Source organism: Hippoglossus stenolepis, chromosome 8, assembly GCF_022539355.2.
Source record: "Hippoglossus stenolepis isolate QCI-W04-F060 chromosome 8, HSTE1.2, whole genome shotgun sequence".
Classification (NCBI taxonomy): domain Eukaryota; kingdom Metazoa; phylum Chordata; class Actinopteri; order Pleuronectiformes; family Pleuronectidae; genus Hippoglossus; species Hippoglossus stenolepis.
The window spans coordinates 6842559-6964454 of NC_061490.1; the positions used below are offsets into that span (position 1 = coordinate 6842559).

At 40.2% G+C, this 121896-nt stretch overlaps 2 protein-coding genes across 2 annotated transcripts; both read left to right on the plus strand.

The window, feature by feature from the left end:
- The first annotated feature begins 11192 nt into the window (after positions 1 to 11192).
- Positions 11193 to 103830, plus strand: LOC118113681 (serine/threonine-protein kinase 36). The gene is given in 15 exon segments (XM_047340831.1): positions 11193 to 11381; positions 98890 to 99020; positions 99115 to 99393; positions 100658 to 100681; positions 100901 to 100944; positions 100976 to 101163; positions 101250 to 101431; positions 101520 to 101625; positions 101772 to 101901; positions 101993 to 102168; positions 102259 to 102350; positions 102462 to 102525; positions 102635 to 102745; positions 103035 to 103089; positions 103193 to 103830. Coding segments are annotated over 15 exon segments (2409 nt in total).
- A 13036-nt stretch (positions 103831 to 116866) lies between these two features.
- Positions 116867 to 121546, plus strand: LOC118113427 (lymphocyte antigen 75-like). The gene is made up of 5 exons (XM_035163125.2): positions 116867 to 116944; positions 117047 to 117421; positions 117534 to 117890; positions 118077 to 118174; positions 119161 to 121546. The coding sequence occupies exons 1-5, from the start codon at positions 116908 to 116910 to the stop codon at positions 119275 to 119277; spliced, it is 984 nt and encodes a 327-aa protein (XP_035019016.1). The 5' UTR covers positions 116867 to 116907; the 3' UTR covers positions 119278 to 121546.
- The last annotated feature ends 350 nt before the right edge of the window (positions 121547 to 121896 follow it).

Genomic DNA, 121896 nt, shown 5'->3' on the forward strand with positions numbered 1-121896 from the left:
ACTCACAACCGCTTACCGATTGGCTCTATTCGGCCACGACATGGCCTTTGCTGATTCGTCAGACTACTATCACATGACCCCTTTCCGGAACCACAAGTGTAAGACACAACATGGATAATCAGTTACAAGCATTGCTGACCTGTTGTCTTTGCCAACAGCTTTGAAGTAAAATTCTGCATTTTACATCGATACAACTATTAAAATGCTTAGGAGATGAGCTATTATTAAAGCAATCTGTGTACACCGGCACACGCATGCCCAGTGTACGTGAGTGGTCATGTTATATGTGTTTTGAAGTGTGTTAGTATGGACCGGGATTGAAACTGATAAGGAGCCACAACGCTCGTGAGGACAGAGATCATTTTAGAAAACAAAAAAAGAAGTATGAATGTAGGCTTAGACGTTTGATGGAATAGTTCAGCCATGAATTGTTTGTCACTGACTGAGGGAGACAGTGGGGTGAAGATGTTATCCACTTCAGATGACCTGTTTTAAATGTGTGGTCGTTTGTGCCGCCGTGATCACTGCTGCCATGTTGGAGTAGAAAGCTGCACCCACCATACTATACACCCAGACTCTTCATGTGTTTTATGTTGCCTGATTATATAAAATGTCCCTCATGTCCCACTGCATTATCCGGGCCCACCTGCAGGATGAGTCAGACAGTTTAGCTGAGATAGGAAAGGACGAATGTAATGGACGTGCTCTTTTACGCCTCTTAGCAGTCACTGTACTTTAGCTCTCTGAACACATCTGTACAAGGCCAGTATTGATTAAACTATTAATCTATAGGTGCAATCATCAGAACCGGGTTGTAAAAAAGATTTTCACATTAAACGTGACATTGATTTTAATTAATTTGTCCATGAATGAATATTGCAGGAATAACAGCTGAATACAATAGAGTAACATACAATATACGTGAGTGGACTGTGCAGCCTCGTGCAGCGGCCCTGCTGGTGAGCAGAAGGAAACGTGCTGTAGTCTCAGCTCAGCAAGCAAGGACATTCATTAATACTGACTGCTAAGGTAGCTCCTTTCACACCAGATAGTCATATCAAAGAACATTTACAGAATGCCAGACACACAGTGTGCTTTGAAACAAAACACCATCAAATGACAGCAGAGTCCTGCAACAAGATTTATGGATATCATCAATTCAAGTGGTTGGAGAGAAAACAATTTTTGAGGCTGAAATTTAAGACCACGAAATGATGATTACGCTACAAAGGTTTTAGCTCATATTTCAGTTTGGATTAGTTTAAGATGGAGTAAACAGACTCCTACTGTACTGAACATTCTACTGTACTAGTATAAGCTTGGTTCTTGTATCACCTTCATAGAGACATTTAAGGGCAATTCCACAACTTTGTCAAGTCGACTTCAGCTGCAGCTCACTTGATCCGTATCTCTGGCATTTAAACCACTACAGCCTGAAGCAGGATGTGGTGTTGGCTCTAGAGTTAACTAACCTAGAGGCATACGTGACTTGTTGGAATGTTCAACTCTTAACAGATTTTAAAAACGTTGGAGACTTTATGACAGAGTTCACAGATTTTTAATATTATGATCATCAGAACGTACACACTAGGTCATTTGGCTCTAACATAAACACTTCCAATCACAGTGGCAATTGCAGAGATCTCACAGAAACTTGCGTGAGATTGCTGCACTTGCCTGTGTTCTGCTTTGCAGCGAAAAAACTAAAAGAGGAAAAAAATTGGATGAAGTCATGCTTGAGAAGGTGGAATGAACTTTTGCAGGGCGAGCTGGAGGTGAGGTGGAAATGTATCGTTTTTTCAGTCGCAGCTACACAAGTACGCAGCATCCGCTTGGTGACGCTTCCCGGTCAGCTCACTGTCATCGGCAATTATCCCCCTCGCAGCCGTAAATATCAAACGTGTTTAATAGATACAATTAGAGAACGGGGAGTCCTTGACACAATCTTCAGCATTAAGATTATGTTGTAAAACCCTCACACTTCAGGACTATTTGGACAGATAATCGGCTCTGTCTGGCCTCTAATCAGGAACGGCCCCATGACAGTCAAAGAGGTGAATCGGATCTAAAATCGCGCAGATTATCCTTCAGTGTGCACCAGCCCTTACATCAGCCGCTGCTCCTTCTATCTTAATTTCTTCTTTCTTTTTCTCCACAGCCACGCCACTGTTCCGATGGGGAATTGATCACCTGCTGTGTCCAAAGTTGAATGAGGTTGGTTGCATCACCTGTCCTGCACAGAGGGTAGAAGTAAAGACAGATGGGTAGAAACAGCTCCTATTCAACAACGTTCACAAATAAATAATAAATGGCCATTATTGTTTATGGAGGGTGGCATGGTGGTGCAGAGGTTAAAACTGTCAGTGTCGTGGGTTTTCTCCAGGTACACCGGCTTCCTCCCACAGTCCAAAACCATGCAGATTGAGGTTAGGTTAACTGTGGACTCTGTGTGACACAGTGTGAATATTTGTCTCTGTATCTTTCTGTATGTGATTGGCGTTTTGATGTCAGCCATGAAAGGAGAAGCATATTACTGGGAAACTACAGAGACTCCTGCTTGTTTCAACAAAAGAAAACAACTGCTTAAAATGAGCAGAACTCCAGACCCTAACTGTCATGAGACTAGAGACTGCCTTGCTGTGCCTAAATGCTGAAATGGTTAAATAATGCAATAGCCTGCGTACAGCACAAGCGTTCCCTTTTAATCGTGGCCTAATGCAGCAAATGCATGCAGAGTTCATCTCATTATTTATTTCACCACACTTTTAGCAGGCCTGACGCATCTCGGCCGCTCTGGTCCGGAATCTGTTTATATTGTGCACCAGAGTTAATGTGAGGCTTTATTAAAAACACAGTCGCCCAGGAGAGTTGCCATGTCCGTGGATACTGTATTTCATAATAATAAAGCAGGAGGATAAAGTCTCTTTAATATTAAAGCTGAGTCACTCTACTGCTTCGTGTTCCCTCCGCAGCGGCCAAAGGTTAATGAGAACTGCTTCCCCCTCAGCCCTACACATTTTCCTATGGATGTTACTCTGTGGTCACATTATTGTGTTATTGTGCTGCTCAAGATGCGCGACAGGGTTAAGCAGCAGCGTGTCTCTGCACTGCACGTGTAATAACGTCCAACTTTCTGTGCTGTGCAGTTGTCTTTGTCCTCTGAGGTTATGTCGGTGGCACTCCTGTTTTTTCAGTCTCTTTCCTGTGCACCGAAGAATTCATTCTCCAACAGCAGACCAACCGGTGACTGTGTGTTTACTTAGAGAAGGAAAAGTAATAATATTTTATTTTAAAAATAAGGCGGTTGTTGGTTTAATCATGACTTTATTAGACCAGAGAGCAGATGAAAACATGCATTTACCAAAGGGAAAGTGTCTCTAGAATTTAACACATAGAAACTGCATGACAGTGTAAAAGAGTGGGTATTCCTAAAGTTTATTTCACATTTGTGTGTTATGTTCCCATACATAATTTAGTCTCTCCAATAAATAAGTGGTAGCCCATGAAAAATGGGTTCCTGACTGTAAATCTAACCTGAAGTAAATCTAAGCAGATTGTATTAACTTCACAGAGAAAAACACATTATGAGCCCCCCCATTAACAATAATTATAATAATAATAATTGAGCTTATTGCAGGTAGTGTTTTAAACAGTGGGACATTACAGAAAATAGTCATGGCCCTGTAGCAGGACAAAGCCAAAGGAGTCAGAGGTCAGAGTGATGCACAGTCAAGAGGTGAATCGCATCTAAAATCCTCCAGATTATCCTTCAGTGAGCAGCAGCCCTTACATCAGCTGCTGCTCCTTCTATTTTAGTTAATTTTTTTTTTCTCCACAGCCATGCCAGTGTTCCGATGGGGAATTGATCACCGGGTCCTTTGTCCAAAGTCGAGTGAGGTTGCATCACCTGTCCTGCACAGAGGGTAGAAGTAAAAATCAGATGGGTGGAAACAGCTCCTATTCAACAACGTTCACCAATAAATAATAAATGGCCGTTATAGTTTATGGAAGGGGAGACATAACTCTCCTCACATGGATATCATTATCTCTGATGTCCATGTTGATTAAACCTCTGCAAATATCTTTAGGTATCGGAGAAAAAAGACACTTAAGACAATCAATAAATCTTTATTCTACTTCAGTATCAATTGAATGCATCGACAGCTTCCTGCATGTTCATACTGCAAACAGGATCTAATAGTAGCAGCGTACTTGAAATTATGTCCATTTGGCCAAATGTGCACAAATACAGGGTAAGACAGATGTCTCAAAATCGGTTTGTTATTGACAATGATGAGGTTCTCTGTCCTGTAAAAATCCATCACATATATCGACTGTGCATAGTACAAACCGGATGGTAAATTGCAAATAATTCACTGGTGTGCTAATGACCATGGGTTCAATCGAAAGGAAATGGCTCATATAAATCCTGGACTTTAAAAGGAGAGGACATACCATTCATTCACGATAACGGGGAAATTAAAAAGCTTAAAAAACCTGAGTGGGGAAAAAACTTTCTTCTAATCTTTTTAAGACGATGTTTTGTTTGAGACTTTTTCAGACATCTACTTGCACACAATTATTTTTTAGAAGACATTAGAAATAAAACTGTCTTTGATGACCAAATACTGAGAAATTACTAAAATGATTCAATAAAGAAAAAAGAAAAAAAAGAAAACGTATAGAGAAAGGGAAAAATATATATTTTTTCAATATCAAAAGAGGACTAGCTGACTGTGTGTAAAATGCAGTGGAAATGTGTGAACTCTCATAGGTGGTGGGAGTTGTGCTTATTTATTATTTTACTACACCAAAACACTCTTTTAATGCAGGAATAGTTCATATTTGAGACACTTTCAGGAAGATAATCCCTGGCATATATTTTTGGGATTGTCCAGAGATAACGCCTGTTCTGGACAGTGTCAACAGTGACCTGCCTTTGCATATTTCCACTTTGTTTTCTGATTAACATCTGGTTGCTTCCTGAACACCCCACAATACAGAGTGGAGCCTATGGTCAAGGCGGAGAGAGAAAGTAATCCCCTCCATAACATGAATATGCTCATCACCTATGTAAAGCCCTCACATGCAGATCCTTTGAAGGAGTTAAATGAATGACAAAAAAAGGTTTCCTTTCCAATCTCACTTTAACATATTGCCTCTGTGTCAACACTTTGCCTCACAAAATGTACGAAGTGGACAGCAGAAGAAATTGCACCGCTTATGTCCTGATGTATATCTTGTAATATAAGTTGCAGTCCAAAAAATAAAGAATTTAATAAAATATATAGTATATAGAGCGACAAAGTCAATATTTGGAGGTTGGAGTTGATGTTGTTTCTTTTGTCCATGACTTTTCACAACCCTGACAGTGTGTTTATTATTCTAACCATGGTGATGAAGGAGCTGTAACCTTAAGGAAGTACTTAGTTTTACCCAAACATCTTTTCTTTACCAAAACCAAATCATTTTGTGCGTATAATTAACCAGACTATCACAACTACCTTAACCGTGCACTTATTATTATGGCGGCGTGCTCCTATGGACCTTATTATTGTTATGATGATGAAGATTTGCCTGCCGCTGGTGTGGTCCACTGGGTCGTATCTGAAAGTAGCTGCAGCCAGTGGTTTAATCACTGTGTCATTGCCTGGGATCAACAAACCCTCCGCAGACACGTTCTGGGAATTTAGAGCTGGGAGGCAGTTTAAAGTAAAACACATTTCATCTTCCTTCTTTTGATAAAATCACTGCTCTACAGCATTTTAAATCCCCCCCCACTCCTTGTTGTATGCTTTTATTTGCACCAATTTGGGAGTCCTCTGGCAAAACCTCCCAGTGAATTAAGTATCAGTCAATGAATTAACGAATGAATGCATTAAAAACAGCAAATTATCGGTTAAATGAACGTAGCAGCATTCCCACGGGCAACCGAGCGCCACGCAGACTGATTTCATTGCCTTGACTTTGAAATATTGTGGTCATTTTATCATTAGGCTGAAGTGAAGCACTCACATCAATAATGAGAAGAGTTACACTGTAGCCATGGGTGCATCCAAGTGCCCCAGCATTAGCTCAGTCTATTGGCTGAAGGAGATCCTGTTAGTGGGGTCTGTGTACATATACAACACTGCAGTCCTCTAGTGGATCTGAATTCACTTGTATTGATTCAACATGAGGTGTGTATGTCATAAAACACATGGAAGACTTTGTCTAAATTGAAAACACATAATAATTACCTGACTAATACAGTGTGAACTTTGAAAGCCTAACGGAGGAGCTGATGAGAGTGGACCAGCCTTCAATGCACCTATGTATGAAATGTGAGGTTATACAATGAAATGAATTATGAATTATGTATCTATAATACAGTGTTATTAAAGATACATAGAAAATAAAACAATGAAGACAAACTTTTTTTTCTGAGCTTATAATATAGGCTACAGGACAAAATAGTGTATATTATATCTTTCCATTTTATTGAGACTTAGTCCATATTTTCTGGGACATGCCAATACTCACATTTATATGGTGATGTCCCAATGACGATGATTGTTTCAGGCTTCACAGACATAAGATTAGGTGAGGGACACCTAACTTTTTAAGTCGCTATTTGGTCAGCACAGGATACTCATTAGTGTCAGCTTCAATAAAAAAAAAATATATTTTTCATGTGAGTGTGTGCAGCAGGTGGAAGTGTGCTGGTGTGTTCCTTGGCCTCCTGTGCTGAGGTTACCTGTGAGTCTCAGGTTGGATTTGAACCAGAGAAGCGTGACGGTGGTCCAGAGGGACTGGCCTGAAAGATTAATGACACTTCACTAACAGACAGAGTGGGTTGAACTAACTCCTGGAGCTGTGTTTGTGTCTGCACATGCACACACACACACACGCACACACACACACACACACAAACACAAATGGTGGTGTGTGTTTGGGTCCTGACCTCCACTGTGTGAATGGGGGTACTGCTCTTTTTTAAACTGTCTCACATTATTCTGTATTGTCTGTTGCAACAGAGCCTGTTGAACTGTCACCTGACCTGTGTTGAAAAACAATAAGTGTTTCTAAATACAGTTCTACATTAACGAATCATGAGCCTTCAAAAATCCGGTTTGAGTTGATATAAAACTTCAGAACAGTTAGAGACCAACATAACAATAAACATTCAAATACAGTTTTTTCCACTTGGGCATCAGTAGAAACAAATTTTAAACAATATTGATAAATCAATACCATTTACATGAATATTGGCTGACTTGTTGGTTAATGATTGACTGTTTACACATCTCGCACTTACAGAGCAACATTGTCTGACCACTCCTGAAATCACTATAAGTCCAATATTCACTTTATTTTAGCTCTGTTTTTGTCTCCACCAGCTCCAAAAGAGATCATGTGGTTCTTTAGCTGTTCAATGCACCGGCTTATCTCTGACTCCTGAGGTCATAAACAACAAACTGAGAGCGGTGAGAGTGAACCAGAACAGTTAAGTTGAGGTCAGACAATAAAACAATGAGGTGAAATTCGCTATGAAGCTGTGTAAAACTAAAAGGAGTTGCAGATCGGGTTCATCATTATGAAAGACGACCTTCACATAGTCACTTATTTAAATGTTAACAAAGTGCTTTGCCAATAATTGTATCTACTCGAACTAACTATCAAACCAGAGGTGTCACAAGAGGAATAGACTAATGAACTACTATTCTAAATAATAATGAAATGAATTATAAACAAACAGAAAGTACCAGTTGCTAAAGCAGTCACTTATCGCAGAAAATCTAATTCATTCTGTGTGGACTTTAAAAACTAAAATATACAGTGTTTAATAATGAGAGTTTTTCCAGTTCTGTAATCTGCATTGCATCCCACATAATCTTCCCTCCCTTATTACATAACTGCAACAACATGGCTCTGCACACAAGCATCCCATAATGAACACCTGCATGTTTTATTCATTGGGTGGTGCATTGATGAAGAGTTTAATGTGATAACATCTAACCGCACATTATGTGCCCAAGTACCGATATAATGACTTGCTTTGTTTTGTTCCCTCTCTTGCACAGGGATCTGTGATCACCAGAAATTACACAATAAAATTACCAACACAGCATATTCTATACAAAATACAAAAACAGCACAATGATGTGTTACTTTGTTTTATCCGCTCACAGCAAACATTTCAGTAGATAAATGTATTTAACACTCATTTCACTTGTATTAAGCCTCGCGCGACCCAGATTCACCTTTGCCTTGTCTCTCCCTCTCTGTGTGTGTGCCTGTGTGTGTGTGCGCCTGTGTGTGTACCTGTATCAGATGTGAACTGTGAGTGTTTGATAATTGAATTTGTCTGCACACAGTTAAGGACAGAGTAATTAAACAGAGGTATGGGCTGGCTGAACAGGAAGCAGTACACAGTTCCATCGATGGTCAAAGCTTTATTAACTATCACTGTGGAAGCAGTACAGTACTGCGGATGGCACTAAAACCAATGGCTTAAATGATGTTTATCTTATATTATCCTAGCCACACAGCACTGCCATGTATTAAAATGACATATTTCTTTTAAAAATATCTAGAGGTGAATGTAATGCATGTTCAGGATAATGTGCAGTAAGACAAGGCCTCCATGTGGTGCCAAAATGTCCTCATGTTCTTTATAGCCATGATATGAATCATCCAAAGAGTTAACTGATACCTTGAAAGAAATCTATACGGGTCCAACCCTTGCATGTAAGTACAGTCTCCTCACCACATTTTTTTTATGTCTCCCCATATAAGATGACAAGGCCATTAGTTTTCCCATCATGCAGTGTGGTGTGGGGTGGCATATGTCAGCAGCAGCAGAGACAGCCAACGAAACACCTGTCACAGGAAGGGATGGCCTTCACCAAAGTGTCCACAATTAATTTAAGCCAATAGAAAGTGCTGATTCTTGTCAGTGCCATCTGGACTGTGTCCCCTGGTACCTGCACAGCATTAGAAGATTACTAAAGGTGGGGAGGGGAATGGGTCAAAAAAGGAGGATAAAAAGGTACAGCGACGAAGGAGGATCAGTAAATGAAATAGTAAAGATAGAAAGTTATTTAGCGGCTTAACCAATGTAAATATTTTAGAGGTTCTTTTACATTTACATTTAGTAGTAGTATAACATACTGCTGACCAACCACCGGTAAATGGTTTTTATTTATATATTCGGGGTTCAGCATCTTGCCCAAGGACACGTCGGCATGCAGATGGGGAAGACTGGGGATCAAACTGCTGTCCTACTGGTTGGATGACGAACACTCTACCACTCAGCCACAGCCGCCCGGTGAAAGATAGATATTCATTTATTGAATTTACAAACAGGGCCACAGCAAAGTTTTTACCAATACCGAAGTCTTGGGTCCAAATCCCCCCAGAGAAGTCCCACTACTCCAAGGGTTTTAAATTAACCACCCCAAAACGTGTTAATCAGTTTGATTCGCCTTTATGATCATCTATACAATTATTTCTAGTTTATGTCAACAATAAAATTGTGTCCTGATGTCATGTCAGTGTAACAACTATGAATCTGAGTCTTAGAACTTCGCAAAGAACCACACAGAGGGTAGAGTGAAGTACGAATCAGGAAGGTCATGTAGACGAGATCAGTCCATAGGCAAACAGTTGCAGGCAGGGTGCAGACAAAAATCCATAAACGGCAGAGCAGAGTTGAAGGCCACGAGGACAAACACAAAGGAAAGGCTGCAATGCATACACAAGAAAATACAAATAGGAGTCTGCAAAGACAAGGGGCACAATATATGAACATGATGGAGTGGTGGGAGCAGCAGGGGAAGGTTAATAGGTGGGACCAGGTGAGGCTAAAGAGTTGGGAAACACACTAGGGCAAGAAACTGGAATGACAGAGAGTATACAAAGTAGAAGAGAAAGTCAAATCATAGAGGAAACTCACATAAACCTGGCAGTACCCCTACCCCCCCAACACACATCTCCAACAACAGGCTCTTGACTGTGAAGGCGGGGTCGCCATCAATGATCCAAGGGGTGGAGGAGATCTGGAGGAGCAACCAAATGACTTGAACTTGGTATATTGTGGGACTTAATCTTAGGGAGTCCTAACCAAAATGTGACACAGTTAATATCTTTGTACATGGGGGAATGTACACAGACGGATCTAACGATGAAGGTCTTGAATGAAGAATCAATCATCGTGCACGGCAGTTTTCTGGAAAAGAAGGCACATCAATGCACCTCTTTTAGCCAGGGGAGGGATGCTAAATCAAATGTATTACCTTCATATGGCGACATTAAATTCACGTTCAAAGTCAGTATCTCCCAGGAATCCATGGGGCAGCTTGGTGTTGGAACCAGGCAGGTTTACGGTCTCTGGTAGATCAAGAGTGTTCTTCAGAGGTTTTTATCCAAAATGACTCCTAGCGGACATCCCTGGCCTGGCTCCAGGCCTCACTGAGCCAAGATGTGGGACACCAGATCGTATGACCTGCAGGTCGACCTCTTCCCAATCCCTTTCCTGTAAAACCTCCATTTCGGACAGGAAACAAAAAAACAAGAGTTGTTGTTCATTCAAACAAACTGCTTTTAACCTGACAAAACAGATTTATTCCTGGCACTGCAGATTTTTCCAGGGGAACTGGCCAAAGGGGGTCAGCAGGCAACTCTTTAGTTCCTCTGCCTCCATCTGGACAAAAGCCACAAAACCAACATTCCACTCTGAACTGAAAACCAGCTCATTTTACTGAATGTCTGAAACAAAGAGAGAATAAGGTTCAAACTGTCTGTGATTTGTTAATTATTGTTTTCTAATTGATTTCAGGTAATTTGATCAAATTGCTGCACCATTAAGATTTAAAAAATCCAAAGTCTGAGATATCCATGTAACATATCTACTCATTTTCCATTTATCCACACTGCAGCTAGTAAAGTTATGTTATATTTTTATTTAATTCTTTTGCAGTTTTACTTCACGTTTGTCTCTTATTTCACACTCAGTTAAACTAGCACATTGGGGGCATGGAGGTGGCTCAGAGAGAACCTCCACCTGTACCAGGGGAGTGATCATCGAGCTGAGGGCTGTTAGCTGGTTACTCCTCAGATTCAAAAGGCAGCAGCAGAGCTGCCACGGAGAGACGCATGGGAGGAACTGGTGAGACACGAAGAAAGAAAGAGACTGAGCTGCTACAGGGGGGATGCATGAGAAGAAACACGAGGAGAGAGAGAGAGAGTACATGGCCATGTACCAGGAGCAGGCAGCACAGAGCAGACGGCAGCTGGAGGATCTCCTGGCCCGGTCGGGGCCCGCTCCTGTTCCTGCCTTCTGCACAGCGCTGAAGCCGGTGGCGGGCGGAGCTCCAGTTCTGGGTATGTCGGCTGTGATGGTGAGCCTATAAGTCAAGCTATCATTCATCCCAACATCTATCACACTCAACAATAAGGAAACATGTTGATCTGGTCAGGTATCTCAATAACCTTTGCACTTTGTTTGGCACATTTTAAGCTCTGGCCGGATGGAGAGTTGATTGTCACAGCTGAGTTTGGTTGACCAATCAACTCTCCCTGGATTAATAGGCAGCAGCAGAGCTGCCACAGGGAGAGACACATGGGAGAGACACATGGAGACAGACAAGAGACACTGAAAGAGACACGAGAAGAGAAACTGCTGGCAAATCTAAGTTTGAGTTTCATTTATGTTTGCTCATGTGTTGGAGAAACTAAAGAGTTAAAAAGCAAATGGTTTGTCTCTGGCTGTTGTGAGGAGACCCTGGTGGCAACGTCCTTTGCCACACATGTTTTCTCTTCGGAATCTCACCACTCAAGTTTATATATAGAATTATTACGATTATACTTATATAAGTAACTTTTTTTTATTTTTCTTTAAGCTGAATCAACGGACAGCTGATCAGAACAATACTGCATCAAATTGTCTTTGTTTATCTTTGTAAATAACCTCATCACCACGGAAATGTTTCCGAGAGTTTTTACAACAAAGTCAAGTATGGAACGTAATCAGCTGAGACCCCTGGCAGAACTGCTGATCGACGCTCGTCTCGAGGAGAACCCACCTGGTTCTAATGTGAGGCTACAAGCCACCGAGCCACGGTCTGAGTTCCAGCCAAGAAGGTCCACAGCCCAGCGGCACCTATTCAACATCATTCCATTCTGCTATTAGTTGATGTCGTTACCAGAATTACAATCTCTCAATTTATCTTCATAGATCAATTAACTCACTTATAGATTTGATGCAGTTAACGTGACCTCTGTTGAACATATCGTCACTCCTAGTTTGTAGCTAGCAGTAAACGTACTTACGTATGGGTTCTTTCACATTAAATAAATGGCTTGATCCGATCAGGTCATCAAAATCAATGTCTAGCATTGCCATGGTTTCACAAGGACGGTCGAAGAGACTGACAGACAGAGTTTAGTGCCTTAATATCTTAAATTTGTATGCAACTTGCTATTTTATCTTTGTCACAGTAAGTTGTAACTATGTTTTCTTATGTTTGTGGCTTTCTGTTGGCTTAATATGCCGGTGCAGTGCAATGTTGTAATTATACTGAGGGTGGCATGCTTACCCTGGAAATGTCTGACTTCTGCTGTCATGACTTGTTAATTAACACTGTGGATGAGACAATTAAATCAATACGTGAGTGGCAGAAACAATTTTATTCCATGGCTGAATATCACGAGGGACAGAAAAAAGCTGTGGGATCTCCTGCTTAATTGTGCAGACATAATTAACTTTTTGTCTCTTTTTTTTCCCTTGTTCCCCCAATTACTCAGTTAATGATGGAAGAACAGCTAAAAACATGCTGGTGGTGGAAAAAGAAGTTCAAGATACATGGGATATGCTTGGGCACAAACTTGGCTGTACACAAAATATGTTTACAGATTGAAATCTAGCATAGAAACAAAACCTCATGAAGCTGTAGGAGAGAATCAGCAGTACAGATACAGGTTATATCTGTGTCCAAATCTCCAGAGAGTCATTGACTGTTAAGGATTTTACACAAAACATTATAAGAGGATGAGGACTTCATGTGTATCCGTCCGATTCCTTTTAAACTTTGGGCATGATGTGTTACAAGGGCTGTATGCCCCACGCACTTCTCTCTACTCATGTAACCTTTCACGTAGCGGAGACATTAATATCTTTTTTTTTTCTTTCCAGACCAAATGTGCACAGAATTGTTCAACGGTACAAATACTTCCAGTCTCGACTGCATTCATCTGTACATTTTAAAAGATTCTCTGCATTTCTCTCAAAACCGAATACTGCTGTTGCACGAATCAACCAGTCCTCATTTTTTTCTGCAGTTTGTTTTTCCAGTTATTTTCAATTAAATCACACTGTGTTCATCAGAAAGTGGTGTTTGCTCAATTATCACAGAGATGGATCTCTTGATATTCTCAGAATAAGTTGAGGTGCTTTGCACTTTTATGACATCAAATTCTTTACAGGGTTTTACCCGCTCATGTTGAACAGTTTATGAATCCTGAAGCTTCGTGTGGGTATTTTTATGGCATGTAAAAAAAAAAAAAGATGATCGTCTCATCAAATGTTGATGTTGCTTCATGGAGCCACGAGCATATTATTTGTAACAAAATAAAGTCGCCCTGTCTGTGGAAGTGGATGCCGTCTATGTACTGACAAAATTGTGCTCTGCTTTTCCGCCACAAATCAGCAAAGAGAAGAAGCTAATTATAAACCCTCTAAGATATGTGTTTGGATCAGAGTGGACTAACATGTGCTTGTCAGTGGCAATGTTCCCAGTAAACCCAGCCAAATTAATTTCCCAACACTTCTTCACTGCAAATGATAAAGCAGATGAAGAGGTAGAATTTTTGAGATAAGTATTTTGGACTCTTGTAAATGGCGGCTGCAGCTGCTCCCATCCCGCTCGCTGCTCTTTGTGGGAGCTTGAAGCCTCAGGCGCTCTGTGGGCACATATCAATTGCATTAAATCAAGACATTGTTCCTGAACGCTGCTAATGCTGAGCCAAACAAACAGTTCTCCGAGTAGTTTGAGGGCACTGACTTCTTTTTTTTTTTTTTGTTGTTTGTTGTGTTATTTTTTTCCCGTTATTTTTCTGTACTTTCCTCATCTTCAGCCTCCACCACGCTGATTACAGCCTCCTGTAGACTCACAGAAGAGCCTGGTGTGTTTGATTGAATTTAGAGAGCAATTTGTTCAGCAAGGAGAGACACAGTATAATCCAGTCCCTACAGACCGCCTAAGTAACTGTTTGTTTTCTATTAATTAGCATGTGTTTGTGAGTTGCGTGTGTGCGTGTGCGTGTGTGTGTGTGTGTGTGTGTTGATGTTTATGAATGCACATACATTTGTCTGTGTTGATATTCTAATCCACTCTTCACCGCCTCGCATCCCAGCCAATCAGGTGAGATGATTTCCTGCTTTAATTTGGAACTTTCAAAGAAGTCACCAGATGTCTGAGTGTGCTCCGTCGCAGATGGGCTGGCTGCCCCCACTTCATTGATGCCCTTGAGGCACATCACCAACGTATACGAGGGATGTATTTTAAACAGAAGCATCCACGCTGTACTCCTGCATTGAAAGTGAGCATCTATCTTGATCATTTAAAAACATTTGACGGTTGGATAAAGCTGGCGGATGTTAAGGGAGCAACTAGTTAAACCTTTTTTACAGCATTGACCCACATTGGGACTGACATGTGCAACAGCTGCTCTGCATGTCTTTGACCCTTTTTTATCAAAAGTCAGCTGCAACAGAGCTCTATGACTTTTTTACCCAGCAACACGCTGCGTTGTATCTGTGCAGCAGACAGACAGGTGGTGCAGCTGCACAGGGGTCGGTGGTCTCGCCCTTTATTATTCTAAAACTATATGATGTGACCTTTGACTGTGAATTGTGACAAGTTCAAGCAGATGTCCTTAATTTTTTTTCCTATAGTGTTTATTTTGATTTTTAAAAGTTTACTGTGGCAGCCCTACAGTTAAAGTCACATTAGCTTTTTCCACAAAATGATGTTTTATCAGAATCAGAATTGGGTTTTATTGTCAAGCAGGTTTACACATACAAGGAATATGCTGTGGTATATTAAAAATATAAAAACATTAATAAGAGAACCTGCTGGTTTTCAGTTTCCTTTATTTTATTTCCATGTATCAACTGGTGAATATGAATTAGCTTCAGCTTTTTTACATTATATGCACAGTAAGTAGCTTAAGAGTGTATAACAGAGACCCTTTTATGGACTTCTCATTTTATAACAAGTCAACTGGAGATGGAGCTTTTAACTAAGTCACACGCAAGGTTAATTAAATTGCTAGCTCCTTATAAGTGATAGATTTCATGCCATTCTGTAAAACTACACACGTGACACTACTTTGACCTCTTTTGGGATCTTTCTGGGAACAATTACAAAAGGATTCTGATTATCATTGTGAATTGCATAAGTGCTATGGACGAATGGAAAGATCCACAGCTACTTGAGCAGTAACGCGTGGAGACAGGGCTTAATGAAGCATCATATGGCCACTAATTGCAAAATGTTGAATTTACATACAACATGGTCTGGGTTGCACAAATTTCCTGAACACATTCGTACTCTCCCCTGAGCTAAACCCTTTTTGATTCTAAAAACTCCTGGCCTGCTCATACTGCAGTCTAAAGGAAAGCTTTCTGTTTTGGTCCCACTTCTGCAGCTGTAAGAAGGTGAAACACTAAGGAATCTTTAAGTCCATTCCAGAACTTCAAGTGGGTTTTAACCAGCGTCTCCTGATGCCTGAAATTGGTGTTCTGTGAGACACGCTGGGAAATTGTGACTCAGATTCCTGACACGAGAAAAACATGACTCACTTGTGATCTTCCTTCACAGAAGGTGCAGCTAAAACGTTGCTGATAATGTGCTGACTGTGGTCTTAACTAACAGCACAGAGCTGTACCTGTTAGTGCCCTCACTGTCACACTCAAGCTTATGTAACAATGACAGCATGAGGCCAAAGTTCCTATAGGCATCAGCACTGACTTATTTATTCTGTCATAATTACAGTGTTTGGCAGAACAATACAGCAGAGGTCGAAAGTGCAAGAGACGACAGTCAAGAAAACACCATTTGAGCTTCATAGGGACTTGAATAAACTTATTTTCTATACTTTATGTGCTAATGTAACACATTGGATAACTCCACGGTGACTCTTCTCTGTCCTTCTCTCTTAGACGATTGGACAATATTTGTGCCCATTGACACACACAACACATCTATTAAAAGAAATATGGTTTTGATCAGTCAATGTAATGTAAATCGCTGGTAAATTATAATTCTACTAGTGTCATTCATTTTCTCAACTATTATTATTACTATATCACTTAACTTTTGAGTATTTTTATACCCGTATTTCTTAAAAAAACGTTTTTTGTAATTGCCTTCTTACAAAGATCCATGCTAAAATATTTCAGTTTAGTCAAAATGATGTTCTATTCATTCAATTTTGTTTTCGTCATCACTATGACACCAGACAATAAGATGCAAGTCAATAGACTATTATATTGTATATATTTGTTGGGTATCCATACATATGACTTGAAATGAATGCTAAAGCTAACTGCTTGTTAACATGTTAGCTTGTCGCTATGGGCAAGAAAGTGCATCCTTTCTTCTGGTAAGTTGAGGAATAAACCGAGGCTAAGGATGACCATGAAGGACGGGCAAGATCAAGCTAATAAAACTGGTTTTATTAAACCAATAATAATAAAACATATGCTGGATCTTCATGTGAAGAACCTTTTCCAGCATACCAATTACTGTTGCTAACCAGCAATTTGCAAAGTAAGGCCGTTTCCACAGTAAAAAAAAAAGAATTGTCCTATACGAGTACCTATTTCATTACAGGGGAGTTAACAACCTATAACAGCCAGGAGGTGGAGCTCAGGAGGATTTTAGTCAACGTTGTGCTGGAACATGCGTTGAAATCATCACCCTGTCTTGAAGAGCTGAAAAATAATCTTTATTACACACATTTTAACTCACTTGGCAATTGGATCTTATTCCATGCAAATAAGACCAGACCAAATATCAGCAGAAGTATTAGCAGTGCTGCATTTTAGCATGAAGTCACTTGCAGCTGTGGGACAAGAATCTGTATCATCTTTCAGATCCTGTCATTGGCTCACATCACTTTATGTCATCTTCTTTGACTGTATTTCCAACAAGGTGGTTTCATCTTTACTGTGGCAGGTTTTGTAGAAGGTGACCTTTTGCCACCACACCCCCCCACCCCCATACCCGCACCAATCCCCACCCTGCCAATGCTGTTTTACTTCTCAAACACCTGCCAACACTCACAGATGAACAAGAAAAAACCTCGGCTACAACCTCCACACCTCTGTCAACACACGTCTCCTTGCCTGATATACAGCCCAGCGCACATGCACACGCACACCTGTGAAGTAAGTGTTTATACTGGCGTTTGAGCACGTGCATGTTTGTGTGTTTGAGAATGACAGCTCCATTTGGTTGCATATTACGAACGTATTACTCACCGTACAGACAGATGGCCACTTGGGGAAGAAGGGCTGTATTAAAGGAGAGTATAAGATGCGGAATGAGGTTCCCTATTGTCAGTAATTAAACCGGGAAGGGGTTGGGTCACTCAGCCCCATCACACTCTCTCATGATTCAAAATATAATTATGGGATGATCAGATTTGGCTTGATATAACCTTGCATACACTTAAAATCCTCATTTGAAGCCGTACTCGGAGAGGATGGCATTTCCTTCTGCTCAAATATAAAGCATGGCTGTTAATATGACATACAGTATTTGTGGGGGCTATGCAGCACAAAGCCCGACAGTAATTACAGCTATAGATAAGCCTAAATCACACATGTCTATGAGGTATTAGTCATGTCAGTGCACGCTGTCTTTCTCAGACCCTTTGTCTTAGCAAGTGACACAGACCTAGCAGCCCTAAATGTTTAATTCATACACAAATACAAATAATAATAATAATAATTCTCTTTCAAATAATTATCTTTCAGGTTCAGGATTTACTTGCGTTTTAAATAAACTATATTCTATTTACATACATGGACAAATGGACACATCCCAACAAATACATAAACAACAGGAATAACGCAACAACAATCATCACCAATCTTAAATAATAATAGATGGTAAACACATCCTAGTCTTAACAACAATGCATTACAGTATATGAACTTACAATCCCTTGGGAGTGAGTCTCTTTTTTGTCTTCTGTCCAGTGTTCCTTGTCTTTTCAGATTTTTCACTTAGTTTAGTGACTTGATGCAAAACTCGTCCTTCCTATTTTTGTGACAATTGTGCACTCTGTTGTCTATTTAAATTTGAGACACAGTTTTTCTACTAAGACTAAAAAAGCATTCTTGTTTAAATCAATACTTTGACTCTGTGACCTAATTCAATGATTGTAGTGACATAAACCAACTTTGGCTTAAAAATGACACTGCAATGAGAGCTGACCTGATGTTGTATTATTACAGTGAGGCTCTGCCTGGACTAGAAAAAGCCAGTGGTGATGGGAAGCAAGTGTGGCATGAAATGTAAAGGACAACACAAATGTTTGGGGAGGCTGGACTTGTCTAGGTATGTAGGTTATTCTAACTTCAACTGTACTTTTTCTGATTTAGACAACTTTCTGTCAGCCTGGAGTAAGCCTCAGAAATGACTTAACCCTTGTATGGTTTATCAAATGGTTCCTGGTGTCGGTGAATAATATCGAGTTCAGTACAACCCAGCTCTCGTAGCTGTGTTTTTGACTCATACTTTACAATATACCGGGTGAGGTCAGTTTTCTATTCAGCAGTAAAATAGCAGCTCAAGGTGAGTGTGTTCTTGATTTGCTGCGTAAGAGGTATAATTAGGTATCCCACATGCTGCTTAACAGCACACCTCAGCCTCATGAAGCTGAAGAATTGCTATCAGAATACCAATCGCCATCTGCATTAATACCTGCCACCTGTTTTCAGAGGACTATAATAGTCAGCAGCAAATTTTCAAAATTGCCCCTGTCTCTTGTTAATAGTTTCGAACCACACCACACAGATGGATTCCGATCGACGGACGCACATGCCCTTTGTATGATAGATCTAAAACCTGTCTTAGATAATATCTCAGTCTAAGTGAAAGTAATAAAAAAAAATGAAGACACAATGAGAAAGGGAGAGAGACCAAAATAGGAACACAAACATGAGGGACAGTGGTGCAAGTGATGCATCCAAGTGGCATTAGATCGTATTAAATTCATTTTCGTTTGACCACACATTGTGTCTTAGTGTCCTGAGGCTTTGAGAGTACCAATTTTGCATATCATTTCAATACCTATGAGCCAGGACCAGGGCTAGACCCCCCTACGTACTGCAAACAGGCCGCTCATTACAGCTCTCTACATTACAGGGCACAACCTCTGGCATACTGTCACAGCAATCTGCCCGGCACCGCCGTAAATCAACTCTAACTATGCCCCCATTATCAGCTCATGTCTATGAGAACAGACAAGGCTTGGACTTCAAAGACTATGGTATAAATGTATATCGGATTAATTGGAGATAGGAGTCCAGATGAAGTGGGTGGGGGGTTGACTCAGATGCTGTTGCTCTCAGCTCAGAGATAATTCACTTAATACGCGTCGTTCTTCCTTATTTCCTTCAGCTCCCTCGCCCTCGTCAGCTTGGCCTAGTTTGACTGCGGCAGCAACATTGTTAACCTCTCCGTCCCTGTCCATTCCTTCCACTGTGTTGAACCTTGGGGTTAGAGAAATAGGTCAAGCAGTTCAGTGGAGTCTGTGTCAAATTGAAGTGAAATATGAGGCTGAAATATCACAGGGCTGAGTGTAATTACTCCTGCCCCTTCAAAGAGGTATTTATGGTGGAGCCCTGTTTACAGAGAGAACTGTTTTTTATACTATTGTGCATTTGCCAAGGCATGACTATATTTTCTTTTACTCATTGCTTTTATTGCTTCAGGCAAGTCGAACTTTCTTGATTTCTTTCTTGAGTTAAAAATGTAACCTCTCGGTGATTGGTTAATGACATGTCGTCTGTTATCTCTATGGTTCAGTCACATCAAAACGAGGCTAAACCAGAAAATATATCCTCAAATTAGCTGTATGCTACTAACAATAAACGTCCTCATCTAGGGCCGCAACCCATCCAGTCAGTGCCGACCTGCCTCATTGGTCATCACAGTGCTGCATCACTGGGCCGCAGCCAAGCAGGTGTCAAGCTGGCCTATGGGGGGCTCCATTCACGGTCTAACAGAGCTGATCCATCTGCTGCAAATTGACAAGCCGTGAGTGTTGTTTTTGGGTCCCCATATAAATCCCCATTAGACTCAGATGCTACCTGTCCTGCTCTGTTATTGACTCTTTATTGGGCGCTGGCTCCAAAACAATATCAATCTAATTTGGGGTTATGAGGACTAATATCAGCTGCAAGTACCTAAATGTAAATTTAGTGCCATCTGCATCCAGGAGGCGCTGCTTTCTAAAACAGATTGCTCCCCTGTGTCAATGGTAGTTAGAGATGTTTTTTTTGCTGTTGTGCAGCAAGCTGCCAAAACTGAATCAGTTTCAGCCACCATCCATCCCCTTATTACACTCATTACAATTAGTGGTACCTACTTTATAGCTAAAGTCCTGAATTACCTCAAACTGATAGACAATTACAGAGCTATAAAAAATTAGGGCCCATTAGATTCTCATTTCAACTAACGTGTCATTTTTAAGGTTGGTAAAAGTTGAGTTTTACAGTGCCCTTTCTAATGTGGAGTGTCGTACTATACTGTAAAAAAGCGATCTTATTTTGATTTAGTATATCAGTTCTACTTCCTGTACACTCTTATGTACCAGCTTCAACTAAAAACAGGATTCATCCAATCTTCTTATATGATGTAGCCCTTGGTTTTTTCAGTGTGGTGGAGGGGTTTGTTCACCCCACTGAACCTGCGAGTTGTGTTGTCAGGGGTAGTGGCCCCTGGTAGGGTCAAGGCAGATTGGTCCCACAACACCCCAGCTGGGCCCCACTGGGTTGGAATTTTGTTGTTTGAATATATAGTGGTACATAAATGTGCTTGGAATCAGAACACTTCAATGATCTTTTATCAAATGTGTGGTTGTATTACAGATCTGTTGATGTATGACTTGGACACTTGAAAAGAGGGTTCAGAACTTTCAACTGATCACCACCTGGAGGTCAATGCCAGACAAACCTGGCAAATACAAATTTTACCACAAAAGGCAAGACGGTTCTAATTTACACGATTGATAGAACTTAATTAAGAAAAGTGGAGGAAATCATTGTCAAGTCATTGTGGGTAAGCTCTTTAGTCGGTAAAATTACACATTCAAGGGTCAGTTGAGCATGCAAGCTTGATTTTAAATTCACTACATTACACCATGTAGTAAGTCAAACGTCTGACCTCTCCAACACATCTCTCTCACTAAAAACCTGGTTTGAGGGGGAGTAGGAAGAGAAGAGAAGGTGGTTGTGTAGACTAAACAACTCCCACCCAGTACATTTGAGGTGACGCAACGTAACACAAAGTGACGTAAAGCTGTAATACTGTGTTTGAAATGTACAGCCCCTTTGGTGCTGAGTTTAAGCAGCTTTCTGTGAAAGGTCTGTCTCAAATACTTTAAACACACTCATCACCACCTCACCTGAAAGTGTTGGTATTCTACACAGGGAGGTATTTGCTAGAATCCTCACTATTATAAAGCTCCAGCAAAAACAAAAAAACACCCACATGTCCTGTAGTGGAAGGGTCTGATAATCCTTCAATTCCAGAGCAATAAAGTGTCCAATTGGTGGATCCTTCTCAGGCCAACTATTTTATGTTTTAGATTTTAAAAAAGTACAATGGCTATGTTCCTAACAGATCTTGACAGGAAGCTAAGGCTCTGCACAGTTTACTATTGCACAAGGTGCCTTGGTTCTGCCATTTGCACCACTTTTGTAACCATTATTCCAAAAGATAAGTAATTCTCAGTAGCGAAAGAGAAAGCAGTGAAGGGAACCATTCAAAATACACCATTGAATGCAGATAATGTGTCATGTATCTCAACCAGGTGGCGACTTTTTATTTCAAACATTCTTAAAGAATTGGGATCAATATCTGGTTTTAACATTGGATCCCTTTTCACCTCTTTTACCAAGTCCCTTCTTCCACCTTTGCTCAATTTGTGACCAGCTCTAAGAAGAGTCCTGAATGTTCCAAACTTCATCACTGAAGAATTAAGGAGGCCATTTTGTTCCTAGGAACCTTCAATGCTGCCACTCTCCATGTTCTCCAGCTTCCTCCCTACGGTCCAAAGGTGTGCAGTTCAGGTTAATTGGTGAATCTAATTTGCATATAGGTGTAACTCCTTGAATGAATGGTGGTTTGTCTTAATTGCATATTCACAAGATGGCAATTTAAATACTGCAAACATTTTTGGTAACTAATGCTGCAAAATAATGTAGAGCACTTCTGACACACACAAGTTTCTTCGTCAAGTGCTGCACTTAGTGGTGGGCTAAACCTAAACAGTATTGAATCATGGTAGAAACTTCAAGCAGCAGCAGTTCTTCCAAATTATATTACCATTCCTAGCAATTTGACTTACTTTGAGATACTTAAATGCCTTCACTTGTGGCAGAGTATCCATCCCAACATAAAAAGAGCAATCCACCATTTTCTGGCAGAGAACCATGGCCTCATATTTAAAGGTGCTGACCCTCATCCCAGCGGCTTCACCTTAAGATCCAAATCATCCCTGTGCACATTGAAGGTCATAGTCCGATGCAGTCAACAGAACAAAACATCTGCAAATAGAGAGGAAATTCTTAGGCCACCAAACTGGACTCATTCCTTGCTCCGGCTGCACATTGAAATCCTGTCCATGAAAATCTAAAACAGGACTGGTGACAAGGCCAATGTCCACTGGGAGTGTGTATGACTTACTGCAGAGAATAGAGAAAAGACTCTTACTCTGATACAAGGACAGGATGGCTTGTTACAGCAGCTCAATAGCCTTGTGCTCCACAAGTAGTGCCTCACAAGACCTCCTGAGGGACCACAACTCTTATGTAGACTGGACAAGTCTCAATACCCCTGGCAACCCTGCAATGTTAAATAGAGTAAGTGTTTATTGAGTGTTCATTTTTAGGCTAACCAGAAAGCCAGTATTTTACCAGGGCAGCCAGGAACATGCTAGCAATAGCCAGCCAAAACTTTACAATGCTTGCAAGCTAAGATTTGACTATCGTTGGAGGTTGTGACACAGCTCTAATGACAGAATTGCACTCTGTTTCTTCATTTCCTCGAGCCAGAACTGTTGAGTTGGTTTGCAAATGGACCAACACGACATTTAGCAAGCTCACAAAGTACACAAAATAGAGTGTATTCAAAGGTCTCTGAATACTGCCATGTATGTGACATTGACTTTGCCTATATGAGGAGATGGCCACGGTTTGCTTACATCAGTTTTTTCTTGTGAACAGCTTCCTTCATGGAAACAAAGAGTAATTTGTGCTACTGAAACAATTTGAATTTGTAGATGTTTTTGAATTTGTGCTGGCATCTCAGGGACCCTGTAGATGCAATAATTCGGTCAGGTAAATAACATGGATGGAGGAGTCACCATATTTATTTTGTACATTCTTGGTATTAGTAACGTTCAGTCCCCTCTCGTAGTTTATAGGGTTGTACAACGATCAGATCATTCCAAATCAACATCAATACGACTCTTAGACCCAATTCTAGAATAAGTATCCGTGCTATATGTTGACCCCCTAAAGTTAACAGTGTATTATTGCTCCCAAGTGGCTCAGGAACAGTGAGGTCAGGTGACTATAGGCTGTAAAAGGACAAACTGACTGATTGTAGAGCCTGTAATTAACCACCAGACAACGACAGCCTTTATCGCCAACATACACACCTCTGTGAAGAGGATCCTTATTGAGACTGCGTCTGCATCGTACCGCATCAACTATCATTAACCACACACATTAATAATTTAGCCTGAAATCAGTACTATCAGTTTAACCTGGTATGAGTGTTTTGATTGTAGTTTGCTTAATGACACTGTATTAATCTCTGTTGCTTTATCGAGCCATGAGAGAAACTTTCCAGGATATGAGCATTTTAATTGGTTGTAAGTGTATCTTTGATAGTAGCTGATACAAACCATCTAAACACTTGCGTGAGATCACGTCTATCAAAATGCATTTAAGTCAGTGGTTGTAAAACATGCTAATGCCCAAGAACAGAAAGGAACTGTGTCTGTTGTATTCTCTCTCTAGCTCCCGCTTTGTATGTGTGTTATCTCTCATACTATACACACACAACATGTCTGATGACTCTGTCAATAAAATCTGATTGCACACTTTATGGTTGTGTAAATCCCTGAGAGATGCATGCGTTTGCATATAAAGTCTGCATTTCCTTCAAATGTGTTTTTGTTGTGGGCATATGGATATCCTATGCTACAGATGTGGCCTCATTGGTCTGATCAATACACCATCTAGCTCTGTGATAGATAGGGCTCCGAGCACAGTCATTAGTCATCACAGCTCAGCCATGAACAAGTGATGGTGTTAAAATTAGAAACATTTACATGAGATGATTGACAATGTCACTGTTCATGTTTTGTCTGTGCTGCATATCCATGCAAATTACCATTCTCTGATAGAAGACTCAATCCATTAAAACCGTTGAAACTGCACAGCGGCTCATTATTGTGCTGCCGATAGAGACTGCAGTTAGTTCTATTGAGCATTCACGAGTCCATTTTCCCCCCCACAGCTCCTAATACGAGAACTGTTGTCTTAAAGTGACCTCAAGGTCCTCTCTATAAATGCATGTACATCTGAGTGGAAGTATTGATTGGGTTCCTAGTGTGGCATAACATTGTAATGACGTTGCATCAAGCATGTCCAGAATGACAGAGTGGTGGCATTGTGGCAGCCTCATCAACCGGAACAAAAGTCAGGCCAACAGAAAATCCATACGCGGATCTTACTCTGAACAATAATTCGACATCGCATATGTGCATTGATTCGTCATTACTGATCAATATCTTTTGATGCAGCGTTAGGTTTTCTTGTCCCTCTCAGCTGTTTTCCGTTGTTTTCAGCCTGGCTGGCTGTGGCACTGCCTGAGGCCAGAGAAGACAGCCCTCCGCCCAGTGGAAGTGAAGCAGCTGTTGAAGGTGATTCAAGCCAGCTCCATGTTGTTAAATGTAGATATAATCTGACTGTGTGGGTCCAATAGGTCAAAAGCTAGTCTTTATTTCTGCCTTATTGATTGCGACATCTGATAAAGCGCAGTGGTTTTTCTAACACTTAGAACACTCATGCATTTAATTCAGAGCTAAAAAACAGATCATTTGCTGTGAACCTGAAGGGTGAGAAGATTACAGTAATCAAATCCTGATTGGTGGAGGCAACGCTGCAGATGTAGGTTGTTCTGAATGCACATCAGCTTACAGTTAAACTCTGAAACCTTAATCATGCTGTTTTGGTTGTTGCAATTTCGTTATTACATACACAGCTGGAGAAATCGCCCAGAAAACTGACAACACCTTAACATCCACTTACCTTGCAAAACGCTTCTATGTTGACCGACAGAAATCTGATCAATGAACTAACAGAATACAAACTGATTCATCATTGTATGCAGTAGAGATTTCTGTTACACTGCTCAACACGTCAGAATGTTTAGAAATCTACAAATTACACCACATGTGCAATTTTAGACTTCAAAAGCTTTATTTAGATCTTTGCTAAAACTAAGACAAAATGGAGAATGGACAACTCATTGAACTGATCACAGAGATTAAGCCGCTGAATTCATTAAGTAGCTCTTGTAAATGAGGCAGAACTGACTGGAGGAATTTCTTAGCAACCAGGACAGATTTTTTTGTTTCTGTTTGTATTGATCAGTTCGCTAGTGCAATGATTTTATTGATGACACAACAGTCAGCTAAAGCGACACCTGTCACTATGCATTTGAACCTTTGGGTGCGCGTTAGCATCACTATGTCTGCTGGCATCGCTACTTCCGGTTGTGGTATTTAAGGCTTAAAACACGGTGTAAATGACCTCGTTTTGAGTCGAATTTGAATGTCGGGGCTTGCGGACACTTGGATGACACCACACGAGCAGTATGGTCGCCTGTTATATTTTTTCTGTTGTTTTATAATGTCTGAAGAAGGGGTCACCTTGGCTGCAACAAAGTTTACCCCTGAGACTCCTAAAGTGTCAAACACTTCACCCACCCCTCCATTGGCAGAGTGGTGAGTAGATAATGAGTGAATTTTTTTTTTTTGTCGGTGAACTATCCCTTTAAGAAAGCAGCATGTTGATCATGTCATGGCATCTGTGGGTGACGATTTGGAGTAAGTTAGCATAGAAACTGCAATAGATATTCACTAAAAGGTTTTGGTGAAGCTGCTAAGCCTTCACACAAACAGCTTCACCAGAGCTGACTTGCAACTTCTCAATAATGTCACTAAACATCTACATTGTTGGGGCAACACAGAGAGCTCATGGAGAGAGATTCAACAGTTGCTGTTCAGTTTTGCTTGCTTTTGTTTTCTCCCAGAAATCTGTAGTGCCAGTAAAGATTATTCAGTTCCCTGTGCTGTTGGGAACCAAACACATAACAAACCCTCTGCTTGGCACAATCACCGCTCTATATAAACACACGGGCCGCACGGCGAAGGCCTTCTTTTTAGCTCTGAGGCAAAACAATCCTCTAGGTTGTCACTCTGTATCACAGACTGAATAAAACTGTGAACACTGTAAATGGAATTTGAAACTGTCTGATCTTGTTGCATTTCCGTGGTGTCATCAACATGTGGAATGAAATGAAATGAAAACTAATGCTTTGGTAGCGTGATCGTCATCAAATTTGTAATCAAGCCTTCCTTAGTTAAATTAAGGTTAGATGAAGGAAATATAAAAGTTAGTTAGTCCAACAACATGATTTCACAGCTGACATAAGAAATATTTTCCAACATTATGGCAATTTTATTTTCGGTTTGTGTCTCATTTATTCAGATTTTACATTAAAGTTATACTTATTATATACACCCAGCATGGCCTTAAACTGTGACATAGCATTACAGGTTGTGGTTTAAGTTTTGACCTTCATTAAATCTTTGGGATTTTTTTTTTCTGAAACTCTCGATACATAGCTTGTTGCCAGGAGCTGAAAGGTACAAATTCTTATTTCCCTCCCACCCATTTTCAATCTGGAACCACCACCTGTTTCAATTAATGCCTTCTGATCTCTTCCTCTTGTGGAAAACATATTTGTCTTGTTTTTTCCAAGTACAATCCATCTTTTTTTTTGCAATTTACACCTCAAAATGTGAAGTTCCCTCATATTTCAGCCGGTATTTTCCGTCTCTTCCAGAAGACAGACGAAACCAGTGAAACACTGAACAATGAAATCTTTCCGTTTGCCTCTCACTCACATGGCCATCTCCTTCTCGCTCGTCCGTAATTCATTAAACCTCACGAAGCTCTTTGGCACTATTTTCTGGATTATGAGTAATACTCAGCAGATTGAATTCACTGGCAAACTTTCTGTCGCTGTGGGTGTCTAGTTTCACATCTGTCACCAATAGCACCTTCCTCCTTCATCCACTATGGCATTAATATTTACAATTACTTACACACACTCATGTGTCTGTATTTATAGAAAATGCAACAGAAAAAATACTCACAACATTGATGTAAGATAGATTTGTAGTATTGATTACTGCTTTATGACGGACTGCAAATCATTCTCTATGTCCTCTGTGGGTCAGTTTAGACACTCGTGTCTGGTGGATGGCTCTAGATATTACAATCCCCTCTGAGACTCAGGCACTATTGCTGAACATGTCTTGTCAGTCAGAGCTGTAGCTAATTCAAAATGCAAGCTGAATACATCCAAAGGTCACCTGCATGGTGTCACCCCTAATATTTCGGAATCAGAATCAGAATTCTTTTTATTGCCAAGTATATTTACACATACAGGAAATTGCCTTGGTGTGGTTGGTGCATTTGGACATAAAAACAACAATCGGACATAAAACAACAGTATATACAGAAAGAACAATAAGTTATGTTATGGGCACGTGCGGTGCTAAGGTGCAGTGATTGGTTCCGGGATAGTGCCAATAATATATAAGTTATAGATTATGTGCGGGGGCGGGGGGCAGAGTCAGTGTGATGCAGGGGGCTTGTTTGTGAGCCCCACTGCCATGGGGAAAAAACTGTTCAGGTGGCGCAAGGTTTTGGTCTTGATGGCCCGGAACCTTTTTCCGGATGGGAGTCTCATCTCATTTAGATTCTACTCACCTTAAACACAGTTAAGGTTGATAATTGGATGAATTCAAATGCATCTTAGGAGTCCTACAGTTTCATGTACACCAACATGTATCTGTAGATATTACACAACAAAAGCTATCCCACATACTGTGACTCAATTAGGAGAGTTTCATGTTCATCAATACCATCTAAAAGACCTGCACATTGTCTTGTTTAACTATAGTATCCCCTCCAATGAAGGACTCAATGAGCAGATTAACTTTAATAAATATATATATATATAGCAACACTATAGAAGAGTCTGTTCAACACACAAATATCCACATTTTGTCAGATGTTTTGACTAAATATACAAACTGTACTAATGTTTCAGATACTGAAAAAAGGGCAAATTAATGGGACTTCCATTCAGAAACCTGGACATCCAAAACCCTGTGCGTAAGGTATATGTCACTGGGCCATGCATCAGGCAAAACAAAATCTAAATACTTCAAATTTTCTTATTCATCCATTTATTAGGTATGTCCTGGTTAATGCCATCAGCAACTGGATCCAAATGAAGTCCCTGATTCAAAATGATCAAGTTTGTAATCTTATTGATGGGATGAAGTTTACCTCGGGGAAAGAGACTCCTGAAATTGACATGAAATGATCAGCTAGAGCGAAGACGTCTCACTCTGTTGATGAACTTATTAAGACTGCAAAAAACACTGGCAGTTGTACAGCGGTGTTACAGACTTCTCATAGACTTCTTCTCTTATCTCATGGACAATCTTCGGGTTAAGCACAGACGTACGTGATTCATGCTCCTGCCCCCAGGCGGCAGTGCTCTGCAGATGTGACTCATCCATTACAGCTGTGTCCATCACCACAAGCAACACTGGAATGAAAGAAGGATTCATTTTTAAGGTCAGTTTATGAATCTTTTTGGCCTTTACACCTTTCACTTTGCTTTAAATTGCAGCAACACTCACGTGTATTAGGATGCCGGTACACTGTTCAATATTTGTAGACATGTTATAAATTGATGGCTTGAGTAGCGAGATTATAGATTTTCATGTTTTCGCCTTAACTAAAAGTGTAAATGTTGGCTAATGTTTTGAGGTGCTGAGCAGAAGGAGATAGGATCTTCTGTTGTGGGACTGAAAATAGTATGTGACAGGCTCAGGATAAAGAGCGAGGCAGCAGTGGAGGAGGGAATTGTGTGAAGACAGATGAGGATGGAGCAGGTGGAGTGGGGGTGTGTGGAGATGAGGGTTTGGGCGGTGTGTGGGGGGGGTGGAGATGAGGTGGCGACACCATTTATGACACACACCATTAAGCTGCCAATGAGGCAGCAGATCTCAGGCTTTTGGGATTCTCTCCCCAGACTCATCTCTTCTTGTTTCACACACCCTCTCTCTTTTCACGGCGGTCTGTTTCTCTGGTTTTCCCTCACAGTGCTCCCATCGGAGCAGGTTTTCAGCGTGTGCTAGCTGGCAACACATTCCTCTGTTGTGGGCTAATGAATCGAACACAAGAATTCACAGTGCTGGGGTTTCATGATATCAGCTGAGAGCTCATGATAAAAACATGTTGCTCTGATACAGACTTTTAAATGTTTTCACTTTTTGTGTTGAGATGATCTTTGTGCATTTCTGTGTATGATACCACACCGAGTCTCAAACTGTGATCTCACTGATGGGTTTGAGATGAAGTGCAGTACCAAAATAATAGTGTGGTGTAATATATCAGTGATTGCTTGAACTTGCTGAGGAGGCCAAGAATGCTCATAGCTGCAATCTGAGCATCTCCCTATCTCTGGATAATGAGATGAGTAGATGCAGGAAGCAGTAATTGAAAACATTTTGTTTTGATAATGAGGTAATTGACCCATTGTAACAAGAAAACCTCTTTGTTATCCCAGGATACTTTGATAATTAACTTGTGATCGCGAGACAATAGGGTTATTGCCTACCACATTAACATATATTAATTACTGCAAAACTTCGCACAAAGCGTTGGATTGGAAAGCGATGTCATTTCGGTCAATAATGTTTCGATATCAAAGCATGGTTAATTTGAAGATGAAAGCTTTGACATTCTTAATTCCTTATCACCGATTGGTCAAAAGTTGCGAATGAGGATTGCTAATCAATGACAAATTTTTCCCATCAGTGATCATGTTGTCTCAATTTAGGGGCTACATGCTCAGAAGGATGAGGTCTACGTGGCCCACAACGACCGCTCTCTGCATGTGGTGCGCAGAAGGCTGAATCAAAATTAGACGGTCTGGTCTACGGCGGCTTTCCGTGATCACCAGCGTGTCCCACCCTTATATCTGTTGTTTAGAAACAGAGGTTAAGTTGGACTCCACAAGAAAGTTTGAATGCCCCTAATGTTAAAAAAGCTTTGGACGTGTTGTTGCTTGCAGTGACCATCACCTCTTTGTGCTTCAGTGACAAACTGTTTTTCAATGAATCCTGGGATAGGTTGGGCCGGCAAAGATCCACCTGTTGGAGCCTTTGTTTCATAGGGACAGAAGGACCCATTTGTCGGGCCCTTATGAGGCCTCGAAATGTGTCTGCTTTGTCAGGCCGCTGTGAAGCAATTGGTCTCCACATAAAGGCTGCAGCCCCTGAATTGATACACAGCTATTGTAAACAAACTTAAAAGGTTTATTCACTGTACGGCAGCCATTGTAAACACCCACGGTTGTGGTTGTGTTAGCGCATTGGCAATCAGGTAAGCACAAACAGTTTATACCTCTCACTCTGCTTTAATTTCTGCTGTATTTTGTTATTTCATCGCCAGCCACAGCTGGATCTATGCTAATCTAAGCTTGTTGTTTGTCAATGTGTGCTCAAACATAAACAAGAAGGTTATAGTGGCAATGCTCTGTAGGTATGCTAATGTTGCACTGTTAAACTAACACAGTTCAGCCATAGTGTTGGAATAACTGACCAATTAGGGAAGGACCAAGTTCAGACTACATGGTTTGCTGTTGTGTAATCAGTCTTGAAGTTGTTCGTTCACCATATGACTGACTGACAACATGGGGTCACACACTCAATGATCTTCCACCAGGTGAAAAAACCCAGACTAGTGTGTCTGGTCTCCAAACTGCGTTCGATCAGAAAAACACTGCATGAGACCGGACGTGTGTCCTGAATACACATGATATCTTTTTGAGATAATGAACCCTTTTAGAGAGATACACATTTCATATGTCAGGATCTTCGACTCACACAAAGGGATTCAAAACTCTACACCCCAGCCATTGTTTACATTATCATCAAAAATACAAAAAGGAGATCAGATTTGTTGTGTAAAAAGTTTGAACTTTACTCTTCATTACTTCCATCAGGCCAATGTGTGATTTCTTTAATGCCACAATCCAGACAAAAACTAATTCCCCAGGTTTCATCTCCAGTGTCATCTGTGGTGTCACATTTGGCATTTAAATTATGCCCTTTAAATATTCTGTAGTTCTTTCATCAGCGCAAAATTTCAAAGTTGAAACAGTGAGAAACATCTCACTAACAAATCATTTAAATGCTGCTATGTGATGTATCACCTGCAGTATCACAGTTGACAGACAGATAACAGACATACTGAGCATTTATTTTGATGAAACCCTCACATCCACCAGATAGACAGGGAGGTGGTCAGCAAGAGGATACACAATTTAGGAAAAAAGTATGATGACAGGAATTAATGTGTTTTATGAATTATTCAATTTGAAGTTGTACTGGGGTCAAATCTGAAAAAAACTGCTATATTTAGCAGTTCAGTACAAAGTGTGCTGTACCTGCATGGCTTCGGATTAAATGAATAGTTTGAAATTTTGAAACACGTGTTTTTTTCCCAAGAGTTAAATGAGAAAAAATGGGGTGGCAGTGCGACAATCTGTTTACAACATTTGATCAGTTGCCCATATAAATATCCAAAACGACAGTAATGCAGATGTTTGCAAAACTGTGTTTTCCCTCATCTTTTAGCGTCTCGTCTATACACAAACAATATTATAAATCACTAAAATTAAGATTTTTACAAACGCCTTCCAAAGTGCAGATTTTCAAAAACTGTATCTGCATGTACATGTAAAACAGAGCGTTAGGGAAGCAATGAGGGTACAGCTGTTGCCTTGTATACATCAGATGTGTGACGAAACAGATTTCAATTTGTTGTGTGGCACTGCTGGCGCAGCAGCAGTAAACTTTTTATAGGCTCAGTGTAGGGGAAGAGCTCGGTGTGTGGCTGGCCTATCAAGGTATGATGTGGACACAGCTATCCAATGAGGATCATCATTCATCACGAGTACGGATATGGACTCTTTTTACTCGGATGGTACTTGTGCTCCGAAAAAGTACATAATCCATACCGGATACTCGTTTCATCCGAGCTCAACCCTACTCACAACAACTGTCTTCTGTCCTGGCATGCTTTTTTGAGCCTTTAGAATAGTGTAGACTAGGTCCATCTGTCTGTATGGTGGAAAGTACTGTGGGTTAATCAGATGCTGTCTGCTGCTGAAAACAATGCTTATTGGTGTAGTCTTGCTCAAAACTGGAACGTTTGCTTAAAAAAAGATACTGCAAAACTTTAATAGGAAGCACTGATACAGGTGCAAATTTTCTGTGGTTATACATCTTACTGTAGATTTGAGCCAGTGTTTATATTAAATATTGATTAAAGCAGCATTTAGTACAGAACAAGAGCCAGGAGGTAATTTGTCTCTATCAGCACAAAGACTGGAAACAGGAGGAAGCAGCTTTGTTCATCAAAGTGAAAAGAAAATACACACTGACTTCTCCAGTGTATCTCGTTTGTTCAATCTATACACAAATGGAAATACGCATGATGTATCTATTTCTTGGTTTGCAACAGTTGACTAGGTATGGAGGCATGTAAGGTTTTTTCAGTTTTATTACGTCGGAAGTGGAGGTCACCATTGACTTTAATTGTATCGGGATCTGCTTCAACAAAGTTTACCCCTGAGACTCCAGAAGTGTTTTGTGGACTCAAACACTTCACCCTCCCCTCCATCGGCATAGTGGTGAGTAGATAATGAGTGAATTAAAAATTTTCAGTGAACTATCCCTGTTAACTAAGCTTAACACCTATTGGTACTATAGCTTCATAATTTTTCTATTAAATTGTCAGGAGTGTGGAGGCTTTTCCATCTGTAATATACTGTATATAAGCATTTTTCACAGGAAAGTGTTTTGATAAAATACATGATGCTGTAGTCCACCGCCTATTCTTATCGCCATTGGTCTCTTTTGATGGGAGTTATTTTAAGCCCCCTGTTACACCACACAGCAACGTTCTGCGTTTCCTCAGCATTTGAACCTGGTTCATGCAAACACACTTTGACCCCAACATTATGTTTTTCAAATGCAAATTAATCTGGGAGTAAACTCTGATAAGTCACCTTGCTGTTTACATCTGTGTTTCTTAACTCCAAAGGCTGACTGATGCGCTCTCTCCTCCCTGAGGCGGCGCAGTAGTTCATCTGCAGAAGTCACTAAACATCAGCAGAATTGGTAAAGACTGTTGCTGCTGCAGGACACGACATTGCAGAGAACTAAGGAGTCAGTGTTGTGGACATTATGGACAAACAATCCCTATGACTATATATACTGTATATGCCACTGAATAGCAATTGGTGCATTCACTGCAGTGTATGAAAATACATAGAAAGAACTGAGGAGATGTTCACTGACCACTGAATGATGCACCATGCATTTAAGGCAAGGTGGACTAGAGGGGGACTCCACACCGAGACATCACTCTTTAAAAACAGCCACAGGAAGGAGTAATGTTGAGGGCGCTGCAGCATCTCCCACTGACAGGTGGGTGAGGTACTGTATATAGTGTACAGTTTTTCCTATCTTCTCACAACCTACCGCTCTCAGCTCCTGTCACCTGCGATATCTTTTAATTTTCCAGATGGTTTCACATAATATTTTTACAGTGTCCTTGATTGGCTTTGTCAGAGGCTTTGGACCAGATTCAGACAGGCTCTACAATCTTCAGTCAAAAAGTTGAAATGCAGTTTTTAACCAACAGCACAGTAAGTCCTGTTATATCATGAGTGACGACTGTGCCGTCAGTGTATTTTCCTTGATGACTAAAGTACAGTTCTCACCCTGATTCCATACTGACATATTGTTTTGTTGACAGAATCCCATATGCTGCTGTCACCATGGGGGGGCAAGATAATTGTAAGGGCAATACTTCCAACTGCACTTTGGTTCTACTGGCTCCTTTTACAAATGCATTTCATGAATAATTTGTATTACCTCTATTATTGATGCATGGAAGCCACATTAGAAATACAGAAAACATTGCATAATGATCTTAACAAAAAAAACAGATGTAGTCTCACATCTCAACTATAAATGCTGGAATCTCTATTGTTCTGTCTGTTCTTAAATGTGTCCAACAACCGCCCATCCAATCAACTTTAAACTTTGCATGTGTGTAGTAGATTTAAAGTAGACCTTTGTACCATTCCTTTAACAACCGTTTATTAGCGATTTATGGTATAAACCTGTTAATACAATCTGCATATTATTAATTGCTGATGTAAAAATATTCAACCGGGTTGAAGCAATGAGCAATGATGACACACAGAAGTCACATGACTTAAAGGTTAAGAAAAATGGTGACATTAGGTTAATGTTGCTTGTATATTTCAGAAAGCCATCGACTTGGTTGTATTGGCCTCCAGACTGCTCATGTGGTATCATCCAAGTGTCCGTAAGCCCCGACATTCTAATTTGACTCGAAACGGCATCATTTACTCAATGTTTTTAGCCTAAATGTCCACTGTTATTATTCTAGCCCTGTGCTTGTGCGGTGTGGAAGTGAATGGTGCTCAGGGTCCTGAAACTACATTTTTCCTTCCTCGAATACACTTAATAGGAGCTTAATCTAAATACCAGAACATAAACTACCCTGTTTCTTCACTTCCACTTATCTTCACCATCAACCAGTCAAGCATAATATACTGTACATTCCTTAGTAAGCCTTTCTGAAGTTAGTTTTCTCCCCACCTCTCTTTTGTCCCCATTTCCCATCTTTGCTCTTTGTTGAGATCGTCAATCTGCGAGTGTAACATCCACAATGAATTTTGCTGTAAAAAAAAAAAGCCTCTTTTTGGTGAGAGCAGTCAAAGATATACTTCTGCTGGGCCATTGTATTATTATATGTATATGTGCAAAAGATATGTGAGCAATTCATTGACTTGTTTTTACCGTGGCAAACTTCATCACTATGTCTCCTTCCTCGTCATTGAATGACATCATTGTTGCTTCTCTCTCTCATTCCAGACCAACCTCTCTGTTAATCAAGCCTCCCTGCCTCTTGAACTCTGTCATCCTCGCACCACTGACAATCTGTCACCATGCTCTGTGCTCGCTGCCCCCTCCTTAATTCATGTGTGATACATCACTTCCAATGGCTTGTTTAAAATTGTAGGGCTGTCTTCCGCCTGACGTTACCCAACCCAGCTTTACCATCAAGTCACACAAATGTCCGTGTTTGCACTCGAAACACAATGCTTGTTTTCTTGACCGAGCATGGACACACAGAATTATATCAGATGGGACATGTTTTGTTTTTTTGTGCCCATATTCTTGTTTGTGTGGCATACTGATGTGGTTGTAAGAGCGGAAGACATTTCTTTCTTCCTGTCATTTTCTGCTCCTTCATTTCTTTCTTCCTGTCATTTTCTGCTCCTTCATTTCTTTCCACAGCCGCTCATTTAATGCTCCCAAATCTGCAAAGAATTGTGTTTTGTGGGTAAAACCTTTTGTTGAAAGACACAGTGGCAGTGGATACAGGGGACATCTCTGCCATATCCTCACACACTGTCAAAAATGTAACTAAGCATGACCTCTATTTACCTCTGGTCTATAAATGTGACCTATCTCTGCTGTTGGGGCCATTACTATTCTCATTTACATAGAAAAGCAAGAATGATACTGCTTTTAATTTGAGGTTAAAACCGGCCCAAGGACAATTTATGCCAAGGAGTCCTGAGGATGTCTTTAGTCTGCTGGTTTTAGACTTTGTTCCATATTAGTATTCATATCCTCAAAGGACCATTTCCATCAAGTTAAAACACCTTAATGCAAAACTCTTTATTAAAATATTGGGCTTATTTTTGTAGTTATTGAATTTACCAATTTAACTGCTGAGAGATGAATAAGAAGATGGCGACATTGTTACAAAAACAGTTAGATGATGAGACAGGTTTTGAACAAACGTCTGGTATAAGCAAACAGCAAAATTATTATCCAGGCAGTTGACAGTTGAAATACACAACGTTCCCACAGGTTTACCTCCAAATAAAGTGACTTAGATTATCTTATCACAATCCTCTTTCATCATTGTTTGTCTCCCTGTGAACTTGACCGTGATCTTCCCGCATGTGAATAAAGTTATCAAGACTGATAGAAATGTTGGACCAAAAGAAATAAAAGAGTAGTCCAGGAGTACTCACTGACCCTGGCTCCCTTCCGTGGTGGCAGGTTGGCCCGTACTTTGGAAGGTGCAGAGGATAGGGAGGTGAAAACACCACCTGTAATAGTGGTCAGATTTGCTGTAACCACCGGAGACAGACATGAGCGCATGTGTGAACTTTTCCAACTACAGAGAGAGATATATATATATATATATATATATATATATATGTGTGGTTTTTATATTATAGCCACATGCTTTCATGCTTCCTCTGGCTCCAGCCTCAGCACACATTTAACAGTCCTCGCCCCACCAATGATAAAACTGTGAGAAAAGCAAAATCATCAGTAAGCTGCTCTTTTCCTCGAAACACATTTGTATGAGAGAGACAATGAGCATTATCTTAATGGAGCCATCTCATGGAGATTTAACAGTTGTTATCAGTATGAATTATTCACAGTTATTCACTGTTATTCACAGTACGGTATTCAGACCCCGGCGTGTCAGAGGCTGTCGAAGATAATGAAGAGCGAAAGGTGAATATGCAGCATAATGCAGAAAAGATACAATGCAATACATCACTTCCTTGATGAGATTTTGGCTCGGCTTGTTTGGCAATGCAAAGTGTTTTTATTGACTCATCAAAGACGTATCCCAGGCTCTGTGAGAAAGCTATTAGGCTGGTCAACAATGGCAGCCTGTACTGAAAGCTGAGGGCTGAATAAGAATGAGAGCGAGGCTGTATGAATGCCAGCTGAACGTCTGAGTCGCAGCAACCTCATTCACAGTGTGAACCCCTGAACGGCCCACTCCTGCCAGTATTCAATACTTGTGTGAAGCAACGTGTGCTAGCGCCTCACAGCCACCAGCCCTTCAGCCCCGAAGGCACGGACCCAGTTCCAACAGAGATGATGACTTTGGCCCTCTCGAGCAAACACACACGAACAGAATGGAAAGTCAAAGCACCCCACTAACCTAAGTGAAGAGCTATGGAGAGGCTGAGGTTGATGAACAGAAAGAAAACGGGGAAATGAGCACAATGAGAAAAGCATCAGACCCTGTGTGCCGTATAATAAGTATAATAATGCAATTTCTTGACTACATGGTGATGTCATTCAGTCCATATGATATTGAATGTTTAGTTAATCTAAATAAGCTTCAAATCATATCTGAAATCGTAATTAGTTGCAAGATTTTATGCATTACTATACTATATGACATAACTTTAGGACTTTCATCGTGATGTCATGATAATGATCGTTGAACTCGTAGTTCCGACAAAGCAACGGTGACCACACAGAGACTGACCGTGGAACACAAACTATATTTATTAACTAATAGCACAGATTTACATATTTTATTTTTGTGTATAGTTTTCAGTAGTGTATGGAAGGTGTGTGGATGTGTGTAACCTAAAATAATAACTTTATTTGTATAGTACTTATCTAAACAAGGTTACAAAGTCCTTCAAAAAAAGAATTCATGGCACAAAGAACTATAATAAAAGGTGTTCAGTTCAGTTAACTTTTAAGAGCCAAATCATAACATAATACTGTGGAAAATGTGCTTTCTCCCCCTTCTTCACTAGGCCCTGTCTCCCTATATTAAAACATTTTGTCATTTGATTATTATTTGGATTATCAATTAGATTATGTAGATAATCTGGTTTTGAGTTGTGTTTTGTATTATTTTACAGCAAGTACAGTATGTGTTGACAGTTTATTCTGTTATGTCTGTGATGTTGCTCTGTTTGTTGTTTTTCCAGATATGTGCATGGGGTCAGATCAGCAGGTCGATCAGGGAGAGTGAGAGCAGGTATATAGGATCAGGTCTCTGAGACAGGAGGGGCTGGGCAGACTCAAGGTGACAGACAATGGGTGCAGTGTGCTGCATTAGATCACATGTTAGTCAACCTATTGCATTTATCTGCTGCATTTGTGCAGATAGATTGCACAGGTGGTAGGTTCCAAGCAGGTGAGGCTATAAAGCAAAATGCCAAACAGTAGTGAGGGGGGGAGTTGGCAGCTTGTGGTGAGGCTGCAGAGTTTTCTAGTTTTGTGCTTTTTCGTTCTCTAGTATGATTTCGTTTTTTTTGCATTTCACAGGGATATTTTTGTCTTTCTGTTCTAGTACCTTTTGCTACTCTTGCTTCTTCAGTATTGCTCTTTTTTCAAGTTTTCAGTGCCAGATAGCCCCCTCCACCCCTATCTGGGGGTTACGGCGCTACAAATACATTCAAGACCTTAAAATGTATAGAGAAACCCAACAGTTTCCGGGAACAAAGACAAAGACGAAGCAACCAAAACACAATCAAACCAAACCCCTGTTAGCTGGAATGAGAGCGAGACAGAACTTTGAGCTCTCTTAGAGGCCGTCAGGAAGAGCAACAGGGATGTTGGGCGTCTGGTGTGGTTCATCATTTGGTCCCACCTCTGATTGCCTCCTGAACAGGAACAAACACAGGTCAATCTCACATGCCACAGGGTCACATAATAAATTATTTTTTAGAACTTAGCTTAAAGTTGGGTCCACTGTCCCATATAATGCAGAGGTAGGTCTTTCTTTCTTTTTTTACTATGCATAACATAATCTTTTGAATTTCCTGATCAATAAAAGCTTTGATTGTCTATCATTTGCAAAGATCTCTTGTTAAATGTATTTGTCGGGCCATTGTTGTTCCATTGTTGATCTTGACCTTTTGACCGAGCTCCAAAAGTCAATCGTCCTCATCTGGAGATACCCTCCCCAGTAATAATCCTACATTTGGAATTAGAAACATCCCCAAATTTAGCCCAGCGCTAATCAAACCCTTTTTGATTATCCCCATGAACACAGGAATACAAGGTTTTACCAGGAGGTAAGAAGGATTTGCACAAAAATTGTCAAAATGTAAAACTCTGCAATGAATAAAATGAATATTAGTCCACAGTGTGGGCCCAGCTGTTACGAACACTGGAATGTGACACAGAGTTAGAGGTGGAAGGTTTTGAAGGGTTTATTAACAATATGCTACTGAATACGGATGGAGGGACCTGGAGCAGACTGGGTGAGGCGATAAAGTGAAGTAGATGGCGGAGAGTCGTGGCGTGGGCAGGTGGAAGAGCGGTGGAGTGAGCAGATTGGATCAGCAGGAGGGCAACAGTCCAGAGGCATGAGGAAGAAACAGTGATAAGTCAAGGAGCAAAAAAAAGCACAAGGAATGATTAAAAACCAGTAAGAATGAAATCACAAGGAGCCGATACAGCCAAGGTTTTACACTGGAGTTAATGAGTAATGGAAGGTAGGTGTGCAGACTGGAGGTGGAGCGACGAGCCAATGACCAACAGGTGAGTGAGAGTGCAGCTGCAAGGGAGAGACCACACACACAAACACAGAGGGTGCATTCGCAAAGACCAAATAATCTCCTTTCCTGACCACTATTGATGTAAAGGAGAGGCTGTTAGGAGTTAGGAACCACGGTGCAGAGACAATCCCACTCAATCAATAACATTTTATTTGTATAGCCCATATTTAAAATCACAACTGGTCTCATAGGGCTTAACAAGATGCAACATCCTCTGTTCTTAACCCTCAACAAGAGTGAGGAAAAACTACTGAAAAAAAATGTGAGGTGTCCTCTCCCAGGACGGACAGAAGTGCAATAGATGCTGCGTGTAACTGAACGCATCAACACAATTACAATGTTAACAACATTGTACATACATAAGAAAATGTCTGATAGAGATGAAGGGAGCAGCAATGACCAATGAATTGAGGAGATATTGTCAGTAACAGTAGAATACATGTGTCGTAGGTGTGTTGTATATTAAGCAGTCTTGTTGTAATCATAGTCTACAATGAGATACCATCAAGATCTGTGATCCACCACCACCACTATCAGGATCCACCATTGTAATCCATGATCCGCCATCACGGTCTCTGGTTCTCGATCCACCATCCCACTCTATGGTCCATGATAACAATCTGCAGCCACTATCCTGGATGTGCAAACGATAAAGCACGAGGTGTTTGTCGTAGCTTCGTCTGTAAAAAGTTGAAACTCTTTAAATAAGTGAAAGGCAACATAGACTCTCATGAAGTGTGTGGGGAGGAACGCTTTGCTGTGAGCATTAAACACAGGTTAGCTCAGTGATTGAGTCAGTGCTGTTGAAGGACACATAGAAGTCGGGGTCCAGGTTGCCCACTGCATTTCACCTCCCACTTGCTTTCCTGATGGGACTTAAGAAGTCATTTCAGTGTGCAATTCATGTTTGATGACTTTATTGATTTTCCTTTCTCCTGTCCTCTCTGCCTCTCTTTCCATCCCTCACTTTTCATCTCTCTCTCCTCCTTTTCTCCTCTCCAGTGTGCCATTCCCTATAAGTGCACCTAGAGTTGCACACCCCCTTACTTTCTGCCATTCCTCCAACCCTTCCCCTCTCCTCGTTGCTACTGGCTACCGTTTTTCAACGCTGCAAATGAAATTGTCGAGAATTGGAGACCTTCTCTTTTCATTACTATTTATCAAAGCACTCATTGTGTAAAATGTGCTGCTTGTATTTGACCATGCAGCCAAAAATGGACCTCCACAATCTAAAGGGCAAGATCACAATGTACCAATGTACCTCTGCTTATTAGATCACTTGATTTTCTCTTCTATGTGCGGCGATGTTTTTCTTTATTCTGAGAGGTTTGTGGTATATAACATTATATGACTCACTACTAAGTCAAGGTAAAAAAGGGACACTCATAAACTACCTCATCTAGTCAACTTAGCGTGTGTGTGTGTGTGTGTTAGAGAGCGATCATGTGGATTCAAATTATTTAATTGACAAAAGCTTTTTATGAAGCCTTGATTCATTTTGTTACCTTGTGTGTAATAAAGGATACAAAGGAAAGTGTCTTGTTTGTGGAAAATCGAATATGAGCCATTCATGAATCAATGACACATGAGTAATACTTTCATAACTGTATAAGTCAGAGTATAAATCTGTCTATAACAGCAGTAAAAATACATATGTAATGATTCCATATTTTGCAACATAATAATAGATGAAAGTTTGTCCCTCCAGTATCACACACTCACATCACACTCTGTAGAGTAATTTAACAGGCAGCCAAATCCTTAGTAAACAACCCATGGCCATTAAAATGTTGTGGTTTATTGTTAGAAAGGATGAAACTAGACAGAGAAGATAGAAATCAAATCCCAAACCCTTCCTTACTTCTCCAGTTTTCACATTTTACACAATGTGGAGCCATCATATAAAAAATGCATGGAAACAGTCTTTTTAGAGGCACAGAATTAAAGTTTCTCTAATGGAGAAGAAGCTGGGCTCAGCTCCTGATGTTTAACAGTCCAGCCAATGTCCTTGGTAACAAAGTGTTACCACAGAGCAGCAAAGTAAAAAAATAAATCAATTACCGGGGATGTTAGACAGAAGGAACATGAATTAAAACTCAATAAAAAAAGTAAAATCTCAAATAATATCAGGATAGGCTCTCTGATAAAACTGTCTGAAGAAGGGATTTAAAAGATACACTGACTGTGAAATGGACGGTGATGTTCTCGGGAAGATGATTCCAGAGCCTTGAGGCTCCTGACTGTCCACCTCAGGTTTTATTCCCCTCTCAGATGTAAGACCTCTGTCTAAGGATTTCAAACTGTGGACTGACCAGCCTATGGTGCTCAACTATCATATATGTAACTGGAAGAAAGGCCACAAAGATAAAATATTTTAAAACAAGTTCTACAACACATGTGGTGTGGCCAAAAAATGGGGTGGAGGGATGTGGTTATTCTCTTGGTTGTAGAAGTATTGCGGCCTGGCCAATAATAATACAAAAAAAATACAAAAAATAAATAAATATATATATATATATATATATTAAAGTTTTAAACCAGTGACATAAAGTTATAATCTGTCTGCACTATGTTCGTGTAATAAACCTTTGCCTTTGTACATGTAGCATTTGTGGTTGCAGAGCAGTTGCACTGAAAACAACTGCTGCTGCTTACCCAACTAGTGGTTGGTGGGCCCTCCTGTAACAGTTGGTATCTAATCTATGGAGACAGCCGTCGTGTCTCTGATGTCCTAGGAATTTAGCTTCAAACATAGCACTTCACCCGCATGAAGGTTCATAAATGTGAATAAGAGATGGTGTGCTAAGGTTTGTACTTGATAAGTTTGAATTCTAATTTGACTTTGTAATAGTGAGATCACAAAGTTGTGGGTAGGATTAGAGTGGGTGATTCCATGGTTATTATATAGCATACAGTGAAGTCACAATGCTGGCTATATACATACTCAGGAGAAAAAGTGAACATAGCCTTTCTGATAACCTTTATAATGTGAAACACTGTACTAACATGAATAACTATAAGTGATAGGCAGACATGTGTTATGATAAACAGGCTCCTGTGGGAGACTGTGTACTCTGCCCCCTGGTGTATTAAGCCACATTCTCTGAATGTAATTGGAGCGTGATACTGTAGTTGAAATATTCTTCAAACAAATCATCTATTTGGATAGAGGACACTGAAAGCTCTGCGTGCCAAAGGTGTGAGTCTTGTTTTGAGAGGGACAGAAAAAAATCCCCAGCGCTGATGACGGTGAATGTGTTTTAGTGTGAGTCATACCACCCACCTCGAGTTGGAGATGAAGAGACAAAGGAGCAGAGGAGTGCCCTGACCCTGGAAAGCCATCAAAACACTGAAACACACTGAGCTCACTTGGTCTGAATTGAAGTTGAGGACACTTTGAACTGCAGCCAGAGGCAACTGATACCCACTGGGCTGATGGACAAAATTTCATTTTTCGGGGGACAGAGTGTCAGTAAGTAGGTGTGAATAGCAGCTAAATTGTACAAAGAGCACACGTATGATGCTGCAAAAATGAAGAAAGCTGTGCTTGAGAACCAACAGTTCAAATTGCGTGGTGTATATCAGAAAGAAAGAAGACACCGGGCTGCACTGGTTTCATCACATTTTGACACGGCTGGGAACTGAGGGTGTTTGGCTAATGGTTTGTTTCAGGGTAAGTTGTAGGTCTAGAGCATAGACTGTATATAAAGATGGACGACATGACATCTTCCCAAACAAGCACGGCAGAGCGAGGGTGGGCTATAGCCATGTCACAAATCAATGCAGCCCCACTCAAGCCCCTTTTAGTAGGTTATATTTTATTTAATAATAAATATATAAATAATAAAGACTACTTAAAGTTATTATTTTATGATTATACCAAATGACGTGTGTTTAATGCCCTTCTAATGCACTGTTAAAAGCGTGCACGCACAGTTGTGGCTGCACATTGGATATTCTTGATTCAATTTCTGCTTTTGTGATAGCCTTTTTTCCCTTAATCATTTTTGCAATTGCAATTGTTTGTAATGTGAATTGTGACTGCATCGGTGCTGTCAAGTGCTGAAAGGTCTTTTTGTCATTTCCTTATTGTCACTAATAGTTTGTTGAATATTCTTTGGCCAAATTTAATTGAAAACTATCTATATAGAATGTCCTGTGAGCCATTTGTGATTTTATAGTAAAAAAAAGAACTTCCTTTTAAAGTAACTCTGAAAATGATTATTTTCTTATGCCCTGCATATAGCTACCCCATAGCACAGGTAGAGAAAAAACCCTGGCACCAGCAATGTTCCCAAATGTTAATCCAAGTCATCAGGATTTCCCCCTGGTGGCTGGCTACAGACCAGGTCATATATCCTGCCTCCTCCATGTAAACAGATCGGACATGGACGAATTTAAAAAGTCACACTGAAATAACATTTTTCTGTCATTTTAGGTAGTTCTTACAACACTGATGTTTGTTTAAGTGTGTGGTAAGTTTGGTTTTGATTTGTTATTTGATGCTATAGAAACAAGGAAAAATGTGATAGCTGACAGTTGAGACTAACTTGAGATTGGTCGAGCGGGTGTATCAACTGGTACCTGCGGACCCACAAATCGGGCTGAGCGGAAACACTTAAAAATATCCTGTAGTGGGTGATGCAACAATATTTTCAAATTTTGAGGTGTGTGCGTGTTTACGAGAATAGAGAAGAATATCTTTTAAGATTCCCACTGTGTTTGTGATGTAACCCAATTTCAAATCTGGCTTGGGTTTTGAAAACCCCTGTAGTGTGAGCCCAGCTATGTACTTTATTATCTTCTCTGGTGGTCTTTCTTAAAGTTCGGTTAGACCAGCATTTTAAGCCAAAAAATGTCAGCATGTTCAACACACTCCAATGGAATGGCTGAAACTTGTGGGTTACTTGCAGTAAATGTTTGCATCGAGTGAACTTTGAGTGATATTTGACCAAGAGCAAGTCATCTTGATTGCCTTGACCTTTGAGAATGAGAAACCCAACATGGTGGAAGCCATCGTTCCTCATTAGCTGTGTTCTACCAGTGTTATTTTTAACTGAAACTCATGGTTGCTGTGTGTTCTCAATTGACAAGGTGGGTGGTGATAGTGAGTCACTCCTTAGTTTGCAAGCCACCAAGAAACATACGACGACAAAAGTTAATGTGACAACAATGAGCGTATCAGAGTGGAATGGAAAATACAGCACCAACCATAGAGTTGGGTCACCAATACTAAGAAATAAGTAAGAGAAAAGGAGTCACGAATAAATGGTTGTTTTCAGGCCAAAACAATCCTGTTAATTCTAATCCAACTAGTTTGGCTCTTTGAATGGAGGCTGATGTCTCATTTGTTAATCCTGGAGTAAATTATCTTGCATAATCATCCACTCATATTTTGAAATCAATGCAAAATTCCCAATGGTGGGACTGATAAAGGATTATCTTTTTTATCTTGAATAATTAACGGGAATCATCGGACTATGATCATTACTATAAAATATTATAGTAAGTAGTATTAGTAATTAGGGCTCTATAATATGTCATAATAATGATCATGTGATGGCAATTTAATGACATAGGTGCGTTGCAAACCTTCCCAACATGCACTGGAGCAATACATTCATTGGCACAAGTCTCATTATGTGCGTATCGAAGCAATATTACTAACATCATAGTCTAAATTGTGCTCCAAAGTGTTTGCACCATTTCCACCTTCATCGCTGTTAAACATGATAAATTAATATTATTCGACTGTGTGTGTAATGTTGGTCCATGATTGGTGAGGTCCTCCCCAATGGAAATTCAAAAGACCTCTGTGATTATCACAAGCCTGCCGTTCAAATAAAATGTTACTAGTGCCAAACAGACTTTTTTTCTCCATTTTCGCTGCCTTGATGTATATTTTAACAGCCGCAGCAGCCAGAAAAAAATGTCTTTCCCATAATGTAGCAGTTAGAGGTATTATTATAATATGACTTACCATAAGGGCCTATATTCTTAAACTTACTATGAAAAGGCATTTTAGACATTCTCTTGTAAGACATTTGGAAAATATTTACATATTCAGAGAGGACAGTACATTGTAGGGATGCCATTATTATTATGATTGTTGTTATTATCCATTTTAATCTTATGCAAACAACATCTTCAGTTGTAAGGAAGTCCACAGTTTTGGCAAAGATGCGAAAAATGACTGAAACGCACCCTTCCGGGCAGGTCGGCAACACCGTCATCTGATGCCAGTCACAGTCCGTGGAAGTCCCACTGCTTGATTGGACTTCTGTCTGTGTTGTTTGAATAAAACTTAACACTGCGAAACATCATCCCTCATTTTGTCTCTATTTGGGAAACGTATGCAAGAAACTGCTCAATGATTGTCATCTTCATTGAGCAGGAGAAAGAGTAAAGTCTGTGCTGGGAACAAAAATAAAAAATGATGGATTACAACATTGATGCTTTTGGTTTTCTTTCCGCACAAACTGGCAGAGGGTATTATTGTACAGTCTCTTATGTTATCTTGTTATAAAGCAGTGAAAGCCTGTAATGGTCTCATCAGTTATTCCATCAGTATATTCGTCCTGCAATGAATTCCAGGTTAATTTGAATCATAAAACAGTTTTTCCTGTGTGTTTTGAAAGATCAGATCTACTGTAGCAAAACGTAGCCGTCACCTGCCTCGGCGGGAGCGTAAAGGTTTAACTTTTAGCGTCGCTCCTCACTCATCCTGTTTTCTCTCTTCCTCTGTGTTCTTTGAGAAATGTTCTTTTTTCATCCTCAGCTTATAGAAACAAACAAGCTGTCGAGGGTTGAATCTTCAGCTCTAATACGTGTGATCAAAGCAGTGTGTGCTTCAGGGAGCTGGGATCTGCCAGTCGGAGCTTTAGGCAGACCGACAGGTATGTCACGCACACAGACAGTGAGCAGTGTCATGAAGGAGAGCAGGGAACAGATTACACTGACATGTGACACACTCAGAAGTAGGCTACACTTAATATACTTTTCACTTCTACATCCAGTGGGTTATAGCTAAATAAATATACTCTTTACACAGTACTGTGTGTCGTTTATGTCACACTGAACAAATAGGAATATTTGGCCATTATTGCCACTGTCATAACATTTTAATATTTTTTCTGTTACATTATCTGCAATTAGTGCCACTGTCGTATTACAAAAACAAAAGAGATGGAGACAGAAAGGCAACATAAAATCGAATACACACATAGACATTTGCAATGAAACACATTATAATGGACACAAATGTCATTTCATTTGGGTTTTACAACATACTTTTTGGCAATGTCAATCGGTGGTTGGTAGACAGAAATAGGATTTCCATGAAATTTGCATGTTTTGAATGTTGGTTGTCCGCATAAATTGAAAAACAATCCCATTATATACTTATGCTGCTGCACCACTAGCTTGCCAATGTTTTCACATCTTTTGTGAAATATATTAACATCTAGGTGATGGGTAATTATGTTCCTATTCCCTTACGTGATCTCTCCTCTAGTGCCGTCGGCAAACATTTTTTGCTTGTTGAAATATCTCCATGAGAACTTGACAGAATTACATGAAATTCTGTATAGCCATATCAATGGATGGGGCGGCATGGTCGACCAGTGGATAACCCTTTTGCCCTCCAGCAAGAAGGTTCTCCAGCTTCCTTTCATTGATTTGGGTTAACTTGAGACATTTGACCGAAGGTGGGAATGTGAGTGTGGATGGTTGTTTGTCTTTGCATGTTGGCCCTGCGATACACTGGTGACCTGTTCAGCATTTACCCAATGTCTGCAGGGATTGTCTCCAGCCCCCCCCCGACGACACTTCAAAGGATAAGCCTTGTATAAAATGGATGGATGAATGGATAATTGTCAATTTCTATCAAATGAATAACAGACAATTAGGGTCCCGGAAGAAGAATTTAGGATTATCTCACATCCTCGAGTGTCATCACTTAAATTTGTCCAATACCTGAAAATGTAATGCCATTTTAGTCTGCCTCAATTGTGCTAACTGCTAATTAGTGATGAGCTAAGATGCTAACAAGCTTAACTAAAATGCTGAACAAATGTTCATTATATGCCTGCTTAGCCTTAGCATGTTAGCATTGTCATCATGAGCATGTTATGATGCATTTGGTACAAAGTCCTGCCGTCTATAACCTGACTGAGCTGCTAGCATGATGGCAGACTCAAAGTCTTTTTTCTTTAAATAGCGCGAGCGCCACAACTCAAATTATATTACTTGTACAGAAAGTGCAGTGACAGATATGTCAAGGTTACAGAATATAATACATAGCGTTGGACAGATCTTTTAATTTAATTTAATATATTGTAATGTTTAATTTGTATTTTTACATTTGACATTAATGTTCACACAATTAACCTGCGTTTATCTTATAAGATGACCCAGGATGGTGAGAGCCAGTCTTGTTTTTTTCACAGTGTGTAAACTGACAAAATACAATTATTTTAATCAGCTGAGCGACAGAGGTGACCACCTCATGCTTTATTGCAATATTATTAGATTTGGATTCAGTTCTCTTTGACTGGCTTTTACATTTGTCTGTTTTATTTACATATATCATTTTAACATCACTCAGATGAGACAGAAAATAACAGTCTCTCTGTAATGTTCTGCTGTGAACGTAAGTCACAGCCAAACTGCAGCACATGTCAAATTTATCCCGCTTCAACATACACTCACCGAGCTCTTTCTTAGAAACACCATACCGATAATGGGTAGCACCTCCCTTTGCACGGATCCTACAAGATGTTTTAGCATCCCTTTGAGATTCGGCTCCATGTTGACGTGACTGCATCACATTATTTCTGCAGATCAGTCAGCTGCACATTCATGCTGCCGTTCTGCCAGATCACAAAGATTCTACTGGATTCACATCTGGTGACTGGGAAGGTCAATGAAGTTCATGTTGATGAAACCAGTTTGCGATTTTTACTTTCTGACATGGAGTATTATTCCCCTTTAGAAGATGGTAAACTGTGGCAATAAAGGAATGAACATGGTCATCAACTATAGTCACATAAAGTGCCATTTAAATCATGATTGATTGGTGATGAGGGGCCAAAAATGTGTCAAGGAAATATTCCCCAAACCATCACACCACCAGCAGCCTGGACTGTTGACCCAAAGCAGGTTGGGTTCAGGGATTCATGCTGTTGACTCCAGATTGTGACTCCACCATCTGCAGCCTCAGCAGAAACCCACATTCATCAGACCCGGTTATGTTGTCCAGTGTTCAACTGTCCAGTGTTGGTGAGTCTGTGTCACTGCAGCATCACGTTTCTGTTCCTGACTGACAGGAGTGAAACCTGATGTTCTCTATTGTTCTACAACCATCCACTTCAAGGTTGGATGTGTTGTTCATGCTGAGAGTCTTATCAGCTAACCACAATTGTAGAGTGGGTATCCGTGGTTAAACAAAATGACAAGAATAATATTAATTAAAAATAAAAAAAATTCAATTATAAAAACGGACCTTACCTTATTTTATCCCAAGATTATTCATAGTTTGGGTTGTTGGCCTTGGAAACTGCTGATTTACGAGAAAGAAGTGAATTTAGGTCCCCTCTCTAGTCCCATCACTTAGCCTTCCATGGCAATTTGAACTTCATCTATCGAGGACGACCGTGTGATGTGACTGGAAGAAAGAGAAACCTAGTTAGTTAACCTTGAATCTTGTCAAACCATATATCTGCTGCAATATTGATCCATAATGTACACTAGTATGATTCAGCACTAGAATATTGTTTCACAGTTCATTCCATGCTGGGCTGCTCAGGTGGTCTGGTCGTTTGAAGTGCCGACTATGAACCACAGCTTCCCAATCCCAGTCTGGAATACAAGTCAGTTTAAACAGTGGTGGTCATGTGATTACAACAAACACAATGTCTCTGTGGAGGTTTCCGATCAGAGGACTCAGCCCTGTGTGAGGCGTGTGCAGGATGAGCTCAGTGAGTCCTCTCTCTGCAGTAGCACTTCACTGACTACTGGTGGCAGTCATGTGCTTCTGGAGCTTCATAGGGAGGCTGTCATATGGATATACAGCAACGACACAGCCCAACATCCTCCTGCAGCTCCACACACATGCAGAACCCCCCCCCTCACACACACACACATACTCCTACACACACGTATATGCATACATACACATGCATTTACAATTACGCACACTAACGTGCACTCTCGTGCAGATCATCACACTGTGCGGTTGTACACCACGCTCTATGTTTCTTTTTAACCCAATCCCCGGTCTTTTCCAAAGCCCCGGCCTCTCCAGCTGGCTGTATCCAAGCAGCCGTGACACTGCAGAGATTTAGGGGATTGTGGGCAAAGAGATGGACACAAGGCTCATTGAACGAGGAAGATTGGTTCCAATTGGGAGGAGGTGGTCCGAGGTATCCCTGCAAACACTCGGAGGGACTGTTTACCCGAAGAATCCCCAGGCCATGATAAAGCAGCGACTAACAATGTGCTTTTATATCCACTCTACTCCTACAGAGAGAGGATACGTTTATGTGTTGCACACACAACCACAGAAACTGTAATATCAATACGCAGGTTAATGAACGTGTGAAGAGCAGAGGAAGGTTTTTATCGCCACAAAAAAAAGAGTCAACCACCTTTTAGCTTAAGATAAATCCTATCTGGATGCGAAATAGTTCTCAGTTTCATTGAAAACACACACCAAAAAAACACCAAACACCATTATACGGCAGCATTTGCTTAGTTATGTTTAGGTAACAGGTAGACTAGCATAAATGTAAATTATATTAAATTAAATTAGTTCAGTCAGACAACTCACGTTCAAACGTTTATTGCAACAGTAGAACAGGTCAGTGTTTGGCGTCTAGGCTCCGACTTAATCACTCCCCCATATGATTACATAGATATGATGGGAGTGATGAGCAAAAACTTGTAACCCCCCCGTCAGAGCCTAGAGGTGGATGCTGGGGTGGTGGAGGGGCTGAAGCAACTGGCAGCAGTACTGACGCAGCAGCGGGGCAAGCAAATGGAGGGATGGGAAATTTTCTCTGCTTAAATAGACGGCCTAATAAGGTGGGTGTGTATTATAGATGATTGTGGAGAGTGACGTATGTCATGTGATGTATGTCACATGATTGGAGCAGCGCAGCTCGAGTTGGCTGCCTGAACTAGCTCGCATGCGTCGCTCCATTAGTCGGTGATGGACATGATGAAATGTATTAACATATTAATCAGTATCGTACATAAAGGGGAATCCCACTGTGTTCAGTTTTGATTTGTTAAAATACATTTGCACTAATGATTAGACATGTTTTGTGCTCCTGCTGCAGAAAGTACTGAGTGCTAAATAAGCCTAGTCGAAGAATGAGTCGTATTTATATAAATAAATGTATTTTCAGTGTTTCACCATTAGACCTTTAGATGTAATCCACGCAATGTTAAAAACATCTGTTTATGACTGAATCACATATGTTGACCGCTGATATACTCTACTGAAAAATATTGAGTTATTGTTGTCCTTCCTTCCTTTATCGTGGACCCAAAGACACAGATATCCACAGTACTATGAAACTGAAGGGCCCTTTAGCAGTTTAAATCTTTAAACCCAGTGAAGCTTTTGTGCTCATTGATTTGTGTTATCTTGAACAATGTGGGCCCCTAATGTATAAGCAGAAATACATGATTTGAATTAGGGATCGGATCAAGAGACACTGTGTCATCTCTATTTTGTCCAGAGAAAAAAGTTCCCTTTTTTTACCAATAAAAAACAGAACTTAAAATAGAAAAAAGAAAAATATTGAATTGTTAGTATGCACACAAACCTTTGGGGTCATTTTACATCAATTTCTATATAATTCACATACTCATAATTCACGGAAGCAGAAATCAATGTAGTTTGTAACTACTGACATCATTTTTTAAAGTAACAATTGGGTTGTGAATTTACTATCTAATAATACTATCTAATCTAATACTAATTCAATATCTGTAATTTTACAGAGTTCTGAATAAAAGTAATATTATTTCAAAATTTCTTTTACATCAAACAATGGACCTATTTTGTATTCATCTTTTATCTCTAAGATGAAGAGACTGAGTGAAAAAGACAGAGAGCAGGTGATGAGAGAGGAAGAGCAGATAGGACAGGATACTGTTTGAGACACGTGAAACATTTCCAGACTGTGCTGAGGATCATTCATTTCAACATCTCACCCGTATCTGTGTTTCTTCTTGACATCTTCAAAGTTATTGTTAAATAGTTTTCATCTTCTGAATGTCTTTAAATACACAAATGCAGATCAGAAAAAAACCCCCCCTGCTAACTCAGGTCGAGGACTGAGGTGTTTCTAAAATCCTGAAGCTGTTAAGAGCTGTCATGTGGTGCTTAATGTGGTTTAAGGTAAACGTACCGCAAATCACACTCTGGTTGAATAGGACTGTTAGTTTGAGATCCCTGGCTACGTGAGGTAGAGTTGCTAAGTGGAAGGAGTTATTTATGGCAACCAGGGTAATTCACGTTCTTTCTCCATATGCACAATGCTGGTGACAGATCGAGCTCGTCAAGACCTGGATAGACCTCTCCCAGTTGAATCGTCAATACGAAAGATGAGCAACTGTGTTAGAAAATATCCAGTTCTCTATCGAAGGTCCACACTCGCCTGAGGCAGATGAAATCACTGGCACAATCAATTCTGGGGGTGTCGTGTTGGTGTTATTGACAAAAGTCAGTGAGACGTGTAAAAGCTGAAGGACTCGGCTGGATTGCAGCCACTGTCCATGTATCATGTACACTGGTGTTAAAATCACAGGATTTAGTCTTATTTATCTCCTCGGTGAGATCTTTCAGTGGCTCATTTCACACTGTGACCGAGTGACATGGCAAGAATATTCCTAACTGATCACATGTGTGTAACGTTTAAAGTGAGACATTTTGTTAATTGGTGTGTGTGTGCTTGCAATTGGCTGCACTTTTTGACATGTTACACGAAGACACACTACATTGATCACATATATTTACTTGTCAAAGACAGTACCAGTACTCACAACAAACTTGTTCTTTTCACATTTTGTAGTATGATAGTGATGACAGGTAATGAGGAGGATGTGTCAGCACCTTGTCCCCATTGACTACCAGGGAGCACCAGCATAGGAAGAGCTAGCCTTCACATGGAATCAGATTGTGTAGTTGCTTTTCATCAAGTTCACAATAAGTCTAATAAACTACAGTTTAGTGTGATGAATGGATATATTCAGTGTTGGTTCTGATCTTTTCAGTTAACTTGATCACACTAAGAAAACTCAGCCCAATAGTCCCCTGAAATGATATCAAGCGGCACCAAAGTGCACATTTATCAGTCCCATAAATATCCCTTAAAAACCTGCAATGTTAAAGAAAGTCATGACAAATTCCCTGAACTGCCCCCTGACCCACACCCCATCCTTCCACCAAATTCCCTGGTCATCCGTCCAGTACTTATTACATAATCTTGCTAACAAACAAAAACATGACCTGCTTTGCGGACGTACAGACAGAATTTCATCAATCATATATTTCACATTTTTGTTGCTTGCTCCCCTCCGCCTGTGCGGCTGTGTAAAAAGTGTGTTACTCACTGTTTGCATTCTAATGTGACCCAAATGCAGCACCTGTAATTTCATGGTGCCCATGTTCATTTCATGTGTTGAAGGATGTCAGCATGCGGTTGAATTAGGTGGTGCTGCCACAGGGCTTGTGACAGTGTATGCATTCATCGTCAAACCGCAGAAGCTGCATGTGCACCACCCTTCAAACAAACTGCTTACCTTTGAACAAACAGGCCCCCACCTGCACCCCCAACCCTGGCCTTAAATCCCATTACGTTTCAGGAAGGACAGGGGAGGAGGACATTTAATATAGGAGGATTTTAAGGTTAGGAGCAGCTGTGTGCCTCCCTCTTCATGGAGACTCGGAGACAGAGAGGGAGAGAGACAGACAACACAGGGACATGGTGGGGGAGGAAGGCGAGAAGGTTACGGCAGATGATTAGCATATTGCTACAGGGACTAAGTTGCTCGTTCTCACCCTGTGTTCTGGTTTCACTTTACAAAGAGCCTGTGTGCTTTGTTATTCATACATTGGGTTCAGGGAAACACACTCGTTATGAAGATTTAAAAATAACTACTTGCAGTGACATTGTATGGTTATGGAAATGAGCTCCGGGTTATCATCTGTATGAGAAGGGCTTCTAAAAAACACCAGCAGGCCAGGACCCACAGTTGAAAACAGTTAAACAAACTCGGCTCCAATACAGCGTTTTACTGATGCAAATCAATATTACATTTCTTGCCACCTCTTTATTGCCGTATAAATTAAACCTAATGTGGTTTAGAGCACCGCACTATGAATTAACAGAGTATTTACATAAACACAGGACCGGCAGAGTTGTAAAATAGTTTATCGAAGCAAACATGTTTATGAACACAATTTGTACTGCAGTATACAAAGTGGAGGCCTCAGGGGAATGAGGCATTTTCAGATCTTTTGCCAGAACAACTGGTGGACTTAGGTCAACATTTAAATTGCATAATGTTTTTTAGTTTGACAACAACTCTAGATGAAACCTTTGGGGATTGAAGAAAATTAACCATGAATGTGTCTTTAACAGTAACTCAACAGTTGTTTCATTAAAAGGGACGACGAAGAAATCACGACTCAAACAAAGTCATTAGAATACATCTTCTGGGAATCACCAACATTCATGCAAAGCATCAATGAGGTATTTTACAGGATAAGTTCAATCTTGGTCCTTCTGGTGGTGCCAGTCAGTTAATTAGTTAGTTAGTTAGTTTGGATTTATAGTAAAGCAACCATGCATATGTAATTATATATTCAATAGTTAACGTCACAGGATCATTACAGCCACTAGGAGTCATTTTCTGGAGACTATGACAAACCATGGTATGGTTATTAATATTTCTCAGTCTAAATCACACTGCCATTGACATTGACCCATACTTCCAGCGTATTTGGCCAGTATATGAAATCTACTGACACATTCTGTGAACGTTTTACTACATAAATTATGGATGTAGCAAATTCGCATGGGATTAACAAAGCAAACAATAACTTAAGAATGCCTCTGCCGTTATTAAAACTCACAGAGGAGCAGCAGTTAATATTAGTCTTGAGTGGGAAAGGATATATTCTCCAAAGACAGAATAATGGCGAGCGGCTTCCTATCTCTAGTATCTGTATTCATGGCCCTCGGGGAAACTTTGTCTACGTCTCCTCTCTTGATAAAAGGCAGAACAATTCAGAGCAGAGTACTGTTTTTTATCATGTTAGTGATAGAAAACACAGAGCAATGACAGACTGAAGCCGGAGAAAAAACCTCCATGCTTCCGACACAGCAAGAAGTCACTCATTTTCGTTGAGTAATAGAGCGATCGAGCTGATTTAATTTCAGCAAAAGCAGATCACATTTGGGCGAGGAAATGAATATTCCCTGTTGCCTGGTGCTCTCGCATATTCTTCTCCTTGCCTCGTACAGCGTGCCCCGCTGAGACAGGGCCTTTGGAAAAACATTGTTCCTGAACGAGCCACTGGAGAACATTCCCCCAGCTAATACCAGCGCTGATCTATCACGTTTTTGTCCACACATGACCAACTGCATTTGTCAATATGTGCAGTGAAAGCAGTTTTGTAGAATGACATTTTGATAGACTGATGTTATTTGCTAGCCGGGTTTCACTCATCATTTTTCTTTTATCAGCATTGATTTCCTTCCTGGCTGAGTCCCTCAGCTCCTGCGGGGGTCAAAGGTCAAAGAGGAATACACTCTTTCTTATCAGTCCGAATAATGCCGTTGTACGCAGATGATATAAAGGACAACTATTAGGGTGCAAATGAAAAGGGTAATGAAAGTAAAGCAGGTTTAACTGGCTTCAGTCATGAGAGTGGAAATGGAGGATTCTGCTTTTTCCCATGTGAATTCCACATTTCTATCATCACACGTACTGTGAAAGGTTGTTGCTCTCACTTCTGAGGCTGATTTCACTGATGCTGTTATAGAAATACCTACATGAGATCCACATATCCCCATAGAAACCTGAACAACATGCGATATATAAAAGTCTGAGCTCCCCCCCCCAAAAAAAAAAATATATATATATCTCTCTATATATATATATATAGAGAGAGAGATAAATATATATGGTTTCTGAGTAAATAGAACTAATGACACACTGCAGATTGCTTGCCCCTACCACCACCCCACCACTCCTCTGGCTGTCATGGTCCTCCCTGGGATTGGCAGTTTAATTAACTTCATATCTCTGTGTGCTGCAGGAGCAGCTACTTCTCTCCGCACAAGAGGATGTATGTGTGGGTGTTGTGAGCGTCACGTCTGTTACATGAAGACTTCCTGGGCCTGTGTAGATTTAATGTGGCCTTATAGAGTTGGTTTAAGATGGAGAAGATCGGGAGCTGTAAACACGGATTGGTCACAAACCTCAATGCTGAGCATTCATGCCCAAGCAGGTGTGGTTTGCAGACGATTGTGAAGGAGTGCGGTATTAAAATGAACAATGAATCATGTGGGATATTTCAAATTTATGTTAAAGTTGTTTTTTCTTTAGTTAGGTTGGACTTGAAATATGAAAATGTATGGTAAGCAAAATGATGTATTTCTGGAGATCAATACCCAGGTTACATGGAAGACCTTGGTGTTTGGTGCCCGTGTTAACAGGTTAGAGAATCCTCACTGTCGGGTCGCTGCTGCAGAGCATCTTTAGAGTTCCAGTGTTTCAGAGCAAGAATAGACATGGAAAAGATCGAGTGTCACGTTGACATCATAAGATAACATAAAAGTGACAACTTTCAAGGGCAGCATGGTGTTGCAGTGGTTAGCACAGGTTGCCGGTTTGAAGGCTGCTGATGGGGTCATTCTGCATGGAGTTACATGTTCTCCCTGTGTCTCCGTGGGTTTTCCCCGGGTACTCCTCCCACAGTCCAAAGACTTGCAGATTGCGGTTGAGGTTAATTGGCCGTATAGGTGTGAATTTGAACTTGAATGGTTTGTTTGTCTCTGTATTGTGTCCCGGCGATGCACTGGCGACCCTGCCGCTCGCCCAATGAAAGGGGGATATTTATGATGGATGGATGGATGACACCTTTCAGTATACTTTCAATGTGTAGGGTGAAGAGCAGTAGTTGTGCTCACTTTCTCTGATTGCTTTTTAGTTCAAACTCTACACTCAGACTGCTCATCAAAAACAGATAATTAGCATGATTGACAGCCATTATCAACACACAACGCAGGCTGTGTGTCCTGGTGTGTGACTCATACTGAGGTTTAAAAGTCAGGTTATCTCAATCTCTGTTGCTTTAATTTGACATTTTTGAAAACGTGTCTCATAACATTGTAGATGTGAAACACACTCGTCCCTTAATATTCAACAGATGGATAGAAAGGCAACTGCAGCTGAATCCTGATGTTGCTTTGTGTCTCCTATAAAGCTTTTACCATAATAACTTGATGAGATCAGATGGTGTGCTTTCAGTACGTGGTTTAAAGTTTGTTCTGACATTTTAGCCATCAGACAGAATGAAATTCAATAGGAAGATGTAATTCTTCCCAGATGATAAAACTTCATCTTTTGACACTTTATATTATTTTTTTCCTTGCACCACCTTCTGGTAATGTTTCTTCAACTTTGTATAAAAACGACTTAATAATCATAACAATTAAAGTGATGAAGAAATGTAAAGGTTTAAGTGTTGTTTAACCAAACAGACAGCAGCTCCCCTATTTACTGATATGTATTTGCAGGCCAGTCTTGCCGGTTCCAATGGGGACAATGTTAAATCACCATCCAGCAGCCATTGCAGAATTTATGTAATTTTACTGTCACCACAATTAAGCCTTTCCAATGGAAAAGAAAAATGTATCTCTGGTCGACATTGTTGAAATATAGCTATCATATACCTCGGTTTGATTTCTGTGTTTTGATTGATTTTAACGTGTCAGTGAAAATTGGAACTGAACAACTATTCAATTAGTTATTTAATGGTCATTTTTAACACATTTTCCTCACAATGTGTAAAGTATTTCACTTTATTTCTGTACATTTTAAATCTAAAATATATATACCTTTTTTTGGAAATTGAATTCATAAGAAAATGTATATACTTTTTTTATGAATAGCATTTTTCAGAATAGAGAGATCAGAACTGACCTGTGAAAATATTTATTCAACATTCAGAGGCATTCCTCTATTTTAGCAGGTACATTTTTTCTGGGCAGCAAGACTGAAGGGAGGGAGAGAGAGAGACAGAGTGTGTGTGTGTGTTTGTGTGTGCGCATGTGAGAGAGAGAGGGAAGGCAGAGGCACAAAGAAAAATCTCCGTAATTAAACTACACTGGCTCTTAATTAAATATTGTGTGGTTTAATTAGGGAAAATTATCACTGAAGCTAAATCCATCTTTACAGATGTTCCATCAGAGGCTTTATGGAGGGTGGGTGGTGGTGGGAGGGTGTAGGGGGTTGCAGTGGAGGAGGGGCCGGGCTAAAAAGCCAGCCATCCATTGCTCAAATGTAATTTCCCCCCATTGTCCAGCATAGCCATTTTCATTAAGTTGAATTGAAAATATGAGGCAATTAGACGACACGTTTTTTCTTCAGCTGACCGTCTGACAGGAGAGGTGAGAGACTGAAGAGGAGATGGAAGCTAGGAGGGAGTGAGGGATGGACACGGACAAGTTGAGCTCACCACTATCGCATATAGCAACTGGAAAAGGACCTTAGGTCAATAATACCTGTAAGTCAATCTGTTGGTTTGACATCCAGAGTAAAATGTGAAATATACACTTAAGATGAGCCAGATGTCTCTGGAACTTGCTGAGGACATAGGTTAAGATTTGAGGGGCCCTCACAGACAGACAAAATGTTTGTGCGGAAGAGAAAGCCTCTCTATAGCCCCTTCTCCTAATCACTATGACCAGCTAACATCTGGCTTTTGTCTTCAAGGGGATGGATATAATCTGGATTCTCTCCCGGGTCAAATGCCTCTGCAGTAGACACAGGTTTTAATCGGCTCCGGCTCGAACCGGCAGTCGTGGAAACAAGACACCCGGGTAGATGCATTCATTTGGCAAGACAGTATGGTGAGAGACATTGAACATGATGCACCAGGGAAAGCAAACAGAAAGGCAAGGTTTTAATGTGTTTACAATACCTGCAATTACCTGCTAGTTTGGTGTAGAAGAGGTATATTTTAGACACACTCAGGTCAACTTTGCAGTACTTTTTTCATAGTTAATTGATAATTGAAATTCAGTCAATAATAATGAGAAATAAGTTCAGACGGAACTTAAAGATTGCAATGTGTATTTTATAGAATTGTCCACTATCAATGATGATAGTTCTCAATATTAATTACTACCATTTTATAAATAGTTTTTTCTACGATATATATTTACATTGTAGCTACAGGACACAACATTTATGTTGAAGGCTTGTTGCTTTTGTGCACAGTTACAGAACACCCCTGCAACCCTCAAAGGATGTGTTACAGTTAATGGATAGACTGAGGGAAAAATACATTGTATACTGTGTATACAATCTGTACAGGAATAACGTACGTCTTTTTGAATGAAAGATAAACAATGAAAAAGCTTTTACGATTACTGTCGTATAATCATTTGACGTATTCTTATTGTAGAACTACTCTTGCCATGGTAAAGTCGAGGTAAGATTGGTCTGTGTTGGCCGAGGAACCAACCTTATACAACGGACCTCTGTAACACATAATTCTACATAATGTCTCTTCAGGCATTTCCTGTTGTTTCTACACAGTGAACTCTCGAATAAAAGCATAAAATGTCCAACATTAACACAAACAGAAGGATATTCAAGGTGCAGATGCTGAAATGTTCCAATCCTGTGAGTGAATGGGATAAAATTGCTGGTAGCTGCATCAACCTATAGTGATTTTGTGTTTAGGAAAACATAGAAAACCACTGGTGTTGTTGTTTTGACACCAGTCATATGCTGCTGGTGCAGGTTGCCCTTTACTTTTTAGCTTGCTACAGAAATGTTACTTTAATTCATGTTAGGCCCTGAATACTAACTATGGATATAATACATACAGAATTGTAGAATGGGTTAAAAAATATGGACATCCAGATGTGGAGCACAGATTTTAAAAGGATGTGACACGAGGACCACAACCCCAAACCTTTGGCGTCTATTCCAGTGTCCGCACAACATGTCAAATGCATTTCTACAGTTTCTTCACCGCATGCTGGGTGTGAAATACGAGGGATCACGGGGGTCACAGACTCCTTGATTGACACATGAGACCCCCTGAAAGCCTCAACAGCAAGATTCTGGTGGGGCTCTGGAAATAATATTAAAACAAATATTTGACACTGATAACTGTCATCATAATGTCTTTTAAAAGCGCACTTTGTCCAGTTTTAGGTAGGCAAAGTTTCTGCTATCTTTATTTTGCAGCAGAGGTTTGTTGCTGCTTCAGGATTGGGGCAGACACACATTAAAGGTCCAGTATCTAAAATACCCTGCAGCATGTCCTTCCTCCTCACTCCCCCACTGACCTGCCCTAACTTTACACTTTAACAATAAACACAAACACCAACACTAACCAGAAGTTATTAAGACCTGAACAGTACTTAAGTTTACTTTGGGTTTGATTTGCTCAAGAGTTTATGAGTCACATATTTAAACATATTTAAACACGTATTTAAACACATAGAAAAAGTCCAACATTTTGCAGTGAAACTGCTACACAACACGAGACATGACGGGCACAGATAGGACATCAGGGTTCAAGTGACCGGAACCATCTGGATTCTGGATCCAACATCATCGATTAATAACTAAATACAGTGCTAAATTACCTACTTTCACATTTGTCATGGTATAACACGATAAATTTATTTATATTTATGTAATACAACACAAAATAGATCATTTGTGAATACGTTAAAAAAAATTCTAAACAGATGCGATTTTTAAGACTGTCGCATAGCGGCTTGCTACGAACAAAGGACAAACAGTGAAACAGTTTGAACATTCCCATCCCATAGAAATGAGAACAACAACTGAAGCTAAGCACAGCCGGCCTGGATCATGAGACTGTCACATTAAAGAGCCATTGTTACTAAAAATCCGGTGCCGGGGGACCAGCAAACATGGAGAGGTCCTGGAGAATTGGCCAAGCATCACCATCACAAGGGCATCACTGGGGATGGGTAAGACTGGGAATAGGGATGATGACAACAGAAACCGAAGAAATCTGTGCAGTCTCAAAGACTGAGACTGGGCGGGTTCATCTTCAGAACCCAACATCAGAGCTACAAGAATGGTTTGATAAGATGTGTCTTAAAATGGCGTCAAGCCGACCACAATTCGGCGACTTGAGTGCCTCCATCAATCTGACTGACATCTGCCTGACAATTATCAGATGCAAGCTGAGACATACCAAGACTTGCAGCTGTAATTGCACGGTCAAGTATAACAGGGTGAATATTTACAACAGATGTCCTTCTCATTGTTTGTCCTAATTTCACCTCGTACATGATGTTGTTGATCAAGGAAAATTTATTAAGTCATTAATAGTTAGTACATGGGTCGTGAATAGGCACTGTAGATGTAATGGTCAGTTTGTGTGAAGAGCGACTGAGAAGAGCACACACACACACACACACACACACACACACACACACACACACACACACACACACACACACACACACACACACACACACACACACACACACACACACACACACACACACACACACACACACACACACACACAACCCTGCAGAGAGTAGAGAAGTTCTTCCTACCATTATGACCCAACGCAGTGTTTTAACTTTGTTGTTGCTGAAGAAGCGACACCCTGTTTATCCAGGAACATAAATATGAGTTCAGCAGGTTTTTATAAACATCAGTTCTAAGTGTGAGGGATTAGAAAAGAGGGGAGGAACAGAGTCACTTGTTAACCAGCGGGGGCCACCCAGTTACTGTAAAAGCTATGTAAAATCAGAGTCTCTCACCACACAAGCCTAAGTGCATTCATGTGGAGATTGTCACAATATATTCATCACTATTGATTATATTATTTTGTTCATTTATTTATTTAATGTGGGGGGGTGTTCAGATTATGATCAGGGAGGTGTACTTCAGAGTAACATTGGAGCACTAGGTAGGGGGGGGGGCCCGATTGCCACTGGGTATTTAAAACACTGACCACATGTTAATATTCAGGTCAAAACGTACATTGTAGCACCACATCCTCCACTACAATATATGTAGTTAACCAGCATTCACTTACTGTTTTGTAAAACAATGACTTGACAAGATGAGATAAAGACAAATATTGCCTCAAAATTGATCCTAAACTCATTGATATTGCGAGAGCACATAAGGAAATACGATCCCAGGAGACCCAGGATCAATAGTGCTGGAGCTCCTCCAATTCAAGGACAGATAGGGACATCTTTTATCAATAAAGACCTCTGATACTGTCAGATGGAAAAGAAAGGATCTGTGACCCCGTAGAGTTGAACATCTAGAACAAAACTGATAATTGCACTCTGTGTATTTTGGACTTCTTTCAGGTTCCTGGGCTTGAATGTGTGAGTTTTGCTGTGTCCCAATTTGGTCACTTATGCCACGCCCCCATAGCAAAATTGTTTTGGTCCAGATTTGGCCTACACCCCACGTCTGGCCTACATGGCGAGTGGAATGACGGCCGCTCTGCCTCTGTTTGCCAGATCTATGCCACAAGTAAGCCATAGCAATTTAGCATGTCAACCAAAGGTGGCCCAAATTTGTTTTGGGATATTTGGGCCATATTTGCTATTGTACAAGTGGGCCACTTTAGGCTCACATCCACTTTGTCCAGGCCACAAGAATGCCAGAAGTGCCTCATCATTGCAGGAGATGGCCCACATCTGAATGCTATCTGGGACACAATGTGTGCAGCTGGCAGGACATGGTCTCCCGCTCCTTCTCCCCCTGCACAGCTGAATCAACCTGTCTCAGTATATACGCATCTTCTTGAACACCATTGCATTACATTACATTTCATTTAGCTGACGCTTTTATCCAAAGTGACTTACAATAAGTGCATTCAACCATGAGGGTACAAACCCAGAACAACAAGAATCAAGTAAGAATAATTTGCTTCAAGAAAGCCATATAGTATAGTATATATATATACATATATATATATATATATATATATGTATATATTTTTTTTTTTACACTGCAAGAGCATCGTCTTGCTTTGTGTTACTCATGCTTTGGCCAAACCCTGCCTCATTTGATACCTTTATTTGTTAATTTGTGTTAATATTCACTACATCTGTGTGGCGCCTTTGAGTCCTGAATTTAAACCATAACAGGGCACATTTGAAGTTGGTTGTTCGCCCACTTCACCATATGCTCTGCACCTTATGCATCCATTTTTAATTTGTGTAGTTGGTCAATTTAGACATTGAACATTTTTTTAATTAATGGATTCTCCCAACATGAATAAAAATACTGGTGAGTCTGAGCCTTGTGAGACATATTAACCTTTACCTCTAAGACATGTGTCACCTGTTGGGTTGAAATAGAAATCCTGTGACAGCTGTTACAGATGTTATCATGGCAACAGATACTGTGGTGGGAAGAAATGTGAAGTATGAAGTAATCAAGGGGACTGTCCATGAAAGGAATGATGTGTATTACCTGTAATAATAGTTCAGTGCAGAATGTTAAGTTAAAGGAAAAGTTTGTGTAATGAAGCCTTCAGAAATAATGAGTTGCTGAGTGTGATAACTAATGTGAGGAGTATGTCTTTGAGGGGGAGATGTAATAATTGGAATTTCCTACAGCAATTGTACATTAAAGGCACCGGCACACATGTGGTGATGTTTGTCACGACAATATATAGTGCAGCGAAAGACAGGAGGCAGTAGGGGCTTATTTCTGGCTATTACCTAATTTATGTGTTTTTTAAAAAAACTGATATGGCAACATTTGAATGACAACAAACTAAAAAAAAACTAATAATAATATTACAGTCATACTGCTGGGTTCTGTGGGCTCAGAGTCTTGTGCAAATGGTTTAACCTAAATGCTGCAAGCTGCTGGTACCAGTGATTTAACAAGTCATGATGTAGTAATAGTCGCCAATTTGTGTGTTTCTCTGAGGGAAGTCTGTCTCTTCTATACTTACATAACAGTTCACTTAACCCACGCACTAACAACAAAGCCGGACAAAGAGCTTAGTGCATCCTGCAATTCGTCACGGTCTGCAAAGCATAAGTTAACTTTTGCTTTGAATCAACTGAACTAATTATCAAAGTTTAACCGAGTGTATTTGGAAACTTATTATACTGTCGCTGTTACCGCACACACACACACACACACATTATACAAGTAGATGCTTCACTTGAAATTTAAATAATTTTTAAAACTTATATAAAAGTGCCTTCCTGCGCTTATTTCATCCAATCGATTTTCCACATATTTTTAGTTCAGCTTTCAAATCTGCCCAGTTGTAATTTATTTCAGAGTCCACCTTTGCCCTTGTGTTCTCTCAAAACAGTCTGTTCATTTCTCTCAGCAGTCACGAAAAGACATGAAACCTCCTCTGGTGTGTCCAAACACAATCAGTTTTACAATACAGTGTTAATTCAGGGCCCTGATGTTTTTCTTTTGATTAAAATATGTAGTTTAAGTCATGATTTGGTTCATTTGTATGTTTTTCTTTCAAAGTATTAACTAGTTTGTGGTGGTTGATGAAAGATTGAGTACATTTCATCATAGTTAGATTTTATTTTTTTAAATGTTTGCCTCATTTGGTTTTAAGAAATTGTTTATTGTATCATTGTATGTATCATTTTAATGTCCCCTGACTGAATCAACACTGTCTTAAAACAAAACAAACACAATGATCACCACACGTCCAGACAACCGAAGGGAACAAATTCTGAATCTACCACCAGTAGAGTTTTTACAGGTCTGTGGGCACGAGACTGTAAACCAACTATAGTGACTCTTGACCGCGACTCGCAGTTGGTAAATACACATATATGAAGGAGAAAGCAATTATTTCTAATGATTTCATCTCTTATCATTCTCTATTTGTATCCACTGGGGAAAACGTATCCTGTTCACTCCAAACATGTGCAACAGAAGGTCACACACAGGGTGACTCACTTCCATAAATTATAAATCACCCCAGCATTACATAGCACAGTTAATAGGCTACAGTAGAAGTTTGCTCTTCCTCTACCATCTCATATATAAATATCTTCTTTCCCCATTTTCAATTAATATAAAGTATAAAAATGTGATTCCCCCCAGAGGTGAGACCTTGAGTAGTGCATGTAATCCCCGGCTGTTTATGGCCGTGCTCCTATTAAAACAGCTAAAGTGCAATGCTGTAGAATATTCTAGGGAAATAGAAGAATGCAAAAAGTGAACTGTAGGACAGTCACTCAAACGGAAAGAGATGTGAATTAAGACTTTCCAAAAGTAATTACAAAGTAAGTATTAACATTATAGATAGGTGATTTGGGCTTATTCAAGAAAATGAAACAAAAACATACAGTACATATGGTCAGCATATAAACGGTAAATTACTTTTTTTGATTGTCCTAGACAAATCCCAGAGTGAATAATGTCCTTTCTATGCTTCCTAAATTCTGATACCGTTCTGCTTAAGACGCTAATTTAAATTCTGATTGGGGGAAAGTTTGCTGCCTGTCCTGCACCAGATGAGCAGAGTGAAGCAAATTGCAGTGGATTCAATCCATCTATTTTTATAAGCTGCAAATGGATGCAAACAAGATAATTATGGTCCACAAATCAAGTCTCTTTAAAATGCTGCAAAACCTCGGAGCAGCCTGATGAAGTCGTTAATGCAGACACACCTGAATCAGTGTGTTGGTTCCTTGGAAATGTAGGTATGTGTATTCTCTTTCCTCCATCCCTTCATGTACCCTGCCTGGCATGCTGCTGCAGCAGTACTGATCTTTTGAACAATGTTGTCTAAACAATGCGCTATTCATCGTCATGAAAGCCTTATCCTCACTGCGGCGCATCTGAAATCCCAATAGGTTACCTCTGAAAAGCTGACCCACCATGGATTTTTCTCAGTCCCCTGTTTGTTACTTAAAAGCAGCCTTTTTTTTACACCTCACCATCAAAGGTGAATGAGATGGGAGAGGACAAAAATTTAAGCCAGCACAGCCGAACTGTCTCACCTACATCTATGGGTCAGACCTTGTAAAGTTGCCGATTCGTTGTCCTGATGACCGACAGGACCTGCCTGAGCTTGTTGGACTCTGTCCTCAAAGCAACAGATGAGAACCAACGGCAGTGTGTCTGCATGAAGACAGAGCAGTTAATCACAACTTCTACACATGAAGCTTTAATCAGTAATTTCTGTAATTGCTTTTAATGACATCTTTGTCTGAATTTAAATAGACTATTTAGTATTAAGACAATACACGTCACCAAATAATAAGCTGCAGTTATCCTCACAGTTAAATGTGCATCCATCAAAAGGAACTGCCCGGGTTGGGGGTTGCCACTGTGGATCACCATATGGATACTTGATTTGGCATAAACAGGGGCAGACCTACAGGGGGGCGTGGGGTGGCAGCTACCCCCACTGAAAAATACCTTTTGGACAATCTAATTCAAAAACACATAAGTGAGAAGTTTTGGCTTGTTAGAAATTTACAGAAACAAAACTTGGATATCTGAGAGGAAGTGGATGAGCAAAGAGAAAATGGTCCCCACAGTCTCATGAATTCTACCCCTCTGCAAACAGTGTCAATTCTACGGGAGTCAACAACGGACAGTTTCTCAGGGTTTCTGTTCAGCCCCTCCTGCTCCCAGCTCCACAACGACTATGAATGTATGTGCTACAAATTTTAGTTTGACCAGTACCAGTACAAAGGGTGGTGTCAATTCAGACAAGCTGCTATCCTACTACACCATATCAACACAATGGAGTATTTTTATGATCTGAATGGAAATAAAGCAGAACTGGTATGAAGCTGCAGTGGAAGGAAGACTCTTTCTAGAGAAGTTAGGTCCATTATAATGAGGTTTGTTCTGGTCAACCTGCACAACACACAGCCAAAGTATGTATGTTGTTGTTTTTTGTACACAGATTAATAGATATAATTGAAGTCATATCTACTCTATTAACATTGTTGAATTCCACAGTGCTGATGCCATTTGTGTGGACGAGCGAAGGATCTGAACCAAGATAAAGTTTTATCAGATTATTTTTGATGTCATTATCAAAACAGTGAGTGAAGCTCTGTGCTTGATTAAAAAACAGCCGATACAACAGACACATTAAGTTGCTTGTGATAAGTAAAATTGTTCAAAACCCCCCAATAAGGATACTATTTGGAAGCCATTGGTTTTAAGAAAATGTTACGATATGTTATTATTATTAAGTTATCTTTTCTTTAACTAAAGCTAATATATGTTGTTTACAATGAGACTCCCACTGTTCACTTTCTACAGGCGTTTATAGAGTTTGGAAATATTCAACACATCCAAGAGGAGAAAAGCCACAGAAGGGTCAATGCATTATTTTTAATGTATCCCAATATCTAACTTGAAAACCTTTTTAATATGTTTGTGGCAATTTTTACCATCAGTGTGCCTTTGTTGTGCTGCTGTGGGAGTCGTGTAAGTTCTTAATGCAAGGATTTAACCTTTATAAAAAGGTAGCCATGTCCAATGTTGAATATAACCTAACCTTTAAGAGTCGTTTCACCATCGGCTTTCTTCCCTTGCAAGTTTCTTCTATACTCACTGTGACATTTTCAAAAAAGTAACAACAGTGATAATATGCTCTCATATCTATTCCAAACTTGCACCTCCTACTCAACACATTTCTCATTTTAGTTCAGTGGCTTCAGTTCCAAAGTCAACAGTTCTTTCAATATATTCCATTAAAATGAGTTGTGATTGCCAGCGGGGAAATGTCCCTGTCCCTGGGAGTTGCTTACTGCATCCACATCTCATTATTTCTCCAGACGTTTTTTTTTACATAAGATATACATGCCTGATAAGAGTTATAATGTGTTATAGGATGATATTTTTTATTAGAAATGTAATTGGTGTGTACAGGCAATGGCAGGTTTCTTTGACCAGGGTTTACATTGGGTAAAAGGTTCAAACTGGATCTGCTGGAGTTCCGAGCTGGATTCCAGGCAGAGCATGGAGCAAGGCAGGGTTCTGTTTGATGGTTCATTGGAGTGCAGGTCGGGTACCTGGTTTAGCAGGTGAGGAATTCAAACAAGCAAACCAAGACCTGGCTAGATATGGACAGAGGCAGGAAAATGAGCTGCAGGTACACAAGGATTACAATGAGACAACCACTGACTGGCACGGCGTCCAGTTAGTTTTGGGGTAGCGTTACCACACTGAATGTCTGAATGATTTGATGGAGACAGGAGAGAGGGACCCAGATGGAACAGAATTTCTGTTCCAAGTTTTGGAATAAAGTAAACCCACCTGAAAGCTGTTGGGTCAATTCTATTTATACCTGGGAAATGTGTATTTATTACATATTGTGTTATTGCTAACCGGTTTTTTTTCAAGTCACAGTAAGACTTTGCTTCCATTGCACCAGGGAGGATTTCATACAATTATTATAGCGGCCTCACTAGATGCTCATAACCCAGCAATACTGTAAACTAAACCCATGAACCAATAACGAGCCATGCAGATCTGCTGCCACTTTATTGCTTTGTAAGATAGTAAAATGAGAACTTTATAACCTTATACAATTTTATTTTTAAGAGAACTTTAGAATGACATGTAATTCTTTATACACATTCAACTGCCTCCATTAAACATGGAAGCAGGCAAGACATTTAGTTCCAAAGACACTAATGAACATTAATCTTTTAGCACTGCTTGCACACCACGGCTATTCGTTCATTTTATTCATTTGTTGGTTTGTGTTTTTTGTAACAGGAAAGAGAACTGCAATACTGCTTCATCTCATCATCCACTCTGTCACTATTTCCCAAATTAAGTCTTGTCCAAAAGTAACACAAATGTTAATAATATGATGCTATTACTAATATCACTGTAGATTATAATGTACAGTATTTATGTATTCATGAACAGTTTTCAAACCAGTAAACGGAAGCTCAAAGTATCCTTTGATTTGACTAGTGCTTCTCAGAAAAAACTAGGACTGATGGACATCTCTTCATTGCTTCATTTGCCAGAGCCTGAACACTCTTTATCATAAAGTATGTTGTGCCAACTCTTTGTCAGTGGAAGTCTGTGTTTCTGTACTTCATTACTTTCTGTCAAATGACTTAAAGTGCCACTCTTATCCACCTATCTGGGAAGGCTCCTTTTTTTTCTTCATTTATGTATATTTCTTTGCTCCCATTGGCTTCTTTATCAGCAAATGATTATCAGACTGACTCATCTAAAATGAATTTTAAGAATGAGTGGCACATTCAAGAGTTGTAATGGGATTTCCACTGTGAGACACTCTGCAATCTTAAATATGGGTGAATTAATTAAACTAACTGCATTCATGTACATAAAAGAATTCAAATCTTCCCAATGTCATAAGGGGCAGTGCAAAATATAGTCACATTGCATGAGCAGAAATATAATGAGCACATTGTTGTAGAGGCTGCATCACTGAGCACCAAGTCTGTGTCCTTATCACAGTGCTGACTCATCGTCATAGGGCGTTTTTTAAACAAACATCTTAAAATATGTTAAATTATGTTGTATCACCTGGGACTGCAGATGGAAATTAGTCAAAGAGACTAACTCTGGTACATTTATTATGAACCATTGTGCTCATAATAATTAACCTACACTGTTCCTTTTAAATAAATCAAAGCTAAAAAAAAAGTTAGATAAAAAACATACTTCTGTGAGCCCGCTACAAAGTTGTGGAGAGTCAGTTAGACTGTAGAGTGTGATATTGTGGTGTATCAAAGCGTATCAGTGCTCCTATTAGACCTGGTGGTCAAAATACTATCAAATACGATTTGTAGCAGTTTTTTCACAACAGGAATTGATTCTGCTAATTTAATTGAGCTCAAGGTCTTGTTCTACCACTAAGTATAGGTCCCTGCCTCATGTAGTCCTTGTTTACTTGCAGATCATTGGCTTATGAACCTAAATGATGGAACTTATGATGGAACTAGCACCATGCTACTCTGGCTACTCTGATGAATTGACTGACTAATGCAAGTACAGGATCTGGTAGTGCCTGTTGAAAAGTGAAGTAACACAAGCTGTCTTTGGCTTGTTGAAGACGAAGTACTCCTCCCAAAGGCACAACCTAACATGGTGAATGGGTTTGTGTGTCTCTGTGATCCTGGGAGCTGTGTTGTTGGGGGCATTAGCCTCTGGTAGGGTCTTCCGAAACAAAGTGGGCCCAGGAGAGAAACCAGACTAAGAGTGATTCACAACAACAGGATTAAGGGCACTCTTGGAGACTGTCTCACCTCGCCTGTATTGGGGATACAGGGGCACCCTCTCGGAGCCAGACCTGGGAGGGAAGCTTGCCCAAATGGGGCTAGCAACAGGTCCTTGGTCAATGGCACCTAGTCAGGCACAGTCGGAAAAATGATATTGAGCCATCATCATGTGGGCCCACCATCTGCTGGAAAGGATATTGGGTAAAAGTGTGCTCATCAAATGCTTTATGAATAATCCTTTGGGGACCATAAATATTAATAATAAATTTGAATTGTTATTCTTGCTTGTAGTTGCTAAGACATCTTCTCAGGATAAACTTTGGATAAGCTGACAGATCATCCAACAGGCCCTGCAGTGTTTGACACAGATATTGTTAATGTACTTATGTTTACTTATCTTGCCAGCGCTGTTGTATCAGTGTGTTTTGAAAACTCATATTCTGCAGCATCTAACTTTGAAGTCAAGAACAGTTCAACTGTGAAGCCATGACAAATCTGTGAAATTAAATGAATGCCTGGTTTTCTTTTGTCGGGAGAAATGACGCTGCGTGCAGCAACATTTCTCAAAGCCACTGAGGAGGAATAAGTGCTGTATGGAGCCTGATTACAGCCTGCCATGCTTAAACAGGAGGTGAAATGTTTTCCAAATTGCTCTTCATTGCTGTTTTTTGGCAGTTCATTTGGCTTCATCTGACTCTCCTTGACTCATGCAGATGTTCCTCGCAATATTTTAATTTGTGGTAATGAGTCAGGAAGAGGGACTGTGCTTGGTAAAGTGACTGCTGGAAACCTCAATATTATTGAATCCTTTGTTCAAGCCTTCATGTGGAGAAAAGGCGAGAGAAGAGAAGACATGAGAATAGGGATCCCTCACATATAATCTTATGATCACATTTAAAGATTAGTTTTTTAAGAATTATTGTAATCACAAGAAAATAAACCGTGTAATATTATAGTGTTTTAATGCTGTTTTAACAGGTGCACCAGCTGTTGAGTTCAAGCATGATTCTCAAGCATCGCTGTTTGCTGGCGTCATTACCTCTTTGAAAAAACAAGTTTGTCACTGAAGCGCAATGAATCCTGGGATAAGTCATAGCAGCATGACGAGGCGGCCCCATTTCAATCGGTCTTCAAATGTAGACTCCTCAGGATGCAGCCCCTGAATTGAGACAAAGCTGGCATGTTAGTGGTCGATGAACATAAAAATAAAACCACCAATGTATATGAAGCTAATGCATATAGATTTACTCTTGTTAATTATTCTGCTCAAAAAATATTTAGATTAAAGTTGTGTGAACAGTATTGATCTAGATTCAGAAACTTAATTTAATACATATGATTGTTCCTTTAGCTAATACCTAAGTGAACTGTCCAATGAGGCTGAGCATTGCAAAGCTGAAAAACTCTGCAAGCTGCAGTAATGTGATGCTGTATCACCAGCTTGTAATAACAGACATCACTTGTGCTTTCAAGGTTTTTCTGTCAGTCCTTCAAATCTCTACTGTAACATTATGAGTTTTTATTACCCTCACTGACTTGCATAAAAAAAAAAGAAAAGTGAACCTTATGGCCAATGCCATGCATATTTTGTTTAGTTCACATGAATCCAGACACCTTAAAGTTTAATTGGGAATTTTATGTCACTTGCAGGTGACAGGAGACTTATTATTCTTCTTCCAACACCTGTCGTCCACCAAGGTCACCCTCAATAAGGCCCTGCACACAGGATAAGAGGGCTACCTGATTTGCATGCATAATATGACATTTCTATGTTAAATGCCTTGTCAAAGAGGAACACTTTCTTCAGAAGACAAAAAATGCCTTCAGCGTCAATGACACAGTAATGTTGCATATATGCTGTAAGCTTTTCCACAGGGTGGCACCTCCTGGTTTGTTTTTATGTCAGCACGAGCAGCGACAGCCTTTTCCATGGCAGTAAGGGATGGCTAGAAGCTGGCATCTGAATATTAATAAAGCACTAAACTTTGAACAATATACTTGAAATATTAAAAGACCGCTGTTCCAAATATTAAAATGAAAGCACTGTTTGCTCCAGGCAGTATATGGGCAACACAGTCTGGTCACTGTGGTGGAGGAGTGCAGGGAATGAAATGCCATTTTAGCCCATTGAACGTGACACTTTTTCTTCCATCTACCTCCCCGCACTTCTCAGAGAGGAAGTCAGAGGCCTGACCTTTTCTAGTTTCCTTGAGGCTTTGCTGGAGCAAAATGCCCTTCGATATTTTGCTGCGTATCTGAGCTAATTGAATCTAAAAGATTGCGTGCGAACCCAGGGCTGTGGTAATGAGAGCAGAGCTGCCTGAACACAAAAGGTCTGTAAATTGATAGAAAAGGTGGGCGATCCCTCTGACAATATGCCTCAGACAGAGCCTCCAAAGGGCAATCTCCCACTCTGCCTGATCCTCAGCGGAGCCAAAAGGGCACAGAGGGACGAGTGTTGAGTTACAGCCTCTAACCTGCCAATCCACCCGTCTACTTCATGAGTCTGACGTCATTTTGATCATTCCTAGCTCGCTCACTCACTCACTGGAGTCAGGACACTAACCCTGGCACATGCGTGCTTATAATCAAGTTCACACTTTACAAGTTAAAACAATGGTTTAAAAAAAAATTGGGGTTGCTAGACTCATTCCCCCGGCAAAAGGGATGAAAAATGAACCTACTTTCATTTGGCTTTTCACCTGTATTGTTTTAGAGACAGTGAAGGGAGACAGGGAACGTAAGTGACAGTGTGAGCAAATGCAATAAATGGATTGACCTGCTGGGACTGGAGCAGGAGACCTGCTGCTCAGGGCATGTGTGTCTTCACCAATCGGGTTGCAGTGCCCTCCTTTTTCCTTGCAGCTAACGTTACTGAAATTTGACATCCAGGTAAACTGTGTGGCAAAAGCATTTGTCCATCGGTCTTTCACGTTACTGTATGTCAAAGAATATTTTATATATATTTTCTTATTTTTCATCATGGGTCAACAATAATTTTGTCCATTTTTTTTGCTGCTGAGACAATGAATGGGCAATCTGCAAACCACCGGGCACACACACACACACACACACTCACTATATCAGTAATACTCACTTTTAGAGAGTAGAATTTCATGTTGCATATTGTTATTTGCAGAAAACTGTCATTATAAATGCATTAAACACTCACAGATAAATACTGATGTTCTTCACACAAAAAACGCACACACACAGGGAGGGGTGGAGAGAGTACATGGAGGCTTAATTATACCAGACTGCAGCAGGCAGGTAGTCCATTCATATTTTAACAGTAATAACAGTCGCAATTACTGCAACTCTCTCTCTCTCTCTCTCTCTCTCTCTCTCTCTCTCTCTCTCTCTCTCTCTCTCTCAACCTGTAAAACTGACAGCACCACTGATACTTTCCCTACGTTAATAAACTTTGGTTTGACACTGACACCACATTCAGTTTGAAACACAAACTACAACCACTTTCCACAAACTGTTTTAGTGGCAGAGAGGACAAGGTTATGATACAGTATGGAGGAACATCTGTCCCCGTAGTGTAGTAGATGAGTCATGAACTGACTTTGGAGAAGCACAACACACTCTTGAATAGAGGCATAAAACTCCCATTAAAAGCTGAATGCACTAACATACAATAAGGCCTGAAATCATTGAGCTCCATCCACACCCCCAAACTCCTTCGCCGTCAGCAGAGCTCTGAATGCTGAACCTTTGGCCTTTATTGCACACGGATAGAAAAGAAAAAACTCTAGATCTGGATAATGCATTGGACAGGATCTTTTCATTTTCGTTGAGTTTGGCAGCAGTTATATCAGTCACCTGTTGTAAAACCTCGGTCCAGACAGCATGTGCATTAGTTTGGGAAGTAGTGAAAAAAAGACACACATGTAGTGAGTTCAGGACACACACCAAGAAAACACCACAACACTTCAGCTCTCTTTGGATTGTTTTTAATGATATAACATGAAACAAGGACTGCAACAATACCAAGTCACTCAATATATAGGCGCTTAAAGTTGGTTTGAATATGAAACCCCACACCATTACATTCAGCTGTTTGCAGGATGTAAAGTGATGAGGTGGAGCGCTGGTCTGTGCTGGTTAGCCTTTAGCCTAGCGCGTAGCTCGGCTCGCTCCCCCCACTTCTGTTTCCTCTCCCTACACGTAAACATAGGCTTTTCCAGTCTGACTGCCATCAAATGTTACTCTGACCTCTTGGGTAATCCTTCCTTGTGATAGACATTGAGAATAGTTTATAGAAAAAGACAATTTTCTCCCAGATTGTCTCATTTGCTGTTTGTAGGGGCTTTGAACTTTGATGTCAACATTTTTGACAGGCAGCCTGGAATGGCAGGAAAGTTCTGGCTCTGAAAACAATCTGGTAGAGATTTGACCCGCGGTTTGTGTGGTTAGTGTCAATTAGGTGAACAATTTGCAAGATATGAGTTCTACACCCACATAGCAAAATTATTTTGGCCCTGATTTGGCCAACTTCCCTCATCCCACATTCGGCCCACATGCCACATGGAATGCTGGCACATGGACGGTCTGCTCCTGTCTGCCTTATCTGGGCCACAAGTAAGCCATAGCAATACCGCATATTAAGCAAAGGTGTCAAAGGTGGCCCAAAGTTGTTTTGTGCAATTTTGGGCCATATTCACCATTTACCCCTTTAGGTTCACATCCAGATTTCACTTTGTTGTGAGCACCACATGTTTGCCAAAAGTGACCCACATTTGTTTTGGGAAATTTGGGCCATATTTACTATTTTACAACTTTAGGTTCACATGCATTTTTTCCAGGCCACAAGTGTTGCATCATTGCCTGAAGTGGCCCAACTCTGTGTGTCATCTAGGAAAGACAGACAGACAGACATGTGTGGAATTAGTAGGTAGATAAATCCTAATCTAGTTGTAATATATACAGCTGATACATTTTGTTTGCTACAAACTGCTACAAATTGCAGCTACTTCACCAAATTGGTTTTCATACCACAATAGGATAAATGGAAGCTAATAGTTGCCAGGTAAAAGGGCTAAAAAAAGCAAAGCCATTATAAAGATCTTTTAATCGTCCGCCCTCTGAGTTCATACCTGCAGCTGGCTCAAACAAGGGGAGCACTTCCTCACCTCACCCACCCACATGCAGCCATACACTCAGGGACAATAAAAGCAAACTGCCGCGGCCCTGCTGCTGTGTGGACCAGCCCAGAGAAAGACATTTCAGAGCAGCTCAGTGCTTGTAACCTGCAGCTATGTGAGCAGGCAGCAGTGATTAAAATGACATCAGCACCATGGAAACTGTGCATCGTGCCATTCCCTCAAGGAAAATCACAGGCCTGTTTCCAGCTTTATTTCACTCCAGATAATTCAGGGAGAATTTTAGTGCCACAATTAAGAGCTGAAATGTGTCCTGCCGAGGAGCAAAGGAGAGCTTTTATAGAAAAATTACGACAAAACAGAAGAAAGGGGACCACAGGTGGAGCTTCTGGGCAGCATTTTCTGTTGCAGTCATTGCAATCAGCTCCGACCATCACCGACTGACCGGAAAATTGAACCTAACGAACCATTCAGAGTTAGGTCTGTAACATAGAAGCTCATAGCTGGGTGTAATGTTTGAAATGTGTACGGATCTATTGGAATTAATATTTGCCTAATTTTAGCATTTAGATTGTGTTGAAATTAGCTATTAGCTAAATCTGGTAGAATACATCTTTGTCTTTGTATAAGATAAATGTTCTTTTTCTATACATTGCGATTTATTACTACAAACAAGTAAATTGAATGATGTAGAATATTTTGGTCAAAGCATAAACCTCCAATTTACTGCTTCCTGTAAACGTCTGTAATAGTCTGTAAACCTGCGACTATTGTTGGGGAGATTTTGGCTGAAGGGATTTTCTCCCATTGCTTCCACTATTTAGACTCGCTATACCAGCTTATTGGATTACATTTTATTATTTTATCATTATTTTGCTGTGACATGAAGCTTTTATTCTGCTTAAAAGCTGTATTGTCTGAAGCAGGTTGTTGTGTTATTTTGACTCCAGAGCTGCAGAATCTTTCTGCTTAACTAACATGTAGACATGTCAGACATGTAGCCAAAAACACGGTACAATTTAATTTCTTTAACAGGAGGAAAACAATACATTACTGCTTCAACTAAATGTTACATCTTTGAATGTGACTCTCACCAAATAAAACCCACTGGTTTTAATGCTGTGGCTGTGGTGTAGTATAAAAGTGTGAAACATTATCACTGGGAGCAGTTACACAGTGTTTTGATCATATAGAGACTTTACAGGCCTAGGAGGAGCCACAGTGTCAGCCTCACTGCACTTTACTAGTGGACGTTCTACTGAAGCAGTCACACTGGGTAGGTAACATGTAAATCTTTTAAAGATTTATAGTGAACTGAGTAATGGAGCTTCAGAGATGTGACCCAAATCACATTATATTACTATTGTATGTAATGCATCTCTTAATAATATAAAGAACAGTGATGCCGCAGTAATTTAAGAAGACAGTTCAATATGCCGCAAACTCAAATTAAGCACAGTAATAAACTGGTGTTGAATCTGTTGTGTAGCTGTATGCCTTTTATTGTAGATGACTGAAAGATGAGCTGTATGCATGGATGAATCTGTGGTTGGCTACACCACTGCATCGGTCCCTCCACCTCCATTGTGACAGATGGTGTATGAATCTGATGTTTTCTACACATCTACTGTCTTTGTATACTTTAGTTGAACATTTTGTATTTAGTCGAGCATCAGTTTACCAATAGTTGCTCACATCAACGACAAAATATTCGTGTCTGTAAACGCTCTCACTAAAAATTAAATCAACATTTCAATATTACATGAAATCACAAAATGCAACAGTTATCGAAAAAGAAAGGCATTCAATTCCATTAAGTCTTGCTTCTGACGGAAAATGTGATTGTGATCAGACTGAGCACAAAACTAATTTCACATTAAATGTGCAAATGTGTGTCTGTGAGCATATTTCTGCAGCATTTTGCAATGGAAATGATCTTAGAACTCGATGGGAAATTCAGTTTTTATTGTTGTTTTTATTCCTATTTTCAGTGTAAAGCTTATCAGAATTTAAACAGTCGCATCTCAGGACCCGTTTATACCTGGCATTACCATGGGTCTTGGATGATCTGATCACAGGTGGATGGCTCCACATGTGATGGGATGTTAATGGCAGGTATGAGCAACGCGTTTGTGACCCACACAGAATAAAGCCGGGGGGGGGTGTTGTTGTCCGCACCAGCGTTGGCTCCAATGGCACCAATGCTGATGAACCAACAGCTGCGGATCCAGTGACACTTGAACCTTGGTACTGCATGTGGCTTGAGTGAAGGGCTCACGAATAAAGAGGCGAGGTGAGGGTGGGGCTCACAAACCTAAAGGATAAACCCAGAGTGACAAACAGCAACAAACACAATGTCATCCAGAAGATGTAATTGATCCACACTTTTGAGAGGAAGCTCCATCAGCAGACAGGTGGTGATGCTTTTGAATAAACATATCTTTACTTAGGAATCGACATCATGCGGAATGGCCCTTTTATACACGTATAGTGCTGGGTTCTGAGCTTTGATTACAGGTGTGTGACACCTCTCAATGTCTTCCCCTCTCCTGTTTCTTTGGACAAATCCAACCTGAACGCTCCAGTCTTGACAGAGCAGGAAGTGGTTTGGATTCAGCTCAGTTATGTCACTGAACCATTCAAATCGTCCCTGCTGACCTGTCATCGTATTTCCCATCCCTGTCACTTCTATTCAGACTGTTAGAAAGCATCTTGTCCCTGCTGTCAGCTACACCTTACTGTGATTTCTAAAAGCTCTGCTTAGCATTGTGACTGTTACTTTATGTTTAATGTTTGGAGCCAAGCAATGAGGAACTGTCCTCAGGGGAAATTATAGTCTTAGATATTGATACAGTGCAAGTCATTGATCTCTGCGTCGGTGTGCGGTCGTGGCTGTGACTTTATCTCTCCTCTGAGGCCCGCAGTGATGCACCGACACAGACTGACCAGGAGGCAGAAAGACTCATTACTTCACTTTACAGCTCGTCACAACACTAACTGCCCCAGGGATCATCCCTGACATGGTTGTACAAAGAGGGGAGCATGTAAGTAGTTTCATAAAAACAAGATTATACCTGTCAGATTTAGTTTTGGGTGACAGTTCAAAGTTTATAGCAGAAACAGACATTACATTCACGGTTTGGCACCTTATCACACGGCAATTACAGACGATTTCAAAAGTGACATTGCCCAGGAAAGAAAGAGTGTTAGTTGTGATACTGGCTGGATAGCTTTATGATCTCGCTGTGCCTGTGTGAAAAGCGGAGTGATTATTCTGGAGGAGAGAAGCATGAAAGTCAGTGAAATACCAATCTGAAGGTCACAACCTTTTGCTGATCTGAGCAGATGGACTGGTTTATGATGTGAACCTTTCAAATGGAGGGTCGATGAGGCTGAGTGATGCCGCGCCGCAGGTCCAGACGGGGGCAATTCAAAGACGGGAAATGTTCCTCATATGAAAACAACTGAGCAACAAATGAGTCTCATTATCCCATGATACAGCTGAACCTATTAGGAGACCAGTTGACCGATGCTGCCAAGTCAGACTGCAGTGAAACCTTTCAAACACGCACTTTTGTTTCAAATAGCAGAACAAGTTTCGTGAGGTTTAAATATCTGCGACTGAGTTGTTTAACTTCTCGTGCTGCTCCGGTGAAGCTTCACATATGGTACAGTGTCTTCACAATGAAGATAAGATCATTAGTCACATAATGGGGACATTTGCTGTGTTACAACAGCATAAGGGACAGTAAAAACAAGAAACAATTAAAAAAAGGAAAAATGCAATATAAGGAAATATTAATATTGTAATAATACACACAATATGAACAGGATTCATATGAATTAAATAGGACTACACATGGGAAGGTATTGAGATTGCACAGACAAAACTATTCAAATTTCACTCACGATGGAAGGACAAAATTAAATTGGAACCAAATTATTAAAACAAGGTGTATAGAAAATCTTGAGCAGGAGTTTAGTACGTATATGTATAGGATTAAATTGATGGAAGCAATATGTAATGAAGATTACCCAGGTAATCCTCCTAATAAATCCAGAAATCTCTCTCTGTCTGTTCATCCTTAGATTTTCTCCACAGCTGCTCGACCAATAGACTTCAAACCGGGGGGGTATTACTGAGGAGCCAGTGTCGTAGTGAGGTGGTTTGAATGAGTGTTTGTCCGGACTCGTGAGATAAACTGGACAAACCCAGGAGCACAGATAAGGATTACTGGATCATGGGACTGAAAATTTGAGTATATGGAAATTTGTTTTTGTTTAGTTTTTTGGTATAAATATACAACAATTAGAAAATTTAATCTGAAAAGTTCCTAATAGTGAAGCTGTCCAAATTTATTCCTATGTAACAATTTAAAAGAAATCAATAGTGGGGTGGCATAAGGGCGCAGCGTGGCTCAGTAAGTGGCTGTGTAGGCATCACAGCGTCCCTATCTGGTTCAGTCCCCTGCTCCTCCAAAGAGAGTTGAAGTGTCCTCATCTGCTCCTGATGCTGCGTCATCATGTGTGTATGAATGTGTGCGTTAACGGCTGAATGAGACCTACATTAAGTGGTCGATAGACTATTAAAGTGCTCTATAAATGCAGGCCATTTACAATTTACCATCTATTCTGTTCTATTCATGAATAGATTTAGAGTGTCTAGTGGTGCGCTGCCTGTTATATTTATTACACTGCAGTTTTTTTCTACTGGCATCCTTATTTGTTTATTCGATCATCCTGGGGAGGGGATTATCAACTGTGATGGCTACTGTGCAGCTCTGCAGAGACTCAGTCAGTCAGAAACAAGATGAAAAACATATTACTCAGTTTGACTGACATTATGCACATTTTATGGTGAAATTGGCTATATGCCTGTCATTGGAAGTAAAATAAATAAATGGATCAGTCTCCAAAAACAACAGATTAAATTGTGTTGGAAAGAATTTTCAAAAATGAAAAACATATACATGTACGTATTCATTTAAGTAAATAGGTATTGGTTGATTTAGGTGTATAGCCTAGTTATAAATTTAACTGATACGAAGAGCTATTGTTATTCTCACTTAATATACTGGTTATCTTCTAATGAAAGTATTTGATCACTTACAGCTCTGATTGTAAAGTGCAATCAAAGCTGAATGCATTAAATCATCATAAAACGCGTGAGCATTTGTCTGATCCAAAGCATCCAAACATGATCTATAGGTGTCATGTCTCAAATTACCACCAATAAAAAGCCCTCTGTTCCTTGAGTGTATATAACTGTCTACCAATATCATTATGAATCATTTAGTCTTCAATAAACCATCAATCGTTAAGGCCTCAGTTATTACTGGAGCATTATACTAAAGTTGTCAATTTTACTTTTTGTACTTGGATCTGACTTCCAATTTGAAAATTGATAAAAAACACTGTAACCACAGTAAAAATGCCTCCTAGACGCTCTTAGACAGCACCTTTGTTTGACCCACTACATGTTATGTTGCTCTACAATGTGGTGTACAGGAGTTCGGGCTACATGTGCTGCTTGCAGTAAATTCGATACCTATAACAAGTCTCATTTGTACATTTTTTCTTTTAAGTGACAGCGCTAAATAAACATATTATAGATATTCCTAAAAGTCGGATTTTCAGATCAAATCAGCAGCTTCTTAAATGTGAGGATTTTCTGCAGGAAGGAAAATAATATTTCTTTGGATGAATCCTGTAGTGTGGCAACCAGGCTGAATAAGCTTCCTTTTCTTCTTTTTTCCACCTCACTGTTTAGAGTCGCTCGTAAAGTCGATTCAAGGTTGCAGTAAATAGTGGTGATGTGTTGTGTTGCATTACAGTAAACAGGCCAACAAACTGAAGCCAACAAAATCTCTGAGCTACCCTTCTCCACTGATGGAGTCAACCCAGTGGATCTCATTTCAGCCCGTACCATTACATGCTGTCACAGCTTTGATAAAACTTTTAATTGCATTCCCCCGAGCTTTTCTCTGATGCCTGAGACAAATTGACTTTGGGCTAAAAGTCAGATGGTATCAGAGATTTTTACTGCAGTCTCCAGCAAATAATCCTTTGTAAATTTGATCTGCGCCCCACAAATAGCAAGTGGCACACACAGATGAGCAGATCCAGTGCGCCTGCAGCTCTTTATTTATACCTATTTATGTGGTAGAGAGAGGACTCCGGGCACTGCAGCTGAAAAACAGGCACTGCGTTCAGTGAAAAGCTGCAGATAACTGAAATGCAAGCACATGGAGAAATGCATGTGCCGAGCTGAAAGCGCATGCATGGCAAACAGAGCAGTGGTGCACTACAAGTTTCAAGGGCAGCATTGCAAGTGATAAACCTGCACAGATGTGTGTAATTTGAGAAGTCAACTGGTCATAAATGAACACGAGCTTAACATGTTTCATTTGTTTGAGCAGTTGGACTGCACAGGTTTCACATTACGATGTATGGTTGTACACAAAGAAAGTGAGAGCACTGTAATTTCTTTATCAGTTTTAAGCACCAGAAGTGGGGAGATGTGTGAAATAGCAGCCTGAACAACACTATCAGTAACTTCTCTGTCAGTGCTTTTAGATTAAAACACTGTAAAAACTAATATCTACTATTTCATCATAAAACATGTAACAATTTGTAATTGTTGACATTGAATAATCTTTTTCAACTTCTTGTCACTTCTTTTTTTGCAGGAAGATCCTGCTTTCGTTATCTCACCTTATAGCAACTACAATATTTAACACTCATCTTATTATTAAAGCTGCAGGCAGTAATGATCAGGCCCCCACACCCCACACGTTTCAGTATAAAACATGTTATTCCCTGTGTCCACTAGGTGGTGCTTTAATTACGACTGAATATTGTTACTTCTTAAGGCGAGGACTCTTATCAAACAGTTGAAGGCTGTGGCAGATCTTCCCCTGTCATCAAAATTACAGGCTCAATCCAAACACATCACATTTGAGGCAACGCCACAGCCACTGACGTAAAACTAGTGTTTTAATAAGTCATCATCACAGAGGTCTCTTGAGTGGACACACCCTATTGAAGTTTTAATTCTGTAGGAGGAGTTTGTTCAAGTCAAATGTCTTTAAATTCCCAAAAGTGACCACAAAATTCAAAATGGTATTTCAGTTTGATGCAATTCACACAATTGATGCAATGCAATAATAAACTGTGTAAATATCTTCCGACTACACGTTGGTTAAGAAGATGATGGCCAATAACCATTGTCAACTGACTATGTTGATATTTATAAAAAAAAAAGGAAAAAAAAGAAGTTTAGTTGCACTTATACATGGCATTACATGTAGCACTTGTAGTTTGGCTTTTTTGAAGAATAATTGTCCTTACATGATTCTTGCTGTTTTGCACCCAATGGTTAAAAGCACTTATGGGAAGTAGCTTTGGATAAAAGCATCAGCTAAATGATATGTAATGTAATTTCCTGCATTTCAATAGGTCCTTCGCACTTGTTGCTTTACTTATACAGTAACTTTTAAATCAAAAATAAAAAGTGTTTTACATGACAAAATCAACGTTAAATTTATTCAGCTTTTAATTGTCATAATCTTCTTTTAAACTACAGAGAATAAAAAAAAAAGATTCTAATACAAAATGATGAAAAATAATAAGATGAAAATTCAGACAAAAACGAAATTGAGATTTGAAAACCAAATTGCCCTTGATTTGACTAAGGCCCCAGATCAAGTTTGTAGGTTTTATTTCAACATCAATTTGATTTAACCACAGGAGAAAAAACATTTTCTTTGATGCTGGATCAGGAGTTGACTTTGTGTTAGCTGACAATGTGAAGGAGTGGGCAGTGATTACCTGTAAGGATTTAGCCTAATCTACACACACAATAAACATTTTATACCACTTTAATATTCCACATCCTTGTTGTAGAGTCTTGTTGCCAAAACCAAAGTCTGTCCACTGCAGGTAGTTTCACCTCCTGTAATATGAACCTGTCCATTAGGGCAGCAGATTTATCAGACCAACTGACATCAGACCGTTTGCAATTTCGTTTTGATTCTAAATTTAGATTTTTCTAGATCATTAAGTGCCACACAGCTGCTGAATTGAGAAAATGAAATGAAACTCAAGATATTATTGGGCTGATGTTGTCAGTAGACTTCCAGATTGTGTATCATGACAGGTTTGTGGGTGTGAAAGACACTTTTCTCTTTTCAGCGGGAACAGGATTTAATTGCAGGAGCATGATTAATCTTGCAGTAGTGACGGCTCACCACCTTGCCACCGTGAAATTCAGATTTAAGTATCACATCCTCGGGGACCTCTGGATTAAAACTAGGGTGGCATTAGCAAGTCTTCCACACCTGACCACATAACAATAAACACCTAGGGGATACATTACAAAAACACATCACATGTTTTTTTCCCTTCGCATTGGACTAATTATCTCTTCTGAGCATAAAAATATCTGAAATTTCCTATTCACAATCTACAATCCCAAAGAAAACTCGAGAAGTATTGGTTTGAATGGAAGAGCAGGATGTAGAATTATATTTAAGCAATTAAAGTCAATGGCTCACATAATGCCTGGAAACGTCCTCCTACCATCCAGTTAAACACAGAGAAATGTTCTCATTTACAAGTGTCTGAGAAGCTGTTGTGACAGTTAATGTCAAATTGTCCTCTCAAATTACCACGCAGCATCTAAAAAGCTGTTCAATTAATCAGTGAGCTGACTGACTGTCATTGAACTGCCGCCTACAAACAGAAAGTCTGCTGCAGTTTTAAGATCCACACTGTATAACTGAATGTACAATCTTTACAGCAGAAAACAGGTGAAACATCACTCAGCCATCTGTAAAGATTGTTTTTTTTACAGTATACTTTATACTTTAATCATGCTTGAATCTTGATATTAATACAATTCCTAACATAATACTGCAAATCAGGCAGTTTGCACAAACATGAGATGAGCAAGCTGTAGCATTGGTTGCCAGTTAAAGGATTGGTTGTGAAGCAAAGTGGTGTAAATCTGGGCCGTTAAAAAATATATATATATATATTTCATTTGCTGAGCATGTTTTTAAACACACGGGGAGCTGACCTCTGGATTTAAACCATCTGTGAGCAGCAAACACAAACACGAAAATTAAAAAAGAAATCTCCCTCTGAGGGCTGAACCATCCACTGGATATTCACTAGATCAGTGACCAGTCATCAACTGGTAGCCCACAGGACATATTCAACCTGTCAAAGCTTCCGATCGCAAGAAGGCTTGACGCTCTCTTTTTTCCCCCAAGGAGAACATGTCTAAGTTGGAAAATATAAGGTTGCATAAATAACGCAATTAATACTTATAAAATGATTCATGATGGAATGAAAATTGTAATAAATTGACACATGGAGACATTTATTCGAGTTAATCTGAAACACCTTATTTTCTATGATCTCCTTAAAGTGTGAACTACTGATATGAGATGAAGGAAAGTTCATGAACATTGTTGTTACAGAGTGTCACTTTTTCTCTGACAAGAAGTGACAATGTTGTACAGCGAGCGTGTAAGCTGACAGCAGCCAAAGTTAATTTGTCATGGTTGATGTGACGACGCACTGCCACAAAAATGTTTGTTAAATGAATCTGCGGCGTTCAGAAACAGATATAAATGAGAATATTTGCTGCTTTAATGTTTTTACTCTTAATCGATAATACTTAATTGCATTGGAGGTAAGAGAACCTGCAAATCTTTCCAACTCCAGTATCTGAACTCAGTCAAATACTGCTGAGATCAGAACATATTTCACATTTATACTGAGTTTATACTGCGCGACATTCTGCTGTAGAGTATAAATGGAATGAACCTCTATAATAAAGTGGTTCTTGGTTGTTAATACCCTCAAATGTCTGCTCAGCATGTTTAGACACCGAGGGCGTCACTGGTCCAGCAGCTTGTGTAAACAGGTCAGAAGAGCTCAGCCAGTGGTCACTGTGAAATCATGTTATGTTTTATTAAAAGTCATTTGCATTTGTTTTAGTGAATACATTTTTCAGTTCATACACAAATATTTCTAGTCATAAATATGAGTAAAACGCTCTTAGTGGTGATTCCTGCTCTTCTTTCACAGACTTTCAATGAATTCAGAAAATGTTAGCAGGTAAATTATGAGTTCTGGTATTTAGGAGAGCTAGCACTGTTTTTCCTAGTGTTTCCCATACATTGATTTATTTGACTGCACTGACCCGCACAAGAGGGTTTTCCTTTTTTCTTTTGTAGTTCAACTGAGAACAATCATATTTCGCCGTAGATTGGGCCAAAGGTTACGGCCCTGAGTTGGTGCAAAGAGCAGAGGTGTCAGCAGAATAGAAAGTTGCACGGTTGAGGGAAAGCTGACAAAAAGAATATATTTTTAGAAAAGAATGATCCATTTAATATCCCCATTCGTATATGATTCAATTCCATTAACTTCTAAAGTCGCCAGCTGAGTGAGAAATAGTAAGGCAAAGGATAACAATTATGAAACTGAGAAGTTTAAATTTCCACGGTTTTAGTTTAAACAGGGAAGGCATTAATTGAAATAATTACATTTTCCTCCTCATTTTTCAAGCCAGTGCAGCAGTATGACAGAAACGGTGAGGATACCCAATGTTCTACAGTATATATTATTATCCATATTATATTTGAAAGTGCGCAGCTGTGTTCAACATTCAAAGGTCAATCGCCTCACTTCACTAGTTTCCTGTGTTATATTTAAGTCAACATGGACGTATTAAGATCGCATCACATTGAATACATACAGAGAAAGTCATGGCGAGTGCAACATGTGACTCCCGACTCGAAAGAACAACGATATTGCAGACAAAACTGCCCACCTTTCTAGTAGGACGTCCGTAACGGACTTGAACGCAGCCTGCCTTTTGGCCTGAGCTGTACTCGGATCAGGGTCGACTCCCCGGTTCATCATCCTTCGTTGTCCGGCTCATCTTAATACCAGCTCCTGGTCATGGTATTAATGATAACGCAGGACAAAAAGCCCTGTCATCATATTGCAGGAGGCTGCAGGTCAGAGAGTGCTCTGTCCGGCTGGGGTGGAGATGAGAAGGTGTCCAGCTGCAAACTTCTCTCAGTAGCTAGGATATAAAGCTGGTGGTGTCTTTACCGTTTTCTCATCCTTCCCATATATGTATTATCTATAATCTTGGTCCTCCAGTTTTGATGCTGCAAGATTTTAATCGTACAACAAGATGATCAACGTTTCTGCTGATGTTGAGTGGCTGTGGAAAGTTAAATATTTTTGATGTAGTGTTTCTACTCAGGAGCGGAGGGGTTTAATATAAGTGAATGAGTTTGGCTTCATCCTCCTTAAGATGAACTCTTTGGTCAGCTCTGACATTAGCAGGGTCATGTAGAGGTTTACAGGGATGGTGATTTCAGGAGACTTGTGGAAACAACTTAGTCATGAGCTCACTTCTAACCCTTAAATTTGCTATGAACTGGTGTATTCAAGCTTTATTGACTATATGGGCTTCTTCGCTCGAAATCATTTGTGCAAGAAGAACCTTGCGCTTTTCTTTTCCTCTGTGGCAGCGAGAACTGTGTCTTCATTGGGGACATGCATTGTGATCCTGATGGTATTTATTTTTCATTTCCTTTGATTTATAAGTTTATCATAAGTAAGTAAAAAGACTTAATTTTTTAACAACTTTAGTGATCAGAGGCCATTTTGTGTCCAGGTCTCAGCACAGATGACAAACCCTTTTTTCCCCAAATTTCAATCAATCAAGCATCTACATTCAAAAAGGGATGTGATCAGGTCATTGTTGGTGCATTTCTATTCTAAGTGGAATTCGATTGTGACTTTGACCAACAAAGAGTCAGTGGTCCACTATTACAATGTTATTTTTAAGGATGCAGTGCCAGGATTGCAACCTTAGCAGGATAGCAGCTTTCATGCATGCACTGAACTCCGGATAATCTCATGAAATTATCCAGACAGGCTGTATGTGAGAACCTAATGTCGGAGACAGTTGTGGCGGACATCCTCCATCGGTTCTTCTGCCAGCCCCCCCAGTAAAAACCTCAGATAATGTCAGAGTCATTCCATGTAAGAATACAGCAGTAGATTATCTGGAGGATTCACCAAGAGCAGATGGGCAAAACTGTACTGAAGTCTCCTGCTGCGTTCTTCATATATTAAAGGCAAACTCCAAACAAAGTCTGGACCCCATTGTGCAGTAATTATCTGCAACTCAAGCAAACTGCTTAATATACACATACATAGGTCAGTGCACAATGTCTGTTACACACACAGATGATTTGCTCTTGAGCGAAGCAACAATATTTCCTCTGCAGAGAAGCACTCTGTCTGGGAATGGGAGATAGAACTACAACTGGTTATGTTAATGGTATGCTCAAAACACACCTATGAATAATTAAGAGTTCAACCCTTCTGAACCAGGTGTCTGATGCAGTGACCCCATTTTTTGGCTGCTAAACTGGCAAAGGTGCAATTGGGCACGTGCTAAAAGCAGCTAAATGTGCCACGTGCTTTAGACCACAAGCTCAGATTGTTGCAGCCTGGCGGAGTGGCGCCTTTTAATTTTGCAGCTACTTGCAATTCCAGTTGAAGGTGATTTTTGTGGAAGAGACTTGAGCGATATGCAAACTGACAGGCTGAGGTTTTTAGACTTTTAAAGATGCAACAAACGGCCACACGTGTGTGATTCATTGTCGTTGCTCTCCCAAGTAGAGATGCTTCGCTTTGTACTCCACATACTGTCGATGTATTATTCAGCACTTCATGGCGAGTGGTTGCTCTCTGAATGGCACTGGGAGGTCAATGGCTCATGGAGCACCATTAGCATCTCAACCCAGTGCTGACTGTGTGTGCATATGTCTGACAGAGAGAGAGAGAGAGAGAGAGAAATGTAAACATGTTCCAGCTTTCCTCTGGGAGGCTTATTCCATTTCTTCAATTCCACCTGTATCTACAGTGGGACTTACTGAAGGACCACTCTATTTCCCATATGTGAAAACAAATACACAAGGTGAAATCAACATTCTCTGGGGCACACAAACAAAACCAAGGCTCTCAAACCACAACATCAGCCCCTAGAGTCTGCACGGTTCACTGCATCAGTGTTGGACAAAACTGACAACAAAACGACAATATTAGCTTTACATGTATACATCTTTAATTTTTGTGGAGAATGGATATGGTCACCATATTCTGTAGCAAACTGCCAGTGATAGAATTAGATATATTGTGTAGAATGTTAAAATCTTAGATCAAAGGGTGGTACTAAAAAAAGGTCATGGTAAATTAAAAATACAAAGGATTTGAATGTGCTCACTATATCTCACGGTGATTGCTTTTGATATTAATTTCCTACAGTGCTTTATCTCATTGGAACCCAAAAACTATTTGAAATTGGAGAATTGTTATGTAACAAAGTTAGCCAGCTGAGATTCTGCACTGAGGCTTTCTGGATTTATTATTTTGGTTCCACTTGAAGCAATTTGGGCAATTCTGAATTTTGAAATACATATTTTATTTCTGGCACTGGACAGAATTGCTAGGATATGTAGCTCAAACAGTGTCAGAAACACGGTCAGCGACTGACACGTCCACGTTTTACGTTGTGAGCTCAGAGTGAAGGATTGAAGCCCTTAATCTTGATGAATTAAAAACACTTGCTGATTAGTCTCCATTGACTTGCATTAATGTATTTCTTCTGGTCCAAGGAAACAGACTCTGCAAATGATTGTCATAGAATCTGCCAAAATAATCTCCACTCCTCCAGAGTAATGATGAAGAATAGTTTACCATACACTTGTGATAGACTGCAATATCCACGACAGGTTAGTCTGGCATTAAAGGTTACAATAAGCCTTCTGAAGACAATGATTTAACAATCACTTGTATAGACTTCAGTGAACTCTACCACACACTTTCAACGAGAGTTTTATAAATGAATAGGAGTCATCCAGTTTGAAAGCTGGCCCTGAGGTATGGGTAGATAATAGGTATCAAAGGAATCGTTTGTTAGACTAATCCCAACATTTGACCCAGCATGACATTGAAGAAGAGTTACAAAGTGACGGGTGGAAAAGGGATTTGTTTCCCAATAGCCCCAATGGGAGTTGTGTCTGGTCGAGCCAAAATTAATACCCAATAATTTTTTGTGACAAAGATAGCAAGACATTTTCTTCTCCTTGAATTAATCCAATTTATGCCATTTGGTCATTATGAAGCCACAGTCAAGATAATTAATGGGAAACACTGGACCTGAATCAATGACAATAAAATAAAATGTATTTTTTGTTCCTTATTGTTATTATCAAATGCTGCTTTAGCCTTCAAGCAACGTATGCCATCACAACTAATGCTCAATCTTTAAAAAAACAACCCATGAAAGCAACACAGCGTAGTTTTTATCTTAAAATATCAGCTTCAAGATGATTTTGATGGTACACAAACTTATAACAGGGAAAAAGGCATGTCTGTTATTGCAACAGTGCCCCCTGTAGGCTTGGAACAGCACTGTTTTAGTCTGGGGTCACGTGTTGGAACATTAAGACCTGCTTTAAGGTATGCATCACACACCAACAACCAAAGCCCGGTATAGCAGCTAGCTATAAGAGACAACTATAGCGTGCCATTCTCAGTGTGGACATCATGACATAGCCACCGAAGAAACCCAAGAGGATCTTGTTGAAGGAAAAAAGAAAGTGACCGAGTAAGAAACTGAGCAAGAGTGAATATACAAGCTTATCTTACTCGTTGTTGAGAGCTAAATGGGCCAAAGGATGCAGGACAGATGCTGACCTATGTCTTGTAATGTTCTGTTTGCTTGACATACAACATGTGCCAAAGCCAAACATTGTATTTTATTACACACATACTACACATTCAACCACGTTGCAACCAAACAGTGAATGGTGCATGAGGTACCTCAGCTAAAACATTGTCGTTCTTATCTCATTCTATTTATTACGTTAGTTTCATTTCCAATATCACAACAAATAAAAATGAGCCCCGTCATTTTTGTGTAGAATCTCTACCTGGTCAGTCGATATGGTTCTTTGGCTTCTGAGGTTGCTGGTTTCTTTGCTGTGAGCTGGTCAACAATGTGTGGCACTGTGTCTCAGTGGCTTCAGTGGATATACATTGATTTACATACATTTAGAGACTTATGTTTACCTTAATCATAACGACTACTTCCTTTACACTAACCTCAACACATTACTTCACCTTAAAATTGTATGATTTAAATTATGGAAGAGAATCATGGGACTGTGTTTCAGATCTGTCCCCACAACATGAGTAATGGCTAGACCACACAGACAGACACACACACACACACACACACACACACACACACACACACACACCGTGGGGAACTGAAAGATTATCTCCTCTACCAACCACCCACATCAGTACTGACCTCTACAGAGTCCCTGAGGGACTTGTCATTGATCTTCCAACACACACACAATGGGTTTGATTGCAGGTTAGGGGAGGGGACTCAAAATCAATACACTACAGTTATCTGCAGCACACTGATACCAGAGCTAACCGCGTGTTGGGAATCACCAATGTTTGGTCTAATTGTTTCAAGAAAGTTGCTGCAAAATTAAGTCTGACCTGCTTTTCCTCCAATAATCTATTCAAATTACTGTAGTCTGGAACATCTATAAAGGGCGCTTTGCACTACACTTCACATTTACCCATTCACACACACACACTCATACAGCCTTTCTTTATGCAGAGGCCACAGACATGACAGACATCTAATCTCAAATGTCAGACTTCCTATTTGTTTGATTACCAGAATGTCTAACATCCCTGACTGTTGTGTCATGGAGCCAATTAAGTTTTCTTTTCTCTCACTGTTTTTCTTACATATGCACAGTTGTTAACAGTGATGGAGAAAGAAGTAAGAGGTGGTATTACCCCTACTTCTTGCTCACAATATGACCACTTCCATACGAAGGCAAACCAGCACAGGCACAGTTGCCCGCACGATTAACTCGTTAGCCTGTGCAGCACCCGATGTCCACTGCTTCAGCCCGGCTTGTACAGGAAGAGGGGGTTTGACCCAAACACTGACCTCTCAATAGTACAGACACAAAACTACAGACATTTAACTTTTAACAAACATTAGGGACTACAGTACCTGTTCTGAACCTGCCTGTTTGAAATGGTCCCTTGGTCTGTGGTGTTGCTTGAGAAAAGCACTGAAATGATTGACAGACTGTAACAACAGTTTGAACTGTTTTCTTGCCATGCAGGACCATTAAAGAAACAGAAAATATGAAATGCTCCAATGACAATGTTAGGTGATGTGTGGTATAATGGTGCATTACCATAACAGCATGAGTGTGGCAATATAAATGGGGCCTATAGGGAATCATTTAAAAGATCAGTTATTAACAGAAGCATGTTTGCATGGTAAAATGATTTAGCAGAAGTCCTGGTGCTTCTTGACAAAGCGCTTCGCTGCTTTAACTTCAAGTGCTTGTGCAGAGCAGTTGTTCAGCTGTGATAAGAAATTCCTAAAGTGCAGAGCTGACAGAGCAACACATTAGTGGGCACTTTAAATGATGGAGGGTGATTTTTAAATTTTTTTAGCTGGACCCATGGATGTAGCGTTCTGGACTGGGCACAGATATTTTTGAGTCCTATGATGTCGTGAACATGGCATTGTTGTGATTTAACACGTGATTTAGCATCAACGAGTCCCAGCCATCGCTGCTCCAGAGTTCTGCTTCCATGTTTATTTCAAATGTATTAATGTTGAATGTGTTGCGTATCCAAATGGCACAAAATGTGCCACTGCCCTTCTTTGGGCCCCCCCCCCCAAAAAAAACACTGGCAAGTTTGAAGTGCATGAAATGAACAGGTCTTGAAATAGGCAAAGTAAACACAGATTCCTTGTATTAGAGTAAGACATATGCCTGGTTAAAAATAATAAATACACATCTGAAATACCAATGTGAGCATGTAGCTAGTGATGCAGTAAAGTCTCCATCCTAAATTAATCATCAGCAAGTAAACAGCTACTGCCTACATTCATAATACAGATACAAATACAAAGAGCTATTCATTAACATCACGTGACTGTGGCTAGCACTCACACACACAAACACACACACACACAGTTTGCCTTTAGTGTCTCCATTAAGACTAATGACGGTCCGGGCTGTGATCATTTGTAACTTCTACAGCCGGTTGCCTGCAATTAAAAATTATGGCATGCTGCAGGAGTTAATAGACATTAAATATCTAATGTGTGTGACTTTAATGTATTATGGCTCAGTTTAGGCCATATTACTCAGTAAGACCTCTGTGTTCTCAGAATCTATTACCTGTCGTATTTCTTATTGCGGGTAACTACAAGCAATTAATAAAGATGGCATGTCTGATGGTGATTAATTCATATCAATGATGGGAATTATATTTTGTGGGGGGGAAACAATCTATCAGAAGTCCCTGAGACACTTCGACTCATAAGGGAACATGAGAGGAGAGGAGAACACAAGAAAAAGAGCAAACTAACATTTCCATTTTCTTCCGTTTTCCAAAATAAACAATTCTTTCCATGACTTTGAATTTATCACAGTTGAGCCTCAGCACAAGTAAATGGCAGTCTAATATTAGGCTGTCTTAGCCAGAAGAAACAAATATTAGGTTGTCCATCCAAAACAACGATGCAAACCTTTCAGCTGCAAGGTTTGCATCAATGTTTTTCAAATGGCAAAGACACAACTGAACCCAAACCCAAACAGCACAGAAGGTATATTGCATGATACAGCATATATCAGACAGAAATTGCACATATGCCGTATCGATGGTGCATTACTTACTGCCATTGTTGCTTCAATACTATGATTTCGAAAGTTTAATTTTAATCAGAAGTTTATACCACTTTCAACAGAATCTTCACACATACAACAGACAATAGCATGGCCACAACTGTCAATAACAGAAACATGAACTTCTCACACCAACCTTGTCATTTTCTTGTTTAGCCTGTTGACTGTCTACCAATCTTTCCCTTTAACTTGTGAGGCTAAGCTCTCTGGTTAGTGGTGGTTATTTTTATTAACTTCCTTTTTGTTCCTCTTTGTGTTTTATGTTCATTCACTTTTGCCACCAATTTCTTTGGAGGTAGGTCTTTGCTTTCATGAACTGTCTCAGCCAGCACACCCACTAAATTGTCTTATCTGGCCATTTTAGAAAAGATAGAATTTAGCAGCCAAAATAAAAGGAATAGTAGATTTTTTACAATGTTGTTATTGTTGGGAATATTAACTTTGTTCTTCATTGGAAAAAATGCAATTTTTTGCATTTAATTGTTGCAGAGTGTGAAAGTCAAATAATAGTTTCTAGATTTTGTTGTGCAGCTTTACAAAACAGACTCCAAGATTTACTGTACAATTCCTTATGCATCAGATGTATGATTAATGACTCTGTACTAAAGGATTCAGCTGGCTCAGGGGTTCTCTCCCACTATGTTGTGATGTGTCAGGACAAAAAGACTGGACTTGGATTTATTGATCCTTACTGAAGGGTTTTCAATGTAGGCACAAAACTCTGTCTGCCACCGGGTGTGTGTTCTAAATAATACCCATTATTAAATCAGAAATACACAAGACATATAAACCCATATCCTAATAAGTGAATAACATTAGATGTGCAACTTGAAGGCTAAACCATTTCCATTTAGCTTATGTATTGTATTCCTGAGCTGAACACCAAATTCAGATATTCCTGAGGTGTGATGCACCGGCATCTCCCCCTGAATTGAAACGGCTGAGACTATTTTCCACAACCATAAATTTGTTGTGAGGCTATTTGCCGCTCTGACCAGAAACCAAACGGCTGGGGTGTACATTTAAAGACAATAAAAGACCTCTTGGAGGACGCTGAAGATAAGACTGACTGCTAATGGCCTGAATGGCCTTGAGATATATGCAGGCCCCTGTAGCAGCAGGGAGGCTGCTGCCTTGTTATGGTCTAAAACTTTCTGTGGAGCTACATATAGAATATCATCAAGATACGATTAAAGGGAAAGGAACTGATCACTGCTCCACTGGCAGAACCAAGAGGGGAACTGACTTAGTTTACATGAGCACATAACAGCCAGTTCAGACCTCACATTAACACCTGTCTCGGATAATCTGATCACATGTGGACATTTTGGAGACATAGGAAATTAGTCTTCAGATCTCACCTCCCAAATGACAAATGATGTTTTATAGCCAGTCTCCTATGTCAGACAGGTCTGTTGTCAATGTGTCAGTATGTTTGAGAGAGAGAGAGGGCAGGGCAGGAGGTGCTGAGTGAATCAATTCACTATGTACAGCTCTATTATATAATAAATAAATCAGTATATAGAAGACAAATGCTTCATTATGAAACTGTAGCGAGTCAGAGGACGTCAGCTGAGTTGGTGGTCCTTCAATGTGGCCCAGGATGAATTTGTGTCCACACAACATTTAGAATGAGGCCACATATGTCCCACCTCCTAATGTGGTCTCGGTGATTGTATCCTCAATGGGTCTTGGGTGTGTTCACACCTGTACTTAGGTGTCCATCTATGATCAGATCACTAGAGATTGATGTTAGCTCCAGGTGTGAAAAGCACCAACTGCTCATTCGCGGATTCTCCCCTGGACATTGTGATATTGCCTCTTCCACATTGTCTCTCTCCTCTTCTCCAAACAAAGAAACTCTCTTCAAAAGACACATCTCTGCTCCTAAAATGCTGCTATTGCTGACTTTAGGTATGAATTGGGACAGCATTTGACATCACACGAGTCTTGATGGTGAGCAGGGTTGTAGTGTCACTTATCTGTCTTTGTTTCTCACTTTTACAAAAACAGGAAATTTCCTCCCTCTGCTGTTGGATCTTATTTTCAAAAAAAATTGTTTCAAAATCACATTAGCATGTATTAAAAAGTAAAATATTCATTCTCTCCCTAGTTCTAACCCCTTCTAAAGTGACCCTGTCACGTTTTGCACTTTATGTCTCAGGTAAAATTTCAGAAAAAAGTAAGTACTATTTTTGTGACTCAGACTCAATCTCTGTCATTTACAAAATGACTCAGATACATAATTAAATTCTTTGTATAAAGCCCCTTAAGTAGCAATTATAACTTCTCTTCTTGGTTTAGTTCATTATTTTCTTCCTGGCTGATCCTTTCGAGGTCCATCAGACTGGATGGGAAGTCTCTGTGATCAGGTCTCCCCCCAGATGTTCTATGGGGATTGAGGGATGGTATTTCCCTACCCAGGTGTTGAGCAGTGCTTTGTGTTTGCCAGCCAGTGTTAAGAATTCTGTCCAGATGGTTTAATTTTTGTCTCATCAGACCCGAGAGAGTTTTTCCTAACGGCCTCGGAGTCAAATGCCGTTTGAGAAACGACATATGGCAGCTTGCCGGGAGTTTGCCAAACCTTACAGCTGTGGTTGATGCTGAGATGGATGTTCTCCCATCTCTGCAGAGGATTGCTGAAGCTCTATTAAAAGTGACTGTTGTGTTCTTGGTCACCTCCATGAACAAAGGCTTTCTTTCCCAGTTACTCATTTTGGTTGGACGGACAACTCTGCAAAGAGTCCTGATGGTTTCAAACTACTTCACAGATACTGAGGCAGCTCCTGGACAAAATGAAAGCTTGAAAAAAAATGTTTTATAACATGTGCCCTTTATCTCAGTTGTCTGCAGAGAATTCCTTGGAGTCAATAGATTGGTTTAAGCCCTGGCATACACTGTGAACTGTGGAACCTTGTATACTCATGTACAGGGGTGCACAACAGGGTAGGCATAGCAGGCATTGTATATGTCCACAGCAACAACAATTTATCCATTTGTATGCACAGTATGTACTTTGTTTATAATTTTGATAATAAAAGAATTGTGTGAAGATTGGGATGATGGTATCATGTGTTTCATTGGAGTGGCAGGGGGAATCGGTTTTGTTCAGTCAAGGGCCCCCAGCCCCCTTTTCCCTGGGGCCACTAAATCCACTTGAAATGCTCTCGCTGGACTCCTAGTGTAGACACATCAAGGATAATTAAAGCAAACAGTCCACGGCAAAGAGTCTGATCCTTAAGTCAATGAGAGATTTTATGTTTTATTTGATATGTAATTTATTGAGATATGAATAAGTAAAAAATTTACTTTTGGTTTTCTGAGCAATTATAGAGATGAAAAAATAAAACCTTTCCTGCATTGACCCTATCAAAAACTTTCAATACACACAAAATGTATTCTTAAATATTGCTTGTACACAATGAATCAATGGACAGTTTTTAAGAAGACTCGACTCCTGCTCTTGGACCCATTGTGCTTTTCTAAACATGATGAAAAACGAAAGCTTTACTGTATGGGAGCACTCATGTTCATGGGTTTGAGACCTCAGCCTGAGAAAACCACTGATCACTGGAAATAGCCAGGGGTCGTTTGGATCTCATTATAAAGAAACAAGAGTCATCTTCACTCAGCCAGCACGGAAGCCCACTGAATCATATCATTTCTGTGATTTCTAATCAGCATTATTACTATGAAAGCTTTTCTGGCACAGATTATTCTCCAAGGCTGAACCCTCCTTTAAACCCTCCAGTGAAGACATACATCAGTATTGGCGGCAAAATGCTCCATGTTGGAGCCGTGGACAGGTAATTAGTGGCTTTGCCTCTTTTTGTAACACAGGCCACTTGGAAGCGGAGCATTCGGCCTCTGTATAAGTAATGACCAAAAAGCGAGTTTGTATGAATTGTAATTAATCTTTGATGGAATCAATTGCAAACCATTTATGAAGGTTAAAAAAACCCATGGACTGATGTTTATGAGTGGGACATTTGGTGCAGATCCCAATAAAAATGTGCATCTATTGAGTTTAAATGTGGTTTCATCAGGGGCCTGTTGGGGAGGTATTTGCTCTACTGAGAGACATTCTAGTTTGGGCCTACATCCGTCCCTACATGCTTACGAGAAGTGTAAATTAACCTTTTGGATGGAAAAAGAAAATGATAGCATGCTGATTCAAAACAATAGTTTTATTGTCTGCTCAACATTGATGTATAATGGTTATTTTGTGAGTAGATGTCAGTGCAGTGGAGCTGGAGACTCAAACAGGATGATAGCAGCAAGTTAGACAATTATACTAATTATTATATTAATGAATGTTTCATCTAGTTTTCAGGTTGTTTTGAACAAAGCGTATTTTATTGACTGAACGAAGTCAGCCGCATGCTTTGTTTTCAGTTGCCAGGGAAGCAGCAGCGGTTGCTAGGGCTAGTGACCCTTGCTTTGGGGCTGTCCACAGGAAAGCCAGCCTCCGAATTTAGTTTTTCGTTGTAAATAAATATGTAAAAAAATAAAATAAAATAAAAAAGCGATTGAAGTCTCTATGCATACAAAGTTTGACTATATACCTGCGTTTAGTCAAACTCTGAAGAGTGTTTTATTTTTATTTTTTTAAATTGTGGCAGCGGCAGCTCGTAGAGGCACTTCCGGTCGCAACAAAAACTGCCACTGATTTGTAAAGGCAGCTGCCGCAATTTGAGGCAGCTGTCAGTTGCCACAGCAGATCCCGTCCTAAGAGAAACATTTGGGCCAAATGCAACTTATGATAGTAAATAAAATAAAATATACAATTGTAAACTCAAATTTTGTGAGTCTCTCTTTGCCGTCTTGTAACACAAAAACACTGAATACATTTATTCAGCCTAGAGAGAATAAATATAAATTGAGAGTGTGAGTTACTTTACTACAAACTTTGTCCCTTTGTAGTACTTCCATCTTCTTTGGTACAGTTGTAGCCAATAAATTCCTACATGAGCAGTGGCATCTCTGTGCATTTCTGTGCATCATTGCCATCATGGGGATATTCACCGTCTTATGTAGAATTTAAGGTGTCAGTCACACTGTAGCTCATGTTTCAACAGTAGCTGATACTGGGAATACAGTCTTTCGATTCTTATCTATCCATAGACACCAAGATCATATCATTCTTTTTTAATCTTATGTAAAGTGTCTGAGCATTGTTAAAAGCGCTATACAAATAAAATTAGTAGTAGCATTATTATTTTTTGTTAATATTATTATTATTACTAGACTTAACATAGTTTCCACATTAACCTTTTGTTCCCCCTTCCTTCCTTCTCAGGTGCGTGAGATCGCCTGCCAGCTGGTCTCAGCTCTGTATTATTTACACTCCCATCGCATTCTTCATCGTGACATGAAACCACAAAACATACTCTTGGGGAAAGGTGGGGTGGTGAAACTGTGTGACTTTGGGTAGGGATAGTACATTTATTATTTTTTGAGGCAAAGGTAGCTGTATTAACTCTTTCCACACAGGATAACAATATGTGTTGCAATCTTCCTGTAGGTTTGCCAGGTTCATGAGCACCTCCACCTTGGTGCTGACTTCTATCAAAGGAACGCCGCTGTACATGTCTCCTGAGCTGGTGGATGAGAAGCCATATGACCACACGTCTGACCTCTGGTCTTTAGGCTGCATCCTCTATGAGCTCCACACAGGCACACCACCGTTCTACAGCAACTCCCTCTTCCACCTGGTGCAACTTATCGTGAGAGATCAAGTAAAATGGCCAGACACGATGAGCGAGCCCTGCACAGTAGGGTAACGCTACATTTTAACAATGTTGTACCATGTGTGGATTAAATCCAACAGCTTCACTGTACGAGAATGTGATTTCCAAAAGAGCAAGCTGATTTAAAGGGGACATAGCATGCCCATTTTACCACAAGTTGATATGGTTCCTTGGGGTCTTAATGAAATGTCTGTAACATACTTTGGTCAAAATACCATAAAGATCATATAAAACAGCACCCTTTTTACCCTGTATAAAACAGCCCTCCACCGAGTGACCTGTTTTGACTGCCTGTTCCTTTAAATGCTAATGAGCCAGCTCCCCCCCCCTCTCCCCATGATTTTAAACGATATAAATTACATATTTTATATGATATAAATTATCAAATATGCATCCCATACTTTGTATTCCCTGTTGTCCTGGAGTTTTAATTTTCCCAATCACATAATTAAATGTCCCCTCTGCCCCTCCACTACAAGCACACAAGCAGACAGACAGAGAGAGAAAGAGAGGTGGGGGGCTATGAAGACCATCATTTACCCCCAACCCGACGACATTCAACGGGTACAACAACAAGCGGAGAAAGCAGAATCGCGGGCTGACCTTATATATACAGTCTATGGGGCTGACCAGCGGAGAAATGCTCGTCCTGTGTGAACAGCCAGGCGGCTGCGTGCTGGAGAACGGCGCTGCGCTGCCTCGCAGCGGCACTTCCGCCCGTGTACCCCGGCGGAACTACTGTAACCCGGCGTAACTACTGTAACCCGGCGGAACTACTGTAACCCGGCGTAACTACTGTAACCCGGCATACAGTAGAGCTGAACACTGCGGAAGTCTTCCACACAGCTGGCAGTGTGGAAGACAGCAGGAAGGCAGCGCAGCGCCTGCAGCGCAGCCGCCTGGCTGTTCACACGGACGAGATTTTCTCCGCGCTGGTCAGCCCCATAGACTGTATATATAAGGTCAGCCCGCGATTCTGCTTTCTCCGCTTGTTGTTGTACCCGTGAATGTCGGGTTCGGGTGCAGTAGCGTGAACACTGCGAAGTCTTCCACACTGCTGTGCGCTGTGTGGGCTGACACAAATTCCAGCTCACGCACGGGAGAGCAAGCGGTCGCTCCCGAGCAGCTGCTGCAGCCTCCCAGTCCCAACGATCCAGACAAATGCCACATGTGAGTGAATCGCGGCTGACCAGCGGAGAAATGCTCGTCCCGTGTGAACAGCCCGGCTGCGTGCTTGGGAACGGCGCTGCGCTGCCTCCGGTGTAAACACGAAGTAACGAGTGTGGGGACGGTGGGGGACGGTGGGGGTGGGCCAAGACCATGTAGGAGACTTCCAGTCTTGTTACGACACAATACCCAGGAAGCGCAATCGAGTCGCCAAGCATGACGTTTCTGACTTAGAGGAACTATAACAAAACGCGCAAGTGTTTTTCCCAGAGTTTTTGGGTTGGTAGACATGCCAGATACCCACATTAACCTGTAGAAGCACTAACAAAGTGGAATTTGCATGCTATGTCCCCTTTAAGATTTTAAGAGATTGTGAAATAAAAAATTTCCAAGAATGCATCATTCTAATCTACCTTTTTCAGCTAATTCTGATGTCTGTTTTATCCCCATTTTGATGTGTTGGTAAAGTGTTGGCAGAAACAAATCTTTTCAGCCCTCTGACCGTCCCACCCAGCCCTGACATGATGGCGCTTAAACTTCAGCAAGCGGCAGCGAAGACTGTACCGACTTCTGGACGTAATGGATTACTGCGAAATGACTGGGAGCAGAGGGACAACAGTGGCCGAGAGAAACCAGTAGATTGTGCTAAAGCTGAAGTGAGAAGGCAGTTCATTTTCCTTCATTGAATTAGTCCCATTGAAATCCATGGAGGAGCTATAAACTGTTCTGTGTACATTACTAGGTTAAAAAGCATGGACTGGGAAATAAAAGGGTCGACTCTGCAAAAGCAACAAAGCTCCGCAGAGCCACGCCCCACCCCAGTGATGATTCTGTAACCTCAGGTGATTCTGTCAGAGCTAAATCCGAAACTGCCAATCAAGTCCTCAACCCAAAGACTCAAGCCTGCGTGAGGTCAAAACCCAGGTATTTATGGAAGTTAGAAATAAAGATACAATATATAACCAGAGCAGGCTTAAGTGTGTGTTCACCGTTATGGGTATTTCCTCTGCAGGGGTCAGATCAGCATCGACTACGAAAAGGAATTTCTGTCTGTGAAGGTCGGCCCACGACTGCTGAGTAGACGCAATGACAACAAACAGACCAGTCATAACCCGCAGGTCAGTGTTGGTGTTTTTTTTCCTGGTGATATAAAGACATTTCGTATTTAGTGTCTTGTTCCATTATATATGTATATATTCTCTTGCACTAGCAAATGTCCCCTTGTAACAAATAAAGTGTTTGCTGTCTTGTCTCGCCCTTTCAGAATGTTGACAGTGTGGAGTACTGGGAAAAACTGGCCCAAGAGTCAGATCAGAGCAAACAGCAGGGAGAGCAGTTTAAATACAATACCATTATACCTCAACTTAAAGCCAAGATTCAGTTTTTTTTTTCTGGTAATTAGGTAAAATTTTCAACTGTGCATAAATCAACACTTCCTCAGGGAGGATTTTAAATGTAATCTCTTCTTTATTATTGTTTGGTTAGTTAACAGGTGGGCTGTTGAAGAAGCATGGCAGATTCACCAACCGCTGAAGGTCTTACGCAACCTGCTACAGACCCCTGACCTTAAGAAGTCCAACTACATTGGCCAGGAACTGGGACTACCCCATGTCCTCTTGGACGTTGTCCACGTTACTGTAGAAAACTCAGACTACGTCCCGGTTAGATATATATCACTTACTCATTAATGCATGGTCAGGTATCAGTCAACAATATTCCTGACCTTTCTGGTATGTGTCTTTCCTGCTCAGCGACCGTGGAGTGTGTCAGCACTTGGAGAAACTATTGCAGTCGTCATGATCTACTGGAATAAACATCCCGACTGGATAGAAGAAGATCACAGGTTTGTTTTGGTCTTCACTGAAGCTATTTCTGTTCATGTGTTGAATACTGTTTGTATCATACATCACAGTCCCTCATCTAATGCAGCTCATCAACTGTTCTCTTACTCTAGACTGGAAGAGTTCACCAAGCCCTTTCTCGCAGTTCTTAGTCAACCAGACTTCTTTCCTTAGTCAGTAAGTACCCACTCAAGTTAGTCCAAAGCAGCTGTCAACCATGTTCACATATCATTTACTATGACTCTCGCCAGTTGTCTGATAAACTGTAACCGTTTCTCTTTTTTAGCCTTTGGCTGCGTCTGTTTTGTGTCTGTTTACACAACATAACGTCGATGTCAAAGCTGATGTGAACAGTCTAACCTCCCTACTGCAAAACCTGCTTTTGGACTCATATGAGGTCAGTGTTGGGATGTAGCAAAGTACATTTACATTACTTCAGTACATTTTACATGTGTCTGTACTTGGGTAGATTTGATTTCAGGGACTATTTTAATCCACCACATATATCAGCAAACATCTGTACTCTACTGCATTTTCACAATATGATGTGTTACATGTTCATATTGTTTTATATACTTTTAAGAGTAATAAATAGCAAGAGGGGATTTGTTGCACTGATCCAGTCAAAGCAGACAATTAGACCCCGCCTCCAGCAGCAGCATCACTGGTGAAGAAGAAACCCCTGAAACGGCACTTCACTAGCAAAGACAACAGCAGTCACAGACTTCTGTTCGGCAAATGGTAAATATATTCTTCATATGAGGTCCAACCAATTAGAACAACAGACTGTACATTAAGATGGTTACATACGTGATACATTTTTGTTGTTTTCTCTTTCCCTCAGGGCTGTTTTCCTTTCTGTCCACTGCTTTCTTCCTCTTCACTGAGGATCCACACTCGTGCATCCCTCTGTTTTCTGAGAGTGGATCGAAATGCGTATACACTCTTGGTCGGCTGCTGGGCACTGACTGGTAAATTAGTTAGTCTACTGTTTCATGTAAATGTTCGAGCTGCACAGCCACTGTGCTGTGCAGTAGCCACTGTCGGCTGTTTGATGTGACAACTTGTCAGGGTGTTTATTTTTTTTTCATGCTTTGGCAGGTTATTCAAACTCTTCCTCCTCTGCTGTTGGAGCTGCCTCTCTCCCTGCTGAGCCGTTTGCTCCTGTGTGACCCCGAACGCTCCGTCCCCCGCCTCAGAAAAGCTGCCTGTGGTCTGTTCTCACCACCCAGGGACCAACAGCTGACTGCCTCCAAACACCAAACTCTGCTAACCAGAACTGCCAGCTCTCTGCTCTTTGACTTGTTGCAGCAGGATGAGCTGTGGGACTCTGCAGTGGAGCTCTTAACTCTATTGTCCCAAGTAGCCCGTTGTTCCGCTCGGCCTGCCAGCCTTCAGCTTCACCTGGACGCCTCGGTGCTGCACCAGGCGCTGGCTCACCCTCATGACGGCGTCAGGGCCACCACCTGTCGCCACCTGTAGGGTCCACAGTCCAAGCAGGAGGAGGAGGAGGGACAACACAACAAGGGTTAGTTAAATCAGTACCCAAACGCTCACAGCCAACAGCCGGGGGAAGCAGGGACAACACAAGGGTTAAGGCTTGAAGAACTTCTCAGGACTGGTAGTACAGTGTGGTCTGATTGCAATCAATTTAATGTAATTTCTTAAAAGTGACCCACATAGAGGAATCTAAATTCGTGATGACTGTAACATGCTTTTTTGTTTGGTAAACTTATCGATTTCTCTGCAGCCATCGTGTCTCGAATGAACACGCAGCTGATGGCTGAGTTATTATGATTGTAGAGCTGAGCAGTATTGTTCATTTATTTTTAATGAGTTTTTCAATTATGCAAACAATAATACCCATTAGAAGTTATTTAAGAGAACCGGCTGTGGAGCGGGCCTGCGCTGTACAACTTCAGCCCTCAGCTGCAACACCCACTCTTGGGCTGCACTGTCAGACAAGGAGTCTTAACTCAAAGAAAAGAAAGGGTTCATGTGTGGATAAAGCAAAGATCTGCTATTAGCATAACATTTTCTTTGTTGTTATTAAAAGAAAAAAAATTCAATTTTTTTTTGCAGGAATGCAACCAAAGCAAAGCTGTGGGTTTGTGGATGTGTATGTGTGCTTGTGTCACTTGATTCCTGACAGGCACATTAATCACTGACTGTGGGCAGACACAGATCAATGTGGAAAGGTTTGCGTCCAGCGCCTGCTGGGAACATTCCTCAGTCAGAGTGTTGGAGTGACAGGCTGTGAATCAGGGTTTGTTTGTCAGATCAGTGGCAGCTTTAGCGGCTGTTGACGGCGGCTCATGTCATAAACATGTGAAAGCTGGGGGGGGTTGACTTTTAATGTTGCTGCTGCAATGGCGGCTGCAGCGATGGTACCCAGGCTGGTAAGTTCAACTGCACATCAATGATATTCTTTACACTGCTCTGTGGGCTAAGATGATTAATATAAATACACACACATCCAGCTGAATGTTGCAGCCTTTCAACTACACAGGTGAGGAAAGAAATAGCAATGAGAGGCATCGAAGGGGCAATGTGATTTATACCATATGATGACAAATGATTGGCTAATCTAAATAAACTGTAGATTGTGTCTCTAATCTTGATGGGTGCAAATGTTAATGCATTATTTTACAATATGACCTTAATTGTCTGTACAATTATAAATTATTTTTTTCAATCTATATAAGCCTAAGGTTGTGTCTATAGTGCTAAAAGATGGTGCGATGGCTGGCAAAAAAGATCTTTGAACCACGAAGTCTTAATAGTCACTTCTTCATTTAATAAATTACATGATGGGGACTTTTTTTTTTTACTGCTGCAAGCTGTAGATTGTCTCTATTATTCGTTGTGATATCTTAGAAAATGTGTTTTTGTTGACCTTTGAACTTTGATAAATCCACTCGAAAATCATCTGGAGGTAATATTCCCACCAAGTTGGGTGAGAATATGTCGCTGCATTGTTAAGTTATTGTGTTCACACACACACACACACACAGGTGAAATACAAATATCAAGAGAATTTCATGATATTTCATATAAAACAGGGACTGCGCTGGATACATGATGATCATCTTTTTTGGACCCTGCATTTCAGTGATTTGGTTGAAGTTTGTCATGGTGTGGTGAGAAGGTTGACCCAAATGCAAGAGTGAGGCAGATCCCAGCAGAAAAATAAAAAAATTATTGAAAAAATAAAAACAAAATGAGGGGCAGACACTGCACAAACAGACAAACATGTGAAAATCAAACAGTTCAGGGAAAACCAAAGCAGGATCAGGCAGAGACAATGATGCCGCTGACGACTTGTCAACAACTGAACTGAGGAGTTGACTTAAATACAAACTTAACCAACAACAAACAGATGACACAGGACAAGCAGGTCAAACACATAGAGGGGGGAAAACAATCAAAACTGGAGGGAGACACACAAAGGCAGGAAGTAAAGTGAACTGAGACACATGAGGAAGAACAGAACTGCAAAATAAAAAAAACCAATGAGTTCTATTGAACATGATTAACACAGTATCAAAATTCACAAAAATATGAAAAACAACACGCTACAGTTAACATGTTAAATATTTCATATAAGGCCGCTGCTGTCATACAGTAAACATGTATTTGTGTTGAATTTCTTTAAAAAAAAAGCTGCAGTCTTAAAATAGACTTAAGATTTGATCCACAACCTGGTTAACTGATCTGTATTTTTTATCCACCATGTCTGATAACCAAAACAAAAAGTCATGTAAATTAGATAAACTATATCGTCTATTAAAACACAGTATAGCTGATCACAGAGAGGGGAAAAGCTGAGGGTTAACAGCTGGGTACCACCACAGCAAAGCATCTTGGGAATGACATTTAGAGCCACAATTAAATCACGATGCTATTTCTTCCTCGTTCAGCAGTCTGACAACAGACAGAAATGCAAATGAGAACAACTATATTGTGAATTCTCTTCAGACATGCTCTTGATGACCAGAGAAGCCACGAGGCATGGAGGGATTAAAAGGCTGATGCTTGTTAGAGAACTTTCAGCCAGGAAGTCTTTATGCAAATGAATGACACAGAGGACTGAGTTTGTGCGCACCACATAAAGGTGCGTCGAAACAGAAATTAAATGGTATCTCTCCACACTGCGCTGCATTTTGATTCAAGTTCAACATTCTGCCAATGTGTGATTGAAATGAAACACACTGATGGTATAGTTTCAAATGTTAAAATGTGTTATTTTTAATAACGCATGTCATGATTCTGCCGTCGTTGCTCTGAACGTTTTATGTATGAAAAACTATTTTGGTTCTGTTTCATGGACTCTTTGCTTTATTGAATTTTACCTGGGTTTCCTTGTGTTTAGGTTAGTTTTCAGTTGTTTACGCTGAATTCTCCGCTTCCTGTTTTATTTTGAAATTGTGCTCCTTGTGTGTCTGCAGGATAACTTCCTGTCCTTGTCCTGTTTCCCGCCCTTGTGATAGTCTGCACCTGTTCCTCATGTGTTTCACCTGTGTTCAATCATCCTGCCTCCCTGTGTATATAAGTCTCTGTGCTTCCCTTTGTCTGTTTGTTGTCTTTCACTGTCATGTTTCCTGTGTCATCTTGTTCCCAGTATTTCTATATTTTTTCAGTCTTATTTTGTTTCTTTTAACCTATAGTTTGTGGACCGTGCTTGCTTTTGCATCCTGTTCTTGTTTGAGTGTTATTTTTGCCTTATTAAAAGGACACCTTCTGTTATTTTACTGGCTCCTGTGTTTGGGTCCTGCTTTCCCCAATTCCTTACAATGCTGGCAGGAGGGCCCGAGAACTTAGCTCCTCCAGACTATTCAAAAACTGATATAATGCTAATGTCAACTGATGATTATGTCCAGTCATTGTCATCTGTTAAATATATAAACTGGTGAAAATCAGGAGTGATGGCTGAAGTCTCTCTAAACACTGTCCGTGATGCCAACAGCTTTTTAAGACGGATGAATATTTAACCTTTGAAACATGTAGGAATAATCCTTCACTCCTTTACCCCCAATACTAAAACAGACTGACAATAAAAACTATACATACACTAATACACTTAATCTCTGTTTTAATCCTCTACTGCATGTTTAAAAAATATACCAAAAAAAGTCTTTCTCCAGTAATCTGTAAAATATCTCCTCGGTTTAAATGTGTTAATTCACTTTCAATTTGTATGAAGTGATTACTCTGTCAACATTTGATACTGATGATGAATGATTTTCACCGGAATCAGGCTGTAATTCTGAGATGCCGGATAAAGTCCATCTGGGTGGAAGTTTTCATTGTGAGAGGTTTTTATTTTTAGCTGTAGCGTGGGGTATTTTGGTGCTGGGTGTCTTCTCTGCCTGGGAGGTTCGCACTGATGAGCCATTTAGTAGAACAATGGGATACTTTCTCTCAGTTTGATGGGTCGGACACAAACGGGTCACTTACACTCCCGTCACTCATTTAAATGTCAATTACGCCAATTTGACAGCATAGCTGCTGTCACTTACTGCTGCTCTAATCACATACATGAAGTAATTCTGCTGCATGTGTTCACAACGCTCACACATGACTCGGATGGAGACACACACACAACCTGTGAAACCAAGCATTAGGCATGTGGAGGGTGAACATACAGGGCTTTGTCAGAGTCCACAGCTCACTCTGCAGGATTGGCAGATGGAGAAGGTGGCAACAAAAAGGTTTCTTTGCATAAATTAAGGAGCAGAGTCACTCGGGCTGCTCATAGGCATTTGTTTCTTCAAATGTAGATAATGAATCTAATCACTGGTTGGCACTTTGCTGTGTACAGCACATGCACTTTAGTCAATCCTTTGATACATTTCATTTTGCCCGGATTACATTTCCCATTAACGTAGTGAGGATATGTTAATATTTTTTTTTGTATGTGGCAAGTTGCAAGTATTAACATATCAGAAAGATGTTCAGAGACAACGATGCATTTGCTTTCTACCAAAATATCTTGCAGAACAATATTTATTTTTATTAGGACAGCATAGCTCTTATAAATCATACTTTGATATTACATTATGTGAGGAATGCTTGAATGTGGAGCTAATGTACTATATGGTGGTTCATCTATGACTATAAATCATATTTAATGAGCTGATCATATATTTTTATGTGTAAATTCTTCCTCTGGAATAAGAGCCTTGGTTTTGGAAGTGGCACTTGTGGATAGCAAGATGCATTTGTAATTGTCCGTATTCTCAGATCGTGTTATATATTTTACAATCTTGATTTATTGACATATTGAGAATTCACATTTCTCACCAGTTCTCTTTATGCAGACAAACACTTAATATGTCCACAGTTTTAACAAACTGCTCATTTAAAAAAATTCTGGTTAAATTATGTACTTACACAAAAAACATGGCAGGATATTTATATTAGGTATAAGTGTATTTTGTACATGTTGATCAGTTAGAGTTGGATGATGAAACGGACACCTACAGGAAATATAAGTGGCATACCATAAGGCATGATGAAACAATGATGTGAGCTTCTTTGTAGTCAGTGTATCTCTAAATTGTATTCAATGTATGTGTTTTTTATTTGCACACTGAGTCTAAATACATAGATAAATAATAATAAAATGGGCCTAGTAAAAAGGAAAATTATCCAACCATTATCCAAAGGCTAGACAATTGAGACCTACTTAGCAGAAGGAAAAACAAAAGCACAAAAAACCAAGCCAGTTCTATGGTCTTTCAAAACTTATCTGACAGCTCAGCACTGAATAAAGTCTTAAACCAAGAAGCTGAGAGGACAACTAAACTGTATTGGGGGATTACTCTGGGTTTTGCTGAAAGTGGAGCTCTAGTGCTATCACTCAGTGGTCCATATGGTCACAGTTAAAGCAAACACTGTATCCACACTAACACAGCATTTCACTATTCTCAAAAACCTATAGGTTTTCCTCCAACCTTTCCAGATTGGATTAATTAGAACAAAACAACAAGTGCTGTTTTTGTTATGCTGTAGTAATGTTGATTTAGTTAAATTAACTGATTTACAGGAACATTTATTTCAGTTCATTGTGGAAGTTAAGATTTGATTCCTTTTTATTCTGTTGTGTGTCTGGCAGTAACAGTTTAGTCTGCACACACATCCTGGACATATACTTGCCTCTGTACCTAGCCCAGGTTGTGTTTGATGGGCTACATATATGGTATGTGAGTCTTGTGTTTTTAATCTCTGTTGAAACACTGCAATGTCCCTCCCGGGATAAATAAAGTATCCCCCCATCCTTCCAACGCTATCAAATGTGCTCCCTGTACATTTTCTCTGCCCCCAAATGTGGTTTCCTGATGGTAGCAGGTCATGGTCAAGCATTTACAACATGCCGTCTCAGCAGCATGACTTTTGTTATGGCACACTGTTCATTTTAGACCACTAGGTAAACAGCTGACAACATTAATGTTGGTGATGCAACAATAGCAACACATATAGATAACACCTAATGCGCTACCATACATAAGACCAGAGCAAACAGGTCACCTATACGTGGGCTCTTTGGAGGATATAAGTGACATTTTTTACAGAAAACTTGTCAATTAAAAGCTGAGACTTGCAATTAAATGACTAAAAGCCAATTCTGTAATTTTGAATGCAAACTGCAATTTGATGGATAGTGTGAGTGTGGTATTTTATTGGAAATTGTTCTAAAAGCCATATGCTACATGCACTGACTTGTTCCTTGGTGGTAGCGTTCCTGCAAACCTTTTAAACCCTGTTTTTAGGACATCCTCTAATCTAAAGCACAGACGGGATAAAAAAACAACCTCCTCAGCAAAGAGGACATCATAATATACCAGGTCTCTACCTGATGAAGAATTTCTTTCAATGTTTTCCTTTTTTTCATGCAACACCATTTTGAACAGTCCGATTTCTTGAGCATAGATCGGCTGGATGTTAAGGATGAAATCGATGTTCACATAATACTGGAAATGTGCAATCCTTTTTTGCCGACAAAACACAGACCATCGCTCTCTCAGGCTCTGACACTTTGCACATTTGCAGGTTGGGAGACCCGTTGGGACTGGCTAGTGCAAATATGTGGCTTGCTGGTAAATTGTACAGTATTGGTGGTTCGGTTGTAAGCTAAGTAGTTCACCAACCATCCCTGAGAGCAGTCACCACCTCAGCCCTCTTTTTTGCTGTGTCAATTTGTGGAGGGCTTTGCAAGAGGGGGGAAGGTTCAGGAACTTTTCTGCAACTTTATTTTATTTCTTGACTGTAAAAGTCATCTGAAACCTTTTTTATAAGAAAATACAAGTTGTCTGACTTCGATGCATCTCTTTACCTCTTATAGCCCAGATGTGTCGTGAAATTTATAGGCGATGCTAATCGGTTACAGCATATGGAGGTCGCACAGAGCCTACCCATGCTGCCTCCAATAAACAAATATAAACCTTTTTTTGTAAAGGGCAAAGAAACAGATATAATGAATAAAAAGGTTCTTGCTGACGTTATCTGGTTTTCCCTGAGTTCTCAATGTTCACTTTTACCAGAGACCCTTCACATCACCAACACTTGTGGAGATATCAGTTTAATGAGTTTAACTATGAATGTTGTTCTATACATCCAAGATTCAGATGCTGCATTGTTGTAATAAAGGTAGATCATACAGGACTGTTTCCTCTCTGTCTTTATAGCAGCTCAACCTGGGGCTAATCTCTCTGCCTCTCTTCATCCCTCCACAACAAATATTTTTTGATTTCTCATTATTTTCTTTGTTTGAATCTAGATGATAGTCGAGGACCGTCACCAAGATCTACACACACAGACATTGCTATTTTCAGCTGCATCTTATTGATTCTGTTTGTTTAACATGCATGTGAGTCCTGCACATGATTACGCCTGGGGAGAAATGCACACAGATATATGGGGAGAAACAGAGCGAGAGACTATAGTACATATGTCCATTCATTTACAATCAGACGTGTAGCACAGAAGAAACACGCTGAGCCTTTATTTATGTCTAATTGGTGATATAGGCGTCTCCTGCAGATTAGATTTACAGTAATTAGCCTTCGCATGTGGAGTGAACGCAGCCAGCGTCTCCAAATTGCATTATTAAGCCTCCCTCATATCAACACTGGTAAACCACAACAAAAACACCAACATGCTCTCCTCACCAGCAACACTGCTCAGCATTATTAGGAGGCAGTGAAATCTCAAGCTACAGGTATACGGTGTGTTTGGGGATTGGAGTAGCTGGTGTAGAGGAAATAAAAGCTAGACAATGGCAGCAGGTCTACTACTAGTTTGAGCTGTTCTCTGTCATTTGAAGTGTAGTTGTAGAGATAAGCTCATGGCTATTGCAGCACAGGCCAGTAGCCCCCTGTCTGACTGCCTTATCTGCTACTGCTATAATAACCCAGCAACACCATCAGCCTGGACATCGATAAGGGTGTCAACATACATCTGTGTGTGTGTGTGTGTGAGTGAACTCCTAGAGAACAGTAGGAAATCTAACACACAGTCATCTTACATAGGTCTTGGAAACATTGCTTTTAAGTCTTGACAAATGCAGGGAACACGGAATGTGTGTGTCACATCTAGTGAAAATGGAATGGCCTTAATTACAATCAAGCTGCACATAGTTTATCAACAAATGTTGGATAATATCTTGTCTCATGATGTTAAAGAAAGTGAAATAACTATTCCTGGATCCAGAGAAAAATATTATCGGTTCCCTGATACACGAGTTTCGTGAAAAACTGTCCTGTAGCTTTTCCGGACAGGGCTGAGAACATAACCTTCTTGGTGGAGGTATATACATTATTTATTCCATTATCCTTCCAAAATCCAAAGCTGCAACTAGCCTAAATGATAAAATAGCATATCAAAATGTTTTATCATATCTTACTGTGCTGAAAAAACAGCCAGACCTGCTGTCCAAACTGGAGGCTATAGGTGTGATGTGCATATGATACCTTAGGCGTGAAACCATTAAATGGTGTGCCTTTGGGCATTCAATCAATTTGGTTATCAGAAAAACTATTGAATAAGTTTAATTGATTAAAGTTATCTCGGGGCACCACCCTTCAAAGGAAGGGAAAATATAGCCAATTTATTGATTAAGTCTCATGAAAGTACTGTCTACAAATTTGGAACTCTGATTAATAATTAAATTAATAACTATAACCAAAATTACCACATACACTACCGTTCAAAAGTTTGGGGTCACTTCGAAATTTCCTTATTTTTCAAAGAAAAGCACAGTTTTTTTCAATGAAGATAACATTAAATTAATCAGAAATACACTCTATACATTGTTAATGTGGTAAATGACTATTCTAGGTGGAAACGTCTGGTTTTTAATGAAATATCTACATAGGTGTATAGAGGCCCATTTCCAGCAACTATCACTCCAGTGGTCTAATGGTACATTGTGTTTGCTAATCGCCTTAGAAGACTAATGGATGATTAGAAAACCCTTGTGCAATGATGTTAGCACAGCTGAAAACTGTTTTGCTGGTGAGAGAAGCTATAAAGCCTTCCTTTGAGCTAGTTGAGTATCTGGAGCATCACATTTGTGGGTTCGATTATACTCTCAAAATGGCCAGAAAAGAGAACTTTCATGTGAAACTCACGAGTCTATTCTTGTTCTTAGAAATGAAGGCCATTCAATACGAGAAATTGCAAAGAAACTGAAAATTTCCTACAACGGTGTGTACTACTCCCTTCAGAGAACAGCACAAACGGGCTCTAACCAGAGTAGAAAGAGAAGTGGGAGGCCCCGGTGCACAACTCAGCAAGAAGACAAGTATATTAGAGTCTCTAGTTTGAGAAATAGACGCCTCACAGGTCCTCAACTGGCAGCTTCTTTAAATGGTGCCAGTGTCAACGTCTACAGTGAAGAGGTGACTCCAGGATGCTGGCCTTCTAGGCAGAGTGGCAAAGAAAGAGCCATATCTGAGACTGGCCAATAAAAAGAAAAGATTGATATGGGCAAAAGAACAGACATTGGACAGAGGAAGATTGGAAAAGTGTTATGGACAGACGAATCAAAGTTTGAGGTGTTTGGATCACACAGAAGAACATTTGTGAGACGCAGAACAGGTGAAAAGATGCTGGAAGAGTGCCTGACGCCATCTGTCAAGCATGGTGGAGGTAATGTGATGGTGTGGGGCTGCTTTGGTGCTGGTAAAGTGGGAGATTTGTACAAGGTAAAAGGGATTTTAAATAAGGAAGGCTATCACTCCATTTTGCGACGCCATGCCATACCCTGTGGACAGCGCTTGATTGGAGCCAATTTCCTCCTACAACAGGACAATGACCCAAAGCACACCTCCACATTATGCAAGAACTATTTAGGGAAGAAGCAGGCAGCTGGTATGCTGTCTGTAATGGAGTGGCCAGCGCAGTCACCAGATCTCAACCCCATTGAGCTGTTGTGGGAGCAGCTTGACCGTATGGTACGCAAGAAGTGCCCATCAAGCCAATCCAACTTGTGGGAGGGGCTTCAGGAAGCGTGGGGTGAAATTTCTACAGATTACCTCAACAAATTAACAGCTAGAATGCCAAAGGTCTGCAATGCTGCAATTGCAGCATTCTTTGACTAAAGCAAAGTTTGAAGAACAAAATTAATATTTCAAATAAAAATCATTATTTCTAACCATGTCAATGTCTTGACAATATATTTTCTATTCATTTTGCAACTCATTTGATAAATAAAAGTGTGAGTTTTCATGGAAAACACGAAATTGTCTGGGTGAACCCAAACTTTTGAACGGTAGTGTAGGTAGTTAGCAAAGTTGAAGGATATGAAGTTCTTGACAGTGTAGAGGTTGGCAAAATTCACACATTAATGAAGACATTTGTTAAGATAATATTAAAAGTTTAAAAACACAAACTACTAAAGGTGTACTTACTATATAAAGATGTGTGTGTCTGTGAGTAAGTGTGCTTTCAAAATGGCGGCTTGCCACTATGAAGACGAAAGATCCCCTGGAGTGTTTACACCATGTGGTTGAGGTCATATGTATGTGTTAAGTTTGGGGAGGTGTGTGTGTGTGTTGGTGTCAGGATGAACAAAGGAGCAAATTCTCATCTGTGGCATGAAATTAGGGAGGCCCAAGAGGAGGTCTCCCAAACCCAGGAGGAGATTGACCAAAGGCTGCAGGAGTGCGAAGCTTCAAGTTGATCAACCGAAAATGGAGGATACAGGGGACAGTCAGGGAAGTTTGGTCTCACCCGCGCTGAAGCCCCTGGGTACAGGACCAGGAGCTGACTTCATCACTGGGGTAAGCGGTGAAACTCCGAACCTGGTAGACCCGAATGACCGGCTGCGATCACAGCTGTGTGCATCTCAGGGTGAGAGGTAGCCCTGCTCCAGAAACTTCAAGATGCATAGCAGACTGTCACTCCGACCAATTCAGGCACAGTGACCCTGGACCACTATCGGGCGGCTTTGGAGTCATTGATGATCAAAATAACACTGTTCCAGATTAGTGATGTTGGCAGTTATTGTTTTTGAGTAGGCATCAAAATCAACAAGAGTACTCTCATAAAGCACGTTAAGGAATGGCGTCGTACTAGTATTGGATTTGTTGTTTGATTGTAGTTACTGTGCTAGTTCAAGTACAACTTTGGCATTTATTTAATCCCATAAACAATCTAATCACCTGGGCATTACAGTTCTAGCTGGACAAATTTGTTTTTCTCCTCCGTAATTAAAGTTATATTGTGTAAATGTAGTTTTGCAGCAAAGCATAAGTTGTCAGGATGGGGGAAGCAGTTGGACCCAGAGTTTTAAACAAAAGGTGTCCTTTTAATAGGTGAAAGTCTTTAACAGAAAAAACAACTAAAAGCACACAGGGGAAAACACTGGAGGCTTACACGAAGAGATGCAGAAAAAACTTCTGTCCTGTAAACTTGTTTTCTTTCTCTCCTTGTTCTTGAAGTGAAGCCGCAGGACTCCTCTGCACCTGAATGACCCTGCTGTGAAAGCAGACATTCTGAAATCAGCAAGTTTCCAAAGTCCACCCTGAAACACATTCATAGACCCAGGACAGATATAATACAGAGTTTGATGACATCAAATAACCCTGAGGGAGTTGAGTGAATACAAAGAACTCCTGCCAGAGAGGATTTACAATGCAAAGCAGCCAGAACACTGGAAAGAAGAGTTATCATGTTGACTCCTTTGACTTATTTTCTGATATCGAATATTTCTTCCAGGCATTGCTGCTGTTTTTGGTTGAGATCAGGAAACACAACATGCTGGGGCTGAGTTGGTGCTCGGGCCTAGAAGAACTGGATCTTAGACATGTGGTGCAAATTGTGTCTCCATGAACACATCCATGTTGTAAAGACGAACACTGGATACCTGAAGGCAGGCTTCAATATCCAGTGGGGTTACATTGTCAGAATGGTTGTTATAATGAAAATAATTTATAGATAATAGCAGTATAATAATAATGATAATACAAATAATACTATTTTTAATAATACTCATCATTTATTGTTGTTCTCTTTTCATATGATCTACATATTGGATGGAATTAGATGTTGTTTGCATCTTTGCCTTTTTGCATAAAGAAACAGAACACTGAGCATTGTCAGTAGAAGAGGAGGAGCTGGTGTTTGCACGAGAACTGGTTCACAACTTATGTGTGTGTGTGAGTATTTGTCTACACAACTGATTCAGCTGCATGTTTCCTAATGTAATGATGCTGGGATTGATATAATCATAAAATAATCTGGGATTTCAGTTTAAACACCGCAAAAAAAACTAAAAACATGGTATTTTAATTTTTTCGTTTTAAACGAAAACCTAATTGGAAAAATAATCGTCTTTCGGTTTTTGTGGTCAAGAAGGACTGGATCTGAGGCATGTGGTGCAAATTGTGTCTCCATGAACACATCCATGTTGTAAAGATGAACACTGGATACCTGAAGGCAGGCTTCAATATCCAGGGGGCTTACAGCCTGAGGATGTGCAATGAGTTAATTCAATTTAATTTGTTTAGCACCAAATCATGAAATAGATTATCTCAAGGCACTTTACTATGTAAAGTTGAGACCTTGTAAAATTATAGAGAAACCCAACAGTTCCCACAACGAGCAGCACTGACGACTGTGGAGAGAAAAAAAAATATATTTTATAATAATATTAATAATACTCTTCTTTTTCATCCTTATTTTCATCTGATCTACATATTGGATGGAATTAGAAGTGATCACAACATTAATAGATAAACATTTTAAACATCCCTGTCACAGAGGTATCATTGGATCCACGGTGTGAGCAAGACAAACAGACATTCATTCACTCACCACCTGCACAGGGGTGGAGGCAGAGACCGGTCTTGGGCAGATATGATCAGAACCATCTGCATAGTGAGATGCCTCCAGAGATAAACGAGAACAATTTTTGCATAAATAATTCAACAGAACACTGACTGTCAGTAGAAGAGGAGGAGCTGGTGTTACATTTCCATAAAGCTGCACTACAACTAGTTCAGTTTGGTGTTAGTGGTGAACACTGGCACAGACAGTCCACAGTGCAGCATCGTGATGGAAGGGATCTTCATTGGTGTCTTGTGTCTCTCAGGTCAGTGAATTTCACTGTTTGTATGATGTCTAACAGGAAATCTGAATATAGAGATTAATTTGAGTCCTCATACATAACAAAAATAACTGGTTTCATCCTCAGGGTGCCTCACCTTCTCCACCTGCCTCCCCCGTCACTACCACTTTGTGCCTGATGCAATGAATTGGACTGAAGCTCAGAGCTACTGCAAAGAGACGTACACAGACCTGGCCACTATTGAAAACACTGAAAAAATGAAGAAATTTAACGACACAGTTTCTGCCGCTGGTAACAGCTCTGAGGTTTGGATTGGCCTGTACAGTCATATTGACTGGAAGTGGTCAGATGGGTTCAACGGGAGTGGAGCTGAATATAGGAGGTGGGGTCCTCTTGACCCAAACAATTTTAAAGCCAATGAGCTCTGTGTGGGCCAGACAATGTATGCAACATTGTTTGATGTTGAATGCCATGAACAGCGTCCATTTGTCTGCTACAGAGGTAATGATGTGCTTTACATTGATCTTTACTATAAAACAATGTATAAGATATGATTTTACAAAACATTGTGTGATCTCAACAATCCCGCTTTTGTTCTCAAACTTAACTGCAGGAACATTAAACGATTCTGACTTTGTGCTCATGAATACATGCAAGAATTGGTCTGAGGCTCAGAGGCACTGCAGAGAACACTTCACAGATCTGGTCACTGTGAGGAACGACGCTGACAGAGACGAGTTAAAGAAGTGGATAAAATACCCTCTCGAATTGGCATGGATCGGTTTGTACAGAGATCCTCAGATTTACTGGTCCGACGGGTGTAACTACTCATTCAGCTCCTGGGATGAGGCTGTAAACGAACTTTGCTCAAGGAAAGTCCTATGTGGTGTTGCAGATTTGAAGAAGGGAGGAAAATGGAGGTTATTTTTCTGTGAAGAAAGAAAACCATTTGTCTGCTACAGCGTCCCAAGTGAGAATCTTTTTTGTATTTCTGAGTTACTTGCTTTTATATGAGAGTATTCTGACAGGCCTGATCAAACTGTCTTGTAGGCAACATGCAGCCCAGAGGTTCCTCACTCTGTGTTTTAAACCAAAGATCTGAGTAGTTCTATCACCACGTGTGTTTTGTTTCGCTCCTCGTTCTTTGTCTAAGCAGCAGTAAAGACGTTGGTGAAGGTGAAGGTGAGGTTGGAGCTACAGGACTCCTCTGTGGACCTGAATGACCCTGCTGTAAAAGAACAGATTCTGAAAGAGGCAAGTCTCCAAAATCCACCCTGAAACATTAACTCATTCATAGACCCTGGACAGATGTATTATAGAGTTTGACATCATCAAATAACCATGAAGGAGACGAGTGAATGTAAAAAAACTCCAGTCACAGATGTTCTACAATGCAAAGCAGCCACACCAATGGAAAGAGTTATAATCATGTTGAGTCCTGTGATTGTTTTTGACAGATTATTCGTCCAGGTATTGCTAATGTAGATCTGCAGTTTTTTATTTGAGACCAGGAAACATAAATCCTGATTTTGGCATGATTGCTATGTGACGATCACAAAATACAAACTTCCAGCAGACAAATATCTTGGTAGCTGAGCAGTTACAGCTCCTGCCACGAAAGAGCAGTGTCCATGTAAATATCATCTTTCCAATAAAGAACAAAAATTCCTCAAAAGAAAATGTTACTTTGGGACCTGATGCTGTTTGTGTCCAGAGCTGCAGGATTCAGACAAACAACAATTTTAATTCTAAATCTTCTCCTTTTAATTATTATATGAATTATTAGTGCTGTCATTAATAACATCTTTATATAAATAATTATCACTCTTATTGTTTTTATTATAACAACTAATGTGTCTGATCTGAAACCTGATGGTGCACAACTGTTCCTGGTCTCTCTCTCTCTCCTCTCTATCCCCCACTCCTCCAATCTCTCTCTCTTCTCGTCCCTCTTTTACACTCCCCTCTCCTTCTTGCCCACATTGAGTCTGGTTCTAGAGGTTTCTTCATGTTGATGAGGGAGTTTTTCTCCAGAGTGCTGCTCATTGTGGGAACTGTTGGGTTTCTCTATACATTTTAAAGTCTTGACTTTCTATGTAAAGTTCCTTGAGATGATGTATATTATGATATATATGCAATATAAAGAGAATTGAATTGACTAAAAACACATAACTCTTTGTCTTAGAGAGCAAAGGAATCTGTTAAAAGTATTTCAAATAGCTGCCATTTCTGTTTTTCAGCTCCAGGAAAGATTGGAGAAAGGACTGAGTGGCGTCACCTTGAAGTGGAAAGAAAAGGCTGATGGGAAAGTTTTCCACAAGGAGGAAAAAGGTTCCGACAAGAAAAAAAAAGACTGAGCTTTAATATTTGACTTCAACTTTTATTGTATGCTCTAATGTTTCCGGTCTGCACATATACACACCACTATCACTGTACGCAGTTAAACCATACCAATGAATGCTGTTGTAGAAAAACTAGCCTTTGTTTGCTTATATGCTTAAACTGTGCGTCTGTGTATAAAGAGCATCAGGAACTTAATGCTGCCCGGGAAGAATGTCTAATTAACAACAGACACAGTGAGAGTCTCCATCTGAAGGAAAATGTAATAAGTTGCTAGGCAGGTTAATAATGTTACAGCTGATTATGTCTTATACTAAGGGAATGACAAAGACCCAAAGCACAGGTCAAGCTCATGCAAAACAGATTACTGGCTGCAACTGTACGCTTTCACCAGACAGCACCATATATCCAGCATAAAGAGATGTAATGTATGCGCCCTTACTGGAATGATTGTTTTTTTGAACCTATATTAAGTGTGAAAATGTAATTATTTAAAAAAATGGAGATAGACATCGCCCGGATCTAATGGAGTCTGGAGACAGGAACTTCTAAATCGAGTAAGGCCTGAAACAGGCCTCCAAAATTCCAAGATTTATAATGGTGTCAAAGTTGGACCAACAACCACAACTTTAATACACCATTAGAATCAACCCCTGGCGTAACTGTAGGGGGAGACAAAGTCAACTTGGGAAAGTATGACACCATTCGGTTCGGGTCAAATCAGAAGTTTTGAACCAATCAGGAGGTGGAGAGATTCACCTCCTGATTGGTTGAACGGGCAACAGCAGAGACGAGGATGAGCATATAAGCAGAGGGTTTGAAGCTCAGTCTTCAGTTGGGTTCACGTCTTGTAGAAAAAAAAAACTCTACTGCATTGAACTCTGACCATCTCCAGTGAATTCTTTTGACCAACTATTGAGACTCCTGTAATAGCAAAGTATACGTGTTGGAAAGGAAGTCTTGGTCCAGTATTAGACTTTATCTCCAACAATGCATCCTGTAGAAGAGTCTGACCCTCATCATTAAAACTGTTATTTACACTTTACAAACAATTCCTTTTGTTTTCTTACTCGCAGGTTTGCAAAGGGGCAACAAATAACCACAGGTTTTTAAATGATTTCTGAATAATGTCTAAAGAATTAGACTCACATTTAAACCCAGAAATCCAACCAGCCAGGTAAGATTAGACCACGCCTCCTGCAGCAGTAGCACTTGTGGGGGAAGACGCATGTAAAATGGATTTTGGAAGAGGCCACCACTAAGACTCAGTCGTGAAATAAACCCCGTCCATGACTGCATTTCAAAGAGATATGACAGTGTGGACTAGCATTGTGTTAAACAATATACAGTAGACAGAGCAGAGAATGGGCTGCACTTTACCTTTAATACTTTAAGTGGATTTACTTAGTTTTACTGTCACCATAGTGCTTGTTCATTTTGGAAATTGTTGGGTTTCTCTGTTATATTCCAGGTCTGGTCCTTAATACGTAGAGTGCCTTGAGATAATGTATGTTGTGATTTGGCGCCATACAAAACACATAATAGAATTGAATGATGTACTGGACTGTATTAGACTGAAGAGATGTTTGTATTCTGCTCCCACATGTGTTGAAGAAACGATGAAACAGCTTCCAATAGTGTAGTGTGCTACAACACAGCAGCAGCAATGAACTCAGCTCCAACAGTGTCAACACAAACTGAATTCATGAAAGAGCTTAAACACAAAAATAACATGTTACTTTTTACTGCTATGGTGAAATAACGCATTGGATTTGTGATGTATACTGTATATAAATGACACAAACAGCAGCATGTACTGTACATGTAGTTCTCATAGTGTGTAAAAGTGTTGGCAGTGTTCAGGTTGCTGTGCCTTTCTACTGCAGTGATGGGACGTGACGTGGGTCGATCCACCTCCACCACACACTGAGATGCAGTAGCTGACAAAGCAATTAAGTTGAATTATATCCACGTTTAACAGACAGAGACAGTGCGCAGGGCAGAGGTGATACTGATGACGATTGGTTGCACAGTACTCTGCTGGTGGGGTTGTTTATTTCCATTAGTTGGCACTGTAGACCAGATTATTACAATGGCTTGTGAATAATAATAATAATGAACTAGAACAATGCAAACTAAAGTGTGTTAAAATACAGAATTAGTTAAAGGACTTAAGTGGAAATGGTTGGGTCAGTCCCTTTGGACCCTGGGGCCTCCACACCCCCCATATTGCTCATCTTTTTCCTTGTGTTACGTGCCAGGCAGTGGACATAGTGCTGTGTGTGTGTTGGTCTTTCCCTTCCTGCTGTCTCTGCTTCTCCCCCTGTTTTCTCTACAGGTGAGATGGGAGTGGTTCCTTCCTCCACTTTTAACAGCTTGTCCAACCAGCAGTGAGGGGGATCTACAAAAGGAGCACACCTCAGTCTCGTTCTCTTTTGTTCTCTCTGACGTCAGCCTGTGTGCAGCACCCTGAGCATCTTTGTATTGGTATTAGAGCAAACTTGTTAAAATACAATGATAGATGTGGTGGGAAGGAAGGAAGGACTAGGTAAGTTGAGTATCCTATACACTCACTCACATAGGACACTTGTCAGTTTGGTTGTTGACACCTTTTGTATTTACTTCAGTGAAGCCCT

Bases quoted from the DNA above. Each gene is read 5' to 3' on its own strand.
- LOC118113427 (XM_035163125.2), top strand. From the start codon at position 116,908: ATGGAAGGGATCTTCATTGGTGTCTTGTGTCTCTCAG. The intron at 116,945-117,046 runs GTCAGTGAATTT...TTTCATCCTCAG, and splicing joins TGGTGTCTTGTGTCTCTCAG to GGTGCCTCACCTTCTCCACC. The intron at 117,891-118,076 runs GTGAGAATCTTT...TTGTCTAAGCAG, and splicing joins TGTCTGCTACAGCGTCCCAA to CAGTAAAGACGTTGGTGAAG.